At 45.0% G+C, this 144,179-nt stretch overlaps 3 protein-coding genes and 3 pseudogenes across 4 annotated transcripts; 3 read left to right on the forward strand and 3 right to left on the reverse strand.

Annotated features, from left to right (window-relative positions):
- The first annotated feature begins 43,048 nt into the window (after window positions 1-43,048).
- Window positions 43,049-45,702, forward strand: LOC125524622 (uncharacterized). The gene is made up of 4 exons (XM_048689662.2): window positions 43,049-43,203; window positions 43,292-43,392; window positions 45,277-45,355; window positions 45,445-45,702. The coding sequence occupies exons 1-4, from the start codon at window positions 43,201-43,203 to the stop codon at window positions 45,490-45,492; spliced, it is 231 nt and encodes a 76-aa protein (XP_048545619.1). The 5' UTR covers window positions 43,049-43,200; the 3' UTR covers window positions 45,493-45,702.
- A 3,857-nt stretch (window positions 45,703-49,559) lies between these two features.
- LOC125519009 (uncharacterized) lies at window positions 49,560-64,443 on the forward strand (annotated as a pseudogene). Its single transcript, XR_015611119.1, has 17 exons — window positions 49,560-50,449; window positions 50,680-50,914; window positions 50,993-51,137; window positions 51,250-51,468; window positions 51,887-52,441; window positions 53,049-53,084; window positions 53,185-53,355; window positions 59,871-60,010; window positions 60,074-60,260; window positions 60,348-60,479; window positions 60,566-60,636; window positions 60,717-60,816; window positions 60,876-60,932; window positions 63,611-63,667; window positions 63,751-63,831; window positions 63,907-63,989; window positions 64,079-64,443. The product of XR_015611119.1 is annotated as an uncharacterized LOC125519009 (transcript).
- On the forward strand, window positions 53,654-56,227 carry LOC147960354 (uncharacterized). Its single transcript, XM_087537447.1, has 2 exons — window positions 53,654-53,770; window positions 55,124-56,227. Exons 1-2 carry the CDS (start codon window positions 53,654-53,656, stop codon window positions 56,225-56,227), a joined length of 1,221 nt encoding a protein of 406 aa, XP_087393573.1.
- Window positions 57,275-58,867, reverse strand: LOC147960355 (uncharacterized; annotated as a pseudogene).
- Window positions 61,426-63,232, reverse strand: LOC147960356 (uncharacterized; annotated as a pseudogene).
- A 13,193-nt stretch (window positions 64,444-77,636) lies between the features above and the next one.
- On the reverse strand, window positions 77,637-79,284 carry LOC147960357 (uncharacterized). The gene is made up of 2 exons (XM_087533289.1): window positions 78,054-79,284; window positions 77,637-77,806 (listed from the first exon to the last, which is right to left on the reverse strand). The coding sequence occupies exons 1-2, from the start codon at window positions 79,282-79,284 to the stop codon at window positions 77,637-77,639; spliced, it is 1,401 nt and encodes a 466-aa protein (XP_087389415.1).
- Window positions 79,285-144,179: the final 64,895 nt, after the last annotated feature.

The raw sequence follows: 144,179 nt of genomic DNA on the forward strand, positions 1-144,179 counted from the left end.
AATAACAGAAAGTGAAAAGAGGGTACAGAGATTTTTGTTTTCTAAATTCATCCACCTCATGCTCATCAAAAGGAATCCACTAACAAGGTTGATCAGGTCTTGTTAACAAACTCATTCCGAATAACATGGAACCAGAGAATTTTGGAATAACACTAGGTTACCTCAACAGGGATATGCATGTCCCCAACAATAAGAATATCATATTTCTTCTTGACAGTAGGAAGAGGAAATTCAAAATCTCCAATAGTAATAGTTGAAATTTTTCCAATAGAATTGATACTGTGGACTTGAGGTTGTTTCCTCGAAAAGTGTATCGTATGCTCATTACCATTAACATGAAAAGTGGCATTTCATTTGGTGCAATCAATAACAGCCCCTGCAGTATACAAAAAAGGGTCTTCCAAGAATAATAGACATACTATCGTCCTCGGGAATATCAAGAATAACAAAGTCTGTTAAAATAGTGACATTTGCAACCACAACAGGCACATCCTCACAAATACCGACAGGTATAGCAGTTGATTTGTCAGCCATTTGCAAAGACATTTCAGTAGGTGTCAACTTATTTAAATCAAGTCTACGATATAAAGAGAGAGGCATAACACTAACACCGGCTCCAAGATCACATAAAGCAGTTTTAACATAGTTTCTTTTAATGGAGCATGGTATAGTTGGTACTCCTGGATCTCCAAGTTTCTTTGGTATTCCACCCTTAAAAGTATAGTTAGCAAGCATGGTGGAAATTTCAGCTTCCGGTATCTTTCTTTTATTTGTAACAATTTCTTTCATATACTTAGCATAAGGATTCATTTTGAGCATATCAGTTAATCGCATACGTAAAAAGATAGGTCTAATCATTTCAGCAAAGCGCTCAAAATCCTCATCATCCTTTTTCTTGGATGGTTTAGGAGGAAAAGGCATGGGTTTCTGAACCCATGGTTCTCTTTCCTTACCGTGCTTCCTAGCAACAAAGTCTCTCTTATCATAACGTTGATTCTTTGATTGTGGGTTATCAAGATCAACAGCAGGTTCAGTTTCTACATCATTATCATTGCTAGGTTGAGCATCAACATGAAAATCATCACTAACATTATCACTAGGTTCATGTTCATTACCAGATTGGGTTTCAGCATCGGATATAGAAATATTATTGGGATTCTCAGGTGTGTCAATAACAGGTTCACTAGAAGCATGCAAAGTCCTATCATTTTTCTTTTTCTTCCTCTTAGAAGGACTAGGTGCATCAATATTATTTCTCTGAGAATCTTGCTCAATTCTCTTAGGATGGCCCTCGGTATACAAAGGTTCCTGAGTCATTTTACCACCTCTAGTCATAACTCTAACAGCATTATCATTTTTCTTAATATTTAATTCATTGAGCAAATCATTATGAGCTTTAAATACTTGTTCTACTTGAGTGGTAACCATATAAGCATGTTTACTAATAGGTTTTAGTTCACCTTTAACATTAGCCATATAATCACTCAAGTGTTTAATCATGTAAGCATTATGTTTCAATTGTCTACCAACATAAGCATTAAAATCTTCTTGCTTAACCATAAAGTTATCAAACTCATCTAAGCATTGGCTAGCAAACTTAGTAGGAGGGATTTCAGCTTTATCATATCTATAGAGAGAATTTACCTTTACTACCTGTGTCAGGTTATCAAGACCATGTGTTTCTTCAATAGGTGATGGATTAAAACCATGCATTTCTTCAACAGGCGGTAAAGTAAGACCATGTATTTCTTCAACAGGGGGTAAATTCTTAACATCTTCAGGTTTTATACCTTTTCCTTCATAGATTTCTTTACCTCTTGCATATCTTCGGGACTGAGAAATAGAACACCCATTTTCTTCGGAGTTGGCTTAGGGGTTGGATTAGGAAGTGTCCAATTATTTTCATTGGTCAACATATTATTCAATAAAATTTCAGCTTCATCTGGTGTTCTTTCCCTGAAAACACAACCAACACAACTATCCAGGTGGTCTCTGGAAGCATCGGTTAGTCCATTATAAAAGATATCAAGTATTTCATTTTTATTAAGAGGATGATCAGGCAAAGCATTAAGTAATTGGAGGAGCCTCCCCCAAGCTTGTGGGAGACTCTCTTCTTCAATTTGCACAAAATTATATATTTCCCTTAAAGCAGCTTGTTTCTTATGAGCGGGGAAACATTTAGCAGAGAAGTAATAAATCATATCATGGGGACTACGCACACAACCAGGATCAAGAGAATTAAACCATATCTTAGCACCACCATTTAATGAGAACGAAATAATTTAAGGATATGATAATAGCGAGTTTTCTCATCATTAGTGAACAGGGTAGCTATATCATTTAATTTAGTAAGATGTGCCACAATAGTTTCAGATTCATAGCCATAGAAAGGATCAGATTCAACCAAAGTAATTATATCAGGGTCGATAGAGAATTCATAATCCTTATCAGTAACAAAGATAAGTGAAGTAGCATAAGCAGGATCATATTTCATTCTAGCATTCGAAGTTTTTTGTTTCAGCTTAGCTAATAGTTTCTTAAGATCACTTCCATCATTGCAAGCAAGAAAATCTCTAGCAGTTTCTTCATCCATAACATAGCCCTCGGGCACAACAGGTAATTCATATCTAGGGGGAGAATCTTCATCATCACTTTCATCAATATTATCAGTTTCAATAATTTCATTCTCTCTAGCCCTAGCAAGTTTTTCATCAAGAAATTTACCAAGTGGCACAGTAGTATCAAGCATAGAAGTAGTTTCATCATAAGTATCATGCATAGCAGAAGTGACATCATCAATAACATGCGACATATCAGAATTAATAGCAGAAGCAGGTTTAGGTGTCGCAAGCTTACTCAAAACAGAAGGTGAATCAAGTGCAGAGCTAGATGGCAGTTCCTTACCTCCCCTCGTAGTTGAGGGATAAATCTTGGTTCTTGGATCTCTCAAGTTCTTCATAATGATAAGCAGATATAAATCCCAAGTGACTCAAAGAATAGAGCTATGCTCCCTGATACGTCTCCAACGTATCTATAATTTTTGATTGTTCCATGCTATTATATTATCAACTTTGGATGTTTATGGGCTTTATTATGCACTTTTATATTATTTTGGGACTAACCTATTAACCCAGAGCCCAGTCCCAGTTTCTGTTTTTTCCTTGTTTTAGAGTATCACAGAAAAGGAAAATCAAACGGAGTCCAATTGACCTGAAACTTCATGGAACTTATTTTTGGATCAGAAGAAGCCCGGGAGACTTGGAGTCCACGTAAGGGAAGCTTCAAGGAGGCCATGAGGTAGGGGGGCGCACCCACCCCCCTTGGGCGCGCCCTCCACCCTTGTGGGCCCCTCGTGGCTCCCCTGACGTACTTCTTCCACCTATATATCTCCATATACCCTAAAAACATCCGGGAGCACAATAGATCGGGAGTTCCGCCGCCAGAAGCCTCTGTAGCCACCGAAAACCAATCTAGACCCATTCCGGCACCCTGCCAGAGGGGGCAATCCCTCTCCGGTGGCCATCTTCATCATCCCGGTGCCCTCCATGATGAGGAGGGAGTAGTTCTCCCTCGGGGCTGGCGGTATGTACCAGTAGCTATGTGTTTGATCGCTCTCTCTCGTGTTCTTGAGGTGGTACGATCTTGATGTATCGCGAGCTTTGCTACTATAGTTGGATCTTATGATATATTTTTCTCCCCCTCTACTTTCTTGTGATGGATTGAGTTTCCCCTTTGAAGTTATCTTATCGGATTGAGTCTTTAAAGATTTGAGCACACTTGATGTATGTCTTGCCGTGTGTATCTGTGGTGACAATGGGATATCACGTGATTCACTTGATGTATGTTTTGGTGATCAACTTGCGGGTTCCGCCCATGAACCTATGCATAGGGGTTGGCACACGTTTTCATTGTGATTCTCCGATAGGAACTTTGGGGCACTCTGTGTGGTTCTATGTGTTGGTTGAATAGATGAATCTGAGATTGTGTGATGCATATCGTATAATCATACCCACGGATACTTGAGGTGACAATGGAGTATCTAGGTGACATTAGGGTTTTGGTTGATTTGTGTCTTAGGGTGTTATTCTAGTACGAACTCTAGGGCTGTTTGTGACACTTATAGGAATAGCCCAACGGATTGATTGGAAAGAATAACTTTGAGGTGGTTTCGTACCCTACCATAATCTCTTCGTTCGTTCTCCGCTATTAGTGACTTTGGAGTGACTCTTTGTTGCATGTTGAGGGATAGTTATGTGATCCAATTATGTTATTATTGTTGAGAGGACTTGCACTAGTGAAAGTATGAACCCTAGGCCTTGTTTCTTATCATTGCAATACCGTCTGTGCTCACTTTTATCGTTAATTACATTGCTGTTTTTATATTTTCAGATTAAAAAACCTTTATCTACCATCCATATTGCACTTGTATCACCATCTCTTCGCCGAACTAGTGCACCTATACAATTTACCATTGTATTGGTTGTGTTGGGGACACAAGAGACTCTTTGTTATTTGGTTGCAGGGTTGCTTGAGAGAGACCATCTTCATCATATGCCTCCTACGGATTGATAAACCTTAGGTCATCCACTTGAGGGAAATTTGCTACTGTCCTACAAACCTCTGCACTTGGAGGCCCAACAATGTCTACAAGAAGAAGGTTGTGTAGTAGACATCATGCTCTTTTCTGGCGCCGTTGCCACGGAGGTGAGTGCTTGAAGGTATATCTTTAGATCTTGCAATCGAGTCTTTTAGTTTCTTGTTTTATCACTAGTTTACTTTATAAAAGAAAACTATAAAAATGGAATTGAGGTTACCTCATATGCTTCATATTTTTAATATCTATCATGAAAATAAGGATTCCGATAATTGTGCTCAAGTGCTAGAAGAAGAATGCATTAGAATGTTTGGCACTAAATCTTTGAATTATGAGCATGATTGAAATGTTGTTAGTATGAATTCCTTGAATATCTATGGTGCTAATGATATTCAAAGCCACAAGCTTGGGGAAGCTATGTTTGATGAAGATGATATTTTTTGTCCCCCGAGTTTTGTTGAGCAAATTTATTATGATGAAAGCATGCCTTCTATCTATGATGATTATTGTGATGACATGTATGCTTTAAAGAACAATGATAACCATGAAACTTGTCATCTTGATCTTAATTTTCAAACACATGATAGTTATTTTGTTGAGTTTGCTCCCACTATTATTCATGAGAAGAAATTTGCTTATGTGGAGAGTAGTAAATTTTCTATGCTTGCAGATCATGAAAAGAATGCTTTAGATGCGGGTTATATTGTTGAATTCATTCATGATGCTACTGAAAATTATTATGAGGAAGGAATATATGCTTGTAGGAATTGCAATAATATCAAGTTTCCTCTCTATGTGCTTAAAGTTTCAAAGTTAGGCTTGTTTTGCCTTCCTATGCTAGTTGACTATTGTTCCCACAAGCTGTTTGCTCACAAAATCCCAATGCATAGGAAGTGGGTTAGACTTAAATGTGCTTGTCATATTCTTCATGATGCTCTCTTTATGTTTCAATTCTTATCCTTTATGTGAGCATCGTTGAAATCATCATGCCTAGTTAAGGGCGTTAAACGATAGCGCTTGTTGGGAGGCAACCCAACTTTATTTTTGTTCCTTGTTTTTGATCCTGTTTATTCATAAATAATTTATCTAGACTCTGTTATTATTGAGTTTTTATGTTTTAATTAGTGTTTGTGCCAAGTAGAAACTTTGGGAAGACTTGGGTGAAGTCTTTATGATCATGCTGTAAAAAACAGAAACTTTAGCGCTCACGAGAATTGCTACCATTTTTTATTGGAGAGTTCTATTTAGTTAATTCTTTTTTCAGATGATTAATAGATAAATTCCTCACGTCCCGAAATTTATTTGAGAATTTTATGTGTTCCAAAAGTATACGTTTGATCCAGATTACTACAGACTGTTCTGTTTTTGACAGATTCTGTTTTTCGTGTGTTGTTTGCTTATTTTGATGAACCTATGGCTAGTAAAAGAGTTTATAAACCATAGAGAAGTTGGAATACAGTAGGTTTAAAACCAATATAAATAAATAATGAGTTCATTACAGTACCTTGAAGTGGTGTTTTGTTTTCTTATACTAACGGAGCTTATGAGTTTTCTGTTAAGTTTTGTGTTGTGAAGTTTTCAAGTTTTGGGTAAAGATTCAATGGAATATGGAATAAGGAGTGGCAATAGCCTAATCTTGGGGATTCCCAAGGCACCCCAAGGTAATATTCAAGGACAACCAAAAGCCTAAGCTTGGGGATGCCCCGGAAGGCATCCCCTCTTTCGTCTACTTCCATCGGTAACTTTACTTGGAGCTATATTTTTATTTACCACATGATACGTGTTTTGCTTGGAGCGTCAATTTATTTTGTTAGGATTTGCTTGATGTTATTTAGAACAATGTTTTGCATCTTTTATTCCAATAAAAGTGGCATTGATAGCCTTTACAATGCCTATTTTACAAGTCTTCATGTTGCTGTTTGAAAACAGAAAGTTTACCGCTGTTGCAATAATTCCCTAGAAAAGTCAGAATGTGATAAAATGTTGAAATCTGTTGCATATTAAGATCTGATAAATTTAGTACAGTGGGAATTTTCTTCCATAATTTTTGGAGTTAGGGAAGTATGTATCTAGCTGCATTCTTTACAGACTGTCCTGTTTAGGCAGCTTGCTGTTATGCTTGCATTGTTTGCATATGTTTGTTTCCTTAATGATTCTATTTGAGGATAGGACTATTAAATATGCAGAGGCATTTAGTATGCAATGTTGAATAATAATTTTTTTGATTTTCTACAATAGCGGATGATAAGGTTTTTGCATTGATTTATACTAACTTATCTCATGTGTCCTTGTTGAGTTTTGTGTGGATGAAGCTTTTGAGATTTAGGGAGACCGTGATATGAGAGGAATTAAGGAGACACAAAAGCTCAAGCTTGGGGATGCCCAAGGCATCCCAAGATAATATTTCAAGAAGTCTCAAGCGTCTAAGCTTGGGGATGCCCCGGTTGGCATCCCACCTTTCTTCTTCAACAACTATGGGTTAGTTTCGGTTGATCCTAAGTTTTTGCTTCTTCACATGATGTCTACCATTTTTAGAATGTCATTTTATTTTGCTTTGCTTGCTGCTCAAATAAAATACCAAGATCTGAAATTATTAAATGTTAGAGAGTCTTCACATAGTTGCATAATTATTCGACTACTCATTGATCTTCACTTATATCTTTCGGAGTAGTTTGTTGTTGCTCTAGCGCTTCACTTATATCTCTTTAGAGCACGGTGGTGGTTTTATTTTATAGAAATTAATGAACTCTCATGCTTCATTTATATCATTTTGAGATTCTTTAAAACAGCATGGTAGTTTGCTTTGGTTATGAAACTAGTCCTAATATGATGGGCATCCAAGAGGGATATAATAAAAACTTTCATATAAGTGCATTGAATACTAAGAGAAGTTTGATACTTGATAATTGTTTTGAGATATGGAGATGGTGATATTAGAGTCGTGCTAGTTGAGTAGTTGTGAATTTGAGAAATGCTTGTGTTGAAGTTTGTGATTCCCGTAGCATGCACGTATGGTGAACCGTTATGTGATGAAGTCGGAGCATGATTTATTTATTGATTGTCTTCCTTATGAGTGGCGGTCGAGGACGAGCGATGGTCTTTTCCTACCAATCTATCCCCCTAGGAGCATGTGCGTAGTACTTTGTTTCGATAACTAATAGATTTTTGCAATAAGTATGTGGGTTCTTTATGACTAATGTTCAGTCCATGGATTATACGCACTCTCACCCTTCCACCATTGCTAGCCTCTCTAGTACCGCGCAACTTTCGCCGGTATCTTAAAACCACCATATACATTCCTCAAAACAGCCACCATACCTACCTATTATGGCATTTCCATAGCCATTCCGAGATATATTGCCATGCAACTTTCCAGCATTCCGTTATTATGACACGCTTCATCATTGTCATATTGCTTTGCATGATCATGTAGTTGACATCGTATTTGTGGCAAAGCCACCGTTCATAATTCTTCCATACATGTCACTCTTGATTCATTGCACATCCCGGTACACCGCCGGAGGCATTCATATAGTCATATTTTGTTCTAAGTATCGAGTTATAATTCTTGAGTTGTAAGTAAATAAAAGTGTGATGATCATCATTATTAGAGCATTGTCCCAGTGAGGAAAGGATGATGGAGACTATGATTCCCCCATAAGTCGGGATGAGACTCCGGACGAAAAAGAAAAAAAAGAGGCCATAAAAAAGAGGCCATAAAAAAGAGAAAAGGCCCATATAAAAAATAGAAAAATGAGAGAAAAAGAGAGAAGGGGCAATGCTACTATCCTTTTACCACACTTGTGCTTCAAAGTAGCACCATGATCTTCATGATAGAGAGTCTCCTATGTTGTCACTTTCATATACTAGTGGGAATCTTTCATTATAGAACATGGCTTGTATATTCCAATGATGGGCTTCCTCAAAATGCCCTAGGTCTTCGTGAGCAAGCCAGTTGGATGCACACCCACCTAGTTTCTTTTGTTGAGCTTTCATACATTTATAGCTCTAGTGCATCCATTGCATGGCAATCCCTACTCACTCACATTGATATCTATTGATGGGCATCTCCATAGCCCGTTGATACGCCTAGTTGATGTGAGACTATCTTCTCCTTTTTGTCTCCTCCACAACCACCATTCTATTCCACCTAAAGTGCTATGTCCATGGCTCACGCTCATGTATTGCATGAAGATTGAAAAAGTTTGAGAACATCAAAAGTATGAAACAATTGCTTGGCTTGTCATCGGAGTTGTGTATGATTTAAATATGTGTGGTGAAGATGGAGCATAGCCAGACTATATGATTTTGTAGGGATAGCTTTCTTTGGCCATGTTATTTTGAGAAGACATAATTGCTTAGTTAGTATGCTTGAAGTATTATTGCTTTTATATCAATATTAAACTTTTGTCTTGAATCTTATGGATCTGAATATTCTTGCCACAATAAAGAGAACTACATGGATAAATATGTTAGGTAGCATTCCACATCAAAAATTCCGTTTTTATCATTTACCTACTCGAGGACGAGCAGGAATTAAGCTTGGGGATGCTGATACGTCTCCAACGTATCTATAATTTTTTATTGTTCCATGCTATTATATTATCAACTTTGGATGTTTATGGGCTTTATTATGCACTTTTATATTATTTTTGGGACTAACCTATTAACCCAGAGCCCAGTGCCAGTTTCTGTTTTTTCCTTGTTTTAGAGTATCACAGAAAAGGAAAATCAAACGGAGTCCAATTGACCTGAAACTTCACCGAACTTATTTCTGGATCAGAAGAAGCCTGGGAGACTTGGAGTCCACGTAGGGGGGCGCACCCACCCCCCTTGGGCGCGCCCTCCACCCTTGTGGGCCCCTCATGGCTCCCCTGACGTACTTCTTCCACCTATATATCTCCATATACCCTAAAAACATCCGGGAGCACAATAGATCGGGAGTTCCGCCGCCAGAAGCCTCTGTAGCCACCGAAAACCAATCTAGACCCGTTCCGGCACCCTGCCGGAGGGGGCAATCCCTCTCCGGTGGCCATCTTCATCATCCCGGTGCCCTCCATGACGAGGAGGGAGTAGTTCTCCCTCGGGGCTAACGGTATGTACCAGTAGCTATGTGTTTGATCGCTCTCTCTCGTGTTCTTGAGGTGGTACGATCTTGATGTATCGCGAGCTTTGCTACTATAGTTGGATCTTATGATATATTTTTCTCCCCCTCTACTTTCTTGTGATGGATTGAGTTTCCCCTTTGAAGTTATCTTATCGGATTGAGTCTTTAAAGATTTGAGCACACTTGATGTATGTCTTGCCGTGTGTATCTGTGGTGACAATGGGATATCACGTGATTCACTTGATGTATGTTTTGGTGATCAACTTGCGGGTTCCGCCCATGAACCTATGCATAGGGGTTGGCACACGTTTTCATCGTGATTCTCCGGTAGGAACTTTGGGGCACTCTGTGTGGTTCTATGTGTTGGTTGAATAGATGAATCTGAGATTGTGTGATGCATATCGTATAATCATACCCACGGATACTTGAGGTGACAATGGAGTATCTAGGTGACATTAGGGTTTTGGTTGATTTGTGTCTTAGGGTGTTATTCTAGTACGAACTCTAGGGCTGTTTGTGACACTTATAGGAATAGCCCAACGGATTGATTGGAAAGAATAACTTTGAGGTGGTTTCGTACCCTACCATAATCTATTCGTTCGTTCTCCTCTGTTAGTGACTTTGGAGTGACTCTTTGTTGCATGTTGAGGGATAGTTATGTGATCCAATTATGTTATTATTGTTGAGAGGACTTACACTAGTGAAAGTATGAACCCTAGGCCTTGTTTCTTATCATTGCAATACCATTTGTGCTCACTTTTATCATTAGTTACTTTGCTGTTTTTATATTTTCAGATTACAAAAACCTTTATCTACCATCCATATTGCACTTGTGTCACCATCTCTTCGCCGAACTAGTGCACCTATACAATTTACCATTGTATTGGGTGTGTTGGGGACACAAGAGACTCTGTTATTTGGTTGCAGGGTTGCTTGAGAGAGACCATCTTCATCCTATGCCTCCTACGGATTGATAAACCTTAGGTCATCCACTTGAGGGAAATTTGCTACTATCCTACAAACCTCTGCACTTGGAGGCCCAACAACGTCTACAAGAAGAAGGTTGTGTAGTAGACATCACTCCACGGCAATGGCGCCAGAAAATAGTCTTGATAACCCACAAGTATAGGGGATCACAACAGTTTTCGAGGGTAGAGTATTCAACCCAAATTTATTGATTCGACACAAGGGGAGCCAAAGAATATTCTCAAGTATTAGCAGGTGAGTTGTCAATTCAACCACCCTGGATAACTTAATATCTGCAGCAAAGTATTTAGTAGCAAAGTAATATGATAGTAGTGGTAACGATAAACTAACGGTAGCAAAAGTAATATTTTTGGTGTTTTGTAGTGATTGTAACAATAGCAACGGAAAAGTAAATAAGCGAAGAACAAGATATGGAAAGCTCGTAGGCATTGGATCGGTGATGAAGAATTATGCCGGATGCGGTTCATCATGTAACAGTCATAACATAGGGTGACACAGAAGTAGCTCCAATTCATCAATGTACTGTAGGCATGTATTCCGAATATAGTCATACGTGCTTATGGAAAAGAACTTGCATTAAATCTTTTGTCCTACCCTCCGGTGGCAGCGGGGTCCTATTGGAAACTAAGGGATATTAAGGCCTCCTTTTAACAGAGTACCGGACCAAAGCATTAACACATAGTGAATACATGAACTCCTCAAACTACGGTCATCACCGGGAGTGGTCCTGACTATTAACACTTCGGGGTTGCCGGATCATAACACATAGTATAGACTTGCAAGATAGCATCAAGAACTCTCATATATTGATGAAAACATAATAGGTTCAGATCTGAAATCATGGCACTCGGGCCCTAGTGACAAGCATTAAGCATAGCAAAGTCATAGCAACATCAATCTCAGAACATAGTGGATACTAGGGATCAAACCCTAACAAAACTAACTCGATTACATGATAAATCTCATCCAACCCATCACCGTCCAGCAAGCCTACGATGGAATTACTCACGCACGGCGGTGAGCATCATGAAATTGGTGATGGAGGAAGGTTGATGATGACGATGGCGGCGGATTCCCCTCTCCGGAGCCCCGAACGGACTCCAGATCAGCCCCCCGAGAGAGTTTAGGGCTTGGCGGCGGCTCCATATCGTAAAACGCGATGAATCCTTCTCCCTGATTTTTTTCTCTCTGAAAGTGAATATATGGAGTCAAGGTTGAGGTCGGTGGAGCGTCAGGGGGCCCACGAGGCAGGGGGCGCGCCCCCCACCCTCGTGGACAGGTGGATGCCCCCCTGACGTGGATTCTTCTTCCAGTATTTTTTATATATTCCAAAATAATTCTCTGTTGATTTTCAGGTTATTCCGAGAACTTTTATTTCTGCACAAAAATAACACCATGGCAATTCTGCTGAAAACAGTGTCAGTCCGGGTTAATTCCATTCAAATCATGCAAGTTAGAGTCCAAAACAAGGGCAAAAGTGATTGGAAAAGTAGATACGACGGAGACGTATCAGTGCTCCTGCCTCGTGTGGCCGGCTGTGATGTCGCGGAGGCCTCACTGCCCCCTGCTACTCCCACCGCTGGCCAGGCCATCCCTCTACTCCCCTTCCTAGGCCTCCCCGTCGTCCACCGCACTGGTGCTCTCGGCACGGCGTGGTCAAGGTGGTCAAGTAACGACTTCCATCGGAAGAGTACTGTACATGGAGAGGCTGACAGCTGGGTCCATGGCCGCGGCAAGGAAGTGCCTCCTTATTAATGATTCCTCCACCTGACAGTAGCGACCCACCGGTCGGGCCACCGTATTTCGCAAAAAAAATGTTTCCCCCTTGACTGCTGAGACCCACCAGCTACATCTTCGGGACCCACCTGGTCGAAGCGTACGTAGTGTTGTCATTCTAGTCGTGAACATATCTGTTGGATAAAGAGCACCTTCCCTTAAGGCCTGGTTGTGAGGATAACACAGTTGTTATGGATGCTTCAGATCCTACATCAGTAGAGGCTAAGGAGAAGAGAGAAAAAGCAAAAGCAGAGAAGGCAGCCAAGATACCAAGTGCTGAAGAGGCATCCCAAGTATTTTTCAAGTCTAAACAAGATCAACTTGGCTATCTCATTCAGGCTACTTTGAGGATTGAGAAATGCTTGGCCACCCTAACTCAATCAAGAGAGTCTTGAGAGGATTTTTGAGACAAGACTTCATGACTTGGATGTCAAGGTCACAGAGATTCAGATTTCAGTGGAGAAGATTCAAGAAGAGCTTGAGGAGAGAAGTGACAAGACCACCAATGATGCTTATCAAAGGGTGCCCAGATGCATTCGTTGTAGGACTCCTCTCCATGCCACCTTTGCACTCTGGAGCTCCCGAAGATCAAGCTTAGAGAGCCGCATAGCACTATGCATTTTCAAACTTTTTGCTAACTTGTTGCCAAAGGGGGAGAAAGTATATAGATCATAGGCTTTGAGAGAGAGAGAGTGTGTGTTTTACTCCTTTTTGCCTCTCTTGCTACTTATTTGCTTGCTTGTTTGGTTGATACTCTACTTTATGTGTGTGTGAGATACTTGTATGGTCATGTGCTTGATCATATCATACTTTAGTGTTTGTGCTTGGATGTTGATATTCTCTATCTCTTATGTATGGTCATTCACATCTTGTCTTGGTGATGAGTGCATATTTCATATTTTATCATTTTGAGCGCTCCACCAAGATGTATGTGACATGGAAGAGTGACCCATGATCCTAATCGATTGTGCATTTGCATTTAAAAGAAAATTTTAAATAATGCACAAATTTAGGGGGAGCTCTTGCTTATCACATACTTCTCAAAGCGACGATATATTTCATTCTTATTATCATTTGTTGAAGCTTTGATCTATATGTTATCATCAATTACCAAGAAGAAGAAGAAGAAGAAGAAGAAGAAGAAACCCAAGTGCTTAGGAAATTGAAGCCAAAAATTCCTGATCATGATGGCAATCACCCAGTGACTAAAAACATGAAGGAAAGAAAGGATGCAGGTCTCAGACTGTGGAGACAATCAGACCCCTATGCTGTGAGGAGAAGAACTGCTGTGGACTATAGATTTCACACCAAGGAACAACAGGACTTCTATGAGATAGTCCTCTTGGATAAGAAGCTCATTTTGTGTGAAATGAAATGGGTGGACTGGAAGTACATTGACAACAATGAAGATCATTTCCCTGGAGTGCATGAGAGCTTCAGACTCAATGGAGTTGACACCTTTGTGGGTCAAAAATTGACAAAACGGAATGATGAGCTAATCATGCAGTTTTACTCTATTGCTCGCTTTTACCCAGATGGAAAGATTGTCTGGATGTTTGAGGGTACAAGGTACCAGTCTACTGTTGCTGAGTGGGCCAAGCTTATCAATGCTCTAGAAGTAGCTGAGGATGACATTGATGTCCATGTAAATCCCAGGAAAGGTCACAACTCCATGGCCAATATGTACAAGGATATACCTGACAAGGCGTTGGAGACACACAAGCTAGGCTAAGTATAATATCTGTTATCTGGATTGGCCACCATGACCACCATATTGAGGCACACCTTGTTGTCCAAATCAGGAGATCATGGGATGATCAGAGGCCACTCCATCAACTTGCTTCAAATGTTTGATGTGCCACAGAAATTTAAGGTGATGAGTTTGATTGTTGAGACAATCAAAAGGACTGTAGCAAATCAGAAGAGATCATGTGGGTATGCTCCACACATCCAGATTCTCATCAACTCCAAGATGGGAAAAGGCATATGTCTGTTGGATAAAGAGCACCTTCCCTTGAGGCCTGATCGTGAGGATAACATAGTTGTTATGGATGCTTCAGATCCTACATCAGTAGAGGTTAAGGAGAAGAGAGAAAAGGAAAAAGCAGAGAAGGCAGCCAAGATACCAAGTGCTGAAGAGGCATCCCAAGTATTTCTCAAGTCTAAACAAGATCAACTTAGCTATCTCATTCAGGCTACTTTAAGGATTGAGAAAGGCTTGGCCACCCTGACTCAATCAAGAGAGTCTTGAGAGGATTTTTGAGACAAGACTTCATGACTTGGATGTCAAGGTCACAGAGATTCAGATTTCAGTGGAGAAGATTCAAGAAGAGCTTGAGGAGAGAAGTGACAAGACCACCAATGATGCTTATCGAAGGGTGCCCAGATGCATTCGTTGTAGGACTCCTCTCCATGCCACCTTTGCACTCTGGAGCTCCCGAAGATCAAGCTTAGAGAGCTGCATAGCACTATGCATTTTCAAGCTTTTTGCTAACTTGTTGCCAAAGGGGGAGAAAGTATATAGATCATAGGCTTCGAGAGAGAGAGAGTGTGTGTTTTGCTCCTTTTTGCCTCTCTTGCTACTTATTTGCTTGCTTGTTTGGTTGATACTCTACTTTATGTGTGTGAGAGATACTTGTATGGTCATGTGCTTGATCATATCATACTTTAATGTTTGTGCTTGGATGTTGATATTCTCTATCTCTTATGTATGGTCATTCACATCTTGTCTTGGTGATGAGTGCATATTTCATATTTTATCATTTTGAGCGCTCCACCAAGATGTATGTGACATGAAAGAGTGACCCATGATCCTAATCGATTGTGCATTTGCATTCAAAAGCAAATTTTAAATAATGCACAAATTTAGGGGGGAGCTCTTGCTTATCACATACTTCTTAGAGCGACGATATATTTCATTCTTATTATCATTTGTTGAAGCTTTGATCTATATGTTGTCATCAATTACCAAAAAGGGAGAGATTGAAAGTGCAACTAATCCCTGGGTGGTTTTGGTAATTCTTAACAACATATAGCTCATTGAACTAATATTCTTTCAAGATAATCATTTCAGAAGTTCAATGATTGGCATGGCATGGACTAGAGATGTGGACCCCTCAAAATGCTAGGGACACATTTTGGCAAAAGCTCAAGACTCTACATTTTCATTTTAGTGATCCAAGATCACATTGAGTCCATAGGAAAAGCCAATACTATTAAAAGGGGATGAGGTGTTGCTTAATGGCTTGCTTGCTCAAAATGCTTAGTTATATGCTCCAAAAGGCCTCAACCACTTTCTCATTTCCACATTTGTCGCAAACCTAAAATTCAAACTCGGCCTCTCCGATTTGATCTATCCGGTGCCACCGAGTTCATTTGACATAGCCATAGCCAGAAACCCTAATCAATTCGGTCTCACTGATAGGGATATCGGTCTCACCGAGATGGGATTGCAAAGTCTCTGTTTCCCTTCGTAACATTTCGGTCCAATCGAGATGAGCGATCGGTCCCATCGAGTTCGCAATGCAAACTCTCTATTTCCTTTTCGTAATGTTTCGGTCTCACCGAAATGAGCGATCGGTCCCACCGAGTTTGCCTGACCAACTCTCTGTTTGCTTATTACTGAAATCGGTCTTACCGAGTTGAAGTATTCGGTCAAACCGAGATTTAAGTTATGCCCTAACCTTAACGCATTGGTCCCACCGAGTTGATCATGTTGGTCCCACCAAAAAGCCTAACGTTCACATTTTGAACCATATCGGTCTGACCGAGTTTCACTATTCGGTCCCACCGAGTTTGGTAAATTGTATGTAACGGTTAGATTTTGTGTGGAGGCTATATATACCCCTCCACCCTCCTCTCCATTGGTGAGAAAGCCATCAGAACGTGCCTACACTTCCAGCATTCATTTTCTGAGATAGAACCACCTACTCATGTGTTGAGACCAAGACATTCTAATCCAACCACAAGAATCTTGATCTCTAGCCTTCTCCAAGTTGCTTTCCACTCAAATCATCTTTCCACCATATCCAAATCCTCCATTCGTGGAGAGAGACATCAGAATGTGTCAACACTTCCAGCATTTATTTTCTGAGAGAGAACCACGTACTCATGTGTTGAGACCAAGATATTCCAATCCAATCACAAGAATCTTGATCTCTAGCCTTCCCCAAGTTGTTTTCCACTCAAATCATCTTTCCACCATATCCAAATCCGTGAGAGAGAGTTGAGTGTTGGGGAGACTATCATTTGAAGCAAAAGAGCAAGAAGTTCATCATCAACACACCATCTATTACCTTTTGGAGAGTGGTGTCACCTAGATTGGTTAGGTGTCACTTGGGAGCCTCCGTCAAGATTGTGGAGTTGAACCAAGGAGTTTGTAAGGGCAAGGAGATCGCCTACTTCGTGAAGATCTACCCAAGTGAGGCAAGTCCTTCGTGGGCGATGGCCATGGTGGGATAGACAAGGTTGCTTCTTCGTGGACCCTTCGTGGGTGGAGCCCTCCGTGGACTCGCGCAACCATTAGCCTTTGTGGGTTGAAGTCTCCATCAACGTGGATGTGCGATAGCACCACCTATTGGAACCACGCCAAAAATCTCCGTGTCTACATTGAGTTTGCTCCCTCCAAACTCCTCCCCTTTACCTACATATGCAATGATTTACATTCCACTGCTATACTCTTAGAATTGCATGTGTAGGTTGACTGCTTGACTTGTGTTAAGTTGTTAAAATCTGCCAAGACTTAAAATTGGGAAAAGGCTAGATTTTTATTTGGTTAAGTAGTGTAGGATCGAGAAGAGGTGTCTAGAGTGGGGGTGATTAGACCCTCAACAAGGAAAATTAGCAGTTTTTAATTTCTTTAAGTTAAGGTGGAGTTTTAACACAAGTTTAAACATTCACAATACATTTCAAGCAAGCATGGCAAGAGTATATGAGCAGCGGAAAGTAAAGCATGCAACTTGCAAGAAAGTAAATGGATGGGATTGGAGTGTGCAAACGCAATTGGAGACACGGAGATTTTTGGCGTGGTTCTGATAGATGGTGCTATCATATGTCCACGTTGATGGAGACTTCAACCCATGAAGGGTAATGGTTGCGCGAGTCCACGGAGGGCTCCACCCACGAAGGGTCCATGAAGAAGCAACCTTGTCTATCCCACCATGGCCATCGCCCACGAAGGACTTGCCTCACTTGGGTAGATCTTCACGAAGTAGGCGATCTCCTTGCCCTTACAAACTCCTTGGTTCAACTCCATAATCTAGACGGAGGCTCCTAAGTGACACCTAATCAATCTAGGAGACACCACTCTCCAAAAGGTAATAGATGGTGTGTTGATGATGAACTCCTTGCTCTTGTGCTTCAAATGATAGTCTCCCCAACACTCAAGTCTCTCTCTCACGGATTTGGATACGGTGGAAAGATGATTTGAGTGGAAAACAACTTGGGGAAGGCTAGAGATCAAGATTCTTGTGATTGGATTGGAATATCTTGGTCTCAACACATGAGTACGTGGTTCTCTCTTAGAAAATAAATGCTAGAAGTGTTGACACGTTCTGATGGCTCTCTCCACGAATGGAGGATGGGTGGAGGGGTATATTGTTGGGGAACGCAGTAATTTCAAAAAAATTCCTACGCACGGGCAAGATCCATCTAGGTGATGCATAGCAACGAGAGGGGAGAGTGTTGTCCACGTACCCTCGTAGACCGTAAGCGGAAGCGTTATGACTACGCAGTTGATGTAGTCGTACGTCTTCACGATCCGACCGATCCTAGCACCGAAGGTATGGCACCTCCGCGATCTACACACGTTTAGCTCGGTGACGTCCCATGAACTCTAGATCCAGCTGAGTGTCGAGGGAGAGCTTCGTCAGCACGACGGCGCGATGACGGTGATGATGAAGTTACCGACGCAGGGCTTCGCCTAAGCTCTACAACGATGACCGAGGTGGAAATCTGTGGAGGGGGGCATCGCACACGGCTAAAACAATCAACTTGTGTGTCTATGGGGTGCCCCCTCCCCTGTATATAAAGGAGGGGAGGAGGAGGCCGGCCGGCCCTAGAGAGCGCACCAAGGGGGAGGAATCCTCCTCCTAGGGGGGTCGCGCCCCCTCCCCTAGTCCAATTCGGATTCCCTTGGGGGGGGACCTCCTGGCTGCTGCCCTGTCTCTCCCCTAAAGCCCACTAAGGGCCCAATAAATTCCCGAGGGGTTCCGGTAACCCTCCGGCACTCTGGTTTTATCAGAAACCTCCCGGAACACTTCTGGTGTCCGAACATAGCCGTCCAATATATCAATCTTTATGTCTCAACCATTTCGAGACTCCTCGTCATGTCCGTGATCATATCCAGGACTCCGAACTACCTTCGGTACATCAAAACACATAAACTCATAATATCGATCGGCATCGAACGTTAAGCGTGCGGACCCTACGGGTTCGAGAACTATGTAGACATGACCGAGACTCACTTCTGGTCAATAACCAATAGCGGAACCTGGATGCTCATATTGGTTCCTACATATTCTACGAAGATCTTTATTGGTCAAACCGCATAACAACATATGTTGTTCCCTTTGTCATCGGTATGTTACTTGCCCGAGATTCGATCGTCGGTATCTCAATACCTAGTTTAATCTCGTTACCGGCAAGTCTCTTTACTCGTTCCATAATGCATCATCCTGCAACTAACTCATTAGTCACATTGCTTGCAAGGCTAATAGTGATGTGCATTACCGAGAGGGCCCAGAGATACCTCTCCGATACACGGAGTGACAAATCCTAATCTCGATCTATGCCAACTCAACAAACACCATCGGAGACGCCTGTAGAGCATCTTTATAGTCACCCAGTTACGTTGTGACGTTTGATATCACACTAAGTGTTCCTCCGGTATTCGGGGGTGGCATAATATCATAGTCATAGGAACATGTATAAGTTATGGAGTAAACTAAACGATCATAGTGCCAAGCTAACGGATGGGTCAAGTCAATCACATCATTCTCTAATGATGTGATCCCATTCATCAAATGACAACTCATGTTTATGGTTAGGAAACTTAACCATCTTTGATTAACGAGCTAGTCAAGTAGAGGCATACTAGTGACACTTTGTTTGTTTGTGTATTCACACATGTATTAATTTTCCGGTTAATGCAATTCTAGCATGAATAATAAACATTTATCATGATATAAGGAAATATAAATAACAACTTTATTATTGCCTCTAGGGCATATTTCCTTCAGTCTCCCACTTGCACTAGAGTCAATAATCTAGATTACATTGTAATGGTTCTAACACCCATGGAGTCTTGGTGCTGATCATGTTTTTCTCATGAGAGAGGCTTAGTCAAGGGGTCTGCAACATTCAGATCTGTATGTATCTTGCAAATCTCTATGTATCCCTCCTTGACTTGATCGTGGATGGAATTGAAGCATCTTTTGATGTGCTTGGTTCTCTTGTGAAATCTGGATTCCTTTGCCAAGGCAATTGCACCAGTGTTGTCACAAAAGATTTTCATTGGACCCGATGCACTAGGTATGACACCTAGATCGGATATGAACTCCTTCATCCAGACTCCTTCATTTGTCGTTTCCGAAGCAGCTATGTACTCCGCTTCACACTTAGATCCCGCCACGACGCTCGGCTTGGAACTACACCAACTGACAGCTCCACCATTCAATAAAAATACGTATCCGGTTTGTGACTTAGACTCATCCGGATCAGTGTCAAAGCTTGCATCGACGTAACCGTTTACGATGAGCTCTTTGTCACCTCCATAAACGAGAAACATATCCTTAGTCCTTTTGAGGTATTTCAGGATGTTCTTGACCGCTGTCCAGTGATCCACTCCTGGATTACTTTGGTACCTCCCTGCTAAACTAATAGCAAGGCACACATCAGGTCTGGTACACAGCATTGCATACATGATAGAACCTATGGCTGAAGCATAGGGAATGACTTTCATTTTCTCTCTATCTTCTGTAGTGGTCGGGCATTGAGTCTGACTCAACTTCACACCTTGTTACACAGGCAAGAACCCTTTCTTTGCTTGATCAGTTTTGAACTCCTTCAAAACTTTATCAAGGTATGTGCTTTGTGAAAGTCCAATTAAGCGTCTTGATCTACCTCTATAGATCTTGATGCCCAATATATAAGCAGCTTCACTGAGGTCTTTCATTGAAAATTCTTATTCAAGTATCCTTTTATGCTATTCAGAAATTCAGTATCATTTTTGATCAGAAATATGTCATCCACATATAATATCAGAAATGCTATAGAGCTCCCACTCACTTTCTTGTAAATACAGGCTTCTCCAAAATTCTGTATAAAACCATATGCTTTGATCACACTATCAAAGCATACCAACTCCGAGAGGCTTGCACCAGTCCATAAATGGATCGCTGGAGCTTGCACACTTTGTTAGCACCTTTTGGATCGACAAAACCTTCTGGTTGCATCATATACAACTCTTCTTTAAGGTATCCATTAAGGAATGCAGTTTTGACATCCATTTGCCAAATTTCATAATCATAAAATGCGGTAATTGCTAACATGATTCGGACGGACTTAAGCATCGCTACGGGTGAGAAGGTCTCATCGTAGTCAACTCCTTGAACTTGTCGAAAACCTTTTGCAACAAGTCGAGCTTTATAGACAGTAACATTACCGTCAGCGTCAATCTTCTTCTTGAAGATCCATTTATTCTCTATGGCTTGTCGATCATCGGGTAAGTCAACCAAAGTCCACACTTTGTTCTCATACATGGATCCCATCTCAGATTTCATGGCCTCAAGCCATTTTGCGGAATCTGGGCTCATCATAGCTTCCTCATAGTTCATAGGTTCGTCATGGTCAAGTAACATGACCTCCAGAACAGGATTACCGTACCACTCTGGTGCGTATCTTACTCTGGTTGGCCTACGAGGTTTGGTAGTAACTTGATCAGAAGTTTCATCATCATCATCATTAGCTTCCTCACTTACTCGTGTAGGAATCACTGGAACTGATTTCTGTGATGAACTACTTTCCAATAAGGGAGCAGGTATAGTTACCTCATCAAGTTCTACTTTCCTCCCACTCACTTCTTTCGAGAGAAACTCCTTCTCTAGAAAGGATCCATTCTTAGCAACGAATAACTTGCCTTTGGATCTGTGATAGAAGGTGTACCCAACTATCTCCTATGAAGACACATTTCTCCGATTTGAGTACGAGCTTATCAGGTTGAAGCTTTTTCACATAAGCATCGCAGCCCCAAACTTTAAGAAACGACAACTTGGGTTTCTTGCCAAACCACAGTTCATAAGGTGTCGTCTCAACGGATTTTGATGGTGCCCTATTTAACGTGAATGCAGCCGTCTCTAAAGCATAACCCCAAAACGATAGCGGTAAATCAGTAAGAGACATCATAGATTGCACCATATCTAATAAAGTTCGGTTACGACATTCGGACACACCATTACGCTGTGGTGTTCCAGGTGGCGTGAGTTGTGAAACTATTCCGTATTGTTTCAAATGAAGACCAAACTCATAACTCAAATATTCACCTCCACGATCAGATCATAGAAACTTAATTTTCTTGCTACGATGATTTTCCAGTTCACTCTGAAATTATTTGAACTTTTCAAATGTTTCAGACTTATGTTTCATCAAGTAGATATACCCATATCTGCTCAAATCATCTGTGAAGGTAAGAAAATAACGATACCCGCCACGAGCATCAACACTCATCGGACCGCATACATCAGTATGTATTATTTCCAATAAGTCTGTAGCTCGTTCCATTGTTCTGGAGAATGGAATCTTAGTCATCTTGCCCATGAGGCATGGTTCACAAGCATCAACTGATTCATAATCAAGTGATTCCAAAAGCCCATCAGCATGGAGTTTCTTCATGCGCTTTAGACCAATATGACCTAAACGGCAGTGCCACAAATAAGTTGCACTATCATTATTAAACTTATATCTGTTGGCTTCAATACTATGAACATGTGTATCACTACTATCAAGATTTAGTAAAAATAGACCACTCATCAAGGGTGCATGATCATAAAAGATTATTACTCGTATAAATGGAACAACCATTATTCTCTGATTTAAATGAATAACCGTCTCGCATCAAACAAGATCCAGATATAATGTTCATGCTCAACGCTGGCACCAAATAACAATTATTTAGGTCTAAAACTAATCCTGAAGGTAGATGTAGAGGTAGCATGCCGACGGCGATCACATCGACTTTGGAACCATTTCCCACGCGCATCGTCACCTCGTCCTTAGCCTAGCCAACCTTCGCTTAATCCGTAGCCCCTGTTTCGAGTTGCAAATATTAGCAACAGAACCAATATCGAATACCCAGGCGCCACTGCGAGCATTAGTAAGGTACACATCAATAACATGTATGTCAAATATACCTTTCACTTTGCCATCCTTCTTCTCCGCCAAATACTTGGGGCAGTTCCGCTTCCAGTGACCAGTCCCTTTGCACTACAAGCACTCAGTCTCAGGCTTAGGTCCAGACTTAGGCTTCTTCACTTGAGCAGCAACTTGCTTGTCGTCCTTCTTGAAGTTCCCCTTCTTCCCTTTACCCTTTTTTCTTGAAACTAGTGGTCTTGTTGACCATCAACACTTGATGCTCCTTCTTGATTTCTACCTCCACAGCCTTTAGCATTGCGAAGAGCTCGGGAATTGTCTTATCCATCCCTTGCATATTATAGTTCATCATGAAGCTCTTGTAGCTTGGTGGCAGTGATTGAAGAACTCTCTCAATGACACTATCATCAAGAAGATTAACCCCCAGCTGAGTCAAGTGGTTGTGGTACCCAGACATTCTGAGTATATGTTCACTGACAGAACTATTCTCCTCCATTTTGCAGCTGTAGAACTTATTGGAGACTTCATATCTCTCAATTCAGGCATTTTCTTAAAATATTAACTTCAACTCCTAGAACATCTCATATGCTCCATGACGTTCAAAACGTCGTTGAAGTCCCAGTTCTAAGCCGTAAAGCATGGCACCCTGAACTATCGAGTTGTCATCAGCTTTGCTCTGCCAGACGTTCATAACATCTGGTGTTGCTCCTGCAGCGGGTTTGTCACCTAGCAGTGCTTCCAGGATGTAATTATTCTGTGTAGCAATGCGGATAATCCTCAAGTTACAGACCCAGTCCGTGTAATTGCTACCATCATATTTCAACTTAGGTTTCTCTAGGAACGCATTAAAATTCAATGGAACAACAGCACGGACCATCTATCTAGAACAACATAGACATGCAAAATACTATCAGGTACTAAGTTCATGATAAATTAAAGTTAATTAATCATATTACTTAAGAACTCCCACTTAAATAGACATCCCTCTAATCATCTAAGTGATCACGTGATCCATATCAACTAAACCATGTCTGATCATCACGTGAGATGGAGTAGTTTTTAATGGTGAACATCACTATGTTGATCATATCTACTATATGATTCATGCTCGACCTTTCGGTCTCAGTGTTCCGAGGCCATATCTGCATATGCTAGGCTCGTCAAGTTTAACCCAAGTATTCTGCGTGTGCAAAACTGGCTTGCACCCGTTGTATGTGAACGTAGAGCTTATCACACCCGATCATCACGTGGTGTCCCGACACAACCAACTGTAGCAACGGTGCATACTCAGGGAGAACACTTGTACCTTGAAATTTAGTGAGAGATCATCTTATAATGCTACCATCGAACTAAGCAAAATAAGATGCATAAAGGATAAACATCACATGAAATCAATATAAGTGATATGATATGGCCATCATCATCTTGTGCCTTTGATCTCCATCTCCAAAGCACCGTCATGATCACCATCGTCACCGGCTTGACACCTTGATCTCCATCGAAGCATCATTGTCATCTCGCCAACTATTGCTTCTACGACTATAGCTACCGCTTAGTGATAAAGTAAAGCAATTACATGGCGATTGCATTTCATACAATAAAGCGACAACCATATGGCTCCTACCAGTTGCCGGTAACTCTATTACAAAACATGATCATCTCATACAATAAAATTTAGCATCATGTCTTGACCCTATCACATCACAACATGCCCTGCAAAAACAAGTTAGACGTCCTCTACTTTGTTGTTGCAAGTTTTACGTGGCTACTACGGGCTGAGCAAGAACCATTATTACCTACGCATCAAAAACCACAACGTGGTATAGTGATCGCTTTTTGATCTTCAGAAAGAACCCTGTTCATTGAATCCGATTCAACTAAAGTTGGAGAAACTGACTCCCACTAGCCACATGTGTGCGAAGCATGTCGGTAGAACCAGTCTCGGGTTGTACGCGTAATGTCGGTCTGAGCCACTTCATCCAACAATACCGCTGAATCAAGAATCAACTAGTGACCGCAAGCAATATGTATATACCCACGCCCACAACTCCTTTGTGTTCTACTCGTGCATATAACATCTACGCATAGACCTGGCTCGGATGCCACTGTTGGGGAACACAGTAATTTCAAAAAAATTCCTACGCACACGCAAGATCCATCTAGGTGATGCATAGCAACGAGAGGGGAGAGTGTTGTCCACGTACCCTCATAGACTGTAAGCGGAAGCATTATGACAACGGGGTTGATGTAGTCGTACGTCTTCATGATCCGACCGATCCTAGCACCGAAGGTACGGCACCTCCGCGATTTGCACACGTTCAGCTCGGTGACGTCCCACGAACTCTAGATCCAGCTGAGTGTTGAGGGAGAGCTTCGTCAGCACGACAGCGTGATGACGGTGATGATGAAGTTACCGACGCAGGGCTTCGCCTAAGTTCCACAATGATATGATCGAGGTGGAAATCTGTGGAGGGGGGCACTGCACACGGCTAAAACAATCAACTTGTGTGTCTATGGGGTGCCCCCCTCCCCCGTATATAAAGGAGGGGAGGAGGAGGCCGGCCGGCCCTAGAGGGCGCGCCAAGGGGGGAGGAATCCTCCTCCTAGTAGGAGTAGGGTTCCTCCTTTCCTAGTCCTACTAGGAGGAGGAGGAAGGAAGGAGAGGGAGAGGGAGAGAGAAAGAGGGGCCGTGCCCCCTCCCCTAGTCCAATTCGGACTCCCTTGGGGGGCACCACCTCCTGGCCGCTGCCATGTCTCTCCCCTAAAGCCCACTAAGGGCCCAATAACTTCCCAGGGGGTTCCGGTAACCCTCCAGCACTCTGGTTTTATCCGAAACCTCCCGGAACACTTTCGGTGTCCGAACATAGCCGTCCAATATATCAATCTTTATGTCTCGACCATTTTGAGACTCCTCGTCATGTCCGCGATCATATCCGGGACTCTGAACTACCTTCAGTACATCAAAACACATAAACTCATAATGTCGATCGTCATCGAGCGTTAAGCGTGCGGACCCTACGGGTTCAAGAACTATATATACATGACCGAGACTCACTTCCGGTCAATAACCAATAGCAGAACCTGGATGCTCATATTGGTTCCTACATATTCTATGAAGATCTTTATCGGTCAAACCGCATAACAACATACGTTGTTCCCTTTGTCATCGGTATGTTACTTGCCCGAGATTCGATCGTCGGTATCTCAATACCTAGTTTAATCTCGTTACCGGAAAGTCTCTTTACTCGTTCTGTAATGCATCATCCCACAACTAACTCATTAGTCACATTGCTTGCAAGTCTTATAGTGATGTGTATTACCGAGAGGGCCCAGAGATACCTCTCCGATACACGGAGTGACAAATCCTAATCTCGATCTATGCCAACTCAACAAACACCATCGGAGACACCTGTAGAGCATCTTTATAGTCACCTAGTTACGTTGCGACGTTTGATAGCACACTAAGTGTTCCTCCGATATTCGGGAGTTGCATAATCTCATAGTCATAGGAACATGTATAATTTATGGAGAAAGCAATAGCAATAAACTAAATGATCATAGTGAAAAGCTAACATATGGGTCAAGTCAATCACATCATTCTCTAATGATGTGATCCCATTCATCAAATGACAACTCATGTCTATCGTTAGGAAACTTAACCATCTTTGATTAACGAGCTAGTCAAGTAGAGGCATACTAGTGACACTCTGTTTGTCTATGTATTCACACATGTATTAAGTTTCTGATTAATACATTTCTAGCATGAATAATAATCATTTATCATGATATAAGGAAATATAAATAACAACTTTATTATTGCCTCTAGGGCATATTTCCTTCATATATATAGCCTCGACACAAAATCTAGCCGTTACACACAATTCACCAAACTTGGTGGGACCGAATCGAGAAACTTGGTGAGACCAATTTAGTTCAAAATGTGAACATTAGAGTTTTCGGTGGGACCGATATGATCAACTCGGTGGGACCGATGTTCTAGGGTTAGGGTAAAACCTCAACTCGGTTTGACCGGTTACACAAAATTGGTGAGACTGATTTTGGTAATAAGCAAAACAGAGAGTTGGTCAAGCAAACTCGGTGGGACCGATTGAATATCTCGGTAAGACCGAAATAGTTGCAACAGGCAATAGAGAGTTTGCAAGCCCATCTCGGTGAGACCGAGATCCCATCGGTGAGACCGATTTGATTTGGGTTTCTGGCAGTGGCTATGTCAAGTGAACTCAGTGGCGCCAAATAGATCAAATCGGTGGGGCCGAGTTTGACTTTAGGTTTAGGACATTTGTGGAAATGAGAAAGTGGTTGAGGGCTTTGGAGCATATCACTAAGCACTTTGAGCAAGCAAGCCATTAAGCAACACCTCATCCCCTTTTAATAGTATTGGCTATCCTATGGACTCAATGTGACCTTGGATCACTAAAATGAAAATGAAGAGTCTTGGGCTTTCGCCAATGTTTGTCCTTAGCATCTTGAAGGGGTTCCACATCCTCTTGTCCAAGCCACTCCACTGTTGAACTCATCTGAAATGTACTAGATGAAAATATTAGTCCAACAAGAGATATGTTGACATTAATTACCAAAATCACCCAGGGAGCACTTGTGCTTTTGATACGTCCACTTTGCATCATGTTTTCTTACTGTTATTTATAATGTTTTTATCCATAATAATGCTTTTTAGAGTAATGATAATGCATTTTTCTCTCATAATATGCAAGGTATACACAAAGAGGGAGAATTCCAGCAGCGGGAAATCTGGACCTGAAAAAGCTACGTCAGGCTACCTGTCCTGCACAACTCCAAATGAGCTGAAACTTCACGAGGATTTTTTATGGAATATTTGAGAATTATTGGAGCAAATAACTACCAGAGGGAGCCCACCAGGTGGGCACAACCCACCTGGGTGCGCCAGGGAGCCCAAGCGTGCCCTGGTGGGTTGTGCTCACCCAGGCCCACCTCCGGTGCCCATCTTCTGGTATATAGGTCATTTTAACCTAGAAAAAATAAGGAGAGGACTTTCGGGACGGAGCGCCGCTGCCTCGAGGCGGAACTTGGGCAGGAGCACTTTTGCCCTCCGGCGGAGCGATTCCGCCGGGGGAACTTCCCTCCCGAAGGGGGAAATCATCGTCATCATCATCACCAACAAATCTCCCATCTTGGGGAGGGAAATCTCCATCAACATCTTCAGTAGCACCATCTCATCTCAAACCCTAGTTCATCTCTTGTGTTCAATCTTGTTATTGGAACCATAGATTGGTGCTTGTGGGTGACTAGTAGTGTTGATTATATCTTGTAGTTGATTACTATATGGTTTATTTGGTGGAAGATTATATGTTAAGATCCAATATGCTATTTAATACTCCTCTGATCATGAGCATGTTTATCATTTGTGAGTAGTTAATTTTGTTCTTGAGGTCACGGGGGAAATCATGTTGCAAGTAATCATGTGAACTTGATATGTGTTCGATATTTTGATAGTATGTATGTTGTGATTCCCTTAGTGGTGTCATGTGAACGTCGACTACATGACACTTCACCATATTTGGGCCTAAGGGAATGCATTGTGGAGTAGCAATTAGATGATGGGTTGCGAGAGTGACAGAAGCTTAAACCCCGGTTTATGCGCTATTCCATAAGGGACCGAATGGACCAAAAGTTTAATGTTGTGGTTAGAATTTGTTCTTCATACTTTCCTCATAGTTGCGGATGCTTGCGGGAGGGTTAATCATAAGTAGGAGGTTTGTTCTCTCCTCTTGAAGACATGTATCTTGTCTCCTCTTTGAATACCAAGCATCTCGGAAGACTAAGAAAACTTTCCTTCCCATAGGGTCTCTCTCTCCCTTTGATGTGATTAACCTTTGACGTGATCTCTCCCCCCCCCCCCTTTGACATCAATTTCCAAGAAGGGATCTTCTGGAGTGTGAGTCAAATAGGTTTGGTCCTTGAGTCACATGAAAAAGCAACATGTAATGTAAGATGCTGGTAGAGGACAAGAATCATCGAGTGGAGCTGGAACAAATATGCAGGATGCAAATGGTAAAGTGTTTTCTCAGTATTGAAATCGGTAACACCGAGTTATTTGCTTCGGTGGCACCGAGTTGTTTCGGTGTAGCCAAGAAGAACAAATTGGTGAGGCCCAATTCAACATAGAGAAAAAACAATTGTCATCTCGGCTCATTAGGCAAAGAGGATCTCACAAAGATTTGCAAGGAATTAACTAAAGGATTTGCAATGAATTGGATGCAGGGAATGCAGAAGATAACAGAGAAAATAAAGAAATCTAGATGAAGTTTTTTTGAAAAGGGAAACAAACGTGCAAGAGCATAGAAAAACACTAGAGAACTTCATCTAGAGTTGGTCGGCGACAAAGTCACCTATGTTAGAGTATATTGACTGAGGAGTCAAGTGAGGACACTTGATCGTAGGTCATACTCATCGTTTAAGCTCAAAATGGGGTTGCCATTTTTGTTTAAGCATTTTGATGCATTCACATCTTGTTGAGCTGCTTTGACCCATGACTTGAGGTAAAGCTTCTCTAAGATGGAATGACATACCTTGAGTGGTGGTGTTGAACTTGATCATGTAGTTGAACTTGTGTAGGATGATCAAGATTGATGTAACTCATCAATGAGTTGGGAGCACCACTTGTAGTTTGAATTCATCTACCAACATGGGTTAGTCTTGCAAGGAAGAGCATTTGTGTATCCAAAGTGACAATCATGAAATTTGATATATAGGATTTGTCAAAGGATATGTTGAAAGGTTTCATGCTTCCTTGTCTTCAACCACCATATTTTTAGAGACTTGGTGATGTAGAGATTGCTTAAGATGTGAGTGAGTGGCAATCTCATAGAATTAGATTCATCCAAGTACCTACAAGGTTAGATAGCATGCAAGGGTGCAAGTATATCCAATCTCTTGAATTTAATTTTTTCAAGTTTAGTAGAAAGCTTCATGACAAATAATTTCCTAGTAAGGATGAATTAATTGGTCTTGCTTCTATTGTTGTACCACCTACTGATCCTTTAGAACAATATTTGCTAGATCATGAAAATGATTTACATATGCATGAAAGAAATGAAATGGATAAAATTTTCTTTGAACAACATCCTCTGCTTAAACACAATTTGCCTATTGAAACTCTAGGAGGTCCTCCTCCACCTAAAGGTGATCCTGTGTTTGAATTAAAACAATTGCCAGACACTTTGAAATATGCTTATCTTGATGAAAAGAAGATATATCATGTTATTATTAGTGCTAACCTTTCAGAACATGAAGAAGAAAGATTGTTAAAAGTTCTAAGGAAGCACCAAGCTGCTATTGGATATACTCTTGATGATTTAAAGGGCATTAGTCCCACTCTATGTCAGCACAAAATTAATATGGAACCTGATGCTAAACCTGTTGTTGATCACCAACGTCGGTTAAACCCGAAGATGAAAGAAGTGGTAAGAACGGAAATATTAAAACTTCTGGAAGCGGGTATAATCTATCCTATAGCTGATAGTAGATGGGTAAGTCATGTTCATTGTGTTCCTAAGAAAGGAGGTATTACTGTTGTTCCTAATGATAAGAATGAACTTATTCCACAAAGAATTGTTACAGGTTATAGAATGGTAATTGATTTTAGAAAATTAAACAAAGAAACTAGAAAAGATCATTACCCTCTGCCTTTTATTGATCAAATGCTTGAAATATTATCTAAGCACACACATTTTTTCTTCCTTGATGGATATTCTGTTTTTTCACAAATACCTGTTTCTCAACCTGATCAAGAAAAGACCACCTTTACTTGTCCCTTTGGAACTTATGCTTATAGACGTATGCATTTTGGTTTATGTAATGCACCTGCTACCTTTCAAAGATGTATGACCGCTATATTCTCTGACTTTTGTGAAAAGATTGTTGAGGTTTTCATGGATGACTTTTCTGTTTATGGGAAGTCTTTTGATGATTGTTTAAGCAATCTTGATCGAGTTTTGCACAGATGTGAACAAATAAATCTTGTCTTGAATTGGGAGAAGTGACACTTTATGGTTAATGAGGGCATTGTCTTGGGTCATAATTTTTTTGAAAGAGGTATTGAAGTGGACAAAGCTAAGGTTGATGCAATTGAGAAAATGCCATGTCCTAAAGATATAAAAGATATTCGTAGGTTCTTAGGTCATGTTGGTTTCTATAGGTGATTTATCAAAGACTTTTCAAAAAATTCTAGGCTTCTTACTAGTCTCTTGCAAAAGGATATTCCTTTTGTTTTTTATGATGATTGTCTAGAATCCTTTGAAACACTCAAGAAAGCCTTAATTTCTGCACCTATTGTTCAACCACCTGATTGGAACTTGCCTTTTGAAATTATGTGTGATGCTAGTGATTATGTTGTTGGTGATATTCTAGGACAAAGAGTTGATAAGAAACTTAATGTAATTCATTATGCTTATAAAACTCTAAACAATGCTCAAAGAAATTATGCTACTACTGAAAAAGAATTCTTAGCGGTTGTGTTTGCTTGTGATAAATTTAGACCTTATATTGTTGATTTCAAAGTAACTATTCACACAGACCATGCTGCTATTAAATATCTTATGGAAAAGAAAGATGCTAAACCTAGACTTATTCGATGGGTTCTCTTGTTACAAGAATTTTATTTACATATCATTGATAGAAAAGGAGCTGAGAACCCAGTAGCTGATAATTTATCTAGGCTTGAAAATGTGCTTGATGACCCACTACCTATTGATGATAGTTTTCTTGATGAGCAGTTAGCTGCAATAAATGTTGCTCACGGTACTCCCCAACACTCAACTCTCTCACACATATTTGGATATGGTGGAAAGATGATTTGAGTGGAAAGCAAGTTGGGGAAGGCTAGAGATCAAGATTCTTGTGATTGTATTGGAATATCTTGGTCTCAACGCATGATTAGGTGGTTCTCTCTCAGAAAATGAATGCTGGAAGTGTTGGCACGTTCTGATGGCTCTCTCCACGAATAGAGGATGGGTGGAGGGGTATATATAGCCTCCACACAAAATCTTATCGTTACACACAATTCACCGAACTCGGTGGGACTGAATCGAGAAACTCGGTCAGACCGATTTGATTCAAAATGTGAACGTTAGAGTTTTCGGCGAGACTGATATGATCAACTCGGTGGGACCGATGTGCTAGGGTTAGGGTAAAACCTCAACTCGGTCTGACCGATTACACAAACTCGGTGAGACCGATTTTGGTAATAAGCAAAACGGAGAGTTGGTCAAGCAAACTCGGTGGGACCGATTTCATATCTCGATAAGACCGAAATAGTTGCAACAGGCAACAAAGAGTTTGCAAGCCCATCTCGGTGAGACCGAGATCCCATCGGTGAGACCGAATTAATTTGGGTTTTAGGCAGTGGCTATGTCAAGTGAACTCGGTGGCGCCGGATAGATCAAATCGATGGGGCCGAGTTTGACTTTAGGTTTAGGACATATGTGGAAATGAGAAAGTGGTTGAGGGCTTTGGAGCATATCACTAAGCACTTTGAGCAAGCAAGCCATTAAGCAACACCTGATCCCCTTTTAATAGTATTGGCTTTCCTATGGACTCAATGTGATCTTGGATCACTAAAATGAAAATGAAGAGTCTTGGGCTTTTGCCAATATTTGTCCTTAGCATCTTGAAGGGGTTCCACATCCTCTTGTCCAAGCCACTCCATTGTTGAACTCATCTGAAATATACTAGATGAAAATATTAGTCCAACAAGTGATATGTTGACATTAATTATCAAAATCACCCAGGGAGCACTTGTGCTTTCAACTAGTCTAATCACCCCCTCTAGACATACTTTCGATCCTACAAACTCCAACAATTAAAAACAATTTTAAAGGAAAACCCACTCAGACATTGCTTGAGTATTAAGATAAACAGAATAAGATTATCTTGTTGTGCTCCAGCACGATTCAGTTCAATTCTTGTTGTGTCATTGGAACAATAACAAGATAATTCTTGTTCTCTCAATTCTTGTTGTACCACAAAATCTAACTGTTACTGTTACCACAACAACAACAACAACAACAACAATTTAATGGCACAATTAATTCATACTCCAGTTAATTCAGGAACTACTCCAAGCAATAGAAATTCATACTCATACTCATACTCCAACTAGTGCAAATTCAGAAACCATGGAGTACTTGCAAAAATTCAAGGAGTGGTCTACGAGCACACAAACACTTTGGTTACTACTCAAATAAGCAACTAGAAACATTGACATAAGCAACCGGACTTTGTAAACTTTCTGAAATAGACAATAATTTATTGTAAAACCAGCATGTACTCAATTTATTCAACTATAAACATTGACAGAAGTAACTGGAATTTGTACTCAATTTACTCCAAGTTGTAAACTTTCAGTTGAAAAATGTACTCCATCATCTGCACATGGAGTGCTCAATTTAGATGAATTTTTAAACCAGTGAACAAGCCATTAAATAAGGGCTACATATATACTCCTGCTTTAAATAAGGGCTACATATATGGAGTACAGCCACAATCATCTCTGTACTCCAAATATGCTGACAGACAAGCAAAGCATTCAAATCCCTCTAGACAAGCAGAGCATATACAAAGATGAATGGCTAAAAAAGAATAAGGGCCATATTATGCTAACCTGACATCTAAGATATGCTTATGGCTAAAAAAGATATGGAGACACATTTTAATCTGAACATGGAGTAAACATATTGTACACAAGCAGTATATGCTAACAGTATGAACCATGCAGATTGTGTCATGCAAATAAATTGAAGATTGTGTCATTTTAATCTGAACCATGGAATATGCAGATACTCCTAATCTAAACATGCAGATTGGGTCAACTGATTTCAGATTCGGCAATCAACAAATCCACATATTGAGCCAAATCCACATACGGAACCATGGAGTATGCTTGACGACTACAGCAACCAAGATAAAGGGGGGAGATAGGGGAAGCTCACCATGCGCTCGATATGCTGGCAAGGTCGAGGGCGACGAGGAACGCCGGTGTTCGTTGCCACCGTCGTCAAGCAGGACATCCTCCTGCTTCACGTGCCCTTGCTGGCCTTGCACGCGCTAGAGATGCTGTCGTCGTCGACCAGGCCGACATGACTGCGCTCCTCCTGCTCCAGCTCACGATGACGGCCTCCTACTTCATACTCAGCTCCTCCCGCTGAGTATACAATAGCTTTAGATCCAGCCAGCAGCACAACTCCTCCCGCTGGTCCTCGCCACCGTTGGTGCCCGCGCTCCTCTCGGCTTGACTAAAAAAGGCACCTTTAACTCCACCGAGAGGTGATGCGGGGCGAGAGGAAGAGGCGACGAGGGCTACAGCGATGCAGGCGAGAAGGATGCGGGAAAGAGGGATGCGGGCAGCTACGTCAGAGGAGCTAGGGATTTGGGCGGCGACGTCAGAGGAGCTAGGGATTTGGTCGGCGACGTCAGAGGAGATAGGGATTCCGGAAGCGACCGTTGAGACAGTGAGTCGAAGAACGACAAGTGAGCGCGGATTGTAGAGGGGCAAAATGGAAAACACCAACATTTTCCGTAGCGTTACGAAATTTCAACTACAGTTTCTAAACGCTCTTATAAAAGTTGACAGAGGGAGTATTTTTGTTTGATCTATCTATAAAAAAACTATACCATTTAATCTTGCTCATAACCGTTGAGGGATTGACAACCCCTCTACGCGTTAGTTTGCAAGTATTTGTTGTTTGTGTGCAGGTGTTGTTTACTAGTCGTTGCTTGGTTCTCCTACTGGATTGATAATCTTAGTTTCATGACTGAGGGAAATACTTATCACTATTGTACTGCATCATCCTCTCCTCTTTGAGGAAATCCCAATGCAACTCACAAGTAGCAGACATCAAAATGTCTTTATGCTCCTTGAAGTTGATGGAATTCGGGCAAGGCTCACATGGAGCTCGGCAACCAGCTTTAATTCCGCACTGAACTGGACAAACACAGCCACACAATTGTTTGCGTAGGCACGTGCAACACCTACTGCCCCGGCGACCTGCTACCCCGTGCCTGAAAAGGGGACACTCAAGAGTCATCGATCCATGATTAGAAGACGATCAAACCCAGCCTGGATTAGAGCAAAAGTGAAGCACGATGCATGAAAGCGAGAACCATCCACCGTGAGAGACCGAGCGCGGTCAGCTACAACATAACCGAGGCACAACTACCATGACAATGACAATGAAGACGATGACAACTAAAGCACACACATCAGAGGGACAAATCCACCACAAGCCATGACCCAACATTACTTTGCGAGCATAGACACGACATCACCAAGCAATGAGTCCACAAGCCAACACCTCTGGAACGAGCGATATCGAGATTGTAGGAGGATCGACGGGTGGATGGACACAATCTAGAGGGGAGCAACATGGTGTGTGCAAGCACCAAGAACAACACCAACCATGTATAGCTGAAGGGCGACGATATGCCCCAAAGCCGCCTAGACAAAGGAGAGGCCAAACTGCCACAAGCAAAGGCCTTTGGGCAACCAATGACAAATAGGCCTGCGACCAACAACCATTGCCAACCGTTGGTGCAGATGAGACGACAAGAGGCGATACTGCCAGATTTGACGGAACCACCACTACATTATGGCTGAGAAGGCTGGGGGAGGAGGGAAGGAGAGATGATGGGCTAGCCGCTACCCCGCTACCCTGGACGGTGCATGTGCTCTGCCCAACAACCACCATCGCAACTACATCAATAAATTAGAAGGAGGTTAGCATATTTATACCCAAGCTCTACTTGCAAGCTGGGTCCGCTACTGGTGACTGGAACAGAGGCACGGTAGGGAAAATTTGAAGAACAACTACAAGCCCAAACCCACATTTGTCGCCGACCCTGGAAACCACGACACTTGCATGGGACCGGATATGGTGCACTATGACCAAAAGCGAAGCCTAGAGGGGGTGCTTTGCCACCGCCATCCTTGGTGGTCACATGGTCTTCCCCGGAAGGAAGTTAGGGTTAGGGTTCGACGCGTGTTGCCCTGGAGGTGGGTGATGACCCTTTCTGCACAACTAGTAATACTGAATAACACAGAACCCTCTAAATCGAGAGCCTCTTTCAAAGAGGATTTGGCACCCTAGACCATGTTAACCTATCTGCCACTGCTACAAGATCAGCGGTTGGCATGCTTAAATGGCACACATTTTGGAAATCTATGAAATGTATAACCTGGCATCTCGAAACAAACACTACCACCCATGGTGTGCCTTTTTTTTGCAGGATCACTTACAAGCGGGTGTATCTAGAGATATATTTGCTTGCATCAACTAATTTCGGGAGGAGGGCAAACAAAGGCCAAAATCAGTGCGGTAAAAAACTCCGGCAATCCAGTGAGTGCACAGACCACCCAAACTTGCCCCGATGCGCAGGCACCCCCACATGTGCTGACCGGTCTCACCGACTCGCGCTAGAAACTAAAAGATCTGGCCCGCCAGTGAGATCAAAATATGGGGCTGTTTGGTTTCCGGCCACACTTTGCCACGCCTAACCTTAGGCAAGTTTGACCAAGTTAGGTAGGTGTTTGGTTCTAGCCACACCTAAAGCAAGGATTATTTTATGAGCAGTGAACCCCACATGTCATAGACACAAAGTGTGGCAAGATTTCCTTAGACAAGCCAAAGTATGGCTAACAATTTGAGTAACTCAACTAAAACAAGTGTGGCAAAAATCATGTGACAATATATGGCAAAGATAGTCACAATCCAAACAGCCCCTGTGTCTTCACGCTGCTGGAAGTACATGGAATTCGGGCGCGGCTGACAAAGAGCTCGGCACCCAGCTGTAATTCCGCCCCGAACTGGATAAACACGCCGATGCAGCTGTTCGCGTAGGCACGTGCGACGCCTCCTGCCCCGGCGGGTCACGGCAGGGCCGGGCCCGGCGGCCCGCTACCCCGTGCTTGCTGGTGCCTGAAAAGCAGACACCCTCTCCGCCTCTCGCACACAAACAGTGGCTTTCCGGACCGATGGACGGGCACGTGCCAACCGAGCACGCAGACGAACAATCATAGTATATCCAGTACACCCGTCTGAGCTCAGCTAGAGGAAGATCTTTGCTGGTGTACTGCAAATATTATTTTTCTTCTAGGAGTACCATGTTGCTGTTCTAGGATCAACTTTTGGCTTTTGGCAAGTGGGAGTCGAATTGCCAAGATCAGAAGATCAGGTGGAGCCGCTCCGGAGGAGAATGAATCTCCGTACGGGTTAGGTGCCCAGCAGTAACATTTTTCTCTCTCTCTGGAGTCTAGAAGCTACTAGCAGAGGGTTAATTTGTGCACAGAGAAGCTCCGTCGTCATCTTAGTCGGCCCACATTATAAAAGTGCAGATATCCAGATGGATGCTATAGATGTCTTAATGGAGAAATTATTATTAGAAACTAAAAGGTTCATGACTAGTTCCCGCATTAGGAAAGAGGCTCAAAAGCAATGGCGGGGTATCTTTTTTACTTCGCCAGCATACGCGAACACTGTGCTTAGATGTTGATTGAGATCAACGAAACTTCCATTTTTTCCACGGAAAAGGACGACGTGCGGAGAAAGTGGACGGGAAGCGTGACTACGCGAGATGGATGTCCCTTCTCCTTTCCGGCAGCACCGCGCCCGTTTTCCCTTGGACGCGTACACATCCATCTGGGCGTCGCTGTCCAGACAAGAACTCGCTAGAATCTCCTCCCTCAATGGAAAATAAAAATTCAGGTGTGGTGTCTTTCCCTTCATGTAACAGTTTCATAAAAAGAAACTGGTTAAAATCAAGACTAATTTGAACTGAAACCGCAGGAAGTATTTTGAAACGGAGAGGGCAATATGTTAACATCATCAATGTGATGTACGAATTAAATCCAATCTCTACAACAACACACTATTGAGAAATAGTTGAGACCTTGGGAGTAAAAAAAGGGGAAAAAACAAAGAAAGCCGACGCCGCACAACAAACAAACAGGAACGTCATCTAAGTACTCGCTAGAATCGCCGGTGTGTGGCTGGACTTGGAAATCCTCCTCTCCCTGTAATCTCCTCGCCCAATGGGGTGAAACCTTCTCGAAAATAAAAATTTAGGTGGGTGTCTTTCCCTTCCTGTGCCAGTTTCAAAAAAGGAACTAGTCAGAATCAACACTAATTCTTTTTTTTTGGGGGGGGGGGGGTGTTAGGAATCAACACTAATTCATGATTATAGTAACATAAATTGTTATATGTTTTTTCAAAAATGATAATATGTTAACATCATCAATATGATACCAATTAATCCGATATCTGCAACAAGGCAAACTCGTGTTAGTTTGTTCAAAAGTCAAATTTGTACATGTTTTACGAAACTTTTGCAAAGAATATCAGTATCTATAATCCAAATTTATACCATTAGATTGCTCATGAAATGCATTCACATATTTTATTTATTCTATGTTACGGATGTCTGATACTTTTTTCAATAATTTTGGCCAAACATGTGTATGTTTGATTTGCACGAACTCTTATATTCCAAAACGAAGGTAGTATTAAGATCTAGTTGAAGTGTTGGAAGAGCGCACACACAAAAGAGAAAAAAGAAAGAAAGCCGCCTCGTCTAATGGCACACAACACACAAACCAACAGGAACATCGTCCACCATCCTTGACACAACACGAATTACGTGAAACGTTCTCTCAAAACAACGCTCCGGGAAGAAAACGACGTGTCGACATCGTTGCCGTCGTCGTCGTCGAATCCAACCGGAGGTGGGATTTCGAGTTTTGATCCCGGAAAAGCACGTCTGAGCAATGCCTTCGGCAAGAAGGAAAAAAACTGCTCTAAGCATCGATGTTGAAAATGAAGAAAACTTGACAAGTCCCGCGTCTACATGAAAGAAAGGGCCGATTTACATACAAAAGTTAAAACGAATAGCGAGTTGATGTACCAGGTCGACGTCAACTACGCAAAGCCTCCGTCTTTTTCCCCTGCGGCGGCGTACGCAAATAGTGCAGGACCCACGACGTGCCGAGAGAGAGCCGATCTGATACATGACTACGTGAGATGGATGCCCGTTCTCCTTTCCGGCAGCACCCAGAGTACCCTGTCGGCATGGCACGATACGGCAGGCTAGCGGCCCCGTTTCCCCTCGCGCGTCGCCGTTGCATGCGCCGGAGGCGGGCGACGCCGATAGCGACGGCACGGGGGCTCGATCGGTGGCCCAACATCCGTCGCCGGCAAGCACCGATGGGGACGGACGGACGGAGAGACTGAGGTCTCGCGAGGACGAGGCCGAGGCCGTGGCTTAGCTTAGCTAGCGCAGCGGGCGAGCTGTTGGCTTCCATGTCCACACGCTGCTTTGTCTGTGGTACTGTACGTGGGTTGGGCACTTGGGTTTGACTGCGTCGCGCTTCTGGAGATCTCGCCGTGGCCCTGCGGGCGAGCGGCGCAGGCGCCGTCCCGACCCGTCGGCCGCTCTGTCGGGTAACGATGCGTAGGTGGTGCGTGCACTTTGCTTTTTCCTTGTAGGGAAAAGGGTAGCTATGCATGAACTCGTAAATGATAGTACTCCTACATAGTACTATTGATCACCATATGATGATTTCGGTCCAAAAAATACAAGATTGACCAGGTTAGACCTAACCACATTGTTAGCTTTCCCTGGCCCCTTTGCCTATACCTGGCTTATATTTAATCTCTCATTTTGAGGTATATTATTACCCCCGCGTTCTCCTTTTACTTCGCATATTAGTTTGGTCTTGAAGTGAGTTTGATCAAGTTTATAGAAAAAAGGTAACGATCAATATCATTAGATCCAACCTATCATTTTTTCGCTGTGGATGTTACATCCTTCCTCCGTTCCTTTATACAACGTGTATTTTTTAAGTCAAACATGTACATGTTTAACCGAGTTTTTAGGAAAATATATCAATATCCACAATACGAAATTTATAGCATTTGATCCATCATGAAAAGTAGTTTCATGTTTTATCTATTAGGTATTGCAGATGTTATTTATTCTATAATCCTGGTCAAACAGTTAAATGGTTGACTTGCACGGAGTATTTATAATATGTTTTTTTTGTGTGGGGCTTTTTTTTAATATGGTTGATGCTGACACATTTAACACAACATTGTTAAACTTTGCAAAGTGCAGTTTAAGAAAAAAATGACATTCGAAGTAGAAAAAAACTAATGGACCGCTACCGTTTCTCTGACATAATTTCCCACGTGGTGTTGATGAATTGGGTCCACATTTAATTTGTGTGTGCAATATTAAGTAAAGTTCGTTTTGTGCACACACATAGTTCAAAGTGTGTGACCCGCGAAAAAATAAATCAAAGTGTGTTCTGTGGTCTTTATTTTAAAAGAGAAAGCGATTTATGTATAAACTTTAAAACAATCTTGTGGATGTGCTCTTGGCCCAGTGGTGGTAGCGTGGGGACCTATTTCGACTAGGGTTGGTTTGATCTCTTTGGGCGACATTGGGAGCTCCTAGTAAGCGCCTGTTGCGCTGGTTAGCAGACGCAACACTCGCATGCCGCCTTACATGGGTTGGCCCAACTACATGAGCGATCAGCTGTCTCTCGTCAAGCGCATACGCCCGATCGCTTCTTCGTGGTTCGACTAAAAAAACTTCTTCATAGTTGACCTGGGCGACAAGTTGATAATTGACATGTTTGACCTTTGACCGCTAGAAAAAATGGTTCAACTTTTTGGAAAAGTTCGTGGATCTGAAAAATGTTCGCAGATTTGCAAAATGTTCACAAATTGAAAACAAATTATGAATTGATAAAATATTCATGAATTCAAAAAAAGTTCAGGGATTTTGGGTAAAAAAGTTCAAGGATTTATTTTTTATCAACTTTGGAAAAGGCCATGGATTTTTAAAAAAGTTCATCAATTTTGACAAAAAATCATCGATTGTCAAAAAAGATCATCGATTTTGGAAAAGGCCATCGATTTTGAAAATAAATTTCATCAATGTTGAAAAAAAAGTTCACAAATTTGAAAAAAAGTCCATTGATTTTTTTAAAAAAATGCGAAATTGGAAAAATTCTCGCATTTAGCAAAGGTAAAACAAAAAATGAAAATGAAAACCAATCAAAACCGTTCGAAGAAACGAGAAAATGAAACAAGAAAAAAGAAAAAGGCAGAAAAGAATGAATTCATCACATAAAGTGAGGGTGAGGAAGTCGCTGGTTCAAATCCCATCGTTTTTTTGTGTGGATAAAAATCAAAAATAAAAGGTAGACGGGCCAGCCCAGCTCGCAGGAGGGGGTGTGCGCCCGTTTGCAAAATAACCTATAACGGGCGCCTGAAGCGTTAAATAGGAAATGCCGACGACATTTAACCATATCAATTAATTTCATTGGACCACATGTCTGTCTCACACCTTCTTTATTCTTAGTTAAGTAAGCCGCACGGGCTGCTCCATCTATTGGTCTAATTCCTCCATTTTGAAAAATTCATCGTAACAAAGTCGTGGGCAAGGCTCTGACTCGACAATTTGCCTATTCTATCATTCCAGTAATCAAAAAATTCCATTATCGTTATTTGTTTTCACTAGCATACATAAAAAAAGTTCACCGCTACAAAATTAAGCATATCCCACTTCTCACTCAATTTTTAATTATGCTTTTCACTTTTTTATGGATCTTACTTCTCAATTGGGGGTTTTAGGGAATTTTAACTTGGTTTTTTGAATGAAAGAAAATCTTCACCTTGTTACTTTAAAAAAAATAGTTGTAATTTTAGTTATGCTCACATTCATTACAAGTGCCTTGTTCTAGATCTAATATCCACGAAAATACAAAATAAATCCTACAACTAAGAATTACATTAATATATCTTAGATGCATCTTCTTCATGGTACCAATCTTTGCAAGATGAGGTACTCTCAATAATTTAATATAGATAATTCAATTAGACTGTTGTGGTAACACTGCGAGTCCTTAACCCGCACGAACTTGATTACGAAGAAAGTTTTTTTTAAAGTCCATTGAGTTGTCCATCCAAATAGATGGGACAATGTGAGTGATGAGCATACTTGAGCCTAGAATGAGCCCCCTAGAAATTTAGGTCGTCAAACTACAAGATTGTCACCATAGTGTCGAATAAAAATTCCAACTCCACAAAGAATCAAACCAACAAAATCATTATACCACGCTAACATGAGGACACGAACTTCTTTGGTTCCATGACACCACCAAGATTTAGGTAATTTATTTGCAAAAGTACCACAACCACCACTAAATACCGACGAGGAACTCAAAGCTCTTGAGGATCTGAGCCCTCCCTCTTAGCATTAAGATGACAGCCGAAGATAAGGGCACCAAAGTATCTTTGGCACTGGCTGCTCCTCAAACCCTAACTCTCATATACTTCTATTTTTTCCATGCAGGCTTGTGTTTTTTGAGTGAAATTTTTCCATGTCGATAATAACTGAGCTGTGGCAAATAAGGTAGTGGCTGCTCCTCAAACCCTAACTATCGTACACTTCTTTTATTTTTTGGCACAAGTTTATTTTGATAACAAAATTACACAGGTAAGCACTGAGCCTCGAGTCCTCCTGTTTGATGCCTTGCACCAGTTAGCGTGTTGGCACTCGCACGCTCTAACACATGGGCTAGCCCAAAACAAGCGAGTGCTCCCTCCTTCCTTCGGTTGGTTGACTGGTCGACTTGGTCGACCGTTGACCATTGACAGTTGAGAAAATATGAATATGAAGAAGTATACATGTAAAAAAAATCCTGAGTTTGATTTTCTTAAATGAACAAAGTTCTTGAAATTAACAAAGGTTCACATTTTTTTAAATCACGAATTCAAAAAAAATCTTGAATTCAAGAAAAGTTTGTGAATTTGAAAAACATATGCAAATATAGGAAAGAAACTGAAAAATAAAATAGAAAAATAAAGAAAAAACAAACAAAAAACGTCCAAAGAAACCCAATGAAAACCGTTCCTAGAAAAACCAGGGGAACCTTCCAGGAGATCCCAAAACTGGTGAAAAAATGCCATATGGGCCGGCCCACTATGCAAGCGAATCGGGAGTGGCATGGGCGCTGTGTACCGTTAAGGCCTAAACCAGCGCTATAGGCCGCTGAATAGAAATTGGGCTAAGGCGTGGAAAAGCTGGTCTTAAAATCCCATCCACAAATTCTTGGGGTCGGGGCCCAGTGCATCTCGTAGGCCATTTTCTGCAACCGGAACTGACGGCCCAAGAAAATCCTTACGCCTCCACAATTCCAAGCCTTCTCCTACTCTCTGTCCTCTGCCCACCAGACCACAACAGTTCGTCGCGGCGGAGACGAGACGACCAGCCGGCAGGCGACGACGAGGGGCAGCGTCAGCTCAGATCCGACGAGATGGTAAGCCCATAAACCCTACCCCTTCTGGTGATCTAGGCTCCCTAGGGTTTCGCGAGGTACTTAAGCGCCGGCGGTGATGTTCTCGCAGGCGGCCAAGGCGATCTCCAGCCCCGTGCCGGTGGAATGGTACCCGACGCTGGCCGTCGTCATGGTCTCCGTCGGCCTCATGCTCACCGCATCCTTCTTCATGTAAGTCATCCGCTCGATTCCGATCTCCCCAGCTCCTCACGCGATTCGTGCAGATCGATGGCCTGATCCGATCTGATGCGCCTAGTGGCTGCATGTGTTTGGGACCTAGCGGAATTAGTCCATCCGCGGGTTGGGATAAGGGATCTGATGTGGTACTTTGTTGCGCTGTCAAATAATTAGCTCGAACAGTAGGTGGTAACATCCTCTTAGGGAGAAACCCAGGCACGATGAGTTTAGGCTGTGTCGTCTTTGGCTTATTTTCACTGCTCAGTAGCGTTTTGGGTCCTGCATGACAGAGGTGACGAATGGGCTTACCCTTGGTGGCTTCAGGTTGGATAGATGGGCCTAGGTTTGTTTGAAGTTCCGTGTGGACTAAGTTCAGTAACCCTTGCACCTATTTTTCTGCTTGTCAGGAAAAGGATTTGCTCGCACTGAACATTTGGTTTGGAGTTCCTGGATAGGTTAGATTATTATAATTGGGCTGCTAGAACAGAATAATTACGTATCACATGACCTGCTAGAACAGAACAATTACTTATCACATCACCTGCTTGAAAAGAACAATTGGGCTCACATTGAACACTTGTTTGGATTTCCTCGCATTGACCACTTTTACTTTCGATTTGTTTTTTCCCATGGAATGGAATGATTCTTGTTCTTGTTGCTGCCTATTGATACAATTCGTGTTAGTATTACTTTATTATATTATCAGTCATACACTACCTAAATTAAAAGGCGATAATAGGACACTGTTGTGAATAAGAGCAATTAAATTCAATGAGCTTGTAGTGCATACCCAAACATGTGAAAGGTAGCAAAAACTTCTGATTGCATTTTCTCTTTAAAAATAAAAATAAAACACATCGAAGTTCACTTTTTATCAGTGTGTCTAACTCCAGAACAAAGATAAAACTTGGTTAGACCTTTTTATCAGTATGTTCAATTATGCAACTTAGAGTAATATGACCTAGTTGGCTAGTCGTCGTCCCTGCCAATTTGATGGTAACAGTTCAAGTTATGGTTATTTCCAGAAACTGCGATAAAAAAATCATTGGCCCTAAGGCTCTTAACCAACCAGTATGTATTGCACATTATTGCTATGCTTACCAAAACATAAGAATCAGGGTCACCTATTACAGTTTTACAGGATTTGCATAGGATTGTGATCCTATGGAATCTTTCCCATAGGTGTTGTTTGATTTGTAGGAATGCAATCCTTAGGATCATTCTTTTGGAACTTTCCCCAGCTTTTGGAGAAATTCCTATGCTTCCATCAAACACACACCTCTGCCAATTCCTTTGTTTTGCAATTCCATGTGATTCAAATGGGCAGGGCATGTCAATCCTCCATTTTTCCTATCCTATGAATCAATGGAGCCCTTGGAATTCAGGGAAAAAAATAGAAATAGGAAAAACATAAGAATTGGATGTCATGACCTGCTAAACCCTACTGGAATTAGCACAAAGGAAAAGAGAACTTTACTATGACGAATGGAACTGGTGTTTAAGAACTCATTCCCTATGAATTTTGATGGCCTCATTCTGTTAATATAAAGAACCTCACAGGTAATACCATATTAGGAAATATACCTAGAACTGAAATCCGAAAATCCTTCAGTCCAAAACTTAACTCAGTTCATGATGGGAATAATTTTCAGCATGGTGATTAAATATCTATTTTGTTTGTGGTGCTGGTAGGCATAGTCTGGTTTTACTCGGGATATAGCTAATTAGGAAGTATACAAATGAAATCTGGAGGTAATGTCAAACTGATTACTTAACAGAGGTGTTAGCTCAAGCCTTAAATTATCGAAGTTGACCAAGTACTTCAGCACTTGCAATTCAAGCACACAAAAATCTAACCAGCAAATTTGTCCATTTCAGTTATGAAGCCACGACTTCAAGGCGGAACCGTAGTTTAGCAAAGGAGATTGTCACAGCGTCCATTGCTTCCGTCTTCCTGGTATGCCCCTTGAAAGACTGTCGGTTGTTTCACAATTTTGTATAGGGTGGTTGATGCACATCTAAGTTATCTTTTCGATTGTTTCACAGGGCTTTGGATCTCTCTTCGTGCTCCTTGCAAGCGGTGTTTATGTCTGACAACCGGCCTCTCCATGCGTAGTTCTAGCTAGGATGCGTCACATGCCTGAAATTGTGCTGCTTCCTGGAGAATATGGAGTCCCACATGGACATGATTTTTATAATAGACGAGTGACATCAAAATTTAACCAATGTTGTTGAACCTTTTCTGGAATCTCTATCTTATTATCTGTCCACAACTTCATTTCCATTATTAGTTATGGGACATAAGCCGCAGCAATCCTTCAAATTTTTGTTTCATAATACGCAGTATGACCACATTTCTTTTCAATGGTTAGGATTTAGGAAGAAGGTATGCACTGAATATAGTACTTCAATTACCGTTTCCACAACATAACCTGGAGAAACCAGGATGAATTTGGGGCAAAATATGGAGACTGTGCAAGCATCAATATCTCTACCTCTATCTCTACTTCTCTATCTCTACTACTTAAAAAGAATGTAAGGTTCCCATTTCACCTTTATTCGCACCACTCCTTCGTCCAACCTTCCTTATATGATAATAAATCAACTTAATTACTTACCTTTTGAACCAGTTTCATTTTAATTTACTTACCAAACTTCGGATCAAAATCTAAGGTAATTCATGGGCAGAACTTGATGATCATTTATTTACACAATCGCGTTATTATAGACAGGTAAATCACAAGCCGACGTACTAGAGGATTTATACCCCGTTGCAACGCGCGGACATTGTTCTAGTATATTTATAAGAAGGGAAGTACTGGTACAAAATGACAGGTATTTAGGAATAATGTAGGAAAGGAGATATAATCTTTTTTTCTTCAAGATGGCTTGTTTAATGGCAGCGACTTGTAGACGTCTAAGCACACAAGTATGTGTGGATGTGATGGATGACCGCATGCTGAGAGTCAAGATAAAGTGCCTCTTTGGATTGGAGTTTTGAAGGATTTCAATCCATATGAATTTCTCCTGTGGAAGCTCCATTCCTATGCCTCCTATGCCATACGAATCTCAACATGAGCTCAAACCTCCTTTTATTTCGAAACTACTGTGTGGACGACAGTAGCCGCACGATGGGAGTATTCATCCGTGCTGTTCACTTTTGCTCAATGCATAGATGGCTTGATGTGCTTCCTCGTGCGGAAGTCGCCCATAATCTGTCATGTGTGTAGTAGCACTGTTTTATTTTTCCTTTAAGAAGTCCAATGCACTCCACTCTTACCTCTCTCTTCTCGCTTATTCCTACAAAATTCCTGTGTTTGTTTCCTGTGCAACATCCATGGGCGTACCAACTCCTGTGTTTGTTTCCTGCCCCCTTGGTTGGAGTTCGTACCAACTCCCAAGCCTAGAGATCCTCTTCCAGGGGCGGCTTGATTTGTGCATTGGGGATCGTGAAGCTCACCTCCAAATTTCCCACCCAGATCTCACCTCTAACGGGCGGAATAAATTTTTGACTAGAGATCTCACCCACTAGGGATCGTGAAGCTGGCCACGGTCTTCTTCTCTGCATAGAATCAAAAATCCTACACTTACGGGTGAAAACTCACGGGAGGGGACGTACGGGATTAGGTGTTCGCCCACCAAATCTCCCTCCTCTCTCTGTTTTCAACCGTGGGCCTCCTGATTTCCAATCAGCAGATGCCATGTCAGTCTGTAGGTACTAATCCGTGACATTGAGTCCGTAAGTGTAGCATCTCTGGCATAGAATACGCATCAGAGCTATAAATATACATGGATGATTGATGTGCCTGGCGTACTGGTAAAAAAGTTGTGCTCGGGTTGATAGACGGTGGCTATAGCCTCTGCATGACTCGAATTCCCGACGTTTCCCTCCTGAACCTCTAGAATAGGGAGCTCTAGCTTCTGTAGCGTGTAGTTCCGGCCTTCCGGGCGTCATGTCAAAGGTGCTGTTCGTTGGCGATGATGATTCCGTCGAAAGGTCGGCATCGAAACATGGCTCGATTGCATCTCTTATGATCTAAAATCGTCGGCCAAAAAGAAGGGATTAGGGCAAGATGTCATGTACTGCCTTCTTCTGGGAATCTGGGTCTCTTGCCTTAAAAGAAACGAGCAAACCACTCCCAATGATCCCCTCTCCCTGCTTGCTTCAACGATGGCTCAATGGGGTTATGAGCAGTTAATAGCGCCACTAAAACTCAGCAAAAGTCCATCAGAGACTAGGCTTGACCACCCTAGGGAAAAATCTTGGCTCTGCCTCTTCTCTATGTGATTGGTCCCATATGCAGGCTTGCGGCTAATCCTCACCTTCCACGATTAACATTGCAAGTAAACCGCAACAGTTCTCTAGGTTCCACAATATGCTGCCCTAGTGTAGCACAGTGATAGCAAAAATAATAATCTAAACGAGTATTGTTTGACCTAGTGTAGCGCGCTCATCATTGTTTATATATGGGGGCTATTAGTTTACGCCCACGCCCACGGGCATCACGTGATCGTCTATCGAATAGGTTCCCTACCTGTTCTCTGCTCTGATCTCCAGGGACTGGTCTGCCCTCTCCGGTCAACCAGCAACCACTGTTAACCCCCCCCCCCCCCCCCCCGGGCATCACGTGATCGTCCATCGAATAGGTTCCCTACCTGTTCTCTGCTCTGATCTCCAGGGACTGGTCTGCCCTCTCCGGTCAACCAGCAACCACTGTGCATTGGGGATCGTGAAGCTCACCTCCAAATTTCCCACCCAGATCTCACCTCCAACGGGCGGAATAAATTTTTGACTAGAGATCTCACCCACTAGGGATCGTGAAGCTGGTCACGGTCTTCTTCTCTGCATAGAATCAAAAATCCTACACTTACGGGTGAAAACTCACGGGAGGGGACGTACGAGATTAGGTGTTCGCCCACCAAATCTCCCTCCTCTCTCTGTTTTCAACCGTGGGCCTCCTGATTTCCAATCAGCAGATGCCATGTCAGTCTGTAGGTACTAATCCGTGACATTGAGTCCGTAAGTGTAGCATCTCTGGCATAGAATACGCATCAGAGCTATAAATATACATGGATGATTGATGTGCCTGGCGTACTGGTAAAAAAGTTGTGCTCGGGTTGATAGACGGTGGTTATAGCCTCTGCATGACTCGAATTCCCGACGTTTCCCTCCTGAACCTCTAGAATAGGGAGCTCCAGCTTCTGTAACGTGTAGTTCCGGCCTTCCGGGCGTCATGTCAAAGGTGTTGTTCGTTGGCGATGATGATTCCGTCAAAAGGTCGGCATCGAAACATGGCTCGATTGCATCTCTTATGATCTGAAATCGTCGGCCAAAAAGAAGGGATTAGGGCAAGATGTCATGTACTGCCTTCTTCTGGGAATCTGGGTCTCTTGCCTTAAAAGAAACGAGCAAACCACTCCCAATGATCCCCTCTCCCTGCTTGCTTCAACGATGGCTCAATGGGGTTATGAGCAGTTAATAGCGCCACTAAAACTCAGCAAAAGTCCATCAGAGACTAGGCTTGACCACCCTAGGGAAAAGTCTTGGCTCTGCCTCTTCTCTATGTGATTGGTCCCATATGCAGGCTTGCGGCTAATCCTCACCTTCCACGATTAACATTGCAAGTAAACCGCAACAGTTCTCTAGGTTCCACAATATGCTGCCCTAGTGTAGCACAGTGATAGCAAAAATAATAATCTAAACGAGTATTGTTTGACCTAGTGTAGCGCGCTCATCATTGTTTATATATGGGGGCTATTAGTTTACGCCCACGCCCACGGGCATCACGTGATCGTCCATCGAATAGGTTCCCTACCTGTTCTCTGCTCTGATCTCCAGGGACTGGTCTGCCCTCTCTGGTCAACCAGCAACCACTGTTAACCCCCCCCCCCCCCCCCCCCCGGGCATCACGTGATCGTCCATCGAATAGGTTCCCTACCTGTTCTCTGCTCTGATCTCCAGGGACTGGTCTGCCCTCTCCGGTCAACCAGCAACCACTGTTAACCCCCCCCCCCCCCCCCCCCCACCTCCCACACACACACACACACCCACACCCACACATTGTTGACATTTCTGGAAACATGCAGGGCTTCTCTAGGTTGGTTGTAATCTCTTCTCTACTTCACCGACATGCTCCTTAGCATAATGGGCAGTACTTATCGTTTATGCATGCTAGTTAATGTTCTCATTTGCATCCTTCAGAATTTGCCTCTTAGTTCCCTCGAAAAAAGAAGGAAAAGAGATGGCCAGATCCAAAAGTGGGTTGAGCCATATACTGTTATCAGTTCATCACCATTCACCATCTTTAGTTTTATAGATCATATCTTGAGTATGCTAACAAAAAACCATGTCTTGAAATTTCCCTCGAAAAAAGAAGGAAGAAAACATACCACGCCTTCAAATTTCCATCTGCATAGGCATGTTCATTCCAGATTCAGCTTGCATGGTCTCTTACTATCGGATTTGCAAGCTACATGTTCATTAGTCATCTGGGAAGTAGTTTCATATTCTAAGTCGACAAAGAGCACATAAAAAGTGTATTTTGTAGCTAGTGTCATTATTGTATTTTGTTTTCAAGTTATCTTGTTCAAGAGAATTCTTTGGCTAACAGGTTGCGGACCATGAATTATCAAAGGCACTGTGCACTCTAGTAAATACAAGCCTGTTTGCGGTTATATGTAACACAGTTTGGGCATTCTGAAAATAAAGATCGATGGTGACTCTGGTTCAAAGCCACACAAATTGCCATTACAATACTTAAAAGATATCACAAAGAACTTCTCGCGAGTACTTGGCAAAGGTGGTTTCGGTGTGGGGAAATAGTTGCTGTGAAGAAGCTTTTGAACCCAATGTCGCAAAAGCAATTTGAGAATGAGGTTGATCTTCTGATGAGACTTGAGCATCCAAATATAGTACAATTAGTAGGCTACTGCTATGAAATAGAAAACGAACACTTCCCTCTCAATGGGAAATACGTTTTTGCTGGGAAGGCAGAAAGTTTGCTTTGCCTGGAGTATCTGCCTAATGGAAGTCTTGACGAGTTTCTTTCAGGTACAGTAATTGTGTAATGTCCCGTATTTTTCTTCTTCTCATTCAGTATTTTAATGAATGTGAAAGGATAATATACAATAGATTATTTAAGTCCTTTCATATATTTAAGTCCTTTCATATATTATTTAAGTCCTTTCCCGCAAAAAAAAAGTCCTTTCATATATTATGTATAGCACATCCATGATAGATTCTCAGATAACAATTGACGAAGGCTCTCCTTTTGGTTAAAGATTCAGATAAATCTTCTCGACTTGATTGGCACACACGCTACAAAATTATTGAGGGGACCTGCAGTGGTTTACAGTACCTTCACAAGCAAACTGACGGGCCTATCATTCACTTGGATCTAAAACCCGCTAACTTACTGCTCAATGATGCTTTGGAGCCCAAACTTGCAGACTTTGGTCTGTCACGTCTTCTTGATCAACAAGGAACTGTGTGCACTATGGAAGTTAATGGGACATTGTAAGTGAAATGCTGCATGATAATCTATTTCGTTTAAGTTATCTTAACACTTCAAAGATTATACTATTTTGTTTGCAGAGGATACATGCCCCCAGAATACCTACAAGGTATACTCGGAACTATGTCAGACATATTCAGTCTGGGTGTAATAATCTTGGAGATAGTAACAGGAGAAAGGAAGTACCCAGATAATATTCCTCCTTTGGAGGAATTCATTGAGACTGTAAGTGAAATCCTTTTCACTTTTCAAGATAAGTTTTTTTTTTCTTGAACAGTCCGGGGAAGTACATTTATTATTGTATGAAGATGCTAACAATCATTTTCTGATTCCACAGGAGCTTGAAAAATGGAGAGATACGCTGCAGAAAGCACCAGGGTATACATCCTTAGAGATAGATTGCCTACAAATAAGGAGATGCATTCAGGTAGGTCTAAAATGCATGAATCCTTCACGGGCTAAAAGACCTACAATCACTAAAGTCATCAAGATGCTTCAAGGATTGGGAGGTATGGATTGCAATATTAGCAATGAGGTAACGCCAACGGCAGCCCAGGTACAATCACTGACCGATAACACATGCTTTTTGCCTAAAAGTTTAAATCGTTACTCTGTAGTGGTAGACAGAGAGCCCAGTATTAGGCATATATTACTTTTTGTATGTGTCGTCTTGCTAGTCTACAATAAATGATGTTGGCAATAGCCAGAGAGCCCAGAAGAGTGGTAGTGGTAGACAAAAGAGAAGATACACAATTATCTCGAAATTGTGGAATGAAATATAATTAGGAATAAAACTTGGAGCTAGAATGACATTTGTCAAAGAAACAGATGAATTATATTTCAGTATTTGCATCTAGATCGTGGACTAATGTGGAAGTGCTAACAAGAAGTGGTCTAATTAATCTCTTCAAACAAAGTTGATCATAACATCATTTACTGTATCATTAATGCCAGGAGTTCTTCTGTATATGCAGATTAGGTCCGGCCCAAGAGAGTTGCTTGATATCCACCCCTTGGAGCTCAGCTTTAGCTTGGATTCAGACAAGCAGATCCGTTGCCTCGTAAAGCTAACTAATAAAACAAATGAATGTGTTGCATTTCATTTTAAGGTTACGGGGGTAACAAACAAGTACTGCATTGAACCGGCTGGCAGATTCCTGTTGCCACGGGAGATGACTTATTTAGTTGTAACAATGGAAACGAGAGGGGAGTTGCCGGCATTAGACTTGCAGTGCAATGATCAATTCCTTGTACAAAGCATCATAGTGAGGGAGGATAGAGTGACATCTAAGCCTATCCCTGGACAGACATTCGACAAAATGCCAATCAGTGTGGTGCACAAGGTAAAGTTGGCGGTTATACATGTGCCTGCAGTCATAGTGAGGAAGGATAGAGTGACATCTAAGCCTATCCCTGGACATACTTTTGACAAAATGCCAATCAGTGTGGTGCACAAGGTAAAGTTGCCGGTTATTCATGTGCCTGCAGTCCAAGGAACATTGAATCCGCAGCAGTCTGAAGGCTCTCAGGTAAATTCCTTTGAACAGATTTTTCAAGCCCCTCTGACTCTCCCATAGATTGCGAATAAAATAAAGTATTAGGATGATGATGTCTTGCATTAATTAAGCATGTCATGATCAAATGAGGTAGAAACATGAGATGTAAAAATGAGGGTGTGGTACAGCGGTGAAGACGGAAATACACGAATCTGAAAGTTTCAGTACAACCTTTGCCATCTAAAACCTTCTGAGAGTTTGGCTTCTCCTTGGTGGGAGTGAAGACTTCATGCTTCACTTCAAAACTGAGTGTCTGCTTGGTGAAGTCATGAGTGATTTTCTAAATGGATAGAGCAATGGAAGTGACCTCACATAACCAGTTTTGGCTACAAACAAAAAATAGCAGATATAGTCCGCAATATGATTCCAACTCATTAGAACATAATTCCATCCCATTATTAGTGTGAAGCTTCTTTACCTTCTGTCTGCATGTCTCCATCACCTCTCTGAAGCAAGCATATCTGCTGCAGTACTCAAAAGTCATTGTATTTGTGCCCAATGACTCTGGCCCTCTTATTGTAGATGATTGCCTGATGACTCTGTCTCTCTCTCACCTCTTTGAATCTGTTTGTATCTCCAGGGAAAACTTCTAGGAAGACCAAACATTTCTGACAAGGTTTTCCTCCTGCCATTACTATATAACAGAATATTTGTTTTTGTTTAAATCTGTTCTGCGCCCATGTATATCTGATGGACTGATGCTAACCTTTCTGTAGGATAATGAATACACGCTCGTTGAATGTTTGGGAAAAGACCTTGGATATTGTGCGGGAAAGCCCATTGCTGCAGTTCTCATATATAAATGTTTTGTTCAATGGAGAACTTTCGAGTCGCAGACGACCTCATCCTTTGACTGTATTATTCACTTAATTGGGAGTGCACTAGAGGTAGTCTCAAACCTCATTTTTAGCCGTAATATTTGAATACACTGTAAGTGTGAGTGTAGAATACTTACTCGACACCTCTAGTAAAATGTGTACAAAATTTAGTAAAAAAGTGTACACAAAGTAGTATTATAATTCAGGAAAAAAAAACTATCCAAGTCACTAATTTACTACATTGGTAGTAAAACTGTATTCGAAAGATTAATATATTTTGTACACTTCTTACTAGGGGTGTAGAATAAGTTATTCTACTCATGCTTAGTTTAGCTTCCCGTGCACCTTGCCGCTGCTGGAGGAAGCCATGGGCAAAGCCTGCCTGGTGGATGGCGACGTCGGGCTCGCCTCCTTGTGCCGTAGGAGCCCTCACGGCTGGAGCATTGAGGTGTCCCTGGACGCATACGTGTTGGCGTATCTCGGGGTCATTGTTGGAGCACCTCTCCTATTACTTTAGGGTGCCATCATTGCTGGCTGATGCTGATATTTGCTGCAGTTGTTCCATTGATTGCTTTTTTTCTTTCTTTGTTAATACTCTGGTTGTGTGTATGTGTATCCTCGATATCTTGAGTAGCTCTTGATATCGTGTTGGTGCAGAGGCAAGGTGTAATTGTACCTTGTTGATATTAATGCATTTCCTTTAGCAGAGACATAAAAAATTACCCCATGTGGCAGGACGGAAAGTCAGACAACTTCATGTGTTTGCAGATGTCCGAGTCTTGTTTGCACCATTTCTGATTTAAGGGAACTGTAAAAACTCAGCAAGTTCGGTCCATTACCTTGCCCACGTTAAGCACTGTAGCACACCTGGCAACATGATGATATGCCTGTTCTATTATCGCCAGTTACTAGTAAATGCGTAAGTGCAATACACGTTGATATTTGGAAGAATATTAATCGCATGATGATATTAGGTAGGATATTGATTGCATGCTAATTATGTTTTTTTGCACACAACATGCTATTTATGTGATTAGCGTTGATATTGATATTTGGTATAACATTTATTGCACAATAAGCATGTTGAGCGCTCGTCATTAGAGCAATCTGTTGGATAATGAGCAACTGATATTCACTGAGGGCCAAAGGCCATTACATATACATGTGTGGTAAAGTGCAAGAAACCCCTTATACAATGGGGATGTACCGAAAAGGGAGTATACACATCTAACACCCCCCCTCAAACTCATGGTTGGTCAACTACACTAAGTTTGGAGAGAAGAAAAGCATGTTGTGCTCGAGTCTATGCCTTTGTGTAGAAATCCGCCAACTATAACTCAGAGGGCACATAGTGGAGAGCGAGAGTCTGATCCTGCACAGCAACACGCACAAAGTGGGCATCCACACCGATGTGCTTGGTGAGCTCATGCTTCACCGGGTCGCGCGCAATACTGATAGCACAAGTACCGTCTGACAGTAAGGGAGTCGAGGTAGTAGCAGACACACCAAAATCTTCAAGTAACCACCGTAACCAGATCACCTCAGCCGTCAACATAGCCATGGCTCGCAACTCAGCCTCTGTATTCAAGCAAGAAACTGCAGTCTATTTCTTTGTCTTCCAGGCAATAAGAGAGCCACCAAGAAAGACACAGTAAGCATACATCGAGCGTTGATCAGAGGGATCACTAGCCCAGGTAGCATCAGAGTAGGCCTGGAGCTCAAGAGAGCTTGAACGGGGAAAGAAAAGGCGCTGAGAGATCGTGCCACGAAGATATCGTGGAACACGGAGGAGGTGACTATAGTGGACAGAGGTGGGGACGGAAACAAACTGACTCAGGATGTGGATAGGATAGGAGATGTCAGGACGCATAACAGCAAGATAGACAAGGCTGCCAACAAGGTGACGATAGCGAGTGGGATTAGGAAGAGGGTCACCATCAGAGGCACGAAGCTGAATGTTGAGCTCCATAGGAGTCACAACTGTGCGCTCATCACCGAGAGCAGCGCAAGCAAGAAGATCCTGAATATATTTTTCTTGGGAGATGTAGAAGCCATCAGGGGTCGAGGAGATCTCAATCCCAAGAAAATAGCGAAGTGGACCAAACTGGTCGCGAAGGCGAGCCTTAACAAAGGCAATGTAGTCAGAGTCGTCACCAATGATGATCATGTCATCAACATAGAGAAGGAGAAGAGTCCGACCATGAGGAGGCATGTGAACAAACAACGCGGGATCATGATCACTGGGCGAGAAACCAGCGGCAGTCACCACAGAGGCGAAACGCTCAAACCAGGCGCGAGAGGCCTGTTTAAGACCATAGAGGGAGCGGCGAAGTCTACAGACCATACCATCAGGAGCATAGTACCCCGATGGTGGCTGCATATAAACCTCCTCACGCAACTCGCCATTGAGAAAGGCGTTCTGGACATCAAGTTGAGAGATAGACCAATGACGAACAGAAGCCACAACAAGGAGAGTGCGGACAGTGGTCATGTGGGCCATAGGAGCGAATGTCTCATCATAATCGCGTCCCTGCTCCTACTGAAAACCACGGGCCACAAGACGAGCTTTGTAGCGCTCAAGAGAACCATCAGAGCGAGTCTTAACCTTGTAGACCCACTTGCAGGTGATGGGACGAACACCAGAAGGGAGGAAAACCAGATCCCATGTGCCAGAGCGCTCAAGGGCAGCAAGCTCTTCGGCCATCGCAAGCTTCCATTCAGGCTGAGTCATGGCAGTCCGATAGGAAGTGGGCTCAACAATAATAGAGAGACCGTACCGATCAGGAGAATAGCGATCAGGCGGGGGGCGAGGCCGAGCATGGAGATTGTGAACCGGGAGAGGCGTGAACGGAGGTGCACCAGGGGTGGAAGGCGCGTCAGGCAAATCAGGGGAAGCATCCTCAATACGAGGGCGGTGAGTATAGTGGAGAGGAAACGGTGAGAGAGGGCGACGGACTGGAGATGATGGTGGAGAGGTGGAGGTGGAGGATGGAGAAGAGGGGGTCGGTGGTGAAGGAGAAGGAATGAGAGGTGCCGGTGGAGGTGAAACATGAGGCACATAACAGGGTGTATTGGGAAGAAGAAAGGAAAGATCATCCACAGAGAAGCTCGAGGAAGAAGGACGTGGGTAGTAAGAATGAGACTCGTCAAAAGTCACATCGCGCGAGATGCGTAAGTGATGACCAACAGAATCCCAGCAGCAATAGCCCTTGTGCTCATCACTGTAGCCAAGGAAAACACACTCAACTGACTGAGCAGTCAGTTTGGTTCGTTCTCGCGGGGCAAGAAGGACATAGCACACACATCCAAACATACGAAGAGCTGAGTAGTCAGGAGAACGACCAGTGAGACACTCCATAGGAACACCACCCTGTAGAGCAGTCGATGGCTGAATGTTGATGAGATGGGTGGATGTAGAAATAGCCTCAGCCCAAAAGTGGGGTGGAAGGGAAGCGGCAATCATCAGCGCACGAGCCGTCTCAAGCAGACGACGATGCTTACGTTCAGCAACGCTATTCTGAGCATGAGCACCAGGACATGAGAACTGGGCAAGAGTACCCTGTTCCGCGAGAAAACCACGCAACAGCTAGGAGATATACTCTCCAGCGGAGTCAGCACGAAAAGTACGGATGGGTGTGGAAAACTGGGTGTGAACCATGGCAGCAAATCGTTTGTATATAGAGAAAATCTCACTACGAGATTTCATGAAGTAGAGCCAAGTGTAGCGAGAGAAATCATCAATAAACAAAACATAGTAGCGATGACCACCTTTCGAATCAAAGGGAGCAGGACCCCAGACATCAGAATGAACTAAGTCAAAAGGACGTTGAGAGACCGACTCACTGGTAGGATAAGGTAACTGGGTTTGTTTGCCAAGTCTACAACCATTACAATGTAAATAAACATCTCCAGATACAGACCCTAAGAGGCCCTGACGCACTAAAGATGACAAGCGAGAGCCACATAGGTGACCAAGGCGATGATGCCACTACTGGAAGGACGCAGACGAAGAGGCAGCAAGAGCATGAGAGCTGGCAGAAGTGGTGGCATCGGAAGGAACACAAAGCCAGTCAACCTCCCAAAGGCCCTCTGACTCACGGCGCCGGGGGCCAGCACCAACCAAAGCCTTAGTGCGACGATCCTGAATGGAGCAAGAGTCGGTATCAAGAATGACATGACAACCAGAATCAGTAAGTTGGGCAGCGGAAAAAAGATTCATGGTAAGGCGAGGAACATGAGAAAAACTAGGAATATAAAAAGTTGGAGTGGAAAGAAGACCACGACTAGCAACAGGAAGGGATGTGCCATCGCCAGTAAGAACATTAATAGGAGAATCAAGAGGGCGAAGAGAAGACAACACTGAAGAATCAGAGGACATATGAAAGGAAGCTCCAGAGTCCAGAACCCACGAAGATGTACCTGACGGTGTAGATGTCGGCGGGGATGAAGTGGTGAAAGCAGTCACAGCAGCAGCAGAGCCCGTCGATGAAGAACCGGAGGAGGCCAGAAGGCGCTTGAGGCGCACAATGTCCTGGTCAGTGAGTGACGGAGTCGATGACGACACAGGAGTCCCACTGGAAGAGGAGCGCCTCTGGTTTCGCTACTTCTGACGACAATCAGACTCTGGGTGACTTGGCCTGGAGCAGTAGTCACAGAAAATGTCACGGCGCGACCGGCCCTTCTCAACATAAGGAGGGCGACCCACCCCCCCTGAAGGTGTGGGCAGGAGCGGTGGAGCTGTGAGGCGAGCAGACGACACCGGAGCTCTGGCTGCCAACACTGAAGGAACTGCAAGCAACCCAGCAGAACGAAGGCGGGTCTCCTCAGCACGAAGCTCGGCAAGGACCTCCGAGATAGGAACACGACCACGAGCAAGCAAGTGAGCACGTCGAGGCTCAAACTCGGAGCGGAGGCGAGATAAGAACTCATGGACACGCTGAAACTCCAAGTCAGACCGCATTCTCTGGCAGCAGTGGCAAGATCCACAAACAATTGTCTGAAGAAAGTCAAGCTGGCGCCAGATGGCAGAACTCTGCGTGTAGAACTCGTCAACAGAGGAGTCGCCCTGTTGAAGAGCGTGCTCATGACGCACCACAGATAAGTAGAGAGCATCACCAGATGGCTGATAGCGCTGACAGAGATAAGACCACATCGCGGCCACGGTGCCCAGACCCATGAACTCCGAGGCAAACTGAGGGAGGACACTCGCAGTGAGAACAGCAGCAGCACGAGCAGCATCATAGCACCACTGAGTGTAAGCAGACAGATCATCGCGGTAGACGGAAAGAGCACCGGAATAAGCTGATACCTGCTGATCATAAGCATCAACCGCAGCATCATCAAGCGCCTTGGCTGCATCCCGATCAGCCTGAGAAGCATCAGCAGCAAGAACTGGCGATACCGGCGGGGTAGGTGCAATAGGAGCAACAGGGCATGGCGGACAGGGGACCTCGCCAGATAGAACACCCCACAGCAGAAGACCGCGCATATGGATACGCATGAAACCCGCAAACTCAGCATAGTTGGTGCCATCGAAGATCACTGAGCACCTAGGAATAACGACATAGCCTGAAGAAGACATGAGGAGCCTTTTTTTTGGTCAACAGATCCAAAAATTGGATCAGGATCGAGCAGGAGACTCACGCGCCCCCGATTCTGGATCGGGCAGGGGGCAAGCTCGCTCGAGCCGAAGCAGGCAAGCGGAAGCAGAGCCCCCGAGCGGGAGCGGCCAAGCCGGGTCCCGAACGAAGATGCAGCCAAGCCGGGGATGGGCCTGGGGCAGCGGCGCCTGGACGAGACAAGGACAGCGGCGGCGGCCGAACGAGCTAGAAGCGGCAGCGGCGGCTATACGAGCTCGGGGCAGTGGACGGAGAGGAGGCGCGGGCGGCCGGACGCGGAGGAGGTGGGGGCGGGTATGACAGCGACCGGCGGAGAGGAGGCGGGCCGGGAGCGACCACGCACTCGCTCGGTGCAGCGGCGTGATGAAGAGGAGGCAGACCGGGAGCGAAGAGGAAACGGCCGGAGATGGCCAGCGGCGGCTGGAGACTAGGTACGAGGCGCACTGAGTTACATCGTGCGGGAGGAAGGGGCTAACCTAACATCTGATACCATGTTGGATAATGAGAAACTGATATTCGCTGAGGGCCAAAGGCCATTACATATACATGTGTGGTAAAGTGCAAGAAACCCCTTATACAATGTGGATGTACCGAAAAGGGACTATACACATCTAACACAATCTAGGTCGTTGGATTAACATGGACTGATGACTGAGATTAGCTGGATCTGCCCCTTTGGATCTTTTTATATTGGTATATAGATATAAATATGAATATAGATATAGATGCTGCAATCTTGTTCTGACCAATCTCTTTTAATACCAACGGAATCCATGATGCTTTCCCTTTGACAAAACATGTCCCGTCTTTTTCCTCAATTAATGAATACACCCCGAAGGACTAATTTAACCTTCGCTGTTTCTGCTTTGTTATTAAAACATGATAATCAGTTGCACGAGATATCACTAGGAGATTATGCTGTGTAGTATTGCTGTTTAATTACATCTACTTCTTTAGTTTCTACAGGACCAGGATAATAACGAAACAGCTGCATATTGGCTCTCCAATTCATTCGCATTACTCCTACTTATGAAACGGACATCCAAATCAAGTGCAGCAGCTCCTCAGAGACAACGGTTCATGGTAACACATCTTTCCTCTTTCCAGTTTCTTACTCTCGTTTATTTCGCTGAAGACATGTCTGTTCATTGTTTTTGAAAACATAAGAGAACTGGAGATTCACCACAAAGCAGTATATTTGGTAGGATCGAAAAGAGCAATCTCCAGCAAGCTATTGAAGCCCATCCGGCTCTGCTTTTCAAGCAACAGCTTACAGCTTACCTTGAGAAGACGTATCGAATGATAAGAGACAATTTGAAGAGAGAGATATCTCCATTTCTTGATCATTGCATTCAGGTATGAAGAAATTGTACTAGAAATTATTTGATGTATAAAATAAAGGTGAGCCTTAAGGTTTTGTTTTACCGACACTTTTCTTTGCAGGCACCGAGAACAGCTCGCATAAGTCAGATTCATGGAGCTTCTGTGGCAAACGTCTTGGCCCAGCAGATTGGCCATTGGCAGAGTATTGTGAAAATAATAACAAACTACCTGGGTGTTTTGAAATCCAATCATGTATGTAACCTAAGCATGAATGAGTTATTGCATAATGTTCTTAAGTAACGATGTGCACTGACATGTGCTCTATTGATATTGTACAGGTTCCTTCATTCTTAATCTGCAAGATGTTCGGTCAAATATTTTCATTCATTAATGTCCAGTTGTTCATGAGGTAAAATTTAATTGTTCCCGAGCTCTGTGCTTCATTGTACTTTCCCCCTTAAGGCTCCTATGATACTCTGTATCTTGTAGTCTGCTTCTCCGACGAGCGTGCTGTTCATTTAGCCACGGAGAATATGTCAAGGCTGGATTGGCAGAGTTAGAACAGTGGATCATTGATGCGACTGAAAAGGTATGGATGAATTTTTTCCAGACATTTTAATCTGTATGCTAATGATATGGTACACATAGTATGCAGGCTGTTCCTGGGAAGAACTGTAGCCCATTAGGCAGGCTGTTGAATTCCTTGTAAGTGCCGGTGCTGTCCGAGTGATGGGGTGTTTGATTTGCAATTTTATGGGTAAAAATTGGATAATCTAACTGGTAGGATCAAGTACTCTACCAGGTCTAGGGCGTAGGTGGTAAGGGAAGGATGGAGGGAGACGTGGCGAGGATCGGGCGCGCCGGCGGCAGGGCGCCGTCGCGGCTAGGAGAAGGGCGGCGGCTAGGGCTGTTGGCGGCTAGGGTTCCGGCTCCTCAGGGAGCCGGGCAATAGGAGATAATATTCTTCTTATTGCTTGCCTTCAAAAAGAGTCTTACAACCTATATTTATATCCTAGATAACTTGTAGAAGAATCAACCTAAGATAACTTGCCTAAGATAACTTGCCTAATCTGAAAATAAAAACTAAGATGACTTGCGGGCCTAAGCCGGCCGGCCATAACACTTCTCCCCGCCTGCACAAACAGCTCGTCCTCGAGCTGCAAGGTGGGGAAGCGCTTGCTTGAACTCTTCGAGGTAATCAACCAGCGTCAAACACCTTCTCGACATCTGGGGCGGCCAGGTCAGCGGCGACGACGTCCTCCGGAATGTAGTCTGCCACCTCCAGGTAGAAGAGTCGCGGGCAGGCGTGGCCGGGCTTGTAGGGTTCGTCGCAGTTGAAGCACAACCCTTGGCGGCGACGCTCGAGTATCTCAGCTGGGGTGAGCCGGCGGAACGGGCGCCCCGCGGTCGCAGCGAGGGCTGCCGCAGAAGCCTGCATAGGCCGACCCTGCGCGGAATCCGGTCCGGGTAGCGACCCAGTAGTCTAGGACGGTGATTCCTGCTAGATGGCCACCGCGCGGCACTCGAACGCGCGGGCGTAATACATGGCCGACTGGAGATCCTGGGGTCCCCGAAGCTCCACGTCCATGCGGATATGGTCCGGTAGACCGCCCACAAATAACTCGGCGCGCTGAGTGGCGGAGACGCCCGGCGCGTGGCACGCCAGGGCCTGGAAGCGGTCGGCGTAGTCCTGCACCGTGGATGTGAAAGGTAAGCGGCCGAGGGCCGCCAGTCGGCTCCCGCGGATAGGAGGCCCGAACCGGAGGAGACAGAGCTCCCGGAAGCGCTCCCATGGTGGCATGCCGCCCTCGTCCTGCTCGAGGGCGTAGTACCAGGTCTGCGCTGCGCCTCGAAGATGATAGGACGCGAGCCAGGTGCGATCCGAAGCGAGCGTCCGCTGCCCTCGAAAGAACTGCTCGCACTGGTTGAGCCAGCTGAGGGGGTCCTCCGTGCCCTCGTAGGTGGCGAAGTCCAGTTTGGCGAAGCGAGGGGGTGTCGGCCCGCCGTGCCCGGGGGCGGCCGTAGTTGCCGCCGGCGCGTATGCTGGGTCGGGAAGCGCCGGGGCGTAGTTCGCCGAGCTGGAGGGGTGATCAAACCGCAGGGAGGGCGTCGGGTGTTCCGGCGCCGTGGAGTAGACCGGCCCCGAAGACGAGCCGGTCGCCCAAGCGGGGATCGGCGATGGTGACGGTGGAAACTGCACCTGGTGCAGGGGCCGACCCGTAGCCCTAGGCGCGGGTGGTGGTACTGTTGATGGCGGCGGCGCCTGGTGGAGCTGCACTGGCGCCTGCGGCGTGGGGGCCGGCGGTGACGCCGGAAGAAGCTGCTGGGTCTGGCCCTGCTCCGAGGCGCCGGTGCCCAGGTTAGGGCTGGGCGGGGCCGGTGGAGGACCCTGCTCCGAGGCCGCTGGAAGGTAGGGCGCGACGGAGGACGGCGCGGCCGGCGCGGTCCAGGTGGGCCACTGCGGTGGCGAGAAGTGGCGGGGCTGCCGGCGCGATCTGCGGCGGCCACTGCGCCCAAGGCGGCGGTGCCGCCGCTGGGGCGGGGAGCACCGGGTAGCCTCCGGTGACGGCCCCCAGTGCCGAGTACCACGGAAGCGCCTGCTGACCCGCGGCCATGGCTGGATGGAGTCCGGTGATGGCCCCCGGTGCCGAGTACCACGGAAGTGCCTGCTGACCCGCGGCCATGGCTGGATGGAGTGGTGGGGGCGGCCCGTACGGACCTGCCAGGTAGAGGCGGATCCCTTGAACCGCGGTGACGAGGTCGTTGAGGACGCCCGCCATGGCCTCCGGCGTGAACTGTTGCGGCTGCGGGGGAGGTGATGGCGGCGGTGAGTGTTGGACGGGGGCCTGTGGCTGCCCTTGGCCCGGCGTGGTGCCGGGTGCCGTTAGGACCGGCGCTGAGAGCGACGCAGTGGTGCCCGCCGAGAGCGAGGCCGTGACGCCCGGCGCAGAGGCGGCGGTGGTGGAGGAGTTGGCGGGCAGCGGTGGTGGTGGCGGTGGAATTGGCGGAAAACCCGGTTACCTGATACCAAATTGGTAGGATCAAGTACTCTACCAGGTCTAGGGCGTAGGTGGTAAGGGAAGGATGGAGGGAGACGTGGCGAGGATCGGGCGCGCCGGCGGCACGGCGCCGTCGCGGCTAGGAGAAGGGCGGCGGCTAGGGCTGTTGGCGGCTAGGGTTCCGGCTCCTCAGGGAGCCGGGCAATAGGAGATAATATTCTTCTTATTGCTTGCCTTCAAAAAAAGTCTTACAACCTATATTTATATCCTAGATAACTTGTAGAAGAATCAATCTAAGATAACTTGCCTAATCTGAAAATAAAAACTAAGATAACTTGCGGGCCTAAGCCGGCCGGCCATAACACTAACGAATATTAGCATTAGGTTATTATTGAAAAGCCAAAGAAAACACTGGAAGAGATCACCAACGATTTGTGCCCTGTAAGTGGTATTTGAACTCAGTTAAGTTTAGTCACTCATCGACACCTATTGGACAACTTATCACTCGTTTTACAAACTTTCAGGTCCTTAGCATAGCACAGATATACCGTATCAGTACAATGTATTGGGATGATAAATTTGGCACCCAGACAGTTTCGTCAGAGGTAGCCTGTTCTAGTTAGTAAATTACCAGTCTGTTCAAGTTTCACATATTTCTGACAAAAGAAAACAAACTGCAGGTAATCACAAGTATGAAAACAATTATGACTGAAGAATCAGAAAATGGAGTGGTCGTTCCTTTCTTATTTGATGACGACGAAAGGTTTATTTCCCTCTTCCATGTTCAACAAGTCACTGTTTTCTTAAAGCTTGCTCACAAATGTTTATTGTTCACGGCACGTCTCATTGCAGCATTCCAATTTCGCTGCAAGACCTTCAGAAGTGTGCGCGGGTATTCGAGGTAACTGATGTTGATATGCCGCCTTTGGTCCTGGAGTATCCTTGCTTTAACTTCCTACACAAAACAAAGGACAAACTGGACGGCCCGGCCCTCCAAAGTTAAAAATGCCTCTTGTTCTCTTCCAAATGTAATGTGTCCAAGGAAATCGCCGTTCATACATCATTGTCTTGTGAACTGCAAAGATCATAGTTGGAATAAGTTGCAGCGACAATTGTGTTGTTGGCGAGTTATTTGTTTCATTCAATGCACACGCTGTTCACCCAATCGAGAATGTTTGTAACCAAGACAAAATTATATTTCATCCGCCTAGGGTAAAAATAGGTTCCTTCTGGAGTAGTAACTTTGTTGTTCTACTCAGTGTTCCGTAGCACTAGATGGTTATGCACTTTCCAACCAAGTCATACTTGGAAATCTGCTGTTCATGAACATATGAGCCCACCACCAAAGAGGAGGTGGACTGCATCTCCGACGAGGACACCGGGCATATATCTTGCTACAATACAATGCCGCGAGCTGATACTGTTCACATGAAAAATGCCACGAGCCCAGGAATCGATGCTGTTCCCAAGAGAATGACCAAACACATTTGATCTGGAAACTGAATCTTTGTTTTAGACACAGATCGTCTTAATTTATGTTTGTCGAACTTTCTTCGTGTATGTAGTTTTGTAAGCTAACCTGCTCATCCCTTCATCAGTGTTTGTTGTTCGATTTCTGGATGAAAAGAAACAAGTGCAACTGCATGGAATCAGGGCCGCGTTTAGGTATTGCTTATTATAGTGATCCGAGCGTAGGGTCGCCTGCAGCGCTCCCCTAAATGGGCCGGGCCAGCGCGGGAGGAGCGCTGGTTCGCTAGTGCATGTTTTTTTTATTACTTATACTTTTATTCCTTTATTTATCTCAAAAAAACTTATACTCCTTTATTGTCTACTAGTCCTTTAATGGAAAAAATACTTAATTTTAAAAGCGTTCATCATTCATTTGGAAAATCTTAAGAGCATCTACAACCAGACCCTTCATATCCGTCTCAAATGCCCGGACGGGCTGGCCGGTCAGTGTCTGGACGCAAAAACACCACCCAATCGGTCTCCCCATAGCCGGCCCAAACGCCTGGACTGACGAGCACTACCCATATCCAACCCAAATCTGAAGCGGACATGGGACGCTCGGGCATGCCCGCCACGTCAGATTCGACCCATGCTAGCCCACCCAACCCCACAAAAAATGGACCCTATCTGCACCTCCAGCCGAAACCCTAGCCGCATTCCACTTTCCTCCCATGCAATCCACTCCCTCTGCCCACAAGTCCCCGCTCGGCAATCGTCTACCCTCTTCGGCATTGCGGACAGCGGATCCGAGTCCTACACCTTCAGATATGTTGATCTCGAACTCATCCCACGCGGCCCCGAGGAGGAGATGACCAACCACCTTGCGCCATGATACGTCTCCAACGTATCTATAATTTTTGATTGTTCCATACTATATTATATTCTGTTTTGGACATTATTGGGTTTTATTATACACTTTTATATTATTTTTGGGACTAACCTATTAACCGGAGGCCCAACCCAGAATTGCTGTTTTTTTGCCTATTTCAGAGTTTCGCAGAAAAAGAAAATATCAAACGGAGTCCAAACGGAATGAAACCTTCAGGAACGTGATTTTTGGAACGAACGTGATCCAGAGGACTTGGACCCTACGTCAAGAAAGCAACTAGGAAGGCACGAGATAGGGGGCGCGCCTACCCCCCCCCCCCCCCCCCAAGCGCGCCCTCCATCCTCGTGGGGCCCACGTTGCTCCACTGACGTACTTCTTCCTCCTATATATACCTACGTACCCCCAAACTACCTGATACGAAGGCAAAACCCCAATTCCACTGCCGCAACCTTCTGTACCTGTGAGATCCCATCTTGGGACCTTTTTCGGAGCTCCGTCGGAGGGGGCATCGATCACGGAGGGCTTCTACATCAACACCATAGCCTCTCCGATGATGTGTGGGTAGTTTACCTCAGACCTTCGGGTCCATAGTTATTAGCTAGATCGCTTCTTCTCTCTTTTTGGATATCAATACAATGTTCTCCCCCTCTCTTGTGGAGATCTATTCGATGTAATCTTCTTTTGCGGTGTGTTTGTTGAGACCGATGAATTGTGGGTTTATGACCAAGTTTATCTATGAACATATTTGAATCTTCTCTGAATTCTTTTATGTATGATTGGTTATATTTGCAAGTCTCTTCAAATTATCAGTTTGGTTTGGCCTACTAGATTGATCTTTCTTGCAATGGGAGAAGTGCTTAGCTTTGGTTTCAATCTTGCGGTGTCCTTTCTCAGTGACAGTAGGGGCAGGAAGGCACGTATTGTATTGTTGTCATCGAGGATAACAAGATGGGGTTTATATAATATTGCATGAGTTTATCCCTCTACATCATGTCATCTTGCTTAAAGCGTTACTCTGTTCTTTTGAACTTAATACTCTAGATGCATGATGGATAGCGGTCGATGTGTGGAGTAATAGTAGTAGATGCAGGCAGGAGTCGGTCTACTTGTCTCGGACGTGATGCCTATATACATGATCATACCTAGATATTCTCATAACTATGCTCAATTCTGTCAATTGATCAACAATAATTTGTTTACCCACCGTAATACTTATGCTCTCGAGAGAAGCCACTAGTAAAACCTATGGCCCCCGGGTCTATTTTCTATCACATTAATCTTCCATCAACAAGCTATTTCTTGCATCGTTTTTATTTTGCTTTATTTACTTTGCATCTTTATCATAAAAATACCAAAAATATTATCTTATCATATCTATCAGATCTCACTTTCGTAAGTGACCGTGAAGGGATTGATAACCCCTTTATTGCGTTGGTTGCGAGGATTTTATTTGTTTGTGTAGGTGTGAGGGACTCGTGCGTGGCCTCCTACTGGATTGATACCTTGGTTCTCAAAAACTGAGGGAAATACTTATGTTACTTTGCTGCATCACCCTTTCCTCTTCAAGGGAAAACCAACGCAATGCTCAAGAGGTAGCAAGAAGGATTTCTGGCACCGTTGCCGGGGAGTCTACGCAAAAGTCAACATACCAAGTACCCATCACAAACCCTTATCTCCCGCATTACATTATTTGCCATTTGCCTCTCGTTTTCTTCTCCCCCACTTCACCCTTGCCGTTTTATTTGCCCTCTCTCTCCGTCCTCCTTCTCTTTCCCTTTTTGCCTCCTTTTGCCCGTTTCTTGTTTGCTTGTGTGTTGGATCGCTTGCTTGTCGTTATGGCTAGTCCCCTATCTTCTCCGTTGTCTCCCGAAAATGAAGTTCTTAATTTTAAGCAAAGGGAAGGAGAAAATCTAAAAGTCGCTTGGTATAGAATTTGCAATGCTCAAAATAGATCTACTAGGAAGCAATCTACTTCCGTTCTTCTCCGCAATTTTTATGTAGGCGCTACTCCTTGGCATAGATATATCCTTGATACCATTACCGGAGGGAATTTCTTGGGTAGCCATACTTTTGATTCTTATAATGCTATGATAGATTTGTTTGGCTCACCCCCTCTTTTGGTTAATGGAACTATGTTAACTTTGGAGCATGTAACACAAAGACTTGAAATTATTAAAAATAAAGTTGCTACCGTAGTGTTAATTGAAAATTTGGATAAAAAGATCCACAACCAAATTACCCAGTATGGATCTAAAGTAGGAGTCACTTTGAAAAATATTAAGGAGAAGGAACCCATAGTTAATGAAAGAATAAATCAGGATTCCACTAGAATCGATAAACTTGAGGGTATCATTACCAACTTGGGAACCGCCTTTTCTTCCATAAAGAATACTCCAAGTCCTCAAACTAAAATTGCCAAGCTTATGTATGTTCCTAAAAATAAGGGTGAATCCTCTAGCAAGGAAATTGCGGATCTCAAATCTATAAGTATTCATCCCAATCTTTTTGCTATCATTAAGGAACCATTTGCTACAAATGATTTTTTCGATTTTGTGCCTAGAAGTTTGATAATTAATAAAAAGGAAGAAACTCCTAAGGGTGATATATGTCTCATTAAAGAATTGCCAACCAAAGATGGCAATACCTAGATCTATCTTCGCTTTTATGCCTAGCTAGGGGCGTTAAACGATAGCGCTTGTTGGGAGGTAACCCAATTTTATTTTTATTCCTTGCTTTTTGCTCATGTTTAGTAATAAATAATTTATCTAGCCTCTGTTTTTTTTTGTGTTTTTGTGTTTAATTAGTGTTTGTGCCAAGTAGAACCGTTGGGAAGACTTGGGGAAAGTCCATTTGATCTTGCTGTAAAAAACAGAAACTTTAGCGCTCACGAGAATTGCTGCCATTTTTATTTGGAAAGTGATATTTAGTTAATTCTTTTTGAAGGTAATTAATAGATAAATACCTCACGTCAAGCAGTTTATTTTAGAATTTTTGGGGTTCCAGAAGTTTGCGTTAGCTACAGATTACTACAGACTGTTCTGTTTTTGACAGATTCTGTTTTTCGTGTGTTGTTTGCTTATTTTGATGAATCTATGGCTAGTAAAATAGTTTATAAACCATAGATAAGTTGGAATACAGTAGGTTTAACACCAATATAAATAAATAATGAGTTCATTACAGTACCTTGAAGTGGTGTTTTGTTTTCTTTCGCTAACGGAGCTCACGGGATTTTCTATTTTGAGTTTTGTGTTGTGAAGTTTTCAAATTTTGGGTAAAAGATTTGATGGATTATGGAACAAGGAGTGGCAAGAGCCTAAGCTTGGGGATGCCCATGGAACCCCAGGATAATCTAAGGACACCTAAAATCCAAAGCTTGGGGATGCCCCGGAAGGCATCCCCTCTTTCGTCTACTTTCATCGGTAACTTTACTTGGAGCTATATTTTTATTCACCACATGATATGTGTTTTGCTTGGAGCGTCTTGTATTATTTGAGTCTTTATTTGTTAGGTTGCCACAATCATCTTTGCTGTACACACCTTTTGAGAGAAACACACATGATTTGAAAATTATTAGAATACTCTATGTGCTTCACTTATATCTTTTGAGTTATATAGTTTTTGCTCTAGTACTTCACTTATATCTTTTGGAGCACTGTGGTGGATTTGTTTTATAGAAACTATTATTCTCTCATGATTCACTTATATTGTTTTGAGAGTCTTAAACAGCATGGTAATTTACTTAAACTGGGAAATTAATCCTAATATGCTAGGCATTCAAGATTAGTAAAAAAAATTCTTATGAGTGTGCTGAATACTAAGAGAAGTTTGATACTTGATAATTGTTTTGAGATATGGAGCTGGTGATATTAGAGTCATGCTAGTTGAGTAGTTGTGAATTTGAGAAATACTTGTGTTGAAGTTTGTGATTCCCGTAGCATGCACGTATGGTGAACCGTTATGTGATGAAGTCGGAGCATGATTTATTTATTGATTGTCTTCCTTATGAGTGGCGGTCGGGGACGAGCGATGGTCTTTTCCTACCAATCTATCCCCCTAGGAGCATGTGTGTAATACTTTATTTCGATAACTAATAGATTTTTGCAATAAGTATGCGAGTTCTTTATGACTAATGTTGAGTCCATGGATTATACGCACTCTCACCCTTCCACCATTGCTAGCCTCTCTAATACCGCGCACCTTTCGCCGGTATCATACACCCACCATATACCTTCCTCAAAATAGCCACCATACCTACCTATCATGGCATTTCCATAGCCATTCAGAGATATATTGCCATGCAACTTTCCACCGTTCCATTTACTATGACACGCTCCATCATTGTCATATTGATTTGCATGATCATGTAGTTGACATTGTATTTGTGGCGAAGCCATCGTTCATAATTCTTTCATACATGTCACTCATGCATCATTGCACATCCCGGTACACCGCGGAGGTATTCACATAGAGTCATATTTTGTTCTAAGTATTGAGTTGTAATTGTTGAGTTGTAAGTAAATAAAAGTGTGATGATCATCATTTTTAGAGCATTGTCCCAGGTGAGGAAAGGATGATGGAGACTATGATTCCCCCAGAAGTCGGGATGAGACTGCGGACTAAAAAAAAGAGGCCATAAAAAATAGAAAAGGCCCAAATAAAAAAATGAGAGAAAAAGAGAGAAGGGACAATGCTACTATCCTTTTACCACACTTGTGCTTCAAAGTAGCACCGTGATCTTCATGATATAGAGTCTCCTATGATATCACTTTCATATACTAGTGGGAATTTTTTATTATAGAACTTGGCTTGTATATTCCAATGATGGGCTTACTCAAAATGCCCTAGGTCTTCGTGAGCAAGCGAGTTGGATGCACACCCACCTAGTTCCTTTTGTTGAGCTTTCATATACTTATAGCTCTAGTGCATCTGTTGCATGGCAATCCCTACTCACTCACATTGATATCTATTAATGGGCATCTCCATAGCCCGTTGATATGCCTAGTTGACGTGAGACTATCTTCTCCCTTTTTGTCTTCTCCACAACCACCATTCTATTCCACATATAGTGCTATGTCCATGGCTCACGCTCATGTATTGCGTGAAGATTGAAAAAGTTTGAGAACAACAAAAGTATGAAACAATTGCTTGGCTTGTCATCGGGGTTGTGCATGATTTAAATACTTTGTGTGGTGAAGATAGAGCATAGCCAGACTATATGATTTTGTAGGGATAACTTTCTTTGGCCATGTTATTTTGAGAAGACATAATTGCTTAGTTAGTATGCTTGAAGTATTATTATTTTTATGTCAATATTAAACTTTTGTCTTGAATCTTTCGGATATGAATATTCATACAATAATTAAGAGAATTACATTGAAATTATGCCAAGTAGCATTCCACATCAAAAATTCTGTTTTTATAATTTACCTACTCGAGGACGAGCAGGAATTAAGCTTGGGGATGCTTGATACGTCTCCAACGTATTTATAATTTTTTATTGTTCCATGCTAGATTATATTCTGTTTTGGAAATTATTGGGATTTATTATACACTTTTATATTAGTTTTGGGACTAACCTATTAATCGGAGGCCCAGCCCAGAATTGCTGTTTTTTGCCAATTTCAGAGTTTCACAGAAAAAGAATATCAAACGGAGTCCAAAAGGAATGAAACCTTCGGGAACGTGATTTTTGGAACGAACGTGATCCAGAGGACTTGGACCCTATGTCAAGAAAGCAACCAGGAAGGCACGAGGTAGGGGGCGCGCCTACCCCCCAGGCACGCCCTCCACCCTCGTGGGGCCCATGTTGCTCCACCGACATACTTCTTCCTCCTATATATACCTACGCACACCCAAACTACCAGATACGGAGCCAAAACCCTAATTCCACTGCCGCAACCTTCTGTACCCGTGAGATCCCATCTTGGGGCCTTTTCCGGAGCTCCGCCGGAGGGGGCATCGATCACGGAGGGCTTCTACATCAACACCATAGCCTCTCCTATGATGTGTGAGTAGTTTACCTCAGATCTTTGGGTCCATAGTTATTAGCTAGATGGCTTCTTCTCTCTTTTTGGATCTCAATACAATGTTCTCCCCCTCTCTTGTGGAGATCTATTCGATGTAATCTTCTTATGCGGTGTGTTTGTTGAGACCGATGAATTGTGGGTTTATGATCAAGTTTATCTATGAACAATATTTGAATCTTCTCTGAATTCTTTTATGTATGATTGGTTATCTTTGCAAGTCTCTTCAAATTACCAGTTTGGTTTGGCCTACTAGATTGATCTTTCTTGCAATGGGAGAAGTGCTTAGCTTTGGTTTCAATCTTGCGGTGTCCTTTCCCAGTGACAGTAGGGGCAGGAAGGCACGTATTGTATTGTTGCCATCGAGGATAACAAGATGGGGTTTATATAATATTGCATGAGTTTATCCCTCTACATCATGTCATCTTGCTTAAAGCGTTACTCTGTTCTTTTGAACTTAATACTCTAGATGCATGATGGATAGCGGTCGATGTGTGGAGTAATAGTAGTAGATGCAGGCAGGAGTCGGTCTACTTGTCTCGGACGTGATGCCTATATATATGATCATACCTAGATATTCTCATAACTATGCTCAATTCTGTCAATTGCTCAACAGTAATTTGTTTACCCACCGTAATAATTATGCTCTCGAGAGAAGCCACTAGTGAAACCTATGGCCCCCGGGTCTATTTTCTATCATATTAATCTTCCATCAACAAGTTATTTCTTGCACCGTTTTTATTTTGCTTTATTTACTTTGCATCTTTATCATAAAAATACCAAAAATATTATCTTATCATATCTATCAGATCTCACTTTCGTAAGTGACCGTGAAGGCATTGACAACCCCTTTATTGCGTTGGTTGCGAGGATTTTATTTGTTTGTGTAGGTGCGAGGGACTCGTGCGTGGACTCCTACTGGATTGATACCTTGGTTCTAAAAAACTGAGGGAAATACTTACGTTATTTTGCTGCATCACCCTTTCCTCTTCAAGGGAAAACCAACGCAGTGCTCAAGAGGTACCACGCCACGCCACTCTCGGGAGGAGGCCGCCTGACGGCAGCGCTCGGACTCCTTTTGTTGGGAATCCATTGCGTATGCCCAGATGGCGCATGGATCCGGCACGAGGTGTGTCACCACTGCCTCACTGGAGTCGGCGAGGTTTGTCTGGCGCCCTAACAAGTTGGTGGGTGCGCAACTGCTTCGTTGGCGTGCCGCGGCGGAGGTGAAAGCATGGTTGTCCGCCGACGCAAATATGGCACGCCGTGCCCGCTGTGCGAGGTAGCGGGCGCGGGGAGGTGGCAGCGGCCCTCGCAGCAGTGGACGTTGGTGAGACAGAGTCGCATTCTCCAACGCCCGTTGTGGTGCACGCCCACCCCAAGTGCCGCAACCGTGTCCTGGTGGACGCTGCCGACTCCTCCCAAGATGGATCCATCATCGATCTCATGTCCGTCGACGTCGTGAAAGTTATGGACTCCGACGATGAAGAGTAGGGCATGGGATGCGGCGACGCTTAGAGCCCCGTGAGCCGGTTTGTGTCTCATGTCCTACTCTACCTCGCCGGCGACCGGACCAACACTTCGAGGGCAGAGCCGGCCAAGGTCCACTGAGATTATGTTTTACATTGCATGTAATAATATGGATTTGGTGATTTAGAAATGGTGTTTGTGGTTGTGGAATCAACTTTTTGTGTGTTTTCTGTTCGCAAACGCGTCTGTTCACGAACGCGCCCGGGCGTGTCCACGGACGTTAGGGGCCCAAATTTAGGCAATTGTAGTTGTGGATGCTCTAGCGTAGTGTAAATTTTTGTTAGCATAACTTCCAAAACTCTTGATAGCAATAAGGAAAAATTTATGTGTCATTTAAAAAAATGTTTATACAATGTAATTTTTTTGCGTAGTTTAAAAAATATTTTGTACCATTCAGAAGAAAAAATATGGGTCATTTTAAAAGAATGTTCACGTGTTTCAAAATATATGTTTGTAATATTTTTGAAATGTTTGTGCAATGTAAAAAATTGTTCGTGTAGTTTTAAAAAATGGTTTGTGCCACTAAAAATATGTTTAACATGTATTTGAAAAAATGTTTGAAACATAACATATGTTTACCGAAAAAGGCTTTCGCCCCGCTTTATAAATAAAGAAAACCACCAAGCTAAACGGTACACAAAGGTTCACCCACACACACACAGTCACACGAACATAGAGTACAAATAGGTTCTGCTGAGGGCACAACTCAACAAGCCCTAGAAAAATGAAGGCGGGTCAACCGTGGCAGCAAGGAAGGAGCTAATCCGACTCGGGCGGGGGAGGAGGGAGCGGCGGCGCCAAGCGAAGAGCCATCGCGTGAAGTTCGGAGATGATGGTGGTGATGACGTCTCGGTCCTGGTGACGGCTAAGCGGCCGCCAGAGCTGCAAGTAACCACACAATTTGAACATAACATCAGTAGCGCGGCGGAGAGGAACCCGCTGAATGACGAGCTTATTATGCACAGTCCAGAGCGTCCACGCGAGCACCCCAATGAGCAGACACCTAATGTGGCGGCCCGACATGGGGGAGGCCTGAATCTCGTCGAGGAGATCAGGGAAGTTGGTGTTACACCAAACCCCACCGATCGTCTCGCGGAGGCAGCCCCAAAGGAACTGGGAGGACACATACGAGAAGAAGATGTGATTCGAGGTCTCTTCCATCATCCGGGCCGTGGCGCTTAATCACCTCCACGCCCGAGGGAAGCCGGCCATGGACCCATTGCCACATGAAAATTCTGATCTTTAGTGGCAAGCGGATGGTCCAAATATGCTCGAAAACGGGCGGGCAAGGGGAGGGGGCAATGGCTCGGTATAGGGAGTTCATAGAAAAGCGGCCGGAGGGCTCAAGGCGCAGGACAGACGGTCGAGGGGCTGAGCAAGGTCAGGCTCATGAAGAGCCACGGCATCAAGGAGATCATGCCAAGCGGCAACCTCCGGGGGCCCAAAGGGCCGCCGGAACGCGAGACGCCCTAAGTCAATAAGGGACGCCTCGACGAAGATCCTAGAGTCAACGACGATGGGGAAGAGGTCTGGAAACCTCACAACGAAGGGGAGGTCCCCAGCCCAGCGATCAAGCCAAAACAGCGTGGATGTCCCAGTCCTGATCGAGATGGATGTCCCAATGCGGAGGACCGGGAGAAGCTGAATGACCGACTGCCAGAACTATGACCCTCCAGTCCTAACGCAAAAGGTTAGGGGGTGTCCGCGCAGGTATTTATGGCGCACGATATGCAACCACAGGCCACCATCGCCATTAGCAATGTGCCAGAGCCAACGGGTGAGAAGAGCCAAGTTCATGCGCTTGGAGGACATGATTCCAAGCCCACCTTGGTCGCGAGGCTTACAGATTTCGGTCCAGCGGACCATATGGTACTTCTGCTTGTCACCCTCACCAGCCCAATAGAACCGCGCTTGGATCGAACCGGTCTCATGGTGAAGAGTTTCGGGGAGGCTGTAGAAGCTCATAATGAACAGGAGGAGACTGGAGAGGGACAAGTTAATGAGGATCGTACGGCAGTCTTAGAAAGCCATCTGATATGTCTCCAACGTATCTATAATTTTTGATTGCTCCATGCTATATTATCTACTGTTTTGGATGTTTATGGGCTTTATTATACACTTTTATATCATTTTTGGGACTAACCTATTAACCCAGAGCCCATTGCCAGTTTCTGTTTTTTACCTTGTTTTAGGGTTTCGAAGAAAAGGAAAATCAAACGGAGTCCAATTGACCTGAAACTTCACGGAACTCATTTTTGGAAGGAAATAAGCCCAGAAGACTTGAAGTGCACGTATGGGAAGCTTCAAGGAGGCCACGAGGTAGGGGGGCGCGCCCACCCCCCTAGGGCGCGCCCTCCACCCTCGTGGGCCCCTCGTGGCTCCCCTAACCTATCTCTTTCACCCATATATACCCACGTACCCTAAAACTATCGAAGAACACAATAGATCGGGAGTTCCGCCGCCAGAAACCTCCGTAGCCACCGAAAGCCAATCTAGACCCGTTCCGGCACCCTGTCGGAGGGGGCAATCCCTCTCCGGTGGCCATCTTCATCATCCCGGTGCTCTCCATGACGAGGAGGGAGTAGTTCTCCCTCGGGGCTGAGGGTATGTACCAGTAGCTATGTGTTTGATCTCCCTCTCGCTCATGTTCTTGAGGTGATACGATCTTGATGTATCACGAGCTTTGCTATTATAGTTGGATTCTATGATGATTCTTTCCCCCTCTACTCTCTTGTAATGAATTGAGTTTCCCCTTTGAAGTTATCTTTTCGGATTGAGTCTTTAAAGATTTGAGAACACTTGATGTATGTCTTGTCGTGCGTATCTGTGGTGACAATGGGATTCACTTGATGTATGTTTTGGTGACCAACTTGCGGGTTCCGCCCATGAACTTATGCATAGGGGTTGGCACACGTTTTCATCGTGATTCTCCGGTAGGAACTTCGGGGCACTCTTCGAGGTTCTATGTGTTGGTTGAATAGATGAATATGAGATTGTGTGACGCATATCATATAATCATACCCACGGATACTTGAGGTGACATTGGAGTATCTAGGTGACATTAGGGTTTTGGTTGATTTGTGTCTTAACGTGTTATTCTAGTACGAACTCTAGGGCTGTTGGTGACACTTATAGGAATAGCCCAACGGATTGATTGGAAAAGAATTACTTTGAGGTGGTTTCGTACCCTACCATAATCTCTTCGTTTGTTCTCCGCTATTAGTGACTTTGGAGTGAATCTTTGTTGCATGTCGAGGGATAGTTATGTGATCCAATTATGTTAGTATTGTTGAGGGAACTTGCACTAGTGAAAGTATGAACCCTAGGCCTTGTTTCAACGCATTGCAATACCGTTTACGCTCACTTTTATCATTCGTTACCTTGCTGTTTTTATATTTTGAGATTACAAAAACCTATATCTACTATCCATATACCACTTGTATCACCATCTCTTCGCCGAACTAGTGCACCTATACAATTTACCATTGTATTGGGTGTGTTGGGGACACAAAAGACTCTTTGCTATTTGGTAGCAGGGTTGCTTGAGAGAGACCATCTTCATCCTACGCCTCCTACGGATTGATAAACCTTAGGTCATCCACTTGAGGGAAATTTGCTACTGGCCTACAAACCTCTGCACTTGGAGGCCCAACAACGTCTACAAGAAGAAGGTTGTGTAGTAGACATAACCATCGCCCCTGCCACGGCTCGATGCGGTGATGTAGCTTGAGCACCAAGGGCCGCAGATCGGCCACGGACAGACGGGCGTCACTAATGGGGACCCCTAGGTAGGTAGTAGGGAATGTCCCCAACCGACAGTTAAGTCGATTAGCGATACTCTGGCTCTCAGAGGGCGAATATCCCAGAACCATCACCTCGCTTTTATCAAAGTTTATTTTGAGGCCCGACATGTGTTGGAAACATAGAAGTAGGAATTTCAAGTTCGAAATCTCTGGCGCCGAGCCTTGCACCATGATGATGGTGTCATCGGCGTATTGGAGGAGGGATACACCGCCGCCCTCCACCAAGTGCGGGGTAATGCCTAGAATGTGGCCGGCGGCCTTGGCCTTATCCATGATTGAGGCTAAGGCATCAACCACCATGTTGAACAGGAACGGGGAAAAGGGGTCTCCCTGTCTAACCCTACAAAAGGTGGGGAAGTAGGGCCCGATTTCCCCATTAATGTTCACCGTGGTGCGACCTGACGATACCATCTGCATGACCCGGGACACCCAACGATCATCGAACCCTTTCCTTAGCAACACTTCCCGAAGGAAGGGCCAGCTAACCATGTCATACGCCTTATGGAAGTCAATCTTCAGGAAAACTGCTTTGAGGTTTTTGGAGCGGACCTCATGCAGGACTTCATGGAAGACCAGTACCCCATCCAAGATATATCGGCCCTGAATAAAGGCGATTGGTCTGGGTGGGTGATTCGGTCAGCTAAAGGGGCCACCCTATTGGCGTACCCCTTGGCAAGAATGCGGAAGATCACATTGATCACCGTGATAGGACGGAACTAGCGGATGTCGAAGACGCCCGAGACCTTGGGAATCAAAGTGATAATCCCATAGTTAAGGCACTTGAGGTCGATGGAGCCAACATAAAACTCCTCGAAGAGAGCCATGACCTCCTGCTTGATGGCGGGCCAGAACGTCTGAAAGAACTTCACCGGAAGGCCGTTAGGGCCTGGGGAGGACGAGCGATTCATCCGTTTAATTGCAAGCCACACTTCCTCCTCGGACAACGGAGCCATGAGGATCGCATTGTCTGCGGCCGAGATGCACTGTGGGCCGGCCCAGAAGTGCGGTGCAAGAGCTAAGCCCCCCCGGGCGGGCTGAAAACAAGGCGCGATAGAAACCGTCTACATGAGCGCGGATGTTAGCAGGCCGCTGCAGGAGGGTCTCTCCATCCCACGGAAGGGGAATGGTATTACCCCGCCTACGACCATTGGCAATCGCCTGGAAGTAAGCGGTGTTCGCGTCCCCCTTGAGGACCCACTTTTGGGTACCCTGAAGGCGCCAATAAGACTCCTCGTCGGTGTAGATGACCATAAGCTGGTTTTCAAGATCGTAGCACTGCATCCACTCGTTAGGAGAGAGTCCCAACGAGTCAGCCCGAAGGTCTAGAGCCTGAATGGCGTCAAGGAGGGCCTTCTTGCGGAGACAGAGGTACCGCCCAAGATTCGCGTCCCACCCCTTCATGAACTGGCGAGAGCGCTTGGCACAGAAGTGCCAATCGTCCACAACAGAGATGGACCTGTGGGATGCGAGGCGGGCCTCGAGCCAACGGCCGTGCACGACATCAGCGAAACCATTCTGGTTAAGACAGAAAGTCTCAAAGCGGAATCTAGAGGCAGTGGGGGGGCGTTCATCCTGGGAAGACAGAAGCAGAGGGACGTGGTCCAAACCAATACACATGATGGCGCGGAGAGAAGCAAGAGGGCATCTCAGATCCCACTCAGGAGAGACCAAGACCCTATCCAACACGGAGCGAGTCGGGTCGGCCTGGCGGTTGGTCCAGGTGAACCTGGCACCAATCCTATCTAATTCCCGCAGACCGAGGTCAGAGATGCAGTCATTGAACAGCTGCATGCGAGGGAAGTTAACTAGATCGTTATTCTTATCCTCCACAAATTGTAGAAGGTTGAAGTTGCCACTGATGACGACCGGGAGGTGGGCCGCAGACACCTTCCTCCTGAGCTCGTCAAGGAAGGACACCGAGTGCCGGTGGTCGGCGGGGCCATAAACTATAATGATCTCCCATTTGAAGTTCAGGGCACGTTCAAAGATTTCCATGCTCAAGAACTCGCCCCTATCCATGCTACCAACCTCAAATGTGGCATCCTTGACACCTAATAGAATGCCACCCGAGTGCCCGGCGATCCCACTAGAAGGGAGCCAATGCCAGGCAAACAGGTGAGTGCTCAGGTGCTCGAGCTCGGCCAGGGTGAAGTCAGTTCGCATGATCTCTTGGATTGCTACAATGTCAATTCGCTCCTCGCACATGTATTCGATGAGTTGGCGGCGCCGACCATCTTGGCTGAAACCACGGATGTTCCAGAAAAGAGTCCGCATCAAACCGCCATTGAGGGGCTGCTTGACCCCAGGACACAGGAGGCGCTTTGCGCGTGAAGGGCGGTGGTGCGAGACCGGGTGCGGCCACATATCTCCAGGGGCGGGAGCAGCCGGGCGGGATGGCGGGGCGGACGGAAGGGGGCCGCTAGCCTCCGAGGAGGAGGAAGCCAAGCGAGCACGAGCCTCCGCCAACCGGCCATCCAGGATTTCCCAAGCACGGATGGCCTCGATCTGGACTAAGGGGGGATCAACTTCCCCCCTGAACACTATATTGGAGTCGGCCGTGACCTTAGCTAGATGTCCAAGCGGGACCAACTCCAAAGCAGAGAATGAGCAAGTAGAAGAATTTGCGGGGATGACCGAGGTACCTGGCTCGAGGTTGCGTGCCGCGGCCCGGAGCTCAGCCCGCTTCGAGATGTGGAGAGTGGGTGAGGGAGTTCTGGATTAGGGGGTCTCCGGACAGCCGGACTATATCCTTTGGCCGGACTGTTGGACTATGAAGATACAAGATTGAAGACTTTGTCCCGTGTCTGGATAGGACTCTACTTGGCATGGAAGGCAAGCTAGGCAGTACGGATATGTATATCTCCTCCTTTGTAACCGACCTTGTGTAACCCTAGCCCCCTTCGGTGTCTATATAAATCGGAGGGTCTTAGTCCGTAGGACAACATACAATCATACCATAGGCTAGCTTCTACAGTTTAGCCTCTCCGATCTCATGGTAGATCAACTCTAGTAATACTCATATCATCAAGAATAAATCAAGCAGGACATAGGGTTTTACCTCCATCAAGAGGGCCCGAACCTAGGTAAAACACCGTGTCCCCTGCCTCCTGTTACCATCCGCCTTAGACGCACAGTTCGGGACCCCCTACCCGATATCCGCCGGTTTTGACACCGACATTGGTGCTTTCATTGAGAGTTCCTCTGTGTCGTCGCCATTAGGCTTGATGGCTCCTACGATCATCGATAGCGATGCAGTCCAGGGTGAGACTTTTCTCCCCGGACAGATCTTTGTGTTCGGCGGCTTCGCACTGCGCGCCAACTCTCTTGGCCATCTGGAGCAGATCGAAAGTTACGCCCCTGGCCACCAGGTCAGGTTTGGAAGCCTAAACTACACGGCCGATATCCGCGGAGACTTGATCTTCGACGGATTCGAGCCCCTGCCTTGTGCGCCACACGGTCACGATGAGTAGGATTTAGCTCTACCATCGGACAGTGTTCAAGAAATCGCACCGGCAGCCGCTCCGACCCTCAATTCGGAGCCATTTGCGCCATCCATGGACGGGTGGATAGACCCCGTCACGGAGGCCGTATCCTCAGCGGCGATCAAGCCGAATATCGACCTTACCCTTCACGAGAGCCATGTTGCCAAACTGTCGGATCCTTCTCCGGCCACGGACTTCGAACCGCCTGCGCCCGTTCCTGTCGAATCCGATTGGGCGCCGATCATGGAGTTTACCTCCGCGGATATTTTTCAGCACTCGCCCTTTGGCGACATACTGAACTCATTAAGGTCTCTCTCCTTGTCAGGAGAGTCCTGGCCGAACTACGCCCGGCAGGATTGGGATGCGGATGACGAAGAAATTTTCCGCCCACCCACCACCCACTTAGTGGCCACTGTCGATGACTTAATCGACATGCTCGACTTCGACTCCGAAGAGATCGACGGTATGGACGACGATGTGGGAGGCAAAGAGGAACCGCTGCCCACAGGGCACTGGACAGCCACCTCATCATACGATATATACATGGTGGACACACCCAAAGAAGGCAATGATGACGAGACAACGGAGGATGACCCCTCCAAGAAGCAACCCAAGCGCCGGTGTCAGCGACGCCGCTCTAAGTCCCGCCAAGGCAAAAGTGGTGATACCGGCACACAAGATAATAGCACTCCGGACAGTGCCGAAGACGGCAACAATCCCCTCCAGCAAGATTTAGGGCAGGAGGATGGAGAAGCCAACCCTCTAGAAAGAGCGGCAGACGGAGAGGCGGAGGATGATAATTACATGCCTCCCTCCGAAGACGAGGCAAGCCTCGACGATGACGAATTCGTCGTGCCAGAGGATCCCGTCGAACAAGAGCGCTTCAAGCGCCTGCTTATAGCCACGGCAAATAGCCTTAAGAAAAAGCAGCATCAGCTTCAAGCTGATCAAGATTTGGTAGCTGACAGATGGAGTGAAGTCCTGGCGGCCGAGGAATATAAACTCGAACGCCCCTCCAAGAGTTACCCAAAGTGCAGGTTGCTACCCCGACTGGAGGAGGATGCACCAAAACCTACATCTCCGGCGTATGACGCAGCTGACCGACCACCTCGTGGCCGCAACAGAGAGGCATTCCAGCCAAAAGCTCAGCCCGCACCCCGGCGCCATTCAAATAAAAAGGCATGGGGAAATACGCCAGACCTACGAGACGTATTGGAGGACAAAGCAAAACATGCAAGATCGATCTACGGATCACAAGGGCGCGCCACTATGCAATACGATAATCGCCACGCCGGATACAGTAAAAGTAAGTCTGGCTGGGCCGAACACAGCGGGCAAGACTCATTCGAGCTGCATCGCGACATAGCCCAATATAGAGGCGCCGCACACCCCCTATGCTTCACAGACGAAGTAATGGATCATCAAATCCCAGAGGGTTTCAAACCCGTAAATATAGAATCATACAACGGCACAACAAATCCTGCGGTATGGATCGAGGATTTCCTCCTGCATATCCACATGGCCCGCGGTGATGATCTACACGCCATTAAATACCTCCCACTCAAGCTCAAAGGACCAGCTCGGCATTGGCTCAATAGCTTGCCAGCAGAGTCCATTGGCTGTTGGAGGATCTGGAAGCCGCATTCCTCGACAACTTCCAGGGCACTTACGTGCGACCACCAGATGCCGATGACTTGAGCCACATAATTCAGCAGCCAGAGGAATCGGCCAGGCAATTCTGGACATGGTTCCTAACAAAGAAAAATCAAATCGTCGACTGTCCGGATGCAGAGGCCCTAGCAGCTTTCAAGCACAACATCCGCGACGAGTGGCTCGCCCGGCACCTTGGTCAGGAAAAGCTGAAATCTATGGCAGCCCTCACGACACTCATGACCCGCTTTTGTGCGGGAGAAGACAGCTGGCTGGCTCACAGCAATAACATATCAAAGAACCATGGTACTTCGGATACCAAGGATGGCAATGGCAGGTCACGTCGCAACAAGCATAAGCGCCGCATTAACAGCGACAATACCGAGGATACGGCAGTCAGTGCCGGATTCAAAGGCTCTAAGCCCGGTCAGCGGAAAAAGCCATTCAAAAGAAGCACTCCGGGCCCGTCCAGTTTGGACCGCATACTCGATCGCTCGTGCCAAATACATGGCACCCCCGACAAGCCAGCCAACCACACCAACAAGGATTGTTGGGTGTTCAAGCAGGCTTGCAAGATAAATGCCGAAAACAAAGATAAGGGGTCACATAGCGATGACGAGGAGGAGCCCCGGTAGCCGAACACCGGAGGACAGAAGAGGTTCCCCCCACAAGTGCGGACGGTGAACATGATATACGCAACCCACATCCCCAAGAGGGAGCGGAAGCGTGCGCTCAGGGACATATATGCGTTGGAGCCAGTCGCCCCAAAGTTTAACCCATGGTTGAAAGTGCAACTATCCCTAGGTGATTTTGGTAATTCCTAACAACATATAGCTCATTGAGCTAACATTATCCCAAGATTAATATTTCAGGAAAAGCTCAATGAATGGCATGCCATGGATGAGGAAAGCGGATCCCTCAAAATTCTAAGAACAAAAAGTTTGGCTCAAGCTTCAAGATCAAGACTCTACATTTTATATTTTAGTGATCCAAGATCACATTGAGTCTATAGGAAAAGCCAATACTATCACGGAGGGATGAGGTGTTACTTAATGGCTTGCTTGCTCAAAATGCTTAGTGATATGCTCCAAAACCCTCAACTACCTTCCCACATCCACATATGACCTAAACCAAAAGTCAAACTCGACCCCACCGATTCTTTCTATCCAGCGCCACCGAGTTTCGAATGTCATAGCCACTGCCACAAACCCTAGGCAAATCGGTCTCACTGATAGGGATCTCGGTCTCACCGAGATGGGATTGTAATCTCTCTGTTTCCCTTCGTAACGTTTCGGTCTTACCGAGATGAGCGATCGGTCCCACCGAGATTGCAATGTAAACTCTTTGTTTCCCTTTTGTAACATTTCGGTCCCACCGAGATGAGCAAATCGGTCCCACCGAGTTTACATGACCAACTCTCTGGTTAGCTTATTACCAAAATCGGTCCCACCGAGTTTGTGTAATCGGTCACACCGAGATTACGTTATGCCCTAACCCTAACCATATCGGTCCTACCGAGTTGCATCTCAGTCCCACTGAAAATCCTAACGGTCACTAGGTTTGCTGAATCGGTCCGACCGAGTTTAACCATTCGGTCCCACCAAGTTTGGCAAATTGTGTGTAACGGTTAGATTCTATGTGGAGGCTATATATACCCCTCCACCCACTCTTCATTCGTGAAGAGAGCCATCAGAACATACCTACACTTCCAATACACATTTTCTGAGAGAGAACCACCTACACTTGTGTTGAGGTCAAGATATTCCATTCCAACCATATGAATCTTGATCTCTAGCCTTCCCCAAGTTGCTTTCCACTCAAATCTTCTTTCCACCAAATCCAAATCCTGTGAGAGAGAGTTGAGTGTTGGGGAGACTATCATTTGAAGCACAAGAGCAAGGAGTTCATCATCAACACACCATTTGTTACTTCTTGGAGAGTGGTGTCTCCTAGATTGGCTAGGTGTCACTTGGGAGCCTCCGACAAGATTGTGGAGTTGAACCAAGGAGTTTGTAAGGGCAAGGAGATCGCCTACTTTGTGAAGATCTACCGCTAGTGAGGCAAGTCCTTCGTGGGCGACGGCCATGATGGAATAGACAAGGTTGCTTCTTCGTGGACCCTTCGTGGGTGGAGCCCTCCGTGGACTCGCGCAACCGTTACCCTCCGTGGATTGAAGTCTCCATCAACGTGGATGTACGATAACACCACCTATCGGAACCACGACAAAACATCCGTGTCTCCAATTGCGTTTGAATCCTCTAAACCCTTCCCTTTACATTCTTGCAAGTTGCATGCTTTACTTTCCGCTGCTCATATACTCTTTTGCATGCTTGCTTGAATTGTGTGGAGATTGCTTGACTTGTGCTAAGATAGCTAAAATCTGCCAAGAACTAAAATTGAGAAAAGGCTAGATTTTTATTTGGTCAAGTAGTCTAATCACCCCCCCTCTAGACATACTTTTGATCCTACAAGTGGTATCAGAGCTTTGGTCTCCATTTGCTTTGATTTCCATAGCTTTTGGTGGTCATAGCCTTGGTTTCACAACCTAGGAGAGTATGGCGTCTAGCGAGGGAAATTATCACCGTATAGGTCCTTACTTTGATGGTACTAATTTTGCTAGTTGGAAGCATAAGATGAAAATGCATATTCTTGGACATAACCCCGCCGTTTGGGCTATTGTGTGTGTTGGCTTGCTAGGTGAATTCTTTGACGGGAGAGAACCGAATCGTGAAGCTACCGCGGATGAGTTGAAGATGCTACAATACAATGCTCAAGCTTGTGATATCCTCTTCAACGGATTGTGCCCCGAAGAATTCAACAAAATCAGCCGTCTTGAGAATGCAAAGGAAATTTGGGATACTTTGATTGACATGCATGAAGGTACCGACTCCGTCAAGGAATCCAAGTTGGATGTGCTTCAAAGTCAACTTGACAAGTTCAAAATGAAGGATGGTGAAGGTGTCGCTAAAATGTACTCTAGGCTTTCTCTTATCAAAAATGAGATTGCCGGCTTAGGGAGTGAAGAGATGACCGATAGATTCATCATCAAGAAGATCCTAAGAGCCTTGGATGGAAAATATGATACCGTGTGCACATTGATCCAAATGATGCCCAATTACAAAGATCTCAAGCCAACGAAAGTCATCGTATGAATTGTTACTCATGAGATGTCACTCAAGGATAAAGAGGAACTTCACAACAAATCAAGTGGTGCTTACAAAGCCTCATGTGAAGCCCCCACATCATCGAGTGAGAAACAAACCTTCAATGAAGAATTGAGCTTAATGGTGAAAAACTTTAACAAGTTCTACAAGAGTAGAAGCAAAGAGAGAAGATCCAAGTCAAGGTCCTACAATGACAAAAGATCTTCTAGTCGAGAGCGAAACTGCTACAACTGTGGAAGGCCCGGACACTATTCCAATGAGTGTACGCCCCCCTACAAGAGAAGAGAAGATTCTCCCAAAAGAAGAAGTAGAAGAGAAGAATCACCATCTAGAGAAAGAAGGAGTAGAGATGATAGTTATGAACGAAGACCCTCACGGAGAAGCAAGGATTCGAAAAGAAAGGACAAGTCATCAAGGAGCTACACAAAACGAAGACATCAAGCTCACGTTGGTGAATGGGTATCCGACTCCGACTCCAACAATCACTCCGAGAGAAGCTATCACTCCGACTCCGAATATACTCAAGATGAAGGTGTTGCCGGTCTAGCACTTGTGACAACCAACTCCTACGACATATTTGACTCACCAAATGAAGGAGTTGGAACATGCTTCATGGCTAAAGGCCCAAAGGTATCACACCCCGGGTATGTTGATTTCAATAGTGATGAAGATGACTTGTTAGGTGATGATGATTTACTTGTTGACAACTCTAGTGATGAATACTATGATGAAACGTCAATTAATCATGCTAATCAAGATAAAACGAATGATAATAATAAGGAGGAGATTGAGTCTCTAACTAAAGAACTAAACACTCTTAAGTTAGCTCATGAAACTATCTTAGGAGATCATCGAGAACTTTTAAGGACTCATGAGAAATTACGCTTTGAAAAGCTCAACCTTGAGCAAGAGCATGAGTTCTTAAAAGCAATCAATGATGATATTCGCAAGAAAAGTTCTTCTTACATTGCCAAGTGTTTACTCTTATCCACTTACATGCCTCAAGTCAAGTCTAGTAACAAGAACAAGAAAGATTCTTCCTCTCGTAGTAACAATAATCATGCTAAATCCAATATTGTTGCTTCTAGTAGTTCTCTTGATTCCACTAATGATTCTCTTAGCCAAGTTACACTTGAGCAAGAAAATAGCTTATTGAAGGGAATTATAGAGAAAGGTGTTTACAAGAGCCTTGCCGAAAGTAAGCAATTCGAGGAAATTGTGCGCAAGCAAGGAAGGCACCGGAAGAATCAAGGTGTTGGTTTTGAACGAAAGTTCAATGCCAATGGAGTTGAGTGGGAAGAAGATCAATACCCCAAGACGAAGTTTGTTCCTCAACAAGAGAAGTATGATCCTACTTCTTTCAAAGGGACACAAGCTCAAGATGATCTTCCACCACAAGACCACAAGCAAAAAGTCAAGGACAAGCTTCAAGAGGAAATTGATGCATTTGAAGAAGATCCTAAGGCCTTGGTCAAGTGGGTTCCCAAGACTACTTCAAGTTCCACTTCATCAAGTACAACTACAACACCGAGGATTCCCATCAAGATGGTGTGGATCCCGAAGAAGAAGAACTAGAGAGTTCTTGAGGGTGACTCCACCAACATACTTCACTCTTATCATCTTGGCAAGAACAAGTGCAATCAACTTCCACATCTTGCACTAGTTCAAGGAGTCACAAACCATCTTGTTGGTAAGACAAGGGACAAGGTAACCTAAAAGCTTTCATAGACATCATCTTGTGTGTGCATCACTCTATGTCTATGGATATCCTTGTTTTTTCCTTGTGGGACTAACCCATGTAGGTATTGAAAGTGCAACTCACTCCAATGGATAGCTCCAAATGATCTACATCAACATTGATCATCCACATCTTCAACATCTACATGAAGTCATCATCGACAAAACCCAGGTTAGTTCATCCCTCTTAGGGGGGATCTCACATCTAGGGGGAGCTTTACTCTAAGAATTGAGCTAAAGCAACTCTAATGGTGTGAACACAACAATGCTTTATGTAAAAGTGGTAACCCCACTTGTCCTTAAACGATGAGTATGACCTATGATCAAATGTTCTCATTTGACTCCTAAGTCAATATACTCATATATAGATGACCTAGTCATCGCAAATTGTTTGATAGATGCTAGAATTGGTTGTGCATGCTTTGCCACATATTTCAATTGCCATTTTATTGTGTGAGCATGTTGATTGCATATTTTACTCATTCGAGGACATCTACTTGTTGTTTTGATTGATTGGTTTTCTTTTGCCAAGTGGATGGACAATAATGCCTAAGAACCCTCTCTAGCTATCTATGCTTTTCTCGTCTCAAACTCTATCCATGCTGCATCACAAAATTTGATCAAGTCAGATTCGAACCACTCTGTGTGAGGAGCACTCGGAGTCCCCGATTCGTCATAGACTTAAACTTCCAAAACTTCTTTGTGCATTTCGGTCTGACCGATTCATCCATTTCGGTCATACCGAGATCACTAAGTCGATCTAGGTTTTCAATCTCGGTGCAACCGATTTGAACTTTTTGGACACACCGAGTTGCTGTAACTGTCAACAGTTATGCATCTCGGTGCCACCGAGTTGTTCCACTCGGTCACACCGACAGGGTCGGGCTATATATACTCACGGGCAAAATTTTGGAAATTTCTCTAAAACCCCTTCGCCCGCGCATAGCTCGCTCTGCCTCCAGGGTCTCCAGATTGTCCTCCTCGTCGCCAGCCGCCTCCTGTCGCTGGTCTCCGCCGTCGTCAACGAAATTCTTCCCCGCCGTTGCCGCCATAGCGAGTTCATCACCGAACTAGGGTATGGACTCGATCACAGTGCTATCCCCGTCCGATTCCTAGCACATTGTGTTCATTATGATTCTTACCACGATTGAAACGCTTCTATCCAGTCAAAACACTCTGTAGATTAGAGTTGAATCGAAAATTTAGGGTTAGGTTTCCGACGAAACCATCTCGGACCATCCGAGTTGTGGAACTCGGTACCACCGATTCGGCTCAGGCCATTGCACATGTAATTTTCGGTCTGACCGAGAATTGCAAATCGGTGTGACCGAGTTCAGTACTTTGTGAAACCCTAGCAGTCTCGGTGCCACCGAACTGTGACTCGGTCTGACCGAGTTCACTAGTTTAGGCTCCAACAGCTGCTTCGGTATCACCGAGTTTACAAATCAGTTGATCTGAAATGCTTTCTGTGGAAAACTAAAACTAAGTTTTTGACTCATTCTTTTGCAAAAACCTCTGCATTTTGTGATGCTCATCCACTCTATCTCATCTATATCTATTCACAGGGTCTGCAGTTAGTGTTTGCAACATGTCTGACCAGAGTGACAGCCAGAACAGGTCAGAGAAGCAGGTTCACTTGAGTGAGGGCACTAGTCCCTCTAGCAGTTCAGATGATGGTAGCAGGAGCACCCCAAGCAATTTGCCAAAGGCTGCCACTAGAGCAAGCAAGAAGAAAACTTCAGAGTCTGAGGATGAAGACTATGTGGCCACTGAGGATGAGGCCACATCAAAGAAGAAAGTGGTTAAGAAGGAGTACAGCTCAGCTGCAGTTAAGCCAGGGATGAAGATCAAAAGGCCAGCAGGAAGACAACCAATGTCTAAGGCCAGAGCATCCTCTCAAGCATCTTTGGAATCTCAACCCAAAGAGCCTGCTACAGAAGGAAAGAAAAGGAAGGAAAGGGTCAAGAAGACCATGGCCAGAGTGATTGGAAAGGCTTCCATGATGGAAGAAGAAGAGGAAGAAGAGGTTGCTGCACCAGCACCCAAGGCACAAAAGCTTATGGGTGATGCTATCAGGACATGGGCTGCATCATCAAAGCCCAAAGAAGCACCCAAAGCTGCCTTCAAGCCCAAGACTGCACCAAAGAGAAATACCAGAAACATACCAGCTGCTGAGAAGAACAAGGCCCCAGTGCCTGAGACTGTCGCTGAAGAAGAAGATGAAGAGCATGTTTTGAGAAAATTGAAGCCAAAAATTCCAGACCACAATGATGCTCATCCTGTGGCTGAAAACATGAAGATCAGGAGAGACTCAGGACTAAGGAAATGGAGAGAGACAGATCCATATGCTACCAGGAGAAGGACTGCTGTTGATTACAGGTTCCACACAAAGGAACAACAGGATTTCTATGAGACAATTTTGTTGGATAAGAAGCCTATAGTGTGTGATATGAGGTGGGTCAACTGGACCTACATGAAGGAAAATGAGGAACACTATCCTGGTGTGTTTGACAGCTTCCGTGCTTGTGGAGTTGCAGACTTTGTTGGGGAGAAGCTCACAAAGTGGAATGAGGAGCTCATAATGCAATTCCACTCCACAACACACTTCTATCTAGATGTCAGGATAGTATGGATGTCTGAAGGTACAAGGTACCAATCAACTATTGAGGAATGGGCCAATCTGATCAATGCCCCAAAGGAAAGTGAAGATGACTTGGATGTTTATGCCAAGAAAAAGATGGATCACAATTCTATGTCACAGATGTACAAGGAGATTCCTGAAGATGCTCTTGAGACTTTCAAGTTTGGGTTAGTCCATTTTCTTCTGTCAGGACTGCCAACGATCAACTGGATCCTAAGGCACACTCTTTTGCCCAAGTCAGGTGACCACAACATGATCAGAGGGCATGCCATTAACTTGCTACATATATTTGATGTGCCACAGAAGTTCAAGGTCATGAGCCTTATAGTTGAGACTATCAAGAGGACTGCAGCAGACCAGAAAAGAAGTTGTGGATATGCCCCACAGATCCAGGAGTTGATAAACTTAAAGATGGGCACATGCACATACCTGTTGGATAAGGAACACTTGCCCATCTACCCAGACTTCGAGGACAATCAAGTTGTGATGAATGAAGATAAACCCTCCTCAGTGCAAGCACAAGCAAAGAAGGAGAAGGCTGCCAAGATGCCAACTCAAGAGGAGGCATCTGAGTACTTTTTGAAAAGCAAGCAGGACCAGCTTGGTTATTTAATAGCATCAACGCTGAGGATTGAGAAGGGGTTGGCCAGCCTAACTCAAAACCAGCAGAGCCTGAAAAGAATCATGGAACAAAAATTCTATGATTTAGATGTCAAAGTAACTGAGATTCAGTCTGTTGTGGAGCAGCTACAGGATGACATGCAGGAGAGGAAGGGCAAGACAACCACTGATGCATTTGCCAGAGTGCCTCGAGCTCAGAGATCTGCTGCAGTGCCTGTACCAGACACTAGAGCCACTTCATCTGCACCAGATACAGCTTCAGTGCCGCCAGCTCCAGCACCTACCCCAGCAGCTCCATCTACTTCCACTGAAGCCTTCATCCTTGGAGTTCTCCGGACACCACCACCTGAAGACCAAGCCTGAGAGACGTTCTAGTGCTATGCATTTTCTATGAACTTTTTGGTAACTTGTTGCCAAAGGGGGAGAAAAATGTAGAGATCATAGGCTTCGAGAGAGAGAGAGAGAGTTTGCTTTTGTTTTCTCTTGTCTTCTTGGTTGAACTTTGTTTGTCTTTTGATTGCTTGAGATACTATGCCATTTTCTGTGAGACAATGATGATCATGTGGTTGATCATAAGCTACACTTATGCTTGTTAGATGATATTATCTCACTTATCCTTATATGATCATTCACTTTGCTTGGTGAGGAGTGCATGTATTTAATTCTTATCATTTTGAGCGCTCCACCAAGATGTATGTGACATGGAAGAGTAACCCATGATCCTAACTCATTGTGCATTTGCAGTCCAAAGCAAATCTTAAGATATGCACAAATTTAGGGGGAGCTCTTGCTTTTCACATACTTCTCAAAGCGACGATATCTTTCACTCTTATTATCATTTGTCGAAGCTTTGACCTATATGTTGTCATCAATTACCAAAAAGGGGGAGATTGAAAGTGCAACTATCCCTGGGTGGTTTTGGTAATTCCTAACAATATATAGATCATTGAGATAACATTATCCCAAGATTAATATTTCAGGAAAAGCTCAATGAATGGCATGCATGGATGAGGAAAGTGGATCCCTCAAAATTCTAAGGACAAAAAGTTTGGCTCAAGCTTCAAGATCAAGACTCTACATTTTATATTTTAGTGATCCAAGATCACATTGAGTCTATAGGAAAAGCCAATACTATCAAGGAGGGATGAGGTGTTGCTTAATGGCTTGCTTGCTCAAAATGCTTAGTGATATGCTCCAAAACCCTCAACTACCTTCCCACATCCACATATGACCTAAACCAAAATTCAAACTCGGCCCCACCGATTCTTTCTATCCAGCGCCACCGAGTTTCGAATGTCATAGCGACTGCCACAAATCCTAGGCAAATCGGTCTCACTGATAGGGATCTCGGTCTCACCGAGATGAGATTGTAATTGTTGGGTAACGTAGTAATTTCAAAATTTTCCTACGCACACGCAAGATCATGGTGATGCATAGCAACAAGAGGGGAGAGTGTGATCTACGTACCCTTGTAGATCGACAACGGAAGCGTTAGCACAACGTGGTTGATGTAGTCGTACGTCTTCACGACCCGACCGATCAAGCACCGAAACTATGGCACCTCCGAGTTCTAGCACACGTTCATCTCGATGACAATCCCCGGACTCCGATCCAGCAAAGTGTCGGGGAAGAGTTCCGTCAGCACGACGGCGTGGTGACGATCTTGATGTACTACCGTCGCAGGGCTTCGCCTAAGCACCGCTACAATATTATCGAGGACTATGGTGGAAGGGGGCACCGCACACGGCTAAGAATATGATCACATGGATCAACTTGTGTCTCTAGGGGTGCCCTCTGCCTCCGTATATAAAGGATCAAAGGGGGGGTGTGGCCGGCCAGGAGAGGGCGCGCCAGGAGGAGTCCTACTCCCTCCGGGTGTAGGATTCCCCCCTTTCCTAGTTGGAATAGGATTCGGGAGGGGGGAAAGAGGAGAGAGAGAAGGAAGGGGGGCGCCGCCCCCCTCTCCTTGTCCTATTCGGACTAGGGGGGAGGGGCGCACGGCCCAGCCCTGGCCACCTCTCCTCTCTTCCACTAAGGCCCACTAAGGCCCATATACCTCCCGGGGGGTTCCGGTAACCTCCCGGTACTCTGGTAAAATCCCGATTTCACCCGGAACACTTCCGATATCCAAATATAGGCTTCTAATATATCAATCTTTATGTCTCGACCATTTCGAGACTCCTCGTCATGTCCCCGATCCCATCCGGGACTCCGAACTCCTTCGGTACATCAAAACTCATAAACTCATAATATAACTGTCATCGAAACCTTAAGCGTGCGGACCCTACGGGTTCGAGAACAATGTAGACATGACCGAGACACGTCTCCGGTCAATAACCAATAGCGGAACCTGGATGCTCATATTGGCTCCTACATATTCTACGAAGATCTTTATCGGTCAGACCGCATAACAACATACGTTGTTCCCTTTGTCATCGGTATGTTACTTGCCCGAGATTCGATCGTCGGTATCTTAATACCTAGTTCAATCTCGTTACCGGCAAGTCTCTTTACTCGTTCCATAATACATCATCTCACAACTAACTCATTAGTTGCAATGCTTGCAAGGCTTATGTGATGTGTATTACCGAGAGGGCCCAGAGATACCTCTCCGACAATCGGAGTGACAAATCCTAATCTCGAAATACGCCAACCCAACATGTAACTTTGGAGACACCTGTAGAGCACCTTTTGTAACGCCCTCGATGCGGCTATATCTCCCACGTGTCGAAGCACGACTTCGAGGCATAACCGCATTGAAAGCAATGTCGCAAGTGAGGTAATCTTCACACAAGCCATGTAATACATAAGGGAAAGAGATACATAGTTGGCTTACAATCGCCACTTCACACAATTACATGAATAAAGCATTACATAATCCAAATACAATCAAGGTCCGACTACAGAACCAAAATAAAAGAAGAACCCCAAGTGCGACAAAGGTCCCCGATCGACCCCAACTGGGCTCCACTACTGATCAACTAGAACGAAACAACATAAAGGACAAGATCTTCATAGAGCTCCTCCTTGAGCTTGGTTGCGTCGACTGCACGGACTCATCGGCACCTGCAAGCTGGTTTTGGAAGTATCTGTGAGCCACGGGGACTCAGCAATCTCGCACCCTCACGATCAAGACTATTTAAGCTTATGGGTAAGGTAAAGGTATGAGGTGGAGCTGCAGCAAGCGACTAGCATATATGGTGGCTAAACATACGCAAAAGAGAGCGAGAAGAGAAGGCAAAGCACGATCGAGAAACTATGATCAAGAAGTGATCCTAGAACAACCTACGTCAAGCATAACTCCAACAACCGTGTTCACTTCCCGGACTCCGCCGGAAAGAGACCATCACGGTTACACACGCGGTTGATTCATTTTAATTAAGGTCAACTTCAGGTTTTCTACAACCGGACGTTAACAAATTCCCATCTGCCCATAACCGCGGGCACGGCTTTCAAAAGTTCAAATCCCTGCAGGGGTGTCCCAACTTAGCCCATCACAAGCTCTCACGGCCAACGAAGGAATATACCTCCTCCCGAGACATTCCGATCAGACCCGGTATCCCGGTTCTACAAGACATTTCGACAGGGTAAAACTAAACCAGCAACACCACCCAGATGTGCCGACAAATCCCGATAGGAGCTGCACATATCTCGTTCTCAGGGCACACCGGATGAGCAAGACGTCGGGTAAGCCAGCCCAGAGTTGCCCCTGGTAGCCTCGGACATTGCTCAGTTGGACCAACACTCAGAGGAGCACTGGCCCCGGGGGGTAAAATAATGATGACCCTCAGGAGCGCGACTCCCAAGGGAAAAGAAAAGGCTAGGTGGCGAATGGTAAAACCAATGTTGGGCATTGCTGGAAGAGCTTTACTTAAGGCGAACTGTCAAGGGGTTCCCATTATTACCCAACCGCGTAAGGAACGCAAAATCCGGGAACATAACACCGATATGACGGAAACTAGGGTGGCAAGAGTGGAACAAAACACCAGGCATAAGGCCGAGCCTTCCACCCTTTACCAAGTATATAGATGCATTAATTAAATAAGATATATTGTGATATCCCAACAAGTAAACATGTTCCAACAAGGAACAACATCTCCATGTTCCAACAAGGAACAAACTTCAATCTTCACCTGCAACTAACAACGCTATAAGAGGGGCTGAGCAAAGCGGTAACATAGCCAATCAACGGTTTGTTAGGACAAGATGGGTTAGAGGCTTGGTTCAACAATATGGGTGGCATGATAAGCAAGTGGTAGGTATCGCAGCATAGGCATAGCAAAAGAGCGAGCAACTAAGCAAGCAAAGATAGAAGTGATTTCGAGGGTATGGTCATCTTGCCTGAAATCCCGCAAGGAAGAAGAACGAGTCCATGAAGAAGACAAACGGACGTAGACGAACGGATCCTCACAACACGACGTTACCGGATCCAACCCGAAGAAGCAAACACCGGAAAGAAGCACACAACATAGTAAACAACCAACACATGAACATGACATGATGCACAATCGAGTATGATGCATGTCCGGTTTAAAGAGGCATGGCATGGCAAAATGCACAAGCAACCCTACAAATTAAGTGGACATCAATATGCAACGCGTTGCATATTGACGAAACACCACGACAAGTTATTTAGTTCGATCTCGTTTATGTACCCAATAATATTAAATGTTGTTAAACAAGGCAAGAGGGTGAAGCAAAAGAAAACTACCTATCTAGGCAAGTTTAAATGAGGCCGGAAGCAACAAACAACATTTCCGGTAAATCCCCATATGCCTTAGTAATTTATCAACAACAATTTAAACATTTTAATTGTTGTTATCACGATGAAGATGACATGAACAAGTTTATGCAATTTTTATTAAAAGTTGACAAGAGCATTATGAAGCATTTGTCACTGTGGTGGAAAGGAAAGGGGTGCCACGGCAACGATAATGAAAACGGTGCCACAGCAAAGTTCTAGTTCCGATAACTCGATTGAGATACCGATGCAAAGGGGAAGTGTGCGGATGTGTGCAAAAGATGGTGGGACGCTCCCGGATTCCGGGTGTCCCACGCGACGACGGTAACAAGGGAAAAGAGGGGCAACATGCATCGACAATTCGAACACGGTTCGAACATGAGCATCTCAAACATCGCAAGCATTCGATCACGGATGTCGTCTCGATGGTTATACCTTCGAAGCGTGTGTTCTCGGAGCGGTTCGGGTCAAGCGGTGTAGTCGTTCACGATCGTCGTGGGAAGTAGTGGTATTCGGCGATGGTAGAGGAAGTAGTTGTTCACATGACGGTAGTCGAACTTGACGGTTCCGTTACACGGGTCGTCGACAATGGTAGTGGTACCCATTTTGTAGTCGTGCACATTCCGTAGATGTTCGAAGTCACGACGAGGATCTTGACGTCCACGCTTCTTCGAGGGTCGACGGTACATGTTCTGTAGACGTTCGGGCGGTGGTAGTGGTACACGTTTAACGTCGACGGTAGTTGCTCACGGTTCATAGACGAACTTGGCATATCCGTGCAGTGGTCGAACTTGAGGTGGTCCCGGACCGACTAGACTTGGCGCATCCGACAGCAAAAGTATGCAAACGGGTTCGGTGGTGACTATGAGGAATCCAACTATGTGGCACTCGGCATCGAGGTCCTGCGGCTCAACAGCGACAGTAGGCAGGCCCTAACAGAGACGAAACAAGGCGGACATAGGCGGAGGAGAACGCGACGAGGCGGGCGGTCGCAGCAGCGGCTCGCTCGCCTGCAACTGCTGGAGACGGAGGTCGGGCGGATGGAGCTTCTGCTCCGGTGATGCAGCGGTGCAGGGAATGGAGGGACGTGCTGCTCCGGGCGCTCGACGGCGTCTCCGTTGAGAACCGAGTCGAGGCAGCGGTCCGGCGGCCATGAGTTGGGCTCCTATTACAGAGAACAAGAGAGATGAGAGGTGGAGGTGGGAAGGAGAAGGAGGAAGAGGCGCGAGGGAAGGGGCCTTGGAGGTCGAGGTCGGCGGGAACGGCGCGCAGGCTGATCCGGGCGGAGGTATGCGGGACCCCACCGACGGCATGGCCTGAGACGACGGTGCCATGGGGATTGGTCCCCTGGACGCATCCTGCGATGCTGGAAGAAGCAACAGCGGGGTTTGTGGAGAGGCGAGGTGGAGGTGGAGCTGGCGGCGCAAGTAGAACCAGAGGGAGAGGGTCGAGGGAATCGGTTGGAGCACGGGGATCGAGCGGATGGGGCGCTGCGAGGGAGATGGTTCTCGGGCTCCTGGCGGCGCTGGTGGGAGCGAGAGGGAGGAGGGGATCGGGTTAGGTTAGCAGCGGAACTGGTGGGCCAGCGCGAGAGGCCCAGGTGGGCTCGCTGATGGGCTTAGAGGTAAATGGCCGGCCTGGCTCCCTCTTCTCACTCCTCTTCTCACCCTTTCAAAACAGAAAAATAAAGAGAAAGAAAAAGGGGAGAAAAGAAAGGTTAGAGAAAGAGTTTGGGCACGGGGATAATTTTCACGGACTCGTAAAAATGTGCACGGTCCATGAAAATTAGGGGAGACAAGATTGAAAGATGTCATTCAAACACATTTGAATTTAATTCAAATGGGTTTGAACTAGGGCTTGGTTATAGAAGTGTCCAAAAATGTTGAGGTTTTAGGAGGAGCCTCGATAAAAGAGATGAGAGATATTGGCAAGGTTTGAAGGTCAAACTCGAAGAGGAATAGACATGGGGAATTATTGCACGTGTGTTCATGGGTGATTCCGAAAATGGAATATTTAATATAGCTCCCTACACATATTGGGAGATATGTTATAAAGAGAATTTCACCATGTGAATATCCCTCGATTTAAATGTACCGAAGATCCATTCGATTTTATTTGGTTGAGTTAAGAAAAAGAAATGACATGATGGCATGATGACATGATGCAATGCACACGATGCAAAGATGAATGCAATGAACCAAACAAATCACACGATGGAACCCGGAAACCCTGGAAGGCATCTGAAGCTCCGGTCTTGGGGTGTCACAACACTCCACCACTAAGAGAGGATCTCGTCCCGAGATCTAGAATGGCACCGGAGGGACAACGGAAGAGAAAAAGAAGAGGTAAAACTAAGTTGCTTCTTTGACAAACGAGTGAGACCAAAGAACCTTGAAAAGGTTAAGCCATTTCAAGAAAAGAATACAACGGAGATGAACAAAGTTGAAAACACCCCGTTAGGAAAGAGGAACAAGGAAGAACAAATTTGGACAGCACTCCGGTTGAAATGGAAGTCAAAAACTTGATAAAATGAAAAGAACTTGAGCAAAAGGACACAACACTCCGGTTAGATGGATAAGCACAGGAAAAAAAACATGATCTTAGATGAAACGAGATGATGGTTGAAGAAAACAACACCGCAATGCCTCCGAAACAAAAGTAAGAATGGAATGGGATGAACGAAGGAAAACAAGATCTCGAGGTAGCATGCTTACAACAAAAGCTAGAATGGAGTTGTTGGAAAACCAACAACGAAGGAATAAGCTTGATATGGTCTTGTGGAGTACATCCCAAATTAAGAGATGACAACCTGCCACTCACGGGAAAGAATTAGATTGGAATAAACAAGAGACGAGAAACTTATTACACTGGAAGGATAAAAGAAGACATTGGATCATTTATGAGCACCATAAATAGCACCAATCCTTAGGGAAGGGTTTAGGTGAAATATAACCCAAGATAACTCCAATGAAGAGATTGATGGGTTACCAAGGAACTCATGAACGAATTGAAAATGATGGGTTTAAAATATGTCATTCCGGACAACTTGTGAATCATGAAACATGAACTCAAATTATCAAGAATGACATAATACCACCTCCAATGATACGAAAGAAAGGATGCACTCCGGATTGCGAGAAGAAGAAAACTTGAGCTCCTTTGAAAAGAATCTCAATGAACACTTGGAGAAGGAATTATTTCTTTGATGAACCATCATGTATAACCTTCCTGAAGAACTCTGGTAAACAAAAGAATGATCAAACGAAAGGAAAGAAAAGTTGGAAACACAAGGTGAATCCTTGCAATGATTTAGATGAATCTCCGTGGTGATATAATTGAAAGAGGTTGGAACTCCGGTAAAAGAAAGATGAATAATTGAGATCAAGAATTTTGATGAACCTCTGGAATAAGGAATTAATCACTTGGATGAAACAAAATAAGAACTATGTTATGCGTATCCTTCATCAATTAAATTGATGACAAGCAATGGATTTGGCATACTACTTATTCTCGTCGAAAGGATTAAGATAGATATAGCGCAAACTTGGGAAGGTCTTCAATGCACCACCGGTAGGATTTGAAAATCACGAATGCATAGATATGATACCTGAAGGGATATGATACACGAAGGAAGAAAACTCTTGAACGAACCACCGTAAGAATTGAAAATGAACGAACTAAAGATAAAGAAACATCGGGAAGAATTGTGAAATGAACGAAGATGCTTGAGAGGATTTAGATACATGAGAACGAAGAGATCACGAGCCGATTAAGGATCACTTGAACGAAGCACCGGTAAAATTGGAGAATGATAGCTGAAAGCTGAGAATGAATAAATCTTAGATGATGGGCTCCGGATGAACAAACTGAAAAGGCTCCTGAATTAATCCGGATGGTTGAAAAGAATATCTCACAATAGCAAATTATTATGAGAGGATGGCAACAAGATAGAATCGCGAATCTTGAGGAGAATGGAGCAAGATTGAGAGAAAAATCTTCTTCGGTCTACAAATCCCCAAGAATGATGACGGGAAACACCACCAAGAATTATTGAGTACTCCGGAATTAAAATTGGAAAGGTTGAACCAGCGATGAAAATAATTTGAAAGATCTTGGAGAAATACATTTGACTGATGATAATTCATCCTTACGTCAAACTTCGAAAGGAATTTGAGAATACCTCTGGGAAAATAAGAAGAGTTAGGTAAGATCCTGGGAATAGACCTGTGGGTTAGGGCCCACTCAAAAGAAACACCGTAGAACGATTGCTTGGAAGAGAGATTTGCAAGGGTTAAATAAAATGACTTGAATGAGATAACAACCTCGAAATAGATTGAACTGATCTTGAATGAAAAAAAACGAGCCTTCTGAGATATCTTGAGCACTCCGGGACAATAGAATAGCGAGAGGTGAACGATTAAGAATTGCACCGGCATGAGAAAACATTGAAATGCGGAAAAGAATATGATCAACACCGAAAGCTTGAATTGGTTCCACCGGAGAAGAAAAAGAATGAATAATGGTGAACTAGAAACTTCGTTACAATCTTCATGAGCATCACCGGGTAAGAACATGAAGGAAGAAGAATGGAGAGACTTCCATAATAAAATGGATACTTGATAAAGAAATCCGAGTTCTTGAAGAAAAAAGGGTGGGTGGGTGGGAAAACAAAGACAACTTGGGAAGGAAGAAAATGACACCGTTGAGGAAGCTGAGATTGGATCTTGTGGATGTTGAAATGTTCGGATCCACTTGAAGAGAAACACACCGGTGAAAAGGATTGACATGACAGACTCGATGATCGAGAAGGATTAGTGATTCACATCGGAGTATGAGAACACCGCTTAGAAAGGGTATGGAATCAACACTTGACATTGAAGCAACTCGAACACCACAACTCAAAACAAAACAAAGGATTGGCTTGTAGAATAAGCCGGAACAAACATATGATAGAGATTTCGTCCGAAGTTTTCGTGGTGGGGCCTACACGGGCTCAATCGTACATCACCATCATGTACAAGGCAGTGCACATGACATACGAAGCGTCCCCGAGTCGGCATAGCCAAGGACTCTTTAAGACACAAGAGACCACTGTAAAACCGACCGTGAATAGGCGGACCACTAGACATCGAACCCCAATTTCATATCATACATCTGTCGGAAAGATATCCTAAGAGCTACTTGAATTCCCACTTATAAACTCCCGAAACTTTCCGGTTATGCAATCATGTGTTGGGGATACAGGGGAAGCATAATATCTCACCCAAAACTAGCAAATCCTACATCCAACTGTATCCATCCTTCAACACATAACCAAGAAACCTTCGGAAATCATCTACCTCAACCTTCGAAAAGCATCCGTTATACAAGTTATGGCGATACTCCCGAACTCCCGCCCCAGTACTGGGTGGCGTCGAGGTTATCTCACCAATGAACTGCATAAAAGAGATTTTCGATGTCGACGTACTAAACTCAGGTATTCCAGAACTGCAACGATAAAATTATGATGACAACACCTCAGAGCTCAACTCCCCGGGACACTTCCACAAAACCCCTGACAGGAGGCACCAAGACAATGTTCTCGTCATAAAACCATCGGAACGATTCCAAGATACCCGCGTGATCCTAAATTTTTTTTTAGTGAAATTTGAGAAGACAAGAGTCAAAACTCTACCTCAGGATGCCTTACCAGAGCGATGAGGAGACTGGGAAGTAAAAAAATTCCTGAATTCTCCGATATATAATTCCTAAATGACTCAAAACATTTTTCTAGACACAACTCGGCCACTAAAAACGATCAAGCAATGGGGCTCCTAAGGTCGGGGAAGGCTCTGATTACCAACTTGTAACGCCCTCGATGCGGCTATATCTCCCACGTGTCGAAGCACGACTTCGAGGCATAACCGCATTGAAAGCAATGTCGCAAGTGAGGTAATCTTCACACAACCCATGTAATACATAAGGGAAAGAGATACATAGTTGGCTTACAATCGCCACTTCACACAATTACATGAATAAAGAATTACATCATCCAAATACAATCAAGGTCCGACTACGGAACCAAAATAAAAGAAGAACCCCAAGTGCGACAAAGGTCCCCGATCGACCCCAACTGGGCTCCACTACTGATCAACTAGAACGAAACAACATAAAGGACAAGATCTTCATAGAGCTCCTCCTTGAGCTTGGTTGCGTCGACTGCACGGACTCATCGGCACCTGCAAGCTAGTTTTGGAAGTATCTGTGAGCCACGGGGACTCAGCAATCTCGCACCCTTGCGATCAAGACTATTTAAGCTTATGGGTAAGGTAAAGGTATGAGGTGGAGCTGCAGCAAGCGACTAGCATATATGGTGGCTAAACATACGCAAAAGAGAGCGAGAAGAGAAGGCAAAGCACGATCGAGAAACTATGATCAAGAAGTGATCCTAGAACAACCTACGTCAAGCATAACTCCAACAACCATGTTCACTTCCCGGACTCCGCCGGAAAGAGACCATCACGGTTACACACGCGGTTGATTCATTTTAATTAAGGTCAACTTCAGGTTTTCTACAACCGGACGTTAAAAAATTCCCATCTGCCCATAACCGCGGGCACGGCTTTCAAAAGTTCAAATCCCTGCAGGGGTGTCCCAACTTAGCCCATCACAAGCTCTCACGGTCAATGAAGGAATAGACCTCCTCCCGAGACATTCCGATCAGACCCGGTATCCCGGTTCTACAAGACATTTCGACAGGGTAAAACTAAACCAGCAACACCACCCAGATGTGCCGACAAATCCCGATAGGAGCTGCACATATCTCGTTCTCAGGGCACACCGGATGAGCAAGACGTCGGGTAAGCCAGCCCAGAGTTGCCCCTGGTAGCCTCGGATATCGCTCAGTTGGACCAACACTCAAAGGAGCACTGGCCCGGGGGGGGGGGTAAAATAATGATGACCCTCAGGAGCGCGACTCCCAAGGGAAAAGAAAAGGCTAGGTGGTGAATGGTAAAACCAATGTTGGGCATTGCTGGAAGAGCTTTACTTAAGGCGAACTGTCAAGGGGTTCCCATTATTACCCAACCGCGTAAGGAACGCAAAATCCGGGAACATAACACCGATATGACGGAAACTAGGGTGGCAAGAGTGGAACAAAACACCAGGCATAAGGCCGAGCCTTCCACCCTTTACCAAGTATATAGATGCATTAATTAAATAAGATATATTGTGATATCCCAACAAGTAAACATGTTCCAACAAGGAACAACATCTCCATGTTCCAACAAGGAACAAACTTCAATCTTCACCTGCAACTAACAACGCTATAAGAGGGGCTGAGCAAAGCGGTAACATAGCCAATCAACGGTTTGTTAGGACAAGGTGGGTTAGAGGCTTGGTTCAACAATATGGGTGGCATGATAAGCAAGTGGTAGGTATCGCAGCATAGGCATAGCAAAAGAGCGAGCAACTAAGCAAGCAAAGATAGAAGTGATTTCGAGGGTATGGTCATCTTGCCTGAAATCCCGCAAGGAAGAAGAACGAGTCCATGAAGAAGACAAACGGACGTAGACGAACGGATCCTCACAACACGACGTTACCGGATTCAACCCGAAGAAGCAAACACCGGAAAGAAGCACACAACATAGTAAACAACCAACACATGAACATGGCATGATGCACAATCGAGTATGATGCACGTCCGGTTTAAAGAGGCATGGCATGGCAAAATGCACAAGCAACCCTACAAATTAAGTGGACATCAATATGCAACGAGTTGCATATTGACGAAACACCACGACAAGTTATTTAGTTCGATCTCGTTTATGTACCCAACAATATTAAATGTTGTTAAACAAGGCAAGAGGGTGAAGCAAAAGAAAACTACCTATCTAGGCAAGTTTAAATGAGGCCGGAAGCAACGAACAACATTTCCGGTAAATCCCCATATGCCTTAGTAATTTATCAACAACAATTTAAACATTTTAATTGTTGTTATCACGATGAAGATGACATGAACAAGTTTATGCAATTTTTATTAAAAGTTGACAAGAGCATTATGAAGCATTTGTCACCGTGGTGGAAAGGAAAGGGGTGCCACGACAACGATAATGAAAACGGTGCCACGGCAACGTTCCAGTTCCGGTAACTCGATTGAGATACCGATGCAAAGGGGAAGTGTGCGGATGCGTGCAAAAGATGGTGGGACGCTCCCGGATTCCGGGTGTCCCATGCGACAATGGTAACAAGGCAAAAGAGGGGCAACGTGCATCGACAATTCGAACACGGTTCGAACATGAGCATCTCAAACATCGCAAGCATTCGATCACGGATGTCGTCTCGATGGTTATACCTTCGAAGCGTGTGTTCTCAGAGTGGTTCGGGTCAAGCGGTGTAGTCGTTCACGATCGTCGTGGGAAGTAGTGGTACTCGGCGATGGTAGAGGAAGTAGTTGTTCACATGACGGTAGTCGAACTTGACGGTTCCGTTACATGGGTCTTCGGCAATGGTAGTGGTACCCATTTTGTAGTCGTGCACATTCCGTAGATGTTCGAAGTCACGACGAGGATCTTGACGTCCACGGTTCTTCGAGGGTCGACGGTACATGTTCTATAGACGTTCGGGCGGTGGTAGTGGTACACGTTTAACGTCGATGGTAGTTGTTCACGGTTCGTAGACGAACTTGGTGTATCCGTGCAGTGGTCGAACTTGAGGTGGTCCCGGACCGGCTGGACTTGGCGCATCCGACAGCAAAAGTATGCAAACGGGTTCGGTGGTGACTATGAGGAATCCAACTATGTGGCACTCAGCATCGAGGTCCCGCGGCTCAACAGCGACAGTAGGCAGGCCCTAACAGAGACGAAACAAGGCGGACATAGGCGGAGGAGAACGCGACGAGGCGGGCGGTCGCAGTAGCGGCTCGCTCGCCTGCAACTGCTGGAGACGGAGGTCGGGCGGATGGAGCTTCTGCTCCGGCGATGCAGCGGCGCAGGGAATGGAGGGACGTGCTGCTCCGGGCGCTCGACGGCGTCTCCGTTGAGAACTGAGTCGAGGCAACGGTCCGGCGGCCATGAGTTGGGCTCCTGTTACAGAGAACAAGAGAGATGAGAGGTGGAGGTGGGAAGGAGAAGGAGGAAGAGGCGCGAGGGAAGGGGCCTTGGAGGTCGAGGTCGGCGGGAACGGCGCGCAGGCTGATCCGGGCGGAGGTATGCGGGACCCCACCGACGGCATGGCCTGAGACGACGGTGCCATGGGGATTGGTCCCCTGGACGCATCCTGCGATGCTGGAAGAAGCAACAGCGGGGTTTGTGGAGAGGCGAGGTGGAGGTGGAGCTGGCGGCGCAAGTAGAACCAAAGGGAGAGGGTCGAGGGAATCGGTTGGAGCACGGGGATCGAGAGGATGGGGCGCTGCGAGGGAGATGGTTCTCGGGCTCCTGGCGGCGCTGGTGGGAGCGAGAGGGAGGAGGGGATCGGGTTAGGTTAGCAGCGGAACTGGTGGGCCGGCGCGAGAGGCCCAGGTGGGCTCGCTGATGGGCTTAGAGGTAAATGGCCGGCCTGGCTCCCTCTTCTCACTCCTCTTCTCACCCTTCTCAAAACAGAAAAATAAAGAGAAAGAAAAAGGGGAGAAAAGAAAGGTTAGAGAAAGAGTTTGGGCACGGGGATAATTTTCACGGACTCGTAAAAATGTGCACGGTCCATGAAAGTTAGGGGAGACAAGATTGAAAGATGTCATTCAAACACATTTGAATTTAATTCAAATGGGTTTGAACTAGGGCTTGGTTATAGAAGTGTCCAAAAATGTTGAGGTTTTAGGAGGAGCCTCGATAAAAGAGATGAGAGATATTGGCAAGGTTTGAAGGTCAAACTCGAAGAGGAATAGACATGGGGAATTATTGCACGTGTGTTCATGGGTGATTCCGAAAATGGAATATTTAATATAGCTCCCTACACATATTGGGAGATATGTTATAAAGAGAATTTCACCATGTGAATATCCCTCGATTTAAATGGACCGAAGATCCATCCGATTTTATTTGGTTGAGTTAAGAAAAAGAAATGACATGATGGCATGATGACATGATGCAATGCACATGATGCAAAGATGAATGCAATGAACCAAACAAATCACACGACGGAACCCGGAAACCCTGGAAGGCATCTGAAGCTCCGGTCTTGGGGTGTCACACCTTTATAATCACCCAGTTACTTGTGACGTTTGGTAGCACACAAAGTGTTCCTCCGGTAAACGGGAGTTGCATAATCTCATAGTCATAGGAACATGTATAAGTCATGAAGAAAGCAATAGCAACATACTAAACGATCGGGTGCTAAGCTAATGGAATGGGTCATGTCAATCAGATCATTCACCTAATGATGTGATCCCGTTAATCAAATAACAACTCTTTGTCCATGGTTAGGAAACATAACCATCTTTGATTAACGAGCTAGTCTAGTAGAGGCATACTAGTGACACTCTGTTTGTCTATGTATTCACACATGTATTATGTTTCCGGTTAATACAATTCTAGCATGAATAATAAACATTTATCATGATATAAGGAAATAAATAATAACTTTATTATTGCCTCTAGGGCATATTTCCTTCAGTCTCCCACTTGCACTAGAGTCAATAATCTAGATTATACAGTAATGATTCTAACACCCATGGAGCCTTGGTGCTGATCATGTTTTGCTCGTGGAAGAGGCTTAGTCAACGGGTCTGCTACATTCAGATCCGTATGTATCTTGCAAATCTCTATGTCTCCCACCTGGACTAGATCCCGGATGGAATTGAAGCATCTCTTGATGTGCTTGGTTCTCTTGTGAAATCTGGATTCCTTTGCCAAGGCAATTGCACCAGTATTGTCACACAAGATTTTCATTGGACCCGATGCACTAGGTATGACACCTAGATCGGATATGAACTCCTTCATCCAGACTCCTTCATTTGTTGCTTCCGAAGCAGCTATGTATTCTGCTTCACACGTAGATCCCGCCACGACGCTTTGTTTAGAACTGCACCAACTGACAGCTCCACCGTTTAATGTAAATAATTATCCAGTTTGCGATTTAGAATCGTCCGGATCAGTGTCAAAGCTCGCATCGACGTAACCATTTACAATTAGCTCTTTGTCACCTCCATAAACGAGAAACATATCCTTAGTCCTTTTCAGGTATTTCAGGATGTTCTTGACCGCTGTCCAGTGATCCACTCCTGGATTACTTTGGTACCTCCCTGCTAGACTTATAGCAAGGCACACATCAGGTCTGGTACACAGCATTGCATACATGATAGAGCCTATGGCTGAAGCATAGGGAACATCTTTCATTTTCTCTCTATCTTCTGGAGTGGTCGGGCATTAAGTCTGACTCAACTTCACACCTTGTAACACAGGCAAGAACCCTTTCTTTGCTTGATCCATTTTGAACTTCTTCAAAACTTTGTCAAGGTATGTGCTTTGTGAAATTCCAATTAAGCGTCTTGATCTATCTCTATAGATCTTAATGCCTAATATGTAAGCAGCTTCACCGAGGTCTTTCATTGAAAAACTCTTATTCAAGTATCCCTTTATGCTATCCAGAAATTCTATATCATTTCCAATTAGTAATATGTCATCCACATATAATATCAGAAATGCTACAGAGCTCCCACTCACTTTCTTGTAAATACAGGCTTCTCCAAAAGTCTGTATAAAACCAAATGCTTTGATCACACTATCAAAGCATTTATTCCAACTCCAAGAGGCTTGCACCAGTCCATAAATGGATCGCTGGAGCTTGCACACTTTGTTAGCTTCCTTTGGATCGACAAAACCTTCTGGTTGCATCATATACAACTCTTCTTCCAGAAATCCATTCAGGAATGCAGTTTTGACATCCATTTGCCAAATTTCATAATCATAAAATGCGGCAATTGCTAACATGATTCGGACAGACTTAAGCATCGCTACGGGTGAGAAGGTCTCATCGTAGTCAATCCCTTGAACTTGCCGAAAACCTTTTGCGACAAGTCGAGCTTTGTAGACAGTAATATTACCGTCAGCGTCCGTCTTCTTCTTGAGATCCATTTATTCTCAATTGCTTGCCGATCATTGGGCAAGTCAATCAAAGTCCACACTTTGTTCTCATACATGGATCCCATCTCAGATTTCATGGCTTCAAGCCATTTTGCGGAATCTGGGCTCACCATCGCTTCTTCATAGTTTGTAGGTTCATCATGATCTAGTAGCATGACTTCCAGAACAGGATTACCGTACCACTCTGGCACGGATCTCACTCTGGTTGATCTACGAGGTTCAGTAGTATCTTGTTCTGAAGTTTCATGATCATTATCATTAGCTTCCTTACTAATTGGTGTAGGTGTCACAGAAACAGATTTCTGTGATGTACTACTTTCCAATAAGGGAGTAGGTACAGTTACCTCGTCAAGTTCTACTTTCCTCCCACTCACTTCTTTCGAGAGAAACTCCTTCTCCAGAAAGTTTCCGAATTTAGCAACAAAAGTCTTGCCTTCGGATCTGTGATAGAAGGTGTATCCAATAGTTTCCTTTGGATATCCTATGAAGACACATTTTTCTGATTTGGGTTCGAGCTTATCAGGTTGAAGCTTTTTCACATAAGCATCGCAGCCCCAAACTTTCAGAAACGACAACTTTGGTTTCTTGCCAAACCACAGTTCATAAGGCGTCGTCTCAACAGATTTTGATGCTGCCCTATTTAACGTGAATGCGGCCGTCTCTAGAGCGTATCCCCAAAACAATAGCGGTAAATCAGTAAGAGACATCATAGATTGTACCATATCTAGTAAAGTACGATTATGACGTTCGGACACACCATTACGCTGTGGTGTTCCGGGTGGCGTGAGTTGCGAAACTATTCCACATTGTTTCAAATGTACACCAAACTCGTAACTCAAATATTCTCCTCCACGATCAGATCGTAGGAATTTTATTTTCTTGTTACGATGATTTTCAACTTCACTATGAAATTCTTTGAACTTTTCAAACATTTCAGACTTGTGTTTCATTAAGTAGATATACCCATATCTGCTTAAGTCATCTGTGAAGGTGAGAAAATAACGATATCCACCACGAGCCTCAACATTCATCGGACCATATACATCTGTATGTATGATTTCTAACAAATCTGTTGCTCTCTCCATAGTACCAGAGAACGGTGTTTTTGTCATCTTACCCATAAGGCACGGTTCACAAGTACCAAGTGATTCATAATCAAGTGGTTCCAAAAGCCCATCAGTATGGAGTTTCTTCATGCGCTTTATACCGATATGACCTAAACGGCAGCGCCACAAATAAGTTGCACTATCATTATCAACTCTGCATCTTTTGGTTTCAACACTATGAATATGTGTGTGACTACTATCGAGATTTAATAAGAATAGACCACTCTTTAAGGGTGCATGACCATAAAAGATATTACTCATGTAAATAGAACAACCATTATTCTCTAATTTAAATGAATAACCGTATCACATCAAACAAGATCCAGATATAATGTTCATGCTTAACGCTGTCACCAAATAACAATTATTTAGGTCTAATATTAATCCTGAAGGTAGATGTAGAGGTAGCGTGCCGACTGCGATCACATCGACTTTGGAACCATTTCCCACGCGCATCGTCACCTCGTCCTTAGCCAATCTTCGCTTAATCCGTAGTCCCTGTTTCGAGTTGCAAATATTAGCAACAGAACCAGTATCAAATACCCAGGTGCTACTGCGAGCATTAGTAAGGTACACATCAATAACATGTATATCACATATACCTTTGTTCACCTTGCCATCTTTCTTATCCGCCAAATACTTGAGGCAGTTCCGCTTCCAGTGACCAGTCTGCTTGCAGTAGAAGCACTCAGTTTCAGGCTTAGGTCCAGGTTTGGGTTTCTTCTCTTGAGCAGCAACTTGCTTGCTGTTCTTTTTGAAGTTCCCCTTCTTCTTCCCTTTGCCCTTTTTCTTGAAACTAGTGGTCTTGTTGACCATCAACACTTGATGCTCCTTCTTGATTTCTACCTCCGCAGCTTTCAGCATTGCGAAGAGCTCGGGAATAGTCTTATTCATCCCTTGCATATTATAGTTCATCACGAAGCTCTTGTAGCTTGGTGGCAGTGATTGGAGAATTCTGTCAATGGCACAATCATCTGGAAGATTAACTCCCAATTGAATCAAGTGATTATTATACCCAGACATTTTGAGTATATGCTCACTGACAGAACTGTTCTCCTCCATCTTGCAGCTATAGAACTTATTGGAGACTTCATATCTGTAACGCCCTCGATGCGGCTATAGCTCCCACGTGTCGAGGCACGACTTAGAGACATAACCGCATTGAAAGCAATGTCGCAAGTCAGGCAACCATTACAACATCCCATGTAATAAGTAATAAAAGGGGGAGATACATAGTTGGCTTACACTCGCCACGTCACATCAGAGTACATAAATAACATCCATCAAACAATCACTCATGGCCCGACTACGGCGCCAAAATAGAAAAGAACCCAACATGCGACAAGGCCCTGAATCGAACCCCAACTAGGCACCACTACTGATCATCGGGAAAGGAAACATAATAACGCTGAGAGTCCTCGTCGAACTCCCACTTGAGCTCGTACTCGTCACCTGGAGCGGAATCACCTGGACCTGCATCTGGAGTTGTAGTATCTGTGAGCCACAGGGACTCAGCAATCTCGCACCCTCGCGATCAAGACTATTTAAGCTTATAGGAATGGATAAGGCAAATATAAGTGGAGCTGCAGCAAGCGACTAGCATATGTGGTGGCTATCTTATACGCAAAAGAGAGCGAGAAGAGGAGGCAAAGCGCGAGCGGGAATCTAGAAGAACAACCTACGCAAGCATAACTCCAACACCGTGTCCACTTCTCGGACTCTGCCAAGAAGAGGCCATCACGGTAACACACTCAGTTGATTCATTTTAATTAATTAAGGTTCAAGTTATCTACAACCGGACATTAACAAATTCCCATCTGACCATAACCGCGGGCACGGCTTTCAAAAGTTCAATCCCTGCAGGGGAGTCCCAACTTAGCCCATGACAAGCTCTCACGGTTAACGAAGGAATAGACCTCCACCCGAGACACACCGATCAGACTCGGCAACCCGGTACAACAAGACAATTCGACAGGTTAAAACAAGACCAGCAACACCGCCCGAATGTGCCGACAAATCCCGATAGGAGCTGCACATATCTCTTTCTCAGGGCACACTCAGATAAGCAATCCGTACAACTAAAACCAGCCCTCGAGTTTCCCCGAGGTGGCGCTGCAAGGGGCTCTAGTTTGGACCAACACTCAGAGGAGCACTGGCCCGGGGGGGTAAAATAAGATGACCCTTGAGTCTGCAGAACCCAAGAGAAAGAAAAGGCTAGGTGGAAAATGGTAAGACCAATGTTGGGCATTGCTGGAAAAGCTTTAATCGAGGCAAAATATCAAGGGGTTCCCATTATAACCCAAGCACGTAAGGAACGCAAAATCCGGGAACATAACACCGATATGACGGAAACTAGGGCGGTAAGAGTGGAACAAAACACTAGGCGAGAGGCCGAGCCTTCCACCCTTTACCAAGTATATAGATGCATTAAGATAACATGGCAATATAATGATATCCCAACAAGTAAATAAATGTCCCAACAAGGAACGGCTCCAAACTTCACCTGCAACTAGCAACGCTATAAGAGGGGCTGAGCAAAGCGGTAACATAGTCAATCAACGGTTTGCTAGGACAAGGTGGGTTAGAGGTTTGACAAGGAAATTGGGAGGCTGACAAGCAAAAGGTAGGCATCGTAGCATTGGCATAGCAAGAGCGAGCAAACTAGCATAGCAAAGATAGTAGTGATTTCGAGGGTATGATCATCTTGCCTGCACAGTTGTCAGAGTTGACTGGATCCTCACAAGCAAACTCAACGGGCTCCTCGGTAGCGAACTCGTCTCCTGGCTCTACCCAACAAGACAAACAAGCAACAAGGATACAATCAACCACGTGCAAGACCAAGCAATATGAAGAAATGATGATATGCTATGCGGGATGCGATGCGGGATGCAAAATGCAAGATATGACAGGAAATGCATGAACCTGGCCTCAACTTGGAATTCCAAGGGTGCCACTGGATAGAGGGGATGAAATCGCTTGAAAACGATATCAAGATCATTGGACGGAGTTACGGTTTGGAAATGGCAAGCGTTTTAAGATATGACACCGGTCTGCGATTTACAGCAAGTAGGCATCTAAACGCAATGCAACGAACATACTACAGCCACCAAACGTGACAACAAAGTACATGGCAGGGATGCACACAAGATTCTTAACAAAATACTAGCACTGAGCCACGGCCAATTCATCCATTATGAGGTTCAAACAAGCATGGCAAAAACGCAAATGCAAAACAGATTCCAGACTTCGTGAAATTAACACTTGTCTGAAATTTCAGATCACGAAGCCCTCTTCGGAGCAGCAAAACAACATGATACAAGATCTGATTAAGACAAGTAAAAACATGGCATGGAGCTACTCAACAATCTTAACAAAAGTCCCAAAGTGACCTGGGGCCAAAGGGGTTCACAAAATATATTAACGGGCACACGAACATAGCTAAAACACAATCAGTTTTCAGACTTAGTGAAAACTGAGACATGCTGAAATATAACTCACGAAGGCATGTAAACGAGCTTGATGCATTCACCATGGTGCAAGTCACAGCAAGGAAAGCATACATCCATTAAGAAGGCACAAAATACATGCTAGAAATGGCAAGAACAATGGCATAGTATGCACGGATCAACTACAACAACGTCGGCAAAATCGCAAACGAGTTGACGATCTGCCCAGATTCACCATGAAGCAAAAGTAGAGTTCGATTGACTCAAACTATGGTGCTCCATAATTGCAAAAAAAGACATAGATGGATAGAGCATAACATTATTAACAAAACTCCTTTAATGATCATACTCAAAAGAGGCACGGATCACTAGGAAACAAGCTGAACATATGGCATCATGAACTAAAATATCCCAGACTTAGTGAAAACAACTAAGTCTCTGAAAACAGATTTCCCGGGTGCCTCTCTTTGCGAGCTTTCACAAGTCACCACACACATCCTAAAAATGCATGATTTGCACCTCTGGAAAGAAGACAAAATGCTTAACAAAACATATGAAGGACTCACAGGCATAGCATGCACACATTAATCATGGCAAAAATGACAAAAGTCTAAGATGAACTAGCAGATCTGACATTTAACTCACGAAGCCTCCTTATAACAGCATTTTGGGCATCAAGATGAGCTCAAATGAAAATGATGCAATGGAATGAAATGATGTACTCGTCGGTATGAACATTTTGATATATTATATGTCCAAAACGGAGCTACGGATGCAAAGTTACAGGCGGTCAAAGTAGGCATAAAAATCTGGAAGGAGAGGGAAAAGTCAACCCGAGATTAGGGTTTTTTTTAGATCTGAGATCCAGATCGGCTCGGGGCACTGTTCATGCGCGCGTCTCCCGAGGATGTCCGGCGAGGTGGTCGTGGTGGCCGGAGGAGATGGGCTCGCCGGGGACGGAGAGGAGGGCCGGGCCCGGATGTCGAGGACGGCGGCGGCGGCGACCCGAGGCGTCGGGCGAGGCGGCGGTGGCCGGGAGGAGGCGGCGCTTCACCGGAGCTCCGGTGGCTTGGCGGCGAGGTCCGACCGGCTCCGGGCGGTGGAGCGGGGCGGCGCCAGCGGCCGGAGAGGGAGGAGATGGCGGCGCGGGTGGCGAGGCGGCTCGGCCTGGAACGCGGAGGCGGGGGCCGGCCTCGGGCCGAACGGGCCGGCGGCTGGGAGGCGCGGGGATGTGGTCCGCCCGCCATGTGGCGGTGCCTGGCTGGCTGCGGCGCTGCGTCCGGTCGGATCGGACGTGTCCGGCCTACGCGGTGGATTTTTTTTCTGGACTAGGGTTTCGACGGGGAAGAAGATCCGAATTTGGAGGGGCTATATATAGGCATAAGTGGAGCTAGGAGAGTCCAAATGAGGTGCGGTTTTCGGCCACGCGATCGTGATCAAACGCTCTAGGACATGGAGCAGAGTTTGGTGGGTTTTGGGCCAAATTTGAGGGGTGTTGGGCTGCAACACACACGAGGCCTTTTCGGTCCCTCGGTTAACCATTGGAGTATCAAACGAAGTCCAAATGGTACGAAACTTGACAGGCGGTCTACCGGTAGTAAACCAAGGCCGCATGACAAGTCTCGGTCCAATCCGGAAATGTTTAACCCCCACACACGAAAGAAAGCTAGAAATGGCCACCGGAGGAGAACGAAGCGCCGGGATGCAAAACGGACAACGGGGAAAATGCTCGAATGCATGAGATGAACACGTATGCAAATGCAATGCACATGATGACATGATATGAGATGCATGAAAAACGAAAACAACACACGGAGACAAAACCCGAACCCGAGGAAATAAATATAACTTAACGCCGGAAACGGCAAGAGTTGGAGTACAATTGGGAAAGTTACATCCGGGGCGTTACAACATCTCTCAATCCGGGCATTTGCTTGAAATATTAATTTCAACTCCTGGAACATCTCATATGCTCCATGACGTTCAAAACGTCGTTGAAGTCCCGATTCTAAGCCGTAAAGCATGGCACACTAAACTATCGAGTAGTCATCAGCTTTGCTCTGCCAGACGTTCATAACATCTGGTGTTGCTCCAGCAGCAGGCCTGGCACCCAGCGGTGCTTCCAGGACGTAATTCTTCTGTGTAGCAATGAGGATAATCCTCAAGTTATGGACCCAGTCCGTGTAATTGCTACCATCATATTTCAACTTTGCTTTCTCAAGGAACGCATTAAAATTCAACGGAACAATAGCACGGGCCATCTATCTACAATCAAACATGAATAAGCAAGATACTATCAGGTACTAAGTTCATGATAAATTTAGGTTCAATTAATCATATTACTTAAAGAACTCCCACTTAGATAGACATCCCTCTAATCCTCTAAGTGATTACGTGATCCAAATCAACTAAACCATGTCCGATCATCACGTGAGATGGAGGAGCTTCATTGGTGAACATCACTATGTTGATCATATCTACTATATGATTCACGCTCGACCTTTCGGTCTCCGTGTTCCGAGGCCATATCTGTATATGCTTGGCTCGTCAAGTATAACCTGAGTATTCCGCGTGTGCAACTGTTTTGCACCCGTTGTATTTGAACGTAGAGCCTATCACACCCGATCATCACGTGGTGTCTCAGCACGAAGAACTTTCGCAATGGTGCATACTCAGGGAAAACACTTCTTGATAATTAGTGAGAGATCATCTTATAATGCTACCGTCAATTAAAGCAAGATAAGATGCATAAAAGATAAACATCACTTGCAATCAATATAAGTGATATGATATGGCCATCATCATCTTGTGCTTGTGATCTCCATCTTCGAACCACCGTCATGATCACCATCGTCACCGGCGCGACACCTTGATCTCCATCGTAGCATCGTTGTCGTCTCGCCAATCTTATACTTCCACGACTATCGCTACCGCTTAGTGATAAAGTAAAGCATTACAGCGCGATTGCATTGCATACAATAAAGCGACAACCATATGGCTCCTGCCAGTTGCCGATAACTCGGTTACAAAACATGATCATCTCATACAATAAAATTTAGCATCATGTCTTGACCATATCACATCACAACATGCCCTGCAAAAACAAGTTAGACGTCCTCTACTTTGTTGTTGCAAGTTTTACGTGGCTGCTACGGGCTTAAGCAAGAACCAATCTTACCTACGCATCAAAACCACAACGATAGTTTGTCAAGTTGGTGTTGTTTTAACCTTCGCAAGGACCGGGCGTAGCCACACTCGGTTCAACTAAAGTTGGACAAACTGTCACCCGCTAGCCACCTTTGTGCAAAGCATGTCAGGAGAACCGGTCTCGCGTAAGCGTACGCGTAATGTCGGTCCGGGCCACTTCGTCCAACAATACCGCCGAACCAAAGTATGACATGCTGGTAAGCAGTATGACTTATATCGCCCACAACTCACTTATGTTCTACTCGTGCAAATAACATCAACACATAAAACCTAGGCTCTGATGCCACTGTTGGGTAACGTAGTAATTTCAAAATTTTCCTACGCACACGCAAGATCATGGTGATGCATAGCAACGAGAGGGGAGAGTGTGATCTACATACCCTTGTAGATCGACAACGGAAGCGTTAGCACAACGTGGTTGATGTAGTCGTACGTCTTCACGGCCCGACCGATCAAGCACCGAAACTACGGCACCTCCGAGTTCTAGCACACGTTCAGCTCGATGACGATCCTCGGACTCCGATCCAGCAAAGTGTCGGGGAAGAGTTCCTTCAGCACGATGGCGTGGTGACGATCTTGATGTACTACCGTCGCAGGGCTTCGCCTAAGCACCGCTACAATATTATCGAGGACTATGGTGGAAGGGGGCACCACACACGGCTAAGAATATGATCACGTGGATCAACTTGTGTCTCTAGGGGTGCCCTCTTCCTCCGTATATAAAGGATCAAAGGGGGGGTGCGGCCGGCCAGGAGAGGGCGCGCCAGGAGGAGTCCTACTCCCTCCGGGAGTAGGATTCCCCCCTTTCCTAGTTGGAATAGGATTCGGGAGGGGGAAAGAGGAGAGAGAAAAGGAAGGGGGCGCCGCCCCCCTCTCCTTGTCCTATTCGGACTAGGGGGGAGGGGCGCGCGGCCCAGCCCCGGCCACCTCTCCTCTCTTCCACTAAGGCCCATATACCTCCCGGGTGGTTCCGGTAACCTCCCGGTACTCCGGTAAAATCCCGATTTCACCCGGAACACTTCTGATATCCAAATATAGGCTTCCAATATATCAATCTTTATGTCTCGACCATTTCGAGACTCCTCGTCATGTCCCCGATCCCATCCGGGACTCCGAACTCCTTCGGTACATCAAAACTCATAAACTCATAATATAACTGTCATCGAAACCTTAAGCATGCGGACCCTACGGGTTCGAGAACAATGTAGACATGACCGAGACACGTCTGCGGTCAATAACCAATAGCGGAACCTGGATGCTCATATTGGCTCCTACATATTCTACGAAGATCTTTATCGGTCAGACCGCATAACAACATACGTTGTTCCCTTTGTCATCGGTATGTTACTTTCCCGAGATTCGATTGTCGGTATCTTAATACCTAGTTCAATCTCGTTACCGGCAAGTCTCTTTACTTGTTCCGTAATACATCATCTCACAACTGACTCATTAGTTGCAATGCTTGGAAGGCTTATGTGATGTGTATTACCGAGAGGGCCCAGAGATACCTCTCCGACAATCGGAGTGACAAATCCTAATCTCGAAATACGCCAACCCAACATGTACCTTTGGAGACACCTGTAGAGCACCTTTATAATCACCCAGTTACGTTGTGACGTTTGGTAGCACACAAAGTGTTCCTCCGGTAAACGGGAGTTGCATAATCTCATAGTCATAGGAACATGTATAAGTCATGAAGAAAGCAATAGCAACATACTAAACGATCGGGTGCTAAGCTAATGGAATGGGTCATGTCAATCAGATCATTCACCTAATGATGTGATCCCATTAATCAAATAATAACTCTTTGTCCATGGTTAGGAAACATAACCATCTTTGATTAACGAGCTAGTCTAGTAGAGGCATACTAGTGGCACTCTGTTTGTCTATGTATTCATACATGTATTATGTTTCCGGTTAATACAATTCTAGCATGAATAATAAACATTTATCATGATATAAGGAAATAAATAATAACTTCATTATTGCCTCTAGGGCATATTTCCTTCAGCAATCTCTCTGTTTCCCTTCATAATGTTTCGGTCTTACCGAGATGAGCGATCGGTCCCACCGAGATTGCAATGTAAACTCTCTGTTTCCCTTTTGTAACATTTCGGTCCCACCGAGATGAGCAAATCGGTCCCGCCGAGTTTACCTGACCAACTCTCTGGTTAGCTTATTACCAAAATCGGTCCCACCGAGTTTGTGTAATCGGTCACACCGAGATTACGTTATGCCCTAACCCTAACCATATCGGTCCTACCAAGTTGAATCTCAGTCCCACCGAAAATCCTAACAGTCACTAGGTTTGCTGAATCGGTCCGACCGAGTTTAACCATTCGGTCCCACCGAGTTTGGCAAATTGTGTGTAACGGTTAGATTCTGTGTGGAGGCTATATATACCCCTCCACCCACTCTTCATTCGTGAAGAGAGCCATCAGAACATACCTACACTTCCAATACACATTTTCTGAGAGAGAACCACCTACACTTGTGTTGAGGTCAAGATATTCCATTCCAACCATATGAATCTTGATCTCTAGCCTTCCCCAAGTTGCTTTCCACTCAAATCTTCTTTCCACCAAATCCAAATCCTGTGAGAGAGAGTTGAGTGTTGGGGAGACTATCATTTGAAGCACAAGAGCAAGGAGTTCATCATCAACACACCATTTGTTACTTCTTGGAGAGTGGTGTCTCCTAGATTGGCTAGGTGTCACTTGGGAGCCTCCGACAAGATTGTGGAGTTGAACCAAGGAGTTTGTAAGGGCAAGGAGATCGCCTACTTCGTGAAGATCTACCGCTAGTGAGGCAAGTCCTTCGTGGGCGACGGCCATGATGGAATAGACAAGGTTGCTTCTTCGTGGACCCTTCGTGGGTGGAGCCCTCCGTGGACTCGTGCAACCGTTACCCTCCGTGGGTTGAAGTCTCCATCAACGTGGATGTACGATAGCACCACCTATCAGAACCACGACAAAACATCCGTGTCTTCAATTGCGTTTGAATCCTCTAAACCCTTCCCTTTACACTCTTGCAAGTTGCATGCTTTACTTTTCGCTGCTCATATACTCTTTTGCATGCTTGCTTGAATTGTGTGGAGATTGATTGACTTGTGCTAAGATAGCTAAAATCTGCCAAGAACTAAAATTGAGAAAAGGCTAGATTTTTATTTGGTCAAGTAGTCTAATCACCCCCCTCTAGACATACTTTCGATCCTACAATGGTCTTCCTGTCCGATCACCTTCGACCGCAGGGACCACCCCACTAGTATCCGTCATGGAGGATTCGCCGCACTGGTCCTAGACCCAATCATTGATGGATTTCACCTCACTCGAGTCCTTATGGATGGCGGCAGCAGCCTGAACCTGCTTTATCAGGACACAATGCGCAAAATGGGTATAGACCCCTCAAGGATCAAACCCACAAAAACGACCTTTAAAGGCGTCATACCAGGTGTAGAGGCCCATTGCACAGGCTCAGTAACACTGGAAGTGGTCTTTGGATCTCCGGATAACTTCCGAAGCGAAGAGTTAATCTTCGACATAGTCCCATTCCGCAGTGGCTACCATGCACTGCTCGGGCGAACCACATTATGCATATCTCAAGCTCAAGATGCTAGGACCTCGGGGGGTCATCACAATCAATGGAAACACAGAGCGCTCTCTCCGCACAGAGGAGCACACTGCGGCCCTCGCAGCAGAAGCGCAAAGCAGCCTCTTAAGGCAATCCACTAGTTCGGTGATTAAGGACCCGGACACCTTCAAGCGCGCCCGGAGTAATCGGCAACAGGACCGCCTGGCATGTTCCGAGCTCGCATAGCAATGCGGCCCCCACCCCGGTACCAGCCAAACAGTGAAATCCGTGCCACGCGTACATAATTACGCATTAAAAATACCATGGGCACAGGCAGGGAGGGGGCACGACTACGGCACGCTCCAAGACACAGCTTAAACCGCACTAGGGGCTTCCCGCTTTGTTATTTTTCTCTTTCAGGACTTTAATCTCTGGAAATCCTTTCCGGCAGCATGATTGCCGAACACATGATGCAGCAACCAAGGAGGCAGAAAGCCACGTCACACCACGGAACTCCCAGGTGGATTACGATAATGAGTGAAATACTTGCTTTAATACTATTCCTCAGCTTGCCCTTGGAAGGGATATGTCAAATAGTCCTACTCTTTGCTTATCGCACTACTTGTATCATTCTGCTTTAACACACCTTTTTGAATAAATAATGCATAGAATTAAGACTATTATTGCATTCTTCCTTTATATATATATTTATGTTCATTCATGACATCTAGCACCCGTACACTCTGGTACGGCCAATACGCTAGGGGCTTAAGCATAGCCCATAATACGGCGTGAGAAGTCCGAACACTTTCGACAGTGCGGCACCCCGAACTTATAGCATTATATGCATCAGCTCCGAATCATGTCTTGGGTCAATAGTTGGGTTTGCCCGGCTCCCATGTTTTGGTACCTTACGTTCCACTATATCGGCTAAGGTAGCACTGGGAGAACTATTGCGATTGTGCCCTGGTTCTGCTGGGCTAAGCACCTCAGTAGAGAAAGCTAAAACTGACTGTCATGATAAGGCGAGAGACTGGTCGGTGTTCGAGAGGTTTCAAGTCCCTAAAGACTTATGCCGCTTAGAGCGAGGAGTCGGCCCTGTCCGGGTTAAGGCGTGTATAGCGCCCCGAATTCGGCCTTCCGAATACTAGGGGCTTCGCCGAAATTTAAAATTATAGAATTCTATGGCTAAGTGAGAGTGATAACGCATTATAGTCCGATTACCTTGTTCGTTGTGCTGAGCACCTCCCTCGAAGGACCCAAAAATGGGAACAAGAGTGCTCAGGTTTATCCCTAACACCCCAGCACTCATGGCATGGGGCAGAAGCCGACGACTAGCCATCTCTCAGATTTGATAAACAGCCGAACAGAAGGTAATATTTTAAATTCAAACAAGCATTGCATAACGCATATGAACAAGTTTTCATAATACAGGATTACACGAGCAAGTTTACTCAAATATTACATCTTTCGTACACTCGTCCGCTACAAGAAAGGGCACACTTCAGGACACCCTCATAGTACATCTCGGGGTGGCGATGCTCCTTGCCCTGCGGCGGCCCTTCCTTCACCAGCTTCACGGCGTCCATCTTGGCCCATTGCACCTTGACACGGGTGAAAGCCCGGCGTGCACCTTCGATGCAGACGGACCGCTTAATGACTTCCAGCCGTGGGCAGGCATCCACAAGCCGCCTCACCAGGCTGAAGTAGCTGCCGGGAAGGGCGTCGCCAGGCCACATCCGGGCTATAAAGCCCTTCATGGCCTGCTCGGCCGCCTTGTGCAGCTCGACCAGTTGCTTCAGCTGGTCGCTCAGAGGCATAGGGTGTTCAGCCCAGTATTCTGAGACCAGAATAGCTTCTCCGTTGAGCTTCCCTCCTTGGCCTGGTAAAACTGTGCGGCATCCGACACGCTGCGGGGAAAATCTGCGAATGCTCCTGGAGAGCTCCGGATTCGGGTAAGTAACAAGTAATTTACTTTCACATGCTTGCTTTGCATATAGAATGCCTTACCTGCTGCTATCTTCTTCATCGCATCAATCTCCTGGAGGGCCTTTTGGGCTTCGGCCTTGGCATTCTTTGCGCTCTCGAGGGCCGCGGCAAGCTCGGACTCTCGCGTCTTCAAGTCAAGCTCCAACGCCTCGTGCTTCGTCACGAGAGCGTGGAGCTCTTGCTGCACCTCGCCCACCCGTGCCTCCTGCCTTTCCCGCTCGGTGCACTCCTTGGCCGCTTTTTTTTCGGCCTCGGATAGCGCTTACTTCAGGGTCGCCACCTCGGTCGTGGCCCCTGGCAAATTTAAGATGATCCTGTCATTTTTCAATCGCATTCTTTTTATATATATCCATAGACTAGGTACTACTTACCTTTGTTCTCCTCGAACTGCCTCTTGGCAAGGCCGAGCTCTTTCTTGGACCCTTCGAGGTCCTGCTTCAGTACGGTGACCTCCGCAGTCAGTACGGCAGAGGTCAGTAGCGAAGCTTGCATACGCATATAGACATACTTATATTAGACTCCTGCGATATTGTTTGATCCTATATTCGGCTTTTCTTTGTGAACACCGAACAGAGCATCAGGGGCTACTGTCTATGCGGTAATATTTTTCCTATATTTGAAATACTTACCTCAAATCCTGTTAGAAGGCTGGCACAGGCTTCAGTCAGTCCGCTCTTGGCGGACTGAACCTTCTGGATCACCGCACTCATAATAGTGCGGTGCTCTTCATCGATGGAAGCGCTGCGAAGCGCTCCCAGCAGATTGCCCGGTGCCTCTGGATGGACAGAGGTCACCGGCATAGGCGTCTTGCCCCTTTTGGAAGGAGGCCGCCTGCCCAAGTCCGAAACCACTGGAGGTTCCGGTGCGGTGTTCGGCTGAGGGCCGAACTCGGAGCCCTCGGGAGCCTTGCTCCCGGAGTCCAGAAGGTCGCCTTGAGGCGCCTCCGGGACTGTCTCCCCTCGACCCGGTGCCTCTTGAGACAATACCTCGGCGTTGTCCGTAGGGAAACGGGAGGTGGCGGTCGGAAGTGGATCGCTATCCATATCCGACGAGTCCAGGGACCCGTCCGACGAGGATACGTCGATACAGGCTCGGGGTGGTCTGCATAATCATAATTCGGCGTTAGGAGAAGCAGTGTGATGAAGGTAGGCTATGAGTTACTCTGGTATCCGAATACTTACGATTTCGCTAGGGGCTTGGCCCTGAGCAGCCACTCGTCTTCGCCTTCGGCGGCGGTGGTGCAGTAGTCCGGAAGGAGAGTCCTTCCCTTCTTGGACCCTTCGCCCCCCCCCCCGGTTGGGGCGGCCTTCCTTTTCTTGTCTCCCCCGACTGGATGGGGAGAATCTTCATCTTCCTCCTCGTCTTCGAGGGAGGAGTGCATCGCGGAGTCCTCGGACGAAGAGTACGATACCACCTGGCGCCGGGAACTCTTTCGGGTTCCCTTGGCCTTCTTCTTGGTCTTCTCCGGCACCTGGTAAGGAGCCGGAGTCAGCATCTCCGTCGAGAGCGTCCGCATTGTCTTCGGGCAGAGGGGTCGGACAGTTAATCTGCCCCGACGTCTCCACCCAGGCCTGTCAAAGGCATGGAGCTCAGACCCCGCACATGGTTAAGCTAGGGGGGAATAAATATCCTACCGGATGTATAGAACTCACCGAATGCGTTAGGCGCTTCACACTTAGCCCGCGGTCCTCGGTAAGAGAAGGAGGGACCTCGGCGCCCTTGAACAGCACCCTCCAGACGTCCTTGTGCGTCGTGTCGAAGAGCTCGCTTAGAGTCTGGTGCCGGGCCGGGTCGAACTCCCACAAATTGAAATCCCGTTGTTGACACGGGAGGATCCGGTGGAAGAGCATGACCTGGACTATGTTGACAAGCTTGAGCTTCTTGCTTGCCATATTTCAGATACATTTCTGGAGTCCGTCCAGCTCCACCGATGAACCCCAGGATAGGCCCTTCTCTTTCCAGGAGGTGAGCCGCTTGGGGATTCCGGATCGAAACTCGGGGGCAGCCACCCAGTTGGTGTCGCGCGGCTCGGTGATGTAGAACCACGCCGATTGCCATCCCTTTATGGTCTCCACGAAGGAGCCTTCAAGCCATATAACATTGGGCATCTTGCCCACCATGGCTCCGCCGCATTCTGCTTGTTGGCCTCCCACCACCTTCGGCTTGATATTGAAGGTCTTCAGCCACAGGCCAAAGTGGGGCTGGATGCGGAGGAAAGCCTCACACATGACGATGAACGCCGAAATGTTCAGGATGAAGTTCGGGGCTAGATCATGAAAGTACAGACCGTAGTAGAACATAAGACCACGGACGAATGGATGGAGGGGAAACCCCAGTCCGTGGAGGAAGTGGTGGAGGAAAACTACCCTCTCGCGAGGTTCCGGGGTAGGAACAATCTGCCCCGCAGCGGGCAGTCGATGCGCGATATTCGCGAATAAGTATCCGGCTCCGCGCAACTTTTTGACGTGTCCCTCCGTGATGGAGGAAGCCATCCACTTGCCTCTTGCTCTGGACATGTTTGGAGAAGGTTGAGGAGAAGGATGTGGACTTGGGCGTTGGAGCTCGAGTGCGCAAGGACAGATGAGCAAGGAGGAAGAAGGCGTGGGTAGAAAAAGGTTAAACCTTATCCCTTTATAAGGGCAACCAAAACTATGTGCACCCACTAGCCTGGTAAAACTCGCTTATCCCTCAAGCACCGTAATTGATGGCACGGTTGGGTTACCCACGCCCGTATTGATGAGAATCATGTAATAAGGGGGACAGGATCTCTGCTTTGACAAGACGTGTCAAGAAACCGCCTCGCGTTATGTGCGGGGCTAGTTAAAGAAAAACGGTTCGAATAATCACCAAGCCATGGCATGATGTCATGTTGCCAAAACGTGTCAGCAGATTAGATTTGTGGAAATATTATTCTCTCTACGGTGGTATGTGGAACTTATTTGCAGGGTCGGACACTATCCTTTTATCCAAACTCTTCTGTGGTGTATCCGGAGGAGGAACCCGCCTTGCAATGCCGAAGACAACACTGCGCGCCGGACTCATCGTCATTGAAGCCTGGTTCAGGGGCTACTGAGGGGGTCCTGGATTAGGGGGTCTCCGGATAGCCGGACTGTTGGACTATGAAGATACAAGATTGAAGACTTTGTCCCGTGTCCGGATAGGACTCTACTTGGCGTGGAAGGCAAGCTAGGCAGTACGGATATGTATATCTCCTCCTTTGTAACCGACCTTGTGTAACCCTAGCCCCCTCTGGTGTCTATATAAACCGGAGGGTTTTAGTCCGTAGGACAACATACAATCATGCCATAGGCTAGCTTCTAGGGTTTAGCCTCTTCGATCTCATGGTAGATCAACTCTTGTAATACTCATATCATCAAGAATAAATCAAGCAGGACGTAGGGTTTTACCTCCATCAAGAGGGCCTGAACCTGGGCAAAACATCGTGTCCCCTGCCTCCTGTTACCATCCGCCTTAGATGCACAGTTCGGGACCCCCTATCTGAGATCCGCCGGTTTTGACACCGACAGCAGGGCTGCCAACCGGGCGAGCAACATCGATCCGGGCACTGCGCCGCTAAGACGTCACCGACGTTGACGTCGAGCGGCTGCGCCTGGCGTAGGCCGTGGACCATGGTGGGTGTGGGGGGCCGCCAAGGGAGTACACAGGGCGGATGCCCCCGCACACCCAGCATCAGTCAACGGCAGGGAGGGAACGGCAAGCAGGCGAGGTGAGGTTGGTGGAGGGGCGGCCGCCAGCACCCTGTCCCGCATGGCCAGCTCTGGCGGGAACAGGAGAGGCGGAGGGGAGGCCACCGAGACAGGTGCTGGCGGTGTCGGAGCTGCGGCGAGGGACTCAGCAGGAGCCGCTAGCGGTGGCGACTGAACTAGGGCGACGATAGACGTAGGAGGCGGGCGGGTCCTGAGGTGCATAGAGGAGCCGGAGGCGACGGGCCCGGCTGGACAGGAGGGGAGTCCACGACGGGTGTTGTGGCCGTCGGGGCGGAGGTGCGTCCAGAGCCGCAGGCGAGCGGGGGGAGGAGGCCGGGATGACGACGAGTGATGTCTACTACACAACCTTCTTCTTGTAGACGTTATTGGGCCTCCAAGTGCAGAGGTTTGTAGGACAGTAGCAAATTTCCCTCAAGTGGATGACCTAAGGTTTATCAATCCGTGGGAGGCGTAGGATAAAGATGGTCTCTCTCAAACAACCCTGCAACCAAATAGCAAAGAGTCTCTTGTGTCCCCAACACACCCAATACAATGGTAAATTGTATAGGTGCACTAGTTCGGCGAAGAGATGGTGATACAAGTGCAATATGGATAGTAGATATATAGGGTTTTGTAATATGAAAATATAAAAACAGCAAGGTAGCAAGCGATAAAAGTGAGCGTAAACGGTATTGCAATGTGTTGAAACAAGGCCTAGGGTTCATACTTTCACTAGTGCAAGTTCTCTCAACAACAATAACATAATTGGATCATATAACTATCCCTCAACATGCAACAAAGAGTCACTCCGAAGTCACTAATAGCGGAGAACAAACGAAGAGATTATGGTAGGGTACGAAACCACCTCAAAGTTATTCTTTCTAATCGATCTATTCAAGAGTCCATAGTAAAATAACACGAAGCTATTCTTTCCGTTCAATCTATCCTAGAGTTCATACTGGAATAACACCTTAAGACACAAATCAACCAAAACCCTAATGTCACCTAGATACTCCAATGCCACCTCAAGTATCCGTGGCTATGATTATACGATATGCATCACACAATCTCAGATTCATCTATTCAACCAACACAAAGAACTTCAAAGAGTGCCCCAAAGTTTCTACCGGAGAGTCAAGACGAAAATGTGTGCCAGCCCCTATGCATAAGTTCACGAGGTCACGGAACTCGCAAGTTGATCACCAAAACATACATCAAGTGGATCACGTGAATATCCCATTGTCACCACAGATAAGCACATGCAAGACATACATCAAGTGTTCTCAAATCCTTAAACACTCTATCCGATAAGATAACTTCAAAGGAGAAACTCAATTCATCACAAGAGAGTAGAGGGGGAGAAACATCATAAGATCCAACTATAATAGCAAAGCTCGCGATACATCAAGATCGTGCCGAATCAAGAACACGAGAGAGAGAGAGATCAAACACATAGCTACTGGTACATACCCTCAGCCCCGAGGGTGAACTACTCCCTCGTCATGGAGAGCGCCAGGATGATGAAGATGGCCACCGGAGAGGGATTCCCCCCTCTATCAGGGTGCCAGAACGGGTCTAGATTGGTTTTCGGTGGCTACGGAGGCTTCTGGTGGCGGAACTCCCAATCTAGGTTTTCTTTCTGGAAGTTTCAGTATATATAAGAGGTTTTGGCGTCGAGAACAAGTCAGGGGAGTCTCCGGGCTGTCCACGAGGTAGGGAGGCGCACCCAGGGGGGTGGGCGCTGCCCCCACCCTCGTGGGCAGCCCGAGACTCTTCTGGCCCCACTCTTTTACTCCATGGCCTTCTTCTCATCCAAAAATAAGTTCCGTGAAGTTTCATGTCAATTGGACTCCGTTTGATTTTCCTTTTCTGTAAAACTCAAAAAGAAGGAAAAAACAGAAACTGGCACTGGCTCTAGGTTAATAGGTTAGTCCCAAAAATCATATAAAATAGCATATAGAACATCCAAGGTTGATAATATAATAGCATGGAACAATCAAAAATTATAGATACGTTGGATACGTATCAACGAGCCACACGCTCGAGGTGTCACTGTCCACGGGCTCGGGCTCTCCGACGACAGGCGAGGATAGGAGTGGAGGGGGCCCCTTCACCAGCGGGGCCAGGGCCTGACCGCCCGCCCGCCCTGGGTCGAGGTAGAGGGCGGGAGCATCGGCGAGGGAGAGCGGGAAGGGCGTCCTCGGAGCCATCCTCATCGTCGGAGCATGGGGGAGCGGGGGTGGTGGCGACCGTGGTAATCATCCTGAGGGCCCGGGTGGCCACTGGGAGGGCCATCATCGGAGAAGTGAGGGCACCCCACATGGTTGGGCGGCTCGGGAGCAATGCGGAGATCGAATCCTTGGTCATTGAAGAAGGCCCGGACGGTGGAGCGGAGTTTGTTGGAGTCGAGGCATTTGACCTTAACCCGCACCTCCTCTTCCTTGCGGAGGGAAAGCTCATCGACAACGATCACCTTGCCCAAAATCCAAGACATCTGATAGATAACACGCTTAGACCGCGCGATGTCTGGGAGTCCGGCAATGAGGATCCAAGCAGTGTTGAGAACGGCGACCACCTTCGGGTCGAGGATCGGTTCGGAGATGTTGACGACGAGCTTGTTGAGGGAAAGGGTGATCTGGTCGCTGCGGGTGGCGTAGTCGTGGCTGACGGCATCGGGGAAGACCACAGAGAACTCGGTGCCTGAGATGGGAGTGACCGACCAATCCCACTGGCGACGGTATAGGTGGTTGAGCTCCGCCTCTATCATCTCGGGGGAGGCCACACCGTCGATCATAGTAACCACCGCCTGGAGGGATGGTGTAGAGGCGAGACGTCGGGGACCTCAATGTGGAAGAATCCCAAACCCTCGATCCCATGACCATACATCCGGAGCTTGTCGGGGATCGGCCTATCCGGGTAGGACGGCGGGGTGACCAGGGTCCTTGTAGATGTAGCAGCAGGAGGGGTTGATGCAGTTGACTTGAAGGTGGCCCGTGATGCCACAGTTGAAGCAAGGAGGACCAGGGAGGCCGGACACCGGGCCCCGGAGTGGAGAGGAGCCAGATGGGGAGTTGGCGGCCGGCCTGGTTTTGAGCGGACCGGCCCTGGCCACGCCTCATATTTTTCTTGCTAGGACCTTGGCGGCCACGGGCCGGCCCACCACCAGCGGCACCCGAAGCAGGGGGCGCGGCCGCGGCCGATGCTTGAGGCGGGACGTACGGCCTGGCAGGGGCGGCCGGTGCCAGAGCAGGATGGCGCGGGGAGGAAGGACGCTGTTGCTGGGGAGGGGTTGGGGAGTGCACGTGCCGTTGCGTCGGAGATGGGAAGCGGTGGCGAGGTTGCCAGCCACCCGAGGCGGGAGGGGGGAGTGCGAGCGGCCACACCATGAGGAGCGGTCGGGGGACCGGCGAGCATCGCGACGGTCGTCCTGGGCAGGCGGGCGGGGGGCGTCACGGTCACGGTCTCGGAGCTCCCGGCGCAGGTCCTCCTCGCGAGGGAGCGCGTCCGGGGAGGGACGAGGCGGGTCCCGGTACTCGTTGTACCGCCTCTTGCGACTGGCGTCCCCGTCATCCTAGGCGCGGGACATGGCTCGGGAAAGAAGCCGAGGGGGCGGTAGAGGGGCCGAGGCGTGGGGAGGAGGGAATAGTCGTGGGAGGGAGCAGCAGATCGGCAGGCTGGGTCGGGGGGGGAGGCGGCGGGGTGAGAAGCAGGATGGAGTGGGAACCCGTAGGGGAGCCAGATAACACTTGTGCTTCATAGTAGCACCATGTTCTTCATGTAGAGAGTCTCTTGAGTTATCACTTTCATATACTAGTGGGAATTTTCATTATAGAACTTGGCTTGTATATTCCGATGATGGGCTTTCTCAAATGCCCGAGGTCTTCATGAGCAAACAAGTTGGATGCACACCCACTTAGTTTCAGTTTGAGCTTTCATACAATTATAGCTCTAGTGCATCCGTTGCATGGAAATCCCTACTCCTCGCATTAACATCAATTGATGGGCATCTCCATAGCCCATTGATTAGCCGCGTTGATGTGAGACTTTCTCCCTTTTTTGTCTTCTCCACATAACCCCCATCATCATATTCTATTCCACCTATAGTGCTATATCCATGGCTTGCGCTCATGTATTGCGTGAGGGTTGCAAAAGGTGAAGCGCGTTAAAAAGTATGAACCAATTGCTCGGCTTGTCATCGGGTTGTGCAAGATGTGAATATTTTGTGTGGTGAAGATGGAGCATAGCCAGACTATATGATTTTGTAGGGATAACTTTTTTTGGCCATATTATTTTGAAAAGACGTGATTGCTTTATTAGTATGCTTGAAGTATTATCGTCTTAATGTCAAATGATAGACTATTGCTTTGAATCACTCGTGTCTTAATATTCATACCATGATTAGATTACATGATCAAGATTATGCTAGATAGCATTCCACATCAAAAATTATCTTTTTTATCATTTACCTACTCGAGGACGAGCATGAATTAAGCTTGGGGATGCTAATACGTCTCCGTCGTATCTATAAGTTTTTATTGTTCCATGCCAATATTAGACAACTTTCATATACTTTTGGCAACTTTTTATACTATTTTTGGGACTAACATATTGATCCAGTGCCCAGTGCCAGTTCATGTTTGTTGCATGTTTTATGTTTCACAGAAACCCCATATCAAACGGAATCCAAACGGGATAAAAACGTACAGAGATTATTTTTGGAATATATGTGAAATATGGGAAGAAAATCAACGCGAGACGGTGCCCGAGGGAGCCATGAGGCAGGGGGCGCGCCCCACCCCCTGGGCGCACCCCTGACCCTCGTGGGCCCCCCCTGTAAGGCGGTTAATGCTCTTCTTCGGCCGCAAGAAAGCTAATTTTCGGAGAGAGAAAAACGGAGCGAAGGTTTCAATCCAATTGGAGTTATGGATCTCCGGATATATAAGAAACGGTGAAAGGGCAGAATCAGAGCACGCAGAAACAGAGAGAGATAGAGAGACATATCCAATCTCGAAGGGGCTCTCGCCCCTCCCATGCCATGGAGGCCATGGACCAGAGGGGAAACCGTTCTCCCATCTAGGGAGAAGGTCAAGGAAGAAGAAGAAGGAGGGGGGCTCTCTCCCTCTCGCTTCCGGTGGCGCCGGAACGCTGCTGGGGGACATCATCATCACCGCTATCTTCACCAACACCTATGCCATCTTCACCAACATCTCCATCACCTTCCCCCCTCTATCTACAGCAGTCCACTCTCCCGCAACCCGCTGTCTCCTCTACTTGAACATGGTGCTTCATATTATTATCCAATGATGTGTTGCCATCCTATGATGTCTGAGTAGATTTTCGTTGTCCTATCGATGGTTGATGAATTGCTATGATTGATTTAATTTGCTTGTGGTTATGTTGCTGTCCTTTGGTGCCCATCATATGAGCGCACGCGTGGATCACACCATAGGGTTAGTTGTATGTTGATAGGACTATGTATTGGAGGGCAAGAGTGACCGAAGCTTCAGCCTAGCATAGAAATTGATGCATACATGATTGAAGGGGGACCAATATATCTTAATACTATCGTTGGGTTTTACCTTAATGAACGTTAGTAGTTGCGGATGCTTGCTAATAGTTCCAATCATAAGTGCATAGAATTCCAAGTTAGGGATGACATGCTAGCAGTGGCCTCTCTCACATAAAACTTGCTATCGGTCTAGTAAAGTAGTCAATTGCTTAGGGACAATTTCGCAACTCCTACCACCACTTTTCCACACTCGCTATATTTACTTTATTTGTGTCTTTATCTAAACAACCCCTACTTTTTATTTATGTGCTCTTTGTTATCTTGCAAACCTATCCAAAAACACGTTTCATACTTGTTCTAGGTAAAGCGAACACTAAGCGTGCATAGAGTTGTATCGGTGGTCGATAGAACCTGAGGGAATATTTGTTCTACCTTTAGCTCCTCGTTGGGTTTGACACTCTTACTTATCGAAAGAGGCTACAATTGATTCCCTATACTTGTGGGTTATCAAGACCTTTTTCTGGCGCCATTGCCGGGGAGTCATAGCGTGGGGTGAATATTCTCGTGTATGCGTGTTTGCTTTATCACTAAGTAATTTTTATTTGCTATTCTTAGTTCTTTTATATCTTTAGTTATGGGTAGGAAACGCAAAATACCAAAAAAATAGTTGTACCTACTGAACTAATGGTTGAAGAACCACTCAAAATCTATCACACTCCTGAAGCTTATTACTTGGATCATCTTCGATCCCTATGTGCTCATGCTGAAACCCCAACTAGCTTAGTTGAGGGCAAATCTTTAGATGAGCATGCTTGTTATGTGCGACACCGCATATCTGAAAAGGGGAAATGTTTACTGGATCAAATTCATCGTTTGCAATGTTATGCTTGGAATTTATGCAAAATATATGATATTACTTGTTGTTCTGAAGACCCTAAGAAACACCTTCCCTACCAATGTGAGTTTAATGATAATGAAATCGTATCTTCGTATACTAAGGGTGTTTATAATTACTATGATGCTCAATAAATTGAAAATTTTGTTGCTTTTAATGGTGCTTATGAAATTGCTTCTTTGATTGAAAAGTATGATGCTACTCTTTATAAATCTGAAAATTTTGCCATACTAGAATATTGTTATGAGAATTATGCTTCTAATGCCTATGTTAAACCATATATCGATGTCTCCTCCGCTGTCCAAGAAGAGATTAATATTTTGCAGGAGTCTATGAAAGAAGAAATTGATGAAACTGTGAGCTCATTGAATGAAAAAGATGATGAGGAGAGCAAAGAACAAAAGGAGGTAGAGCGGATTAGCTACCCGTGCCCACCTTCTAATGAGAGTAACTCTTCAACTCATACATTGTTTAGTTTCTCTTCGTGCTTACCAAAGGATGATTGCTATGATGATTGTTATGATCCCGTTGATTCTTTTGAAATATCTTTTTTTGATGATGCTTGCTATGCTTGTGGCCAAGATGTCAATATAAATTATGCTCATGGAGATGAACTTGTTATAGTTCCTTATGTTAAACATGAAATTGTTGCTATTTCACCCATGCATGATAGGCCTATTATCTTTTTGAATTCTCCTGACTACACTATATCGGAGAAGTTTGCACTTATTAAGAATTATATTGATGTGTTGCGTTTTACTATTACACATGATGATTTTGATGAATATAATATGCATGTGCTTGCTACTCCTACTTGCAATTATTATGAGAGAGGAACTATATCTCCACCTCTCTATGTTTCCAATACGAAAGAATTACAAGAAACTGTTTATACTATGCATTGGCCTTTACTATGTGTGCATGAATTGTTCTTTTATGACATGCAGATGCATAGGAAGAGAGTTATACTTTGTTGTTACATGATATATGTTACTTTGTGCTCACTACTAAATTACAAATCATTATTAATTAAAATTGGCTTTGATATACCTTGAGATCCGGGTGGATCCATTACTTGAGCACCTTATGCCTACCTTAATGGCTTTAAAGAAAGCGCTGCCAGGGAAACAATCCGAAAATTTTAGAGAGTCATTCATTTCAGTTGAGTGCTTTTATATAGTTTAAAAATAAAAAAATAAAGAAGGAAACCCAACGCTTTTTTAAAAAGAAAAGTGAAAGTAAGAAAAACAAACATAGTTAAAGTCGCAGAAAAGATGCACATAAAAAACCCACAGAAAAGGCCCATCTAGCGCTCGCGCACTCCGTCCCGCAGCAGGCAATATATAGGCCTAGCGTGGAACCAACTCATCTTCTGTCAACACCAAGCGGTCAGCTTGATAAACTACCTACAAAAATTTGCAATAAAAAAACTCATCTTCCGTCAACTGCCCGAATCTGCTAGGCCAAAATTTGAGTCGGTTGAGTCCCAAGATTGCCGCATTTGCATGTGATGGGAGCAGATACTATTTAGCACGGTTCGATGGATATTGACGAAACGCATGCCCACGCACCCCCCCGCACCCCCCTCCCCCCACATCGTACGCATGCTATATGGTCCGGCCAATTTCGAAAGGTTTCGTGGACAGTTTTTTCTTCATATTTTCTGTGCTTTCCTTTACAAGTTATTTCTTATAATTTCTCTCTTTTCTTTTTCATATTTATTTTTTAGTAATGCACATTAATACTTGTTTTTTAAAAATTCGATTTTTTTAATTCAGGAACATTTTTTGAACTGGTGAATATTTTTTACAATTTGAGAAAAAGTTTGCTAACATATTTTAATAGGTGGAATTTTCTTCGAATTTGGGGGAATTTTATGAAATTGGGTGCACATTTTTTGAATCATGGACTTTTTTCTGAAATTCATGAATATTTTTTAAATTTGCAAACATGTTTGGAATTCATGATTTTTTAATCAGAAAACATTTGTTGAAATTTGGGATCAACTTTTTATATTTTTGAATATTTTCTGGATTTTAGATATTTATCTGAAATTTGTGAACATTTTTTGAAATTCACAAAAATAAAATAAATTATGAATATTTTTAAGGCAACAATCATTTTTAATTCTTTTAAAAAAATCTAAAATTTAGTAATGTTTTTTCAACTCAAGAACCTTTTTCAATTCGGGAACATTATTTGAAATTCGTAACATTTAATTTTTACACATATTTTAAACTAGGAACGTTTTAAAATTCAGAGATTTTTTTTGAAATTCTTATTTTGGTTAAATTCCAAAAGAAGCAAAAAAGAAAAATAAAAAAGAAAAATAAAATAAAATAAAAACAAGCAAAAGAACGAAAGGAAACAAAGAAAAAAGGGGCGCCCAACCCCACTCTCCACCGCATGACTCAGAGAATAGGATCTCCTGAGAGCAACTAATCAAAGAGCGCTCCTTCGGGAGCCTCCCCAAGGTTCACTTAGGCTGGGCTGAGAGCGCGCCATTTGGGACGCTCTCAGCCACCCCACATGTCGCGCTCTGGGCATTCCTTTTATTTTTTCCGCACGCGTTTTTGGTCTTTTAGATGGTTATTTTTGGTTTTTTTTTCTTTTTGTGAGAGGCATGAATTTGCTTCCGCGAGATGTGCCTCTCGGGAACGAAAAAAACTTTTTTTTCCTTCCGTAAGAGGCGCGGCCACGCCTCTTGAAAACAGAGAAAAAACGTGTTTTTTTTTCTTCCTTCCGTGAGAGGCATAGGTCTGCTTCCGCGAAAGGCACGATCAGCAAAAAAAACGTGTGCTTCCCGGTTATGTTTTTCGTCTGGTTTTGTTCGCAAAAATAAGTTTGTTGAAACCTATCTATATGGGATCTACTTTTAAAGAACTCGACATGTGAAATTCAATGATGAAAACGGTTTAAGATTTAGATGCACAGTTTAAGAGATTGAAACGTTTTGAGTAAACGATCTAAAAAAAAGAAAAAACTTGCATGTTACAACAAGTGGCTTAAAGTTGAAGATGGAAGTGATTTTTGCGAGAAATGCTCCTTAACTAATGATTTGAGGATCTCCTTGATGTGAATGTGGATGGATAGAGAAGTCGACAGACGCACAGACACGGACACGGATACGTTCGTATTTATCTCGTGGAATGTGTGACGGCGACGTGCGACGCTGACAGGTCCAACCGAGACGATCAGATCCAGCACAACGCTCCGAAACCCGCGAGGACGTCACCCCGTTTCCCTCTGGTAAAAAAATCCAGCACGAGAAGAAAACAAAATCCACTGTGCCGTTGGACCATCTGCCATGCACGCCAACTCCGAATCGCCGATTCGGCTTGCGCGGGAAACGTGGCCTCCACACAGGCCCGAAAAAGCGTTCCGCATCGTGGTGCCGCAGGCGGACTCAGAGCCGGGACCTGTGTGCCGTACTACCTACCTACCTACTGTAGTACCGTTCGTCCGCTTGCTTCCTGCTATCTGTCACTCGACACCGCGCACTGCAACGCAGACATGTCACGGGCGCCGCTTCGTCTCGCTTTACCGGCACACGCACTGCGAAGGCCGTGGAACGACGCGGCCTGCCGCGCGATCCCCTGTTCCCCGCCGAGCCCCTGTCGTTTCTTCGTCGGCACTGGGAAGCTCCCTGCTCTATTTTCTCTGCTATTTAAAAAAAACAGAAGGTTCTTATTTCACCTCTCTTTTATTCAACTTTTCTTATATACTCCCTCCGTTTCTAAATATTTGTCTTTCTAGAGGTTTCAAATGGTGACTACATAAGGAGCAAAATGAGTAAATCTACACTCTAAAATATGTTTATATACATCCGTATGTGATGACCATTTAAAATCTCTAGAAAAACAAATATTTAAAAACGGAGGGAGTACGTCTCACTCTTTTCTTCTTCTTTTTGATTTTTTCATCCCATCTCTGATTTCTCCCCCATCCATTCTCCCTAAATACAATCAATTGTCTCATGTTTTATTAACTTATCAAAATAAAAACATATTTTGTTGGACAAATCATTAAATTCGTATCAAAGAAGTGCTCAACAATAAAATGGCAGGTAAATCATGGCAATTGCATAGAAAAACTTGCTAAGAATTTAGCGCATCAGTATAATAATAAACATGCAATCACGGGTTAGTCTACTAGAATGTTTATACTCCTGTTGCAACGCATGGTCAATTCTCTAGTCGAAAGAAAAAAAACCGCACACTACTGACGAATGAAGGACTTGTACGCGAGGAAGAAATAAGGGTACTCCCTCCGACTCCAAAACTAAAGCCACGACACTTTCTTTCTTTTTGATTGGAGAGAGTAAAATGTTACTTGCTAGAGCGAGTCCAGATAGACTCGAGATTTGTGTACCAGGCTCAAGCACCATTCGATCAAACAAGGGCAAATAAGCTCAAAAGACAAAAGACAAAAGAAAGATCACAAGGGCTCAAAGTTTGGCTCAACACAGCCTGTTTGATGCTCCATCCGAGCCCAGGGCGGCCAAATTTGATGTTTTGATCCTTTGCGCGGAGTTTAGCCGGATCTAACCCAGTTTCAAAAATAATAATCACAATCTGACCATTTTTCTACCGCCGGATGGTTGGCAGTAGGGTTGCATAGCGTACTGCCGAGGCTCCTGGCGGTAGGTTAACGGCAGCCGCCGTCATCTAACTGTCTTGCTGCTGACGTGTCCTAGCGGCCATATCGCCAGAGAGGCCGGCGGTAGGGTATAATAAGCTACCGTCGAACTACTTGACGGTAGGGTCCTACGCGTGTGCCTGATGCTGTAACTAGAACTTGCAAAAAAAATAACGATAGGGTTGCAGACCCTATCACCATGGACTATGGCGGTAGGGTCATGTGCCCGGTGTTGTAACTAGAACTTGCAAAAAAATGGTAGGGTGTGCAACCCTACCGCCAGGGACTACGACGGTAGGGTCCTGTCTCACTTAATTTTTGTGCAAAACTTGATCATTTCAATTTCAAAAATTCTGCACACCAGCAATATAGTTTGCAAATAAAAATAAAATATGATCTTACACATTATAACATGCATCAGACATCGATATAAATGATAGTTCAACATATCAAATAGGTTTACATGTCCAACATAGTAAATAGGTAGCCAATCGACAATACCAAGTAGTTCGACATAGCCAACAAGTTCTCGTTCATAGTTCAACACAAATAGCAAATAGTTTAACTAAGCGAGTAGTTCAACATGATCATTTCACTTGATGTTCCTCCCCCTCTTGGAGATACACTCCTCATTCCTTTTCGAGCGGGTCTCATCTGGCTTTTTCGTGTGTGGATGAGGAGGAAGCTCTTTTTGAAACGGGGATGGACTCTTCCATTGCTTCTTTGGCTGTTTCTCCCTCTTGTCTTAGGTTGACTGAGTGGGAGGAGGTCCGTCATCGTTGTTGTACTCCTCCTCATCACCTCCTTCCTCTTCTTCCTCGGCTTGCTCTTCATCCTCTTCTTCCCCACCATCTTCTCCCTCGGCCTCCTCAACAATGCGAGACGACGATGTGGCATGGCTAGAGGAACCTTCGCCGGCGTGGCTCAATGAAGCGATGGTACGCATTGACCCTCTGGGAACATGAGCATCAGCCGAGCTAGCACACCCAAACATGCCCACTAGCTTGCCACAATGGGTCATGAACTTCTGCAATAACAAATAAATAAGAACATAATATGGATCAAGTTTTGGCTTACAAATAAAAAAGAACATGGCATGGATCAAATTTGTGGTTACTCGAACATAAGGTAAGGCTAGAAGGCTCGATGTTCACCGTTTCCCTCAACTTGCTATCAGATTCCTCGGTCTCGGGGTCATAACTTAGCGCATCCGAGTCATGAAAAATGATTCTGTTCAGCTCTGAAGCCTACAAATTTATGCATCATGAATAAGTGAGTGACACCGACTAAAGTAAATTTCATCCAACCGCCGGCTCAAAACAAATGAACACAACTTACTACTCTGTTCATAAGGGGTTTATACTCCCTAAATTCACCTTTTAGCTCTCTGATGCTGTCATGGTAGGCTTCATCCTCGGAGTCATCCTCCTGCAGTGATGCGATATCGGCTGCCGTCCACTGTGGCCTCAAGCGCACACAGTACTTCACACCAACACCATACCAATTCATGTGTTGCCCATACGCATCCCAGTCAACCCCTCTCCTCTCACCGTCTTTGCGATACCTCCTCTCGTTCCACGCTTTTATGTGATCCACGTGCTCGTGTCCCCAGTCCGTGATCGAGTGACAATGCTGCCTACTCTTCCTGCAAGGCATAACAAACAATAAAACATAAAACATCATAAGAACGTCAAACATAACGAAAACATAGTAATAGAGAACAATGCCCTCACCAGTGAAGGTCGAAGCCACCGGTGTCGGTGGGGCGTGCCGATGGGGTCTGTTGGAATACATCAAATTGCATGGCCACACGCTATGGTAAGTGCCACTCGACGATTTACACACAAATCATTGTCACAATGCACCGCTAGCAAGCTTGTCCTCAAAGCACATCAAGTTGAGCTCGAAACCCCAATCTCTGTTGTGATACGACCACTAGTTAACCTACAAAAAGATCGGTAAGCAACCGTGAAAGTGGCTACATAAAAAAACTAGCTCGTTGGTATACCTGGTAAGCTGTTAGGTTTTCCACCTCGTTAGTGAAGACCTTGTACAACGCATTGGCCTTGCCCATGAAGACCTTCACCTTGTCCCAAACGTATGTGACGGTCGGGTATCGAGTATTGTCGCCGTCATCGCCATACTTCGTCCATGGAATTTGTTTCATTTTCGCGCGATAACCCACCGACAACCGCTCCCATATCCAAATAGAGAGGGCCCAGACAAATCCGCACATACTGGACTTCTCTTTTGTCCTCTGCGTTGCATTGTCCAGCTACAAAAATCAATTGATGATCAGATGACATAATTTAACACAGCATACATACATCCATAAACAAATATTGAGATATTTCTCTTACCGAGCAGTATAGGTACGCGAGACCGGTAGACCCCAGCTGTTGTTGGGGAACGTAGTAATTTCAAAATTTTCCTATGCACACGCAAGATCATGGTGACGCATAGCAACGAGAGGGGAGAGTGTTGTCCACGTACCCTCGTAGACCGAAAGCGGAAGCGTTAGCACAACGCGGTTGATGTAGTCGTACGTCTTCACGGCCCGACCGATCAAGCACCGAAACTACGGCACCTGTGTGCAAAGCACGTCGGTAGAACCAGTCTTGCGTAAGCGTACGCGTAATGTCGGTCCGGGCCGCTTCATCCAACAATACCGCCGAACCAAAGTGTGACATGCTGGTAAGCAGTATGACTTATATCGCCCACAACTCACTTGTGTTCTACTCGTGCACAACATCAACGCATAAAACCTAGGCTCGGATGCCACTGTTGGGGAACGTGGTAATTTCAAAAAAATTCTACACAGACGCAAGATCATGGTGATGCATAGCAACAAGAGGTGAGAGTGTTGTCCATGTACCCTCGTAGACCAAAAGTGGAAGCGTTAGCACAACGCGGTTGATGTAGTCGTACGTCTTCACGGCCCGACGGATCAAGCACCGAAACTACGGCACCTCCGAGTTCTACCACACGTTTAGCTCGATGACGATCCCCGGACTCCGATCCAGCAGAATGTCGGGGAAGAGTTCCGTCAGCACGACGGCGTGGTGACGATCTTGATGTTCTACTGTCGCAGGGCTTCGCCTAAGCACCACTACAATATTATCGAGGACTATGGTGGAGGGGGGCACCGCACACGGCTAAGAGATCAATGATCAACTGTTGTGTCTATGGGGTGCCCCCTGCCCCCGTATATAAAGGAGCAAGGGAGGGAGGCGGCCGGCCTAGGAGGAGGGCGCGCCAAGGGGGGAGTCCTACTCCCATCGGGAGTAGCACTCCTCCTTCCCTTGTTGGAGTAGGAGAGAAGGAAATAGGGGGAGAGGAACAAGGAAAAGTGGGCTGCACCCCTTGTCCAATTCGGACCAGAGGGGGCGCGCGCGCCTCCTTCCTTTTGGCCTCTCTCCTCTATTCCCATATGGCCCAATAAGGCCCATATACTCCTCGGCGAATTCCCGTAACTCTCCGGTACTCCGAAAAATACCCGAATCACTCGGAACCTTTCCGATGTCCGAATATAGTCGTCCAATATATCGATCTTTACGTCTCGACCATTTCGAGACTCCTCGTCATGTCCCCGATCTCATCCGGGACTCAGAACTCCTTCGGTACATCAAAACTCATAAACTCATAATATAAATGTCATCGAAACCTTAAGCGTGCGGATCCTACGGGTTCGAGAACAATGTAGACATGACCGAGACACGTCTCCGGTCAATAACCAATAGCGGAACCTGGATGCTCATATTGGCTCCCACATATTCTACGAAGATCTTTATCGGTCAGACCGCATAACAACATACGTTGTTCCCTTTGTCATCGGTATGTTACTTGCCCGAGATTCGATCGTCGGTATCTCAATACCTAGTTCAATCTCGTTACCGGCAAGTCTCTTTACTCGTTCCGTAATACATCATCCGACAACTAACTCATTAGTTGCAATGCTTGCAAGGCTTAAGTGATGTGCATTACCGAGAGGGCCCAGAGATACCTCTCCGACAATCGGAGTGACAAATCCTAATCTCGAAATACGCCAACCCAATAAGTACCTTCGGAGACACCTGTAGAGCACCTTTATAATCACCCAGTTACGTTGTGACGTTTGGTAGCACACAAAGTGTTCCTCCGGTAAACGGGAGTTGCATAATCTCATAGTCATTGGAACATGTATAAGTCATGAAGAAAGCAATAGCAACAAACTAAACGATCAAGTGCTATGCTAACGGAATGGGTCAAGTAAATCACATCATTATCCTAATGATGTGATCCCATTAATCAAATGACAACTCATGTCTATAGTTAGGAAACATAACCATCTTTGATCAACGAGCTAGTCAAGTAGAGGCATACTAGTGACACTCAGTTTGTCTATGTATTCACACATGTATTATATTTCCGGTTAATACAATTCTAACATGAATAATAAACATTTATCATGATATAAGGAAATAAATAATAACTTTATTATTGCCTCTAGGGCATATTTCCTTCAGTCTCCCACTTGCACTAGATTCAATAATTTAGTTCACATCGCCATGTGATTTAATACCAATAGTTCACATCACCATGTGATTAACACCCATAGTTCACATCGACATGTGACCAACACACAAAGGGTTTACTAGTGTCAATAATCTAGTTCACATCGCTATGTGATTAATACCCAAAGAGTACTAAGGTGTGATCATGTTTTGCTTGTGAGAGAAGTTTAGTCAACGGGTGTGCCACATTCAGATCCGTAAGTCTTTTGCAAATTTCTATGTCAACAATGCTCTGCACGGAGCTACTCTAGCTAATTGCTCCCACTTTCAACATGTATCCAGATTGAGACTTTGAGTCATCTGGATCAGTGTCAAAACTTGCATCGACGTAACCCTTTACGACGAATCTTTTGTCACCTCCATAATCGAGAAACATATTCTTATTCCACTAAGGATAATTTTGACCAATGTCCAGTGATCTACTCCTAGATCACTATTGTACTCCCTTGCCAAACACAGGGCAGGGTATACAATAGGTTTGGTACACAACATGGCATACTTTATAGAACCTATGGCTGAGGCATATGGAATGACTTTCATTCTCTCTCTATCTTCTGCCGTGGTCGGGTTTTGAGTCTTACTCAAATGCACACCTTGTAACAAAGGCAAGAACTCCTTCTTTGACTGTTCCATTTTGAACTACTTCAAAATCTTGTCAAGGTATGTACTCATTGAAAAACTTATCAAGCGTCTTTATCTATCTCTATAGATCTTGATGCTCAATATGTAAGCAGCTTCACCGAGGTCTTTCTTTGAAAAACTCCTTTCAAACATTCCTTTATGCTTTGCAGAATAATTCTACATTATCCCCGATCAACAATATGTCATTCACATATACTTATCAGAAATGCTGTAGTGCTCCCACTCACTTTCTTGTAAATACAGACTTCACCGCAAGTCTGTATAAAACTATATGCTTTGATCGACTTATCAAAGCGTATATTCCAACTCCGAAATGCTTGCACCAGTCCATAGATGGATCGCTGGAGCTTGCATATTTTGTTAGTACCTTTAGGATTGACAAAACCTTCTGGTTGCATCATATACAACTCCTCTTTAATAAATCCATTAAGGAATGCAGTTTTGTTTATCCATTTGCCAGATTTCATAAAATGCGGCAATTTCTAACATGATTCGGACAGACTGAAGCATAGATACGAGTGAGAAACTCTCATCGTAATCAACACCTTAAACTTGTCGAAAACCTTTTTGCGACAATTCTAGCTTTGTAGATAGTAACACTACTATCAGCGTCCGTCTTCCTCTTGAAGATCCATGTAATCTCAATGGCTCGCTGATCAATGGGCAAGTCAATCAAAGTCCATACTTTGTTCTCATACATGGATCTCATCTCAGATTTCATGTCCTCAAGCCATTTTGCGGAATCTGGACTCATCATCGCTTCCTCATAGTTCGTAGGCTCGTCATGGTCAAGTAACATGACCTCCAGAACAGGACGAACGTACCACTTTGGTGCGGATCTTACTCTGGTTTACCTATGAGGTTCGGTAGTAACTTGATCTGAAGTTACATGATCATCATCATTAGCTTCCTCACTAATTGGTGTAGTAGTCACAGGAACAGATTTCTGTGATGAATTACTTTCCAATAAGGGAGCAGGTACAGTTACCTCATCAAGTTATACTTTCCTCCCACTCACTTCTTTCGAGAGAAACTCCTTCTCTAGAAAGGATCCATTCTCAGCAATGAATATCTTGCCTTCGGATCTGTGATAGAAGGTGTACCCAACATTTTCTTTTGGGTATCCTATGAAGATGCACTTCTCCGATTTGGGTTTGAGCTTATCAGGTTGAAACTTTTTCACATAAGCATTGCAACCTCAAACTTTAAGAAACGACAACTTAGGTTTCTTGCCAAACCATAGTTCATACGGTGTCGTCTCAACGGATTTAGATGCTGCCCTATTTAATGTGAATGTAGCTGTCTCTAATGCATAGCCCTAAAACGATAGTGGTAAATCGGTAAGAGACATCATAGATCGCACCATATCTAATAAAGTACGGTTACGATGTTCGGACATACCATTACACTGTGGTGTTCCAGGTGGCGTGAGTAGTGAAACTATTTCACATTGTTTTAATTGAAGGCCAAATTCATAACTCAAATATTTTACTTCTGCGATCATATCATAGAAACTTTTATTTTTGTTACGATGATTCTCCACTTCACTCTGAAATTCTTTGAACTTTTCAAATGTTTCAGATTTGTGTTTCATCAAGTAGATATACTCATATCTGCTCAAATCATCTGTGAAGATCAGAAAATAATGATACCTGCCGCGAGCCTCAATATTCATCGGACCACATACATCAGTATGTATGATTTCCAACAAATCTGTTGGTCGCTCCATTGTTCCGGAGAACGGAGTCTTAGTCATCTTGCCCATGAGGCATGGTTCGCAAGCATCAACTGATTCATAATCAAGTGATTCCAAAAGCCCATCAGCATGGATTTTCTTCATGCGCTTTACACCAATATGACCTAACCGGTAGTGCCATAAATAAGTTGCACTATTATTATTAACTTTGCATCTTTTGGCTTCAATATTATAAAAATGTGTATCACCACGATCGAGATCCAACAAACCATTTTCATTGGGTGTATGACCATAGAAGGTTTTATTCATGAAAACAGAACAACAATTATTCTCTAACTTAATGAATAACTGTATTGCAATAAACATGATCCAATCATATTCATGCTCAACGCAAACACTAAATAACATTTATTTTAGGTTTAACACTAATCCCGAAAATATAGGGAGTGTGCGATGATGATCATATCAATCTTGGAACCATTTCTAATACACATCGTCACTTCACCCTTAACTAGTCTCTGTTCATTCTGCAACTCCCGTTTCGAGTTACTATTCTTAGCAACTGAACTAGTATCAAAAACTAAGGGGTTGCTATAAACATTAGTAAAGTACACATCAATAACATGTATAACAAATATACCTATGTTCACTTTGCCATCCTTCTTATCCGCCAATTACGTGGGGTAGTTCCGCTTCCAATGACCAGTCCCTTTGCAGTAGAAGCACTCAGTTTCAGGTTTAGGTCCAGACTTGGGTTTTTTCACTTGAGCAGCAACTTGTTTGCCGTTCTTCTTGAAGTTTCCCTTTCTTCCCTTTGTCCCTTTACTTGAAACTAGTTGTTTTACCATCAACACTTGATGCTTTTCTTGATTTCTACCTTCGTCGATTTCAGCATCACGAAGAGTTTGGGAATCATTTCCGTTATCCCTTGCATATTATAGTTCATCACGAAGTTCTACTAACTTGGTGATGGTGACTAGAGAATTCTGTCAATCACTATTTTATCTGAAAGATTAACTCCCACTTGATTCAAGCGATTATAGTACCCAGACAATCTAAGCACATGCTCACTTCTTGAGCTATTCTCCTCCATCTTTTAGCTATAGAACTTGTTGGAGACTTCATATCTCTCAACTCGGGTATTTACTTGAAATATTAATTTCAACTCCTGGAACATCTCATATGGTCCATGACGTTCAAAACATTTTTGGAGTCCCGATTCTAAGCCGTTTAAGCATGGTGCACTAAACTATCAAGTAGTCATCATATTGAACTAGCCAAACGTTTATAACATCTGCATCTGCTCCTGCAATAGGTTTTTCACCTAGCGGTGCATCAAGGACAAAATTCTTCTGTGCAGCAATGAGGATAAACCTCAGATCACGGCTCCAATCCGCATCATTGCTACTAACATCTTTCAACTTAGTTTTTCTCTAGGAACATATCAAAATTAAATGGGGAGCAACATCGCGAGCTATTGATCTACAACATAGATATGCTAATACTACCAGGACTAAGTTCATGATAAATTAAAGTTCAATTAATCATATTACTTAAGAACTCCCACTTAGATAGACATCCCTCTAATCATCTAAGTGATCACGTGATCCAAATCAACTAAACCATAACCGATCATCACGTGAAATGGAATAGCTTTCAATGGTGAACATCATTATGTTGATCATATCTACTATATGATTCACGCTCGACCTTTCGGTCTCAGTGTTCCGAGGCCATATCTGCATATGCTAGGCTCGTCAAGATTAACCTGAGTATTTCTGCGTGTGCAAAACTGGCTTGCACCCGTTGTAGATGGACGTAGAGCTTATCACACCCGATCATCACGTGGTGTCTGGGCACGACGAACTTTGGCAACGGTGCATACTCAGGGAGAACACTTTTATCTTGAAATTTAGTGAGAGACCATCTTATAATGCTACCGTCAATCAAAGCAAGATAAGATGCATAAAAGATAAACATCACATGCAATCAATATAAGTGATATGATATGGCCATCATCATCTTGTGCTTGTGATCTCCATCTCCGAAGCATCGTCATGATTTCCATCGTCACCAGCATGACACCATGATCTCCATCATCTTGATCTATATCAATGTGTTGTCACATAGTCGTCTTGCCAACTATTGCTCTTGCAACTATTGCTATCGCATAGCGATAAAGTAAAGCAATTATTTGGCGCTTGCATCT

The sequence above is a fragment of the Triticum urartu genome, chromosome 7A, assembly GCF_056163025.1.
Source record: "Triticum urartu cultivar PI428250 chromosome 7A, HENAU_Tu73, whole genome shotgun sequence".
In the NCBI taxonomy this organism is placed as follows: Eukaryota; Viridiplantae; Streptophyta; class Magnoliopsida; order Poales; family Poaceae; genus Triticum; species Triticum urartu.

Excerpts from the sequence above, each read along its gene's own strand:
- LOC125524622 (XM_048689662.2), top strand. Across the intron at positions 43,393-45,276 it reads CTCACCGCATCCTTCTTCAT|TTATGAAGCCACGACTTCAA; the intron begins GTAAGTCATCCG and ends TGTCCATTTCAG. Across the intron at positions 45,356-45,444 it reads CCATTGCTTCCGTCTTCCTG|GGCTTTGGATCTCTCTTCGT; the intron begins GTATGCCCCTTG and ends ATTGTTTCACAG.
- LOC147960357 (XM_087533289.1), bottom strand. The coding sequence starts at position 79,284 with ATGTGGCCGCACCCGGTCTCGCACCACCGCCCTTCACGCGCAAAGCGC. Across the intron at positions 77,807-78,053 it reads TGCCAATGGTCGTAGGCGGG|GCCCTAACGGCCTTCCGGTG; the intron begins GTAATACCATTC and ends CGTCCTCCCCAG.
- LOC147960354 (XM_087537447.1), top strand. The coding sequence starts at position 53,654 with ATGGGCAAAGCCTGCCTGGTGGATGGCGACGTCGGGCTCGCCTCCTTG. Across the intron at positions 53,771-55,123 it reads ACGTGTTGGCGTATCTCGGG|GATGTGGATAGGATAGGAGA; the intron begins GTCATTGTTGGA and ends AAACTGACTCAG.